The following is a 144179-nucleotide window of genomic DNA, read 5'->3' as shown; positions in this document are numbered from 1 at the left end:
TGACAAATAAGCCCTGCAAGCCTTTTTTGTCAGGATTTCAGCAAGAGATTTTTACATCCGTATTCAATAATGATATTGGATGATAGGCTTTCATATCCTCCCCAGATTTAACTTCTTTCAAATTTAAGTTGATTGTGGCAGATATCCAGTTGAATAGACCTCTGTTAGAAAATGTCTGTCCCTTTAAGATTACCATGACTACTAGACTAGCTTCTGGGTGGTTCTGGTTTTAGCTGTTCAGCCTATCCCCTTTTTCTGTCTTTCTTCCAATCAGGTGTAAGGGTGGAGTCTTAAACCTGGGTTGCTACTGTGTTCTTTTCTTGTGAATTTCCTTGTTTCCATGTGTTTGATCAAGCTATTGACTATACCCTGTACATTTGACTATTTTGACTTATCCCTTGTTTACGGATTTGGACTTTCTGCTTCCAGCTGGTACTGAGCTCTGCTATTCCTGACATCCCCTAGCTTTGTGATTTGGACATTCTGTTTACCCTCTGGCTGTCTTGTTACCTGTTCTGGTAAAGCTTGCATTGCACCTCTTATTCAACTCCAAACTCTGTTAAAACAACCTGGGTTCTATACAACCTTAGACTCTGTTCATCAGAGTTGTGGCGGCTTTGAGGTTGCAGATTTATTTGCACGCTCTGTCCCGACAGTCTCCGGCGGCCTTTGGGGTATCGCTCACTTAGCAACTCTATAAACTTCCATCCTGGGAATTGCTCAACCAGTGATTCCATAACAGCCTCATTATAGACCTCTACAAGTCTCAATATGAGAATTTCCCCATGTTTTCTGTGAATTTCATATCAGAACTTGTCAGAACCTGGTGAGGATTTTGGATAGTAATGCATACTTCACCTCACATATTGTGATGGGCTTTTTAAGGGGGGGGGGGGGATCAAATATCTGCCAAGAACTCTCTCCTTTATAGTCAATTGATGAAGTTTGGAGCTCTTTAGAGTATGCAACAAACTCTATATAAAATACCTCTCAGGTAGGCCTTGTCTCACTCACATATTATCTGCAGGTAATTATCCAGGTATCCATATTTTAAAAAAAATGACACCGCTGCCGACTTTGTTTTTTTTTTTTTACAACGTTTTTAGTCTAACTATGGGACTTCACAATGCATCTGTTGGATCGCTTTTATAATACACTGAAAAACATCTGTATTGCAGTGTATTATGCCTGTGAGTGTAAAACTGACAGGCATCCCATAAGGCCCTGGCAGGGCCCAATAGGCATACACTGATGGCATATCTGTTAGGCTCCAGCTGAAAAGGAAACCGATTGGCACCCTGCAATCACTGGGGTACCGATGGGGTAACTGATGTATTCCCCCTCCCTCTAAAACAACTATATGCCGTGACTGCTATTGACCATGGCATTTAAGAGGTTAAACTGCTGGGAAGAAAGGTAACTTTGAGAGGAGCAATAAAGGCAAACCTGTTACTGTGTTATGCATAGTGCTTAGTGTAGTCTGTAACACTGAGGGATATACATATGAAGGCAGTGGAGGCGTGGTATGGTGCTATTTTCTGAAATATCATGAAATATCGCACACAGAAACTGGTTGCAGAATAAACTTTACTTGCTATGAGGAACACGCTTGATTGTTCTCTCAAAGAGGTACAACGCTTCCACAATTGTAACCAATGACAGCCTATTACTTGCCCGGAAAGCTGCGTAGCTTTTATGCCGATCCCAGACTTACAGTCACAGTCTTACAGGATCCGCTGGCATAACAACAGGAGAACACTGCAACTCTGTTAGTGCGACTAGCCCTAACTTAAACACGTTGTTTGGAGCATGTAGGGCATACCTCTTTTTCAGAGACCTAGCCCAGACTGACGTCACGCTCTCACAGGAATCTATCACTCTGCTTGGCTCAGAGCATCATGCTCAATATAATGTGCTTTCTCTATCTCTCTCTTTCTCTCTCTACAGCAGGTTTCTCTTGGCTGCATCCCAGCAGGGATCCAATTTAGCGTGGTAACGTTGCTCACTTCACATATGTCTGCTCAACCACTTTTGGTGCCAACTTACCTTCCTTTTATATATCCTATAAGTCTCACCACCAGTAACACCATAGCACCATGTCCCTGGGCCTCTGCGTTCTCCCAAAAATGTAGTCACAAGGTACCCACAGTGGAAGGGACACCTGGGGGCTGCACCTCTACCATTCCGCCAAACAAGGAACCTGAGGCTAACTACCTACCATACTGTCTATACTAACCCTTGTCCAGGAAAACTGCCACCTGGCTTAGAAAACTATGAAACAATCACAGCATAGATAGACACACTCATAAGTGTTCTATACGGTAACTTTCTATATCCCAGACCCAGACCCTCAAAATACCACAAATTGTAATTGTCTCTTTTGCAACCTGAAGTAGAAACAGGCAGGGGATCATTGAAGGGAGTGGATACAAAAAAAAGAGGGGAAATACATGGAAATAAGGTGTTCTTAAGATCTCCTTAATACAAGGTTTTCTTTGTGGCGCTTTAAAAACACCTGCAGATTTAAAAAATGTCCATGCCATTTTAATTGTGTCTTTTTGAACTGATGTTAAAGTTCCATTGAGCTCCCTATGGAGCATAATTTGCTATAGACTCCCAATAAAAATACAATTGGCCACAGTGTTTTAGCCAAAATAAATAAAAAAGTTGCAGAAAACTGTCCTTTAGTGCATAATTGGTACCCCAAGATTTGTGATAAGGTTCAAACTCACATTAATCCAAATATAATTTAAAAAGTATATGGCCTTTTGCGATCAGATATAACTTATCTCCTAGTAGTGTGTCTTAGCATCTATGTTCAGAATATTATGCGACAATTATAAAATCTTAAGCCTTATATTATATCTGGATCAGGTTTATGGTTTTTATGGGTTATGTTTTTTTTTTATTCAACAACAAACTTTGTTGAATAAAAGAAAAAGCATAAACCTGATCCAGTGAGTGCCAGGATTTTGTTCATATTATAACCCAAGATTTTGATTGACATCCCCCTGGCTGTCCTACATCACTAGCAGCCTCCTCCAACTCTTGCGGATGCGCCGTTGCCATGTACTCCCTTGGCATGCGTGGTGCAACGACGAAGCCGAGCAGGATACACCTCGCTGCACGCCCAAGTAATACAAGGCAATGGCACATCCGAGAAAGTTGGAGGAGACTGCTAGTGATAAATGACAGAAATTGGGATGTCAATCAAGCATGGAAAGGTAGGTTTGGAGGAAGGAATATGTTACTCTTCAGGATAGCGGCACAACCCCCATTACCCTTTAATGAGCAATTATCATACAGTGTGCGCCGTTTTAAAAGTTGGTTTTATAGATTTTGCTGCATCTGAAAAAAACATACTGGGGAATGTTTGGAAATATTGTCAGGTCATGTATTACCACATGGTGGCGGTTCAAGGGGTTAAAACTACCTGTCAGGTTCCCATTAAATATATAATTAATTGAAAACAACTCCATCTGCCCTGCAATTTTGTAATTATAAATATATCCTATATAATTACAGCTCCAGAACCAAGCTCATAAATACATACAGTACCAGAAACAATCTCTTAACTATATACACCACCAGAACCAAGCTCAGTACATATATACAGTACCAGAACCAAGTTCAGCACATAAATACAACACCAGAACAAAGCTTAGTACATATATACAGCCAGGGGCGTAGCTAAAGGCTCATGGGCCCCGATGCAAAAGTTCTTATTGGGGGCCCCCCCTGCAAACTCCTCATGGCCGACGGTCCGCAGCTTTCAGCTGCATCGCTGGGTCTCCTAAGTGACCCAACAGTGCAGCACTAGCAGCCGGGGCGTCACTAAGGCTGGGTTCACACACCCTATTTACGGACGTAATTCGGGCGTTTTAGCATTGAATTACGTCCGAAAATGCAGCTCAAAAGCGTTGGCAAAAATCTGCCCATTCATTTGAATGGGTTTTACGATGTTCTGTGCCGACGGTCATTTTTTTTACGTGCCGCTGTCAAAAGGCGGTGCGTAAAAAAGACGCCCGCGTCAAAGAGGTGCCTGTCACTTCTTCAGACGTAAATGGAGCCGTTTTCCATGGAAAAACAGCTCCAATTACGTCCGTAATGGACGCAGCGAAAAGCGCCTGCACATGCCATTACGTCTGAAATTCCGGAGCTGTTTTCTCCTGAAAACAGCACCGTAATTTCAGCCGTAATGGACGCTGCCATGTGAACATACCCTCAGGGCTTAAAATGTCAGGGGAAATAGCCCCAATACATATGTGTCCGCCCAAAAAAAAAATGTGTGTATAGGAGACAGCATAGCATATCTATAGCACTACGACCCTATAAACTATGGATAGGAGTAGATACATTGGCTCAGCAGACAGTATCACACATGATAGGATTAGATACAGTGGCTGAGCAGACAGTATCACACATGATAGGATTAGATACAGTGGCTCAGCAGACAGTATCACACATGATAGGATTAGATACAGTAGCTCAGCAGACAGTATCACACATGATAGGATTAGATACAGTGGCTGAGCAGACAGTATCACACATGATAGGATTAGATACAATGGCTCAGCAGACAGTACCACACATGATAGGATTAGATACAGTGGCTCAGCAGACAGTATCACACATGATTGGATTAGATATAGGGCCCAGCAGACAGTATCACACATGATAAGATTAGATACAGTGGCTCAGCAGACAGTATCACACATGATAGGATTAGATACAGTGGCTCAGCAGACAGTATCACACATGATTGGATTAGATATAGGGCCCAGCAGACAGTATCACACATGATAGGATTAGATACAGTGGCTCAGCAGCCAGTATCACACATGATACGATTAGATAGAGGGCCCAGCAGACAGTATCACACATGATTGGATTAGATACAGGGCTCAGCTCGCTGACATTGCGGCTCCAGCGCTGGACCCAGGAAAGGTAAGAATAATAATTTTGCTTCTTTATGTGTTACTGATTATTTTTGTGTGTTTGTGTTTTTTTTACAGGTTCGGTTGTTGGACTTCGGATACGAGGACTTCAATGACGGCGTTTTTTTTATTCTCAATAAAATGGTTAATGAGGGTTGTGTTTTTTTATTTCAATAAAATATTTTTTCTATTTATCTTTTTAAACTTTATTATCACCGCCTTAGTAATGGCCGCTGGCTGATTGACAACCTCCATTACTAAGGCGGGGCTTAATTTAGCCGATGCAAAGGCCAACACTAACCCCCATTATTACCCCGGTACCCACCACCACCAGGGGTGCTAGGAAGAGCCGGGTACGAACCAGTACCCGTCCATCTGTAGTGACGGGCAGGCATCGGGGTGGCCGCAGGCTGGTAGTATTAGGCTGGGGAAGGCCACAAATATTGGCACCTACCACCTTGGTAATGCTGCCTGCTACTGCTGTGTTGTATCTGGCTGGTTATGAAAATTGGGGGGGGGACTCCACATCGTTCTTTCCAATTATTTTTTATTTTATTTTTTTTAAAATGACGTGGGGTCCCCGCATTTTTCATAACCAGCCAGATACAATAAAGCAGCAGCAGCCTAGCATTACCAGGGTGGGAAGGGCCACTGTACCTGGCCTTTCCCCTCCTGATAATACCAGCCTGCGGCCACCCCTGTGGCCGACCATCACTACAAATGGTCGAGTACTGGATGGTACCCGGCTCTTCCCAGCACCCCTGGTGGCGGTGGGACCGGGGTAATAAAGGGGGTTAGTGTTAGCCTCTGCATCGGCTAACACTAAGCCCCGCCTTAGCAATGGATACTGTCAATCAGCCGGCGGCCATTACTAAGGCGGTAGTAATATAGTTTAAAAAAAAACACAAAGACATAGAAAAAATATTTTATTGAAATAAAAAAAACCCACACAACCCTCATTAACAATTTTATTGATAATAAAAAAAAAAGCCGTCATCGAAGTAGTCCTGGAATCCGACGTAGTCCAACGACCGAACCTGTAAGAAAACACACAAGAAAAACGATTAGTAACACGTGTTAGGCTTAGATACAGGGTTCAGCAGACAGTAATCTTATACAGTATAATATTACTGTGTGCTAGGGCCCTGTATCTAAACCTACAGTGTGGTACGCTTATATACAGGGCCCATCAGACAGGATCACACATGGGCCATGTATCTAAGCCTACCATGTGATTGGCTTAGATACAGGGCCCAGCAGACAGGATCACGCATGGGCCATGTATCTAAGCCTACTATGTGATTGGCTTAGATACAGGGCCCAGCAGACAGGATCACGCATGGGCCATGTATCTAAGCCTACCATGTGATTGGATTAGATACAGGGCCCAGCAGACAGCATCACACAATCTGTGATCCTGTCTCATGGGCCCTCTAAGCCTGCTACATCGTAGGCTTAAAGGGGTTGTGCAGACCCTAAACATTGATGGCCTATCCACAGGATAGACCATCAATAGCTGATGTTTCTCCCAGAACCCGCAAATCAGCTGTTTTTAAGGGGCCGCAGCACTCGTACGAGAGCTGCTTCCCCTTCATTTCACTACTCGCTCACACTGTGAATCGCCGACACCGATTCACAGTGTGACCGTAATTAAGTGACCGGAATGAAGAGGAGCAGCTCTCGTACGAGTGCTGCGGCCCCTTCAAAACAGCTGATTGGCGGGTCCCGGGAGTCGGACCCCGCCAGTCAGGGCTAATCTTACCATCCTCTTCAGCCGCGGCGGTAGTTCTGTCGTCTCGATGCTGTGCGCGGCGCATAGTGCTGTGACGTCATGCGCTGCGCACAGCGCTTGACGTCAGGACCTCTCCTGCGATCCGGAACCAGGAAGGTAAGTAAAGTCTGTTACTATAGTAACAGGGGCCCGCTGCCCGAGTTACTATAGTAACTTTTTATTGATGTGGTGCGGGGGGCTGTGGGCCCCCCTGGCTTCGGGGCACGGTCGCAATTGCGACCGCTGCGACCCCTATAGCTACGCCAGTGTATACAGCATCAGAACAAAGCTCAATACATAAATACAACACCAGCAGAAATGCAGCTCAATTTATTATAACCCCTGCTCTATAGGTTTGTGCGGTGTAACAATCTAGGTCCCAGCATGGTCCGAACAATGGTAAGGATATGCTGGGAGTTGCTGTTTCACCCAAAAAAAATCATACCACCCATCATCCATATTGCCTTCTATTAAAAAAAATGACACCGCTGTCGACTTTTTTATAACGTTTTTAGTCTAACTATGGGACTTCACAATGCATCTGTTGGATCGCTTTTGTAATACACTGAAAAACCTCTGTATTGCAGTGTATTATGCCTGTAAGTGTAAAACTGACAGGCATCCCATAAGGCCCTGGCAGGGCCCAATAGGCATACACTGATGGCATATCTGTTAGGCTCCAGCTGCAAAGGAAACCCATTGGCACAGAAACTGGTTTCAGAATAAACTTTACTTGCTATGAGGAACACGCTTGATGGTTCTCTCAAAGAGGTACAACGCTTCTACAATTGTAACCAATGACAGCCTATTACTTGCCCGGAAAGCTGCGTAGCTTTTATGCCGATCCCAGACTTACAGTCACAGTCTTACAGGATCCGCTGGCATAACAACAGGAGAACACTGCAACTCTGTTAGTGCGACTAGCCCTAACTTAAACACGTTTTTTGGAGCATGTAGGGCATACCTCTTTTTCAGAGACCTAGCCCAGACTGACGTCACGCTCTCACAGCAATCTATCACTCTGCTTGGCTCAGAGCATTATGCTCAATATAATGTGCTTTCTCTATCTCTCTCTTTCTCTCTCTACAGCAGGTTTCTCTTGGCTGCATCCCAGCAGGGATCCAATTTAGCGTGGTAAGCGTTGCTCACTTCACATATGTCTGCTCAACCACTTTTGGTGCCAACTTACCTTCCTTTTATATATCCTATAAGTCTCGCCACTAGTAACACCATAGCACCATGTCCCTGGGCCTCTGCGTTCTCCCAAAAATGTAGTCACAAGGTACCCATAGTGGAAGGGACGCCTGGGGGCTGCACCTCTACCATTCTGCCAAACAAGGAACCTGAGGCTAACTACCTACCATACTGTCTATACCAGGGGTCTCAAACTCGGCCGGGTAAGTGGGCCGCATATAGAAAAAATGGGAAGTTGACGGGCCGCATTACTTTCAAATTTGATACAATACAAAATTATTCTTAATCAATTAGTTATTTGAACTACTATAACACTATATTACTAGAATAATAATACTACATTACTATAATAATGGCGCTAGGTTTAAAATTTGAGATATTTCTACACATGCTTATTTCAACAATCCAGCTTTCCAATTTAAGTGTCGCTAAATGCAGTCCGGCGGCTCAGTTAGCACACATGTCAAGATTGGCAGCCCCTTTTTAGATAGTGCCGCAGTGCCCTCTGTGGATGCTGCCGCAGTGCCCTCTGTGGATGCAGCCGCAGAGTCCTCTGTAGATGCTGCCGCAGAGTCCTCTGTAGATGCTGCCGCAGAGTCCTCTGTAGATGCTGCCGCAGAGTCCTCTGTAGATGCTGCCACAGTGCCCTCTGTAGATGCTGCCACAGTGCCCTCTGTAGATGCTGCCACAGTTCCCTCTGTAGATAATGCAACACACCCCTAGATAATGCCACAGTGTCCTGTACATGCTGCCAGTGCCCCCTGTACATGCTGCCACAGTGCTCTCTGTACATGCTGCCACAGTGCCCTCTGCACATGCTGCCACAGTGCCCTCTGTACATGCTGCCACAGTGCCCTCTGTACATGCTGCCACAGTGCCCTCTGTACATGCTGCCACAGTGCCCTCTGTACATGCTGCCACAGTGCCCTCCGCAGATGCTGCCACAGTGCCCTCTGCAGATGCTGCCACAGTGCCCTCCGCAGATGCTGCCACAGTGCCCTCCACAGATGCTGCCACAGTGATGTCAGGGGCTTGCCCAGAGCTGGAGTCCCGGAGCAGAGCTGCTTCTGGCACTCTGCCTGGGATTCCAGCTCTGCTCTTGACATCACTGTCCATATATGTACAGAGATGTCAGGGGCAACCCCAGAGCTGGAGTCCCGGGCAGAGCACTAGTAGGCTCTTCTTAGGACTCCAGCTGTGCTCCTGACATCACTGGGACTCCTGCTCTGGGGAAGCCCCTGACATCATTGTCGGTGTATGGACAGCGATGTCAGAGGCTTCCCCAGAGTCCCGGAGCAGAGACGATAATAGCGCTCTGCCCGGGACTCCGCTCTGGGGAAGACCCTGACACACTGTCCATATATGGGCAGCGATGTCAGGGAATTCCACAGAATCCCGGAGCAGAGCCTGTACTAGCGCTCTGCCCGGGACTCTGCTCTGGGGAAGACCCTGACACACTGTCCATATATGGGCAGCGATGTCAGGGAATTCCACAGAGTCCCGGAGCAGAGCCGATACTAGCGCTCTGCTCGGGACTCCGCTCTGGGGAAGACCCTGACACACTTTCCATATATGGGCAGCTATGTCAGGGAATTCAGCAGCGTCCCGGAGCAGAGACGATACTAGAGCTCTGCCCGGGACTCCGCTCTGGGGAAGACCCTGACACACTTTCCATATATGGGCAGCGATGTCAGGGAATTCCACAGAGTCCCGGAGCAGAGCCGATACTAGCGCTTTTTTTTCAATATAAATTTTTGTTACATTTTTCACAAAGCAAAGTGAAAATATGAAAATATAACAAGTTGACAAGCATAGGTCTTTAGCCCACCAGGATACACGCAGGAATCCCAGAAGGCAGAAATGACATGCACAATAATGCACAAGTAAAACAGATTACAAAGAAATATACGAAGAGAACAAACTCATCTAGAACAATATAGGTGTCATCTCAGTCTGACCCGAGAAAGCCACTGTAATCACATATGTACATGTATATAAAAGGAGGAGAGGGTATATCTCTCTGGACCAGAAGGGTGGTAGCTTGAAAGAGTACCTGGCAGATTATGACCATAATGAAGAAAATAAAATCACATGAAAGTTTAGGGACATTTGTTAGAGTAGAATAATGTCCATATAGACCATTTGGAATTTAAGCAGGATATGGAGTGATTGCACAAGGCTCCAATTCTTTCCATGCTGTATGCAAGTTGCACAGTATGGCAAAGTTCCACAATAGTTAGTAGGGAACTAGATTTCCAGGTTTTAGCGATCATAGATCTAGCAGCAAGAATAATATGTCCTATAACTGTCCTAAGATTGGAAGGGAAATCTGAAATTCCTAAAAAGCAAAATGCTAATTTGGGCAGCAGTTGAATAGTTAAGTTCAGGGCCGATTTTAGCTTTCCTGCTGCCTGAGGTGAAAATTGGCGCCCCCAGATTTTGATTGTTATGTTCAAGTGGTGGTCGGCACTCCTGTAAAGGTGTGGTGCTCGAGGAAGGGAGATGATCCCAGATTATAATATGAACAAAATCCCTGCACTCACTGGATCAGGTTTATGCTTTTTCTTTTATTCAACAACAAACTTTGTTGAATAAAAGAAAAGGCATAAACCTGATCCAGCGAGTGCCGGGATTTTGTTCATATTATAACCCAAGATTTTGATTGACATCCCCCTGGCTGTTCTACATCACTAGCAGCCTCCTCCAACTCTTGCGGATGCGCCATTGCCTTGTACTCCCCTGGCATGCGTGGTGCAACGACGAAGCCGAGCAGAGTACACCTCGCTGCACGGTGCATGCCCAAGTAATACAAGGCAATGGCACATCCGAGAAAGTTGGAGGAGACTGCTAGTGATAAATGACAGAAATTGGGATGTCAATCAAGCATGGAAAGGTAGGTTTGGAGGAAGGAATATGTTACTCTTCAGGATAGCGGCACCATCCCATGACCCTTTAATGAGCAATTATCATACAGTGTGTGCCGTTTTAAAAGTTGGTTTTATAGATTTTGCTGCATCTGAAAAAAACATACTGGGGAATGTTTGGAAATATTGTCAGGTCATGTATTACCGCATGGTGGTGGTTCAAGCGGTTAAAACTACCTGTCAGGTTCCCATTAAATATATAATGAATTGAAAACAACTCCATCTGCCCTTCAATTTTGTAATTAGAAATATATCCTATATAATTACAGCTCCAGAACCAAGCTCATAAATACATACAGTACCAGAACCAATCTCTTAAATATATACACCACCAGAACCAAGCTCAGTACATATATACAGTACCAGAACCAAGTTCAGCACATAAATACAACACCAGAACCAAGCCTAGTACATATATACAGCATCAGAACCAAGCTCAATACATGAATACAACACCAGCACAAATACAGCTCAATTTATTATAACCCCTGCTGTATAGGTTTGTGCGGTGTAAAACTACAGCTCCCAGCATGGCCCGAAAAATGGTAAGGATATGCTGGGAGTTGCTGTTTCACAAAAAAAAATCATACCACCCATCATCTCGCTGCAGATCACATTGTGACTACAGTCCTGATTAGAGGCAGAATTAACATTTACATTGAGTGACTCACCGGTGATGTCGTCTCCGATTCTAATTGTTATTTTTCTCTTTTCTTCTCCATCCGGTCCAGATATCTATGATGAATTCTCCCAGCCACAGCCCATTTCTGCAATTTGCACATCAGATGTCTTCAGCTTCTCACTTTTCAATCATTTCTGCACCTAAAATTCTCATGGTGTCACATACTATGCCCCTAAATATAATAGTGCCATGCACTGCACCTTTAATTATAATAGCATAATACACTGTCCCTGATTATAATAGCACCATACACTGTGTCCTAGATTATAACACCATACACGGTGTCCCTGATTATAATAGCACCATACACTGTGTCACACACACACACACACACACACACACACACACACACACGCACACACTGGTCCCTGTAGATAATGCCCCCATATAGCACCCTGTAGCTAATTCCCCAATAGAGCCCCCTCTAGATAGTTCCCCCCGTAGAGCCTCCTGTAGATAGTGCCCTACATAGATCCCCCTGTAGATAGTGGCCCCCATAAATCCCCTGTAGATAGTGGCCCCCATAAATTCCCTGTACATAGTAGCCCCTGTAGACAATGCACCACATACAGCCCCTGTAGATAGTGTCCCACATATAGTCTCCCCCGTGCCTGATTATAATAGTACCATACACTGTTTTCCTGATTATAATAGCACCATACACTGTGTCACACACACACACACACACACACACACACACACACACTGCTCCCTGTAGATAGTGCCCCCAATAGAGACCCCTGTAGATAGTGCCCCTATAGAGCCCCCTGTAGATATTGCAACTACCAGCGGGGATACACACACTAACTGCAGTCGCCTTTCCACCAGGGTGCTTCTTGACTTAGTGGCCGTCGCTACCGCTGTAGCAGCCATAGCGGCTGCTAGCGGTGACACCGGGCATGAGGGCGGTGGCGCCGCTAGCAGCTGCTGCGGCTGCGATAGCGGTACCGACGGCACTATAGGAGGTATCTCCCTGCTCTGCTATCTACTAGTGCCACTGTAGCTCCCTGAAGGAGCAGAATCCCCATGTGGCAGGGGATTCCGCTCCTGGAGCGCTGCTTGATGTTTCTGTCCATATATGGACAGTGACATCAGGGGAAACTCCTGAAGCGGAATCCTCGTAACAGCGTTGCATACTCTATGACCGGGGATTCCACTCCAGGAGAAGCCAATGACGTCATGGACACAGACGACAGGAGCTTCTCCTGGAGTGGAATCGACAGTCACAGCGTCAGCAACTCTGTGACCGGGGATTCCGCTTCAGGGATTTTCCCTGATGTCACTGTCCATATATGGACAGACATCAAGCAGTGCTCCAGGAGCGGAATCCACGGCCACATGGGGATTCCGCTCCTTTAGGGAGCTACAGTGGCGCTATCTATACTGGAAGGGGTGGGGGGTGGGTTTCTATCTACAAGGGGGCTGTGGGCTGTGTGGCACTACCTACAAAAAAGGACAACTGTGCAGGAGCACACAAAATACCCAGCTTTCCCGGCTATCAAATAAATGTGTGGAAATAAACTGAGATATAACTTTTATTTAATCTAGTTAAAAGGATTAACTAGGTTATTAAGGTTTATTTCCACACATTTATTTGATAGCTGGGAAAGCTGAGTATTTTGTGTGCTCCTGCACAGTTGTCCTTTTTTGAATGTCTATTGCCCGCCAGCTATCAGCGTCATTTCGTAGTCCTTGCACAACAAGGGGGCTGTGGGCTGTGTGGCACTACCAACCAGGGGGCTGTGGGCTGTGTGGCACTACCAACCAGGGGGCTGTGTGGCACTACCAACCAGGGGGCTGTGGGCGGTGTGGCACTACCAACCAGGGGGCTGTGGGCTGTGTGGCACTACCAACCAGGGGGCTGTGGGCAGTGTGGCACTACCTACCAGGGGGCTGTGGGCTGTGTGGCACTTCCAACCAGGGGGCTGTGTGGCGCTATCTATAAGGGGGCAGTGTGGCGCTACCTACAAGTGGGCTGCCTGGCGCTACCTACATGGGGGCTGTCTGGCGCTACCTAAAGGGGGTTGTGTGGTGCTACCTACAAGGGGCTGTGTGGTGCTACCCACAAGGGGGCTGTGTGGCGCTACCCACAAGGGGCTGTGTGGCGCTACCTACAAGGGGCAGTGTGGCGCTACCTACAGGGGGAATCTGTGAGTGGTGGGCTGCTGGTTATTTTACTGTGAGTGGCGGGCTGATGGTCATTTTACTGTGAGTGGCGGGCTGATGGTAATTTTACTGTGAGTGGGGGGGCTGATGGTCTTCAAGTGGTTTCTGCCTCTGACCTCCAATTGAAATTAATAGGAGGCAGAAAATACCTGAGGCTCTCGTTTGGAGCTTTTTTTTTGCATTCGCTTCAACAGCTTAAGAAAAAACATACAAAAAAGGTCAAACAACGCTGTCAGTTGCTGAAGGAATTTTGAGGCAGATTTTTTTTGCCTTATAAAAAACGTGTGTGAACATACCCTACGAGTGTAGTGCTTGTTCTTAGCCATTTTCTGTCTTTCTTGAAACAATTTTTGGTAAGGGGGCCCTGAGGAAATTTTATTTTTCCAGTGCTGCCTCGAGTCTGAAAAGGTTGGGAAACTCTTTACTAGGCTACAGGATCCCGTCGTGGAGAAGCTCAGTTCGTCATTGAAACGAGGCCTAGGTGAGTACAATTTTTGTTTTTGTTTGGGGGCACTGTCTACAAGCGGGAGGTGGGGGACTGTATGGCACTGTCTACAAGGGGGAGGTGGGGGACTGTATGGCACTGTCTACAAAGGGGAGGTTGGAGACTGTATGGCACTGTTTACAAGGGGGAGGTGGGAGACTGTATGGCACTGTCTACAAGGGGGAGGTGGGGGACTGTATGGTACTGTCTACAAGGGGGAGGTGGGGGGGGCTGTATGGCACGATCTACAAAAAGGAGGTGGGGGATTATGGCACGGTCTACAGGTAGGCTATATTGCAAAATCTACAGGGGGCACTATACTGTGTGGGGGCCACTAAGCGGACATTATACTGTGTAGGGGTACTACAGGTGTCATAATACTGTGGGCACAATTAGAGGACAAAATACTGTGTCCTTGAAGGGGTTGTAATATATTATTAAATATTATTATTATACTGTATGGGGGCACTAAAGGGGCATTATAATTTTTTTATCAGGGATTTTTTTTTTAATGATGGGGTGGGGCGTCAAAAGATCATTTCGCACAGGGCACCATCTATCCTAGGGTCGGCCCTGCCACCATACATTGACTATACTGTATAGTGGTCAGATACCAGTTCTACACTGGTAGTCATCAGAATATCATCTCGCTGCAGACCATACAAGAGAATACAGTGCTGATCAGACACAGGCCAAATACATAATAATTAAAGTGGACCCATGAAATAACAATTCTGGAGCACCTTTTGTTAGAACTCTGCATTGTACCATTGCTGTGTTATTCCTCCAGGAAATGTATAAATAAATTGACAACTGGGTGCTATCATATCCCTTGTTAATGGGAAGTGTTCCACACAGTCTGAGACAGTCCATTCAGTGCTGACAGTATTGGACTGTGTAAGGACATATCCTATTGACAAGGAGAATGGCAAAAGCCTATTTACATTTACGTTGGAGGCTCTGAGGGGGCCCTGGTCCCAGATCCGGACAAAAATACCGGAAACAATAACACAACATGCTGCATTATTGTTTCCGGTTACACCACAGACACCTTGATGGAAACCCAACGAAACCTAAGAAAGTCGATGGGTACCATCGGGCGCTGATGGTGTTCATCGTACAACAGAACTGGTGCCTCCGGTATTTTTGTTGTTCTGCTCCTCTGGTAGAGCAGAACAACGGAAACACCGGAGCAGGTATGAACCCAGCCTTACACTCAGTTGTCATTTAGGCCTCGGCTACACAGAGTCTTTTTGTAGCACTACTGAGACTTTTTGTAGCTGCAGTCCACAAGAGTGCTTTGTACGGCTGTTACAGCTCTATAGTTAAAATTCATTAGTTGTGTTACAGAAAGTCTCCATGCAGCCCAGACCTTATTCATACATTTCCAGGAGGAATAACAGATGAATGTCATGACACAGAGTTTCAAATAAAGATGCTCCAGAAATATAAACTCATGAGGAATACAAGGATTTACTATAACAGACATGTCGGGAGAGTTGATAGGTCCTCTTTAAATCCAATAACTCTTCAGTCACGTCTTATTGGACGCATTCTCTTTCCCTTTGTTCTCCATCTGGCCCAAACTGCTGTGCTAACTTCTCCCAACGACTGCAGAGTTTGCTGCCCAGACATCTTTAGCCCCTCACTTTTGCAAACATCCCCAGCTTCTACACAAATAAATTCAGATCCCCAATCTTTTAAGTCAATTCATACCCCAGACCAGATTCCAAAATTAATTTAGATCCAAGACAATTTAATTTAGATCCAAGACAATACCATAAAATGTATTCAGACCCCAGACCAGACCCATATATAACTTCAGATCCCAGACCAGGGCTCTATATTTATTCCAATACCACCAGACCTCTATATAAATCCAGACCCCCTATAATAATTCAGACACCAGACCCCTACATAAATTCAGACGCCAATATTAATTCAGAGCCCAGACGCCTAAAAGATGACACCAGACCTATCTACATACTTTTCCTTCTCACTCCTCTTCAGCTCCTGAAGCTGCCAGCATTAGGACCATGTATGCGGGTGCTGGAAAGGTAAGTGTTGTCGGCCGTTGTCTATAGAAAAAATCCAATAGATTGCGGCAGAGTAAAAAAAATCAGCACAGTGGTCGGGGGGAGGCGATTGCCCCCCCCCCCCGCCTAAATCTGCCCCTGGGTTTAAAGAAGCCATGACAGAGACTTATAAAGAAGTAAAATCTTCCTTCATGAAAATGTGGCATCAATATGTTCCAAGAGACTAAAAATAGCTTGACCACTCAGAATATCAATATTCAAAATCAGAGCTAGTCAGAGTTGTTGAAGAAACAAGTTTTACATTGTTCCTGGACCTTCAACTATATTTTTTACTGAAGTTTATGATTTGTAGCTAAATTATTCAGGAGATTGGTCTATCATTCTAAAGCCAGGATCACACACACAGTTTTGATGCAGTTTCTGGCAAAGTTTTAGGCTCAGTTTTATGGCGCAAACACATGAGTGGACAGAAAAGAAAAGAGATGCATGAGTATCTCTTTATACTTGTCCTTCCTTTTTAACCCCTTAATGACCAGCCTATTTTAGACCTTAATGACCAAGCAATTTTTTACGTTTTTCCATCGTCGCATTCCAAGAGCTATAACGTTTTTATTTTTGCGTCGACATTGCTGTATAAGGTCTTGTTTTTTGCGGGACAAGTTGTATTTTTTAATAGCACCATTTTGAGGTAAATATTATTTATTGATTAACTTTTATTAACTTTTTTTTTGGGGGGAATAGAAAAAACCCTGAAATTTTGCCTCTCTTTTTCGTGTCTTAAATCTACGCCGTTTACCATGTGGTATAAATAACATAATAACTTTATTCAGCGGGTTGTTACGATTGCAACGATACCAAATTTGTATAGTTTTTGTATGTTTTACTACTTTTACACAGTAAAAACGCTTTTTTTCACAATTATTTGTTTTTGTGTCTCCATATTTGAGGAGCCATAACTTTTTTATTGTTCCGCCGATGCAGTTGTATGAGGGCTTTTTTTTTGCGGGAAGACTTGTCGTTTTTATTGCTACAATTTGGAGTAGATGCAACTTTTTGATCACTTTTCATCACTTTTTTTTTAAGTCAGGATTCACAGAAAACAGCAATTTTTCCATAGTTTTTGATTCAATTTTTTACGGCGTTGACCGTGCGGGTTAAATAATGTAATCAATTTATAGTCGTGGTCGTTACGGACTCGGCGATACCAAATATGCGTAACTTTTGTACTCTATTTTGGTTTTTTAATAGTAAAGCATTTTGTAAGGGGAAAAAGTGGGTTTTTCATTTTTTTCCACATTTTTTTTTTAATTAACTTTATTAAACTTTTTTTTTACTTTTTTACTAGTCCCACTAGGGGACTTTAATATGCGATTCTCCGATCGCTATTATAATACACTGCAATACTTTTGTATTGCAGTGTATTACTGCCTGTCCATTTAAAACGGACAGGCATCTGCTAGGACATGCCTCCGGCATGATCTAGCAGGCATTCATTACAGGCAGACCTGGGGGCCTTTATTAGGCCCCCGGCTGCCATTGGAGACACAGACACTCGGCGATCTTATCGCCGGGTGTCGGTGGGAGAGAGAGGGAGCTCCCTCCCTCTCTCCAAAACCACTCAGATGCGGTGCACGCTATTGTGCACCGCATCTGAGGGGTTAATCGGGTGAGATCGATACTAATATCGATCTCACACGGCAGAGCAGGGACGCCCCCAGCCCTCAGCTGCCTCTAGCAGCTGAGAGCAGGGAGATTTGACGGCTCCTTGCTCTATTTACTTATTCCGATGCCGCAACGTAAAAAGGCTTATGCATCAGAATAAAGCCCGTTAGTGACCGCCGTTAAAAGGCGTATTGGCGGTCACTAACTAGCTTTGGTTCACTTTCTGAGCCAAAAACTGCACTAAAAACTGCATCAAAACTGTGCGTGTTGTCCTGAAACCCAGAACCCAGAAGAGAAAAGAATGCACATGCTAGATGTAACTAGAGCAGTCAAGATTAATCTAGATGGAGCAAAGTCCTTTAGGGTAATAGATAACCTGTTTCTTCAAAGGAATAGTTCCAAGAAAGGTCTCAAAGCCAGCAAGGCTACATTATCCAAGCAGATGGAAAAATGGCCATAAATTAGAAGGACCGTAGGTTCTCCCTCTACATTTCTTAAAAGGGTATTCCGGTTAATCAAATAAATGTTATGCCTTGCATAATGAAAAGCTATAACATTTTCTTTGAAATTTTCTGAATCAATTCCTCATGGTTTGCAAGGTCCCTTCTTCCAGTCATTCAATTAGATCGTTCATTGTTTACTGCCATGGCATAAAAGCCCATCCTTGTCATGTCACCTGTTACACAGGTGCACGGCTCGTTACATTGCCCCATAGCTGGGATAGCCCCATAACTCCTGAATACGCCAGTTCCTGGCAAAAAAAGTCAGGGGGCATTGACTTTAATATTTTTAATAATGACGACATACCGTGATGTGAACTGCAGTCGCTTCCATAATAAATAGACCTCTTGCTTTGTTACCATTTCCGGCTGGCAGGGAAATAGAAGAAATTATTATAGTAGTTATTTGTTGCTTGAATTAGCTCCTATGTCAGGTTTCCAACCTGTGTGACTAATTTTTACCAATCTAATTAAAGTTATATATTAATTTTTATTGTAATACTATTTTAGTCACACGTGGCGTATTTGCATTGTATTTCTGCAGCGTAAAAATACAGTGTGGAAAATTGTACAATATTTAATAACAGATTTCTCAATTTCTTGCACTGAAAAATATATTTCCCATAGGCTTTCATTGTAAAGTTTTCCGCAGCTTAAGGCAAATACGCCACTTATGACTGCACCATTTGAGTAAGGTAATACCAGGGCATTTTTTTTTTGCCTTTTGGCAATTTGTATTGAATTTCTATATAATTACTACCCACCACCTAGTGTGTGTTCTTTGCAGTAAATATTTTGGCTCGCTACCAGACACAGCTCTGATAACTGTACTGCAATTAGTCCTGTGTGTCCATCACATGACCATGGGCAGATTTTTATCCACAGGAAGTAAACAATGAATGTTCCTATTGAATGACTGCAAGCAGAGATCTTAAAAACTAGTGAAGAATTAATATCGAAAGTATAATGGAAAATTGTATGCATTTTCTATATATAAAGAATAATATTTCTTTGATGAAACACGAATAAACCTTCATGCAATACAGATTACCATAGGTTCCCAAACTTTGGTCAGTTGTACAACAGGCAGTGTTGAGCCACATACAATGTTGAAAGAGAAAAGGCCTATTAAAGATATGACTAAGTTATATGGCTGGTCCCTGTTTTTGTGCATATTATGAAACAAGGATATTAAAACAGATTCAATAAAATGATTGTCTTGAAAATTTACTGCCACGTGCTTGAATCCTGATCAAAAATTGTCAGCTGCCAAAATCAACAAACTCCCAAGAAATGGCTTTCACACAGGAAATTTAATCTATGACACAATTAAAGAATTAATTTTATGATCTTTTGCATAGATTTCATTGTTAACAATTAGGCTCACATTGACAGAGCATTTCTATGTTAGGTTGGTAATACTCCCTCCGGGATATTCTCAGTGTCGGTAATAAGTTACTGGAAAGGAAGGGTATGTTCACACATTACAGACGTTTTTGAAAATGTTTTTCTAACTGCGATGAATTTATCCTTAGTATTACTATAACAAAACAGTTGGCACACTCTTTGCTGACCATATTTTTTGGACTATAGGACACACTTGATAAATAGTCCATCCAAGTTCAGAGGGTAGAAAACAAAATAGTATTTTATTTACAACTATATATATATATACTCCTCAACATTGAAATTGCAACACTGAGAAGGGCAAGCCGTAAGGTTATGCAAATCGAGGAAGTAACAGGTGTCACTATGATCTGCGAATGAGCAACGTTTTTTAGCCACATGAAACCCCTAAAATCAGATCAAGTGGTGTGGGATGATTGTGAGATGCCTCCTGTTAGTCGACGAGCCAGTTATCGCCACTTGTCGCAAAGTGAGAGGGACAGAATCCTTTCACTGAGAGACCTTGGTTTGTTACTTCGGCAGATCGCTAAGCCCCTAGGCCAAGATGTTATCACTGTTCAACTTTGCGTGTCCCGGTGGTTGGTAGAACAACAACGAACGGGAATGACAGCAAGAGGTTTGTGGAGGCGAAGCACTGCATGGACAGATAGTCTGATTCGAAGAATGGCGCATAGTGATTCATTCTGTACTGCAAGTGAAATTGAACTTCACATCCCAAGCCAAGGGAGGCAACCAATGTCGGCACAAACCATCAGAAGACGTTTGTACGAGCCACACGTCCAGCTACAGGTGTTCCATTAACTTCACGCCACCACTCTCTAAAGCTATCATGGTGCACAGCAAGAAGGCAATGGAGGCTGGAATGGAGGTCTATTCTCTTCAGTGATGAATCCCACGCTTGTCTCGGATGCAATAATAGACGCAGATTGGTCTGGAGTCCACGTGGGCAAATCCATGAAGAGGCCGTCACAAGGGAACATCACACCGGTCCTACTCCCGGGATTATGGTGTGGGGTGGCATAATGTATGGTAGCCGGACCCATCTATTCTTCAGGTGTCGGCAATACTCTGGCCGGGGATTCCGCTGCAGGAGGTGCCCTTATATGGACAGTGAAGTCATGGGCTACTCTTGGAGCGCTGGAATCCCCAGCCAAATCGTTGCTGATGCCCTGGCCGGGAATTCCACTCATAGAGAGAGCCCTGACTTCACTTTCCTTATAATGGCAGTGACTTCAGTGACACCTCCTGCAGTGGAATCCCCAGCCAGGGCGTCGGCAACACTTTGGCCGTGGATTTCGCTCCAGGAGAAATGAATGTCAGAGCAGGAAGCGGATAGTTTTCTGCTCTGCCATAGTATTCAATTGTATCTGCGTCCTGAGTAGAGATGAGCGAACTTATCAAAAGTTCGGTTCGGCTAGTTCGCCGAATTTCACAAAAAAGTTCGGTTCGGACCGAACTAGTTCTGACCGAACCTGTCACGTCCGTGCGCCGAGCATGCTACTGTCCGGGGTGCTGATAGAGTTAATGGGCTGCACTAACTCTTTCAGCAACCTTCACAGTACATGCTCGGCGCGCGGAAAATACAATTTAAATGTAATAAAAAAATAAAAATTATACGTTCGTACTTACTTTCCTCCTGTCCGGCCTCCAGCGATGACGTTTCATCCCTTTCGCCGCTGCAGCCAATCACAGGCTGTAGTGGCGGTCACGCACGTCAGGATGACGCTTCATCCCACGTGACCGGCTCTGCAGCCAGTCACAGGCTGCAGCGGCGACATGGATGAAACGTCATCGCTGGAGGCCGGACAGGAGGAAAGTAAGTATGAACGTATTATTATTTTTTTTTGGCATGTATGTATGTTGGTATGTATGTTGGCATGTATGTATGTTGTCATGTATGTATGTATGTATGTATATCTGTGCATGTATGTTGGCATGCATGTATATATGTGCATGTTTGTATGTATATTTGCATGTATATATTTGCATGTATGTATGTATGTTTGCATGTGTGTATGTTTGCATGTATGTATTTTTGCATGTATGTTGTCATGTATGTATGTATGTATATATGTGCATGTGTGTATGTATATTTGTATGTATGTTTGCATGAATGTATGTATGTTTGCATGTATGTGTGTTTGCATGAATGTATGTTTGCATGTATTTATGTATGCATGTTTGTATGTATATTTGCATGTGTGTATATATATATATATGTATGTATGTTGTCATGTATGTATGTATGTATGTATGTATGTTGTCATGTATGCATATATGTGCATGTATGTTGGCATGTATGTATATATGTGCATGTGTGTATGTATGTATATTTGCATGTATATATTTGCATGTATGTATGTTGTCATGTATGTATGTATATATGTGCATGTATGTTTGCATGTATGTTGACATGTATGTATACATGTGCATGTTTGTATGTATATTTGCATGTATATATGTTTGCATGTATGTATGTATGTATGTTGTCATGTATGTTTGTATGTATGTTGTCATGTATGTATGTATGTATATATGTGCATGTATGTATGTTTGCATGTTTTTATTTTTGCATGTATGTTTGCATGTATGTTTATATATATGTGCATGTATGTAATTATGTTTGCATGTATTTATGTTTGCATGTATATTTGTGCATGCTTGTATATATGTATGTATCTTTGCATGTTTGTTTGTATGTATGTTTTCATGTGTGTGTATGCATGTATGTATGATAGTTTGCATGTATATATGTGTGTATGTTTGCATGTATGTATATTTGCATGTATATATGTGCATGCTTGTATGTATGTTTGTATATATGTATGTATGGCCATGTATGATACTGTCTGCTGGCGCCCTGTATCTAAGTCAACTTCACGGCAGGCTTCTATACATGGTATAACAGTCAGTATCACACATTAAACTGAATCTAAGCCTACGACATGTTTTATTTCATTTTTTTTTTTACAGGTTTGGTGTTTGGACTACGTCGGTTTCGAGGACTACTTCGATGACGGTTTTTTTTTCTACAATAAAATGGTTAATGAGGGTTGTGTTGGGGGTGCTTTATTTCAATAAAATATTTTATCTATATCTTTGTCTTTTTATTTTCAAATTTTATTACTACCACTTTAGTAATGGCCGCTGTCTGAGTGACAACATCCATTACTAAGGCGAGGCTTAGTGTTAGCCGGTGCAGAGGCTAACACTAACCACCATTATTACCCCGGTACCCACCACCACCAGGGGTGCCGGGAAGAGCCAGGTACGATCCAGTACCCGACCATCTGTTGTGATGGTCGGGCTCTGGGGCGGCCGCAGGCTGGTATTATGAGGCTGGGAAGGGCCAAAAACAGTGGACCTTCCCACCCTTGTAATGCTAGGCTGCTGCTGCTGTGTTGTATCTGGCTGGTTATAAAAGTGGGGGGGACCCCACGTCATTTTTTTAAATTATTTATTTATTTAAATTTTTTTTTTAAAAAAGACATGGGGTTCCACCCAATTTATCATAACCAGCCACATACAACACAGTGTTATTAGCCTGGGAATGGACAAAACCAGTGGCCCTTCCCACCAATGTAATGCCAGACTGCTGCGGCCTTGTATATGGCTGGTTATTAAAAATGTCGGGGACCCGTCTATTGCTAAATTTGTTAAATTAAAAAAACAAAACGACGTGGGGGTCCCCCCCATTTTTATAACCAGCCCGATACAACACAGCAGCAGCAGCCTAGCATTACAAGGGTGGGAAGGTCCACTGATTTTGGCCCTTCCCAGCCTCATAATACCAGCCTACGGCCGCCCCAGTACCCGACCATCACAACAGATGGTCGGGTACTGGATCGTACCAAGCTCTTCCCGGCACCCCTGGTGGTGGTGGGTACCGGGGTAATAATGGGTGGTTAGTGCTAGCCTCTGCACCGGCTAACACTAAGTACCACCTTAATAATGGACGCTGTCAATCAGCCAACTGCCATTATCTAGGCACTAATAAAGTTTAAAAAAAAACACAAAGACAATTCTTTTTTATTGAAATAAGAAATCCCCAACAAAACCCTCGTTAACCATTTTATTAAAATTTGATAAAACGTAGATCTACGCAGTAGTCCAACGAATCGAAGACGTAGTCCAATCGGTACATCAAAATCTGCAACAACATAAAAAAACAGTTATCAATGTGAACAATACCAATACTTCTACTCACCTACACACATATATACACGCACACACAAACAACCATACACAGACACACATATATACACAAACACAACAAGATATACACACACACATAAACAGACAAACACACATATACACAAACTCACACATATACAAACAAAAACACACATATCCAAACACACACACACACAGTTATACACACACATACATGAACACATATACACAAACACACCCATATATACACACAAACACACACCCATATACACAAACACACACACATACAAAAACACACACAAACATCTACACACAAACATATACACAAATACACCCATATATACACAAACATACACAAACACACCCATATATACACACACACACACATATACACAAACACACATAAAAACAAAAAAAGACAAAGTCACATACCCAAACACACATATATACACAAACACACATATACACAAACACGGTTTCTTTTAAATGCTGCTAGGGAACCCGCTCGATCCATTATATAAGGCTGCGCTACAGTGCAGCATTTAAAAGAAACAGGATCCTGACCTGTCCATAGAGTTTAAGGCAGCACAGAGTATTTCAGGAGATGAGCGTGCAGATTCAGTGCTGCTGTGAACTCTGCTCTTACCATTACGTAGCTCTCAGTCTGTTACCTCTCCTCCACTCCTGTCCTCAAGAACACCTTCACATGATTGGCAAGTCACCACGTAATGGTAAGAGCAGAGTTCACAGCAGCACAGAGTATTTCAGGAGATGAGCGTGCGGATCTTGTGCGGGGTGGTGACTTGCCAATCATGTGAAGGTGTTATTGAGGACAGGAGTGGAGGAGAGGTAACAGACTGAGCTACGTAATGGTAAGAGCAGAGTTCACAGCAGCACTGAATCTGCACGCTCCTCTCCTGAAATACTCTGTGCTGCTGTGAACTCTGTTCTTACCATTACGTAGCTCAGTCTGTTACATCTCCTCCACTCCTGTCCTCTATAACACGTTCACATGATTGGCAAGTCACCACCACGCACAAGATCCGCACGCTCATCTCCTGAAATACTCTGTGCTGCTGTGAACTCTGCTCTTACCATTACGTGGTGACTTGCCAATCATGTGAAGGTGTTCTTGAGGACAGGAGTGGAGGAGAGGTAACAGACTGAGAGCTACGTAATGGTAAGAGCAGAGTTCACAGCAGGACTGAATCTGCACGCTCATCTCCTGAAATACTCTGTGCTGCCTTAAACTCTGTGGACAGGTCAGGATCCTGTTTCTTTTAAATGCTGCACTGTAGCGTAGCCTTATATAGTGGATCGAGCGGGTTCCCTAGCAGCATTTAAAAGAAACAGGATCCTGACCTGTCCACAGAGTTTAAGGCAGCACAGAGTATTTCAGGAGATGAGCACGGGCAGCCGTTCGTTTTTCCGAGCCGTGCTCCCATTATGCACACGACCGTAAAAACACCCGTTATTGCGGGTCGTAATTACGACCCGCAATAACGGGCTCATAGACTTCTGTTACCCACGGGTACCTTTCCGTTTTCTCACGGGAAGGTGCCCGTGCCGTTAAAAAAATAGAACATGTTCTATTTTTCTATTTTACGGGCCGTGTTGCTATAATTATAATGACAGCACGGTTCGCAAAAGCGGCCGGCTGCCCGTGGCCGGCCGTGCTCGTAGTTACGAGTCGTAATTACGAGCACGGCCCGTAAAATAAAAAAATAGAACATGTTCTATCTTTTTAACGGCACGGGCACCTTCCCGTGAGAAAACGGGAAGGTACCCGTGGCTAACAGAAGTCTATGGGCCCGCTATTTCGGGTCGTAATTACGACCCGTGATAACGGGTGTTTTTATGGTCGTGTGCATGAGGCCCCGTAATGACGGGTGGCTACATGTGTGCACCCGTCATTACGGCAGCGTTGCTAGGCAACGTCAGTAAGGGTATGTGCACACACACTAATTACGTCCGTAATTGACGGACGTATTTCGGCCGCAAGTACCGGACCGAACACACTGCAGGGAGCCGGGCTCCTAGCATCATATTTATGTACGATGCTAGGAGTCCCTGCCTCTCCGTGGAACTACTGTCCCGTACTGAAAACATGATTACAGTACGGGACAGTTGTCCTGCAGAGAGGCAGGGACTCCTAGCATCGTACATAACTATGATGCTAGGAGCCCGGCTCCCTGCACTGTGTTCGGTCCGGTACTTGCGGCCGAAATACGTCCGTCAATTACGGACGTAATTAGTGTGTGTGCACATACCCTAAATAGTCACTGTCCAGGGTGCTGAAAGAGTTAACTGATCGGCAGTAACTGTTTCAGTACCCTGGACAGTGACTACCGATCACAGTACCTGTAAAAAAAAAGACGTTCATACTTACCGGGAACTCCCTGCTTCCTCCAGTCCGGTCTCCTGGCCGTTGCCTTGGTGACGCGTCCCTCTCGACATCCGGCCCGACATTCCTTGATGACGATGCAGCCCATGTGAGCGCTGCAGCCAATCGCAGGCTGCCGCGGCCTCTGCAGCCAATCACGGGCTGCAGAGGCCTCTGCAGCCAATCACAGGCTGCCGCGTCAGAAAAGGTCGGACTGGAGGAAGAAGAGGGACTCGTCCGCAAGACAACGACCGGGTACGTATGAAATGCTTTTTATTTTATTTTTAATCAGCAGCCTCTTTTCTCTATCAGTGATTGATAGAGATAAGTGGCTGCCGATTTGTATAATGTTTTTGACCGGGTTCGGTCAAAACGGGTTCGGCCGAACCCGGTGAAGTTCGGATTCGCTGCGAACCGAACTTTTCCGGAAGTTCGGACCGAAACCGGGTTCGGTTGTCCCGGTTCGCTCATCTCTAGTCCTGAGGACGAAGATACAATTGAAGGTTGCAATTGCAGACTGTCTCTGTAAATTCGGGACAGTCCTGGCAAATTCGGGACAGTTGGCAAGTATGCCATAGTGGTCCCTCAGGTTACAACCATGCCTCAGGTTACAATATTTTTAACATGCAATGGTCTTTTCTGGGTGATTGTAACTTGAATCTACATTTAACATACAATGCCACAAATAGTCTGCATCGGAACGGCGTGAAATTGGCTTTAAGATCCAGAAAATCAGAATGAGCATTTTACTGGTTAAACCCCTGTATTACTGAAGTGCATGCAAAAATTGTCTATCTAGTAGCGCCTCTCATGTCCTGTACTGGTCTTTACCTGTACCTGGATGAGTTGCTCCTTTGGACATCAGATGAGGGTGGCCCCATGTTGTTTTTCTGGTACACTGTGTAAAGTACCGAATTCTGTAGAAGCTCATGTCCTCATAATAGAAAGTGAGTTATAGCATCCAGAAGCTCTTTTTGACTTTTATATCTAAGGACTTGATTATCTGAATTAGTTATCTTCCTTCTTTCTTATTTTTGGTTCATATTTTGGGGGAGTGGGAACCAATTACTTGTTTTCCATAGAGTTATGGTCTCAAGTTACAATATTCTCAACTTACCAGAACCTGAACGCTGTGCAAGCCAAAACTAGAAATGGGTTGACAACACAAAAGAGGTACAAATCTATCCTTCATTGCTTTTTCTTATTTTGGTTGCACTCCTATTTTGGTTCACAAAAACTGGAACAAAATACTGCCCAAAATACTGCCATGTGAAACTGACCTTTTAGTCTGGAAAATACAGTATACCGAGTTCGGCAATACGACATATTTTTAAATAACTGAAATAATGTCATCCATATTGCTTTTCCTCTTTTTCTTTATTCTTCTCTAGTTCTGATCTATCAGAAGGTAGAGTGGTAGTTGGGGAATATGGACAAAAAGCAGTCTAAAGCCCTTTTCGCATACTGCAACTTGTTGGGTAGATGATATTTTAAAAGGAAAGTTACTCAAAATTAAAGCACAATTAGTCTGTGCATTATATTAAATGTAAAATTATGCAGTTTTTCACCCAGAATTCCTTTAATGCCTTCCAACAAATTGGTATACCAGCATCTTACGTTCTGCTGATCACAATAGGGTATAATTCATAATGGTAGGTCCAGTGAATGTCCGGAGCACCGGAGCTGTGCCCGCACCATCATTAGAGGGTGCTGACTTTAATATATAGCCGAGATCCTACTGCAGCTGCCGGGAACGGAGATAACTCCAATCCAGGCTGTTTAATACCTTAGATGTCGCAGTCAATAGTGACCATGGTATCTAGGTGGTTAAACAGAGGGAGGGGGTTCCCTCTATAAACCCATCAAAGTGGGGTGCCGGTGGGTTGTCATAGCAGCCTGCAGCCTAACAAAGGCCCCGAGGCCTGCCATGGCTATATATTTTTCAGTTTATTACTGACAGGCAATAATGCATTGATATACTGAGTATACCAAAGCATTATATAAACGATCATAGATCACAATGAGAAGTCGCCTAGTGGGACTAAAAAAAGAATTAATGCTGCATGATCTGCTTTGGAAGTCAGTGCACATTGGATTATTTGAATAAAAATTTAGCTTAAAAATGAAAATAAGTAGGTGGATAAAAATGTAAAAAGATTTTTTTTTTTTTTTTTTAAATTCATATATTTTATTTACAATGGAAGATTAACAGCAAAGATAGTCTACTTAAATGGGTATTACCACAATTTACATTTATCACCTATCCACAGGATAGGTGACCACAGTGAGGAGAACTTTGAATGTAGCGGCAGCCGAGCATGCGCTGTGCCACTCCATTTAATGTCTTTGGGACTGATGGAGACATTTGAGTACAGTGCTCCACTGTCTCCGTCAGCCCCGTAGACATTGAATGGAGCGATAGGGCACATGCTCGACAACTGCTCCATTCAAACTCCTCCTCGCTGCGATCGTGCAGTCAGGAGGAACGGGGGCTCAGAATCTGGCTATAGTTATCAGCGGGGCCCCCAGATATCCAACACATGTCGCGTGTCCTGTGAATAGGTCTTATATGTCAATTGGGGGAAAACTCCTTTAACTTTAAAAATCCTGATTGTTCTATGAAGATCATGATAGTACATTTTCCGTACTGTCTAACTAGCTTCTAATTACCCTGGCATCCAAAATCTTCATGCACAACTCACTTCAAAGATTATTTATGTGTTAGCAGCGCGTCTGTCCTTATAGATATAGAATCTCTCAGATACATTGCAGCTTACAGGGCAGTTTCTTAAAGAGGCTCTGTCACCAGATTATAAGTGCTCTATCTCCTACATAATCTGATCGGCGCTGGAATGTAGATAACAACAGTGGGGTTTTTTTTTTTAAAAAAAAACGATCCTTTTTGAGCAAGTTATGAGCAATTTTTTTGACCAAGTGGGCGTTGTACAGAGAAGTTTATGACGCTGACCAATCAGTGACCAATCAGCATCATACTCTTCTCATTGTTCCAGCCCAGCTTCTTTCACTGCACAATCACACTGTAACAAGGGGCTGGAACAATGAGAAGTGTTTGATGCGGATTGGTCACTGATTAGTCACTGATTGGTCAGCGTCATACACTTCTCTTCACAACGCCCAGTTGGTAAAACGTAAAAACACGCCTAGTTGTCGAAACTAATAAGCATAAATCTAAAATTGCTCATAGCTTGCTCAAAAATGATAATTTTTCAAAATAAAAACCACTGTTATCTACATTACAGCGCCGATCAGATTATGTAGGAGATACGGCACTTATAATCTGGTGACAGAGCCTCTTTAAATTGTTATTGCTGCTGAATTTTGTTGTTCTTTTTTCACCTTTCACTTGGGCGCTGCGTGCCAATGAACAAAAAATGTGTAATTTTGCTCTTTTCTCTTCCATCTAAAAACAGGGACACAGCTGTGTGCTAACCTCGGCCCCCATACTGTATCTGCCATGTGTATTTGTCTGTTAGAGCCTAATAGGTTGTCTGTCACTAAAACACTGAAACAATGCAATACAGGAGTATTGCAGTGTATTACTGAAGTGATCAGAAGATCGCTAAGTGACGTCCCATAGTGGGATAAAAAAAAACATTAAAAAAAATAGTCGTATAAATGTTATTAAAAAAAATGTTTCAAATAAAAAAATCAATAAAATATTTTTTTCCCCATTAAGGCTACATGCACACGTTGCGTATTTTGTTGTAGAAAATACGCAGCAAAACCGCATGAAATTTGCGGCAAAAAAACGCACCTGAAGGTGTGTGTAAATCGCTGCACTTTACATTTTGCTGCGTATTTCTCCAGAACTAGGAAGATATAATTCACAAACGGAATCGCGGGATAAATTGACATGCCGCGGTTTGAAAATACGCACCGGGGGTCAATTTAAGTCCCAAAAATTGCTGCAGTGTGGACATGAGATTCCCTGGAATCTCATTATCTATGCTGGTACTGCATTACGCTGCGGTTTTGCTGAATGCAAATCCGCTCAGCAAAACCGCATCGATGTAATATGCATCGAGTGCATTGACCTTTAAAGTACCCATATAGTGCTAAAATACTGAAATAAAAAAATATATACGTAGGGTATTTCTGCATTCATAACCACATGTATAATAAAGTTAAAATGTTATTTATACCCAGCAGTGAGCGCTCTAACAAAAATCCTGAAATACAATGCGGAATGGCAGTTTTTTCCATTAATTCCACTAAATACACGCTAATTAGGGACTCATGTGTACCTCAAAATGGTAGTATTGAAAAATATAACTCGTCCTGCAAAAACAAGCCCTCGTGAAGTTATGTCGACTGAAAAAGTTATAACTCCCTGAATGTGGCAATGCAAAAAGTTTTTTTTTCTATAAAAGATTTTTTTATTCTACAAAAGTAGTAAAATATAAAAAAAAAAACCTTACCAACCAATACATGTCTGGCATTGGCGAAGACATAACGACCTGTAGAATAAAATTAAAATGTTATTTATACCATATGATGATCAACTACATAAAATAAAACAAAAAAACGTATTGCGAATTTGCTGTTTTTGTCTACCCCCAAAAAAGTGAATGAATTAGTTATAGCTATCCAAAAATGGCGCCATTGAAAAATATAACTTGTCCCACCAAAAACATGTACTCATGCAGCTACGTCGACAGAAAAATAAAAAAATAATAGCTGTCAGAATCTGACAAAGAAGGAGTTAAAGACATTTAAATGTGTTATTAAGATCACATTTCCTTTCCCGATGCTGGGAGATTTTAATAATATTTTAGATTTACTGTTGGACAGGATTTGCAGCACGGATGGGAAGGTCGAGGGAGACCCTGTTCGCAAGATTCCTGATTGAATTGGGTAGGACTGTTTTTGGCCAAAAGACCAAAAAGATCATGCTCGCCTCCCCTGGCGTTCCCATAGCGACGCCTCACCGTTGTCTGGTCTCTGTGCTGCCGGCTTCCTGGGATGGCATTGCGTCCCACGTGACCGCTGCAGCCTATGATTGGTTGTAGTGGTCACATGGGATGAAATGTCATCCCTGGAGATCGGAAGTAAAAAATCTCAATGGGAACAATTTTCAACAAACAAGCAACCATTCCACAACAAAAAGTGACAACCTGCACAGCAGATCAATTTCTGTACAGAAATTGTCTGCAGCTTGTGGATGAGATTTGTTAATATCTCACCCACTTTGCTGCTACCGTAATATGCTGTGGATTTTCTGGCAAATCTGGAAGAAAATTTTGCAGCAAATACGCTACGTGTGAACGCAGTCTTAAATAGTTGGGCTATCTTCTCAGTTTTTTATTTGTGAACTTGTGTAACAATAGGGCCTCTGTGCCCCAAAAGCTTGCAATTTAATTTTTGGGAATATGTTTTTCCTACATACTTTTTCTTTTTTGCTAAATATTATTTAAATGTGAGAAGACTGCCCTCTGGTGGATCAAATGTATAATGACATTGGGAACATGGGAAGAAATGACACATCAGAGGGCAGGGGCTACACACAGACTAGCTCAAAAACTGATCACAACTGTTGCACAACAGTTGGATTCTATAGGATGACATTTAGTGGCATGTATTTTTAACTTTTATGACAAACACATCAACAAGAAAACACATGGAGTGAAAAAAAGGGTATATGAGCAGTGGCACAACAACAGTCCCAAATTTTGCACCTGCACCCCCCTTGTTGCTTGGATGTGCATGCCCCAGTGGCATTGCATGTCTCAAAAAAGACAACATAGCTATAAAAAAAATAAAGTTACAATATAATACCAGTATACACTATAGAAAGGAGTGCCACTTTTGGACTGGCGAGGCATATAAGATGAAGCTTAGAGATAGTTTCTGCAGTATATCTCACTCTAGGGTGGCATGGGCTGCAAGGCATACCAACTGGACAGTAGAAATATAGTAGAGTGACAAAAGCAAGGTTAGGGTCTAACCGGGTCTGTCACAGGACATCTGTGAGAAATCAAGTAACACCAGGAACACCAGGAACTCAATGCCATTGGGTTGCTGGAATGGAGCAAGGCATGCTGTGAAGGCTGTGAAGGCTTTGATTTAAATTTGCAACATCTTAAGGGTTCCAGTTTATGTCATCTTGGGCTTTATCTGATGTTGTAGCTCAGACTCATTCAAGTAAATAAGGATTTGCTACAAAAATTGTGGCGATTACAAAAAAGGAGCCTTTTTTCTTATATCAGACAATCCCTTTAAGGCTTTAAATAAACTAATAGGGCAAAAAAATTGGCAACACCATATGAATTATACACAATTTTTGCTTTGGATCAAGCAGTGAGAAAAGATTTGCAGAAACACTGAAGAAATTAAATATCACAGTTTCAACGATGCTGAAGTTGGTTTATTATTCGTCCAGTTTCTTATTCAGGGCTAAAGTTGGTTTCTTATTCGCATTTTCAGTATTTTAGTTTTTTTAAGAATATATTTAAGGGAAAACATATTAATAATAAAATATGTTGCACTGAGCTGCCAGAGGTTGCACTTTAAAACAGCCTAATAACAAAAAGAGCTGGCACAAAAATGGGCATCAAAGTGTGATTTATAGGGTTAAAAGACTTTGGGCCACTTATTTCACACTGCCAACATACAGAGAATAATGCCCTGCATAAAATTCAGTAGAGGTCAGCCTGGCCTGAACAGGTTCTGGACATATAAGCTGGCATCAAAGTGGGTAGACAGACACTTTTTCCAGATTTGAATACGTAACTGGTATTTTTAAAGGGTTAAATGACTTTCGGACACACATTTCACACTGCCAACATTCAGAGAGGAATGCCCTGCATCAAACTCAGTTGAGATCAGACTGACCTGAAAAAGTTCTGGGCATGATAGCTGGCATCAAATTGGGCAAATTGAACATTTTTACAGATTTGAATAAGTAACTGAAGTTTTTGAAGGGTTAAATGACTTTGGGCCACACATTTCACACTGCCAACATACAGAGAAGGAATGTCCTGCATCAAAATAAGTCAAGATGAGCCCTGGCCGAACAGGTTCTGGGCATGAAAGCTTGCATCAAAGTGGGCAAATTTTAAATTTTTACAAGTTTGAATAAGTAACTGATGTTTTTGAAGGGTAAATGACTTTGGGCCACTGATCTCACACTGCCAACATAGAGAAAGGAATGCTCCGCATCAAAGCCAGTAGATTTCAGCCTGGCCCGAACAGGTTCTGGGCATGAAAGCTGGCATCAAAGTGGGTAGACGGACACTTTTTCTAGATTTGAATAAGTAAATAGGGAGACGCGCTAGCGACATGATAATAATGGATGGGAACGAGCGATGGGAGTAACGACCGCTCGTCTCCATCCATAGCTCCGTGTGACAGGAGCAAACGAGCGCCTATCAACGATATCTCGTTCATCAGCGCCGGCTGCACCGGCCGAATATCGTCAGGTATAAAAGGCCCTTTAGACTAGACAGTAAAAACATTCATCATCCACTGTGATAACTCTGCATCAGTAAATACTGTCTGGTCTGAGTTTACGCTGTCTAATTATAAAAAAACTTTTCATGAATGGATAGTACTGGTAAATATATAATGAACTTTGTAATATATGTTATTAAATAAATGCAACTTTTGCCATTTATCAGGCTGCTTTGCTCTTTTCTGCTTTTAAAATTGAAGTCTATAGAGAGGGACGAGACTCCTCCTCCTCCTCCTCCTCCTCCTCCATTACTTAGAGATAAGAAAATGAGAAATGGGAAGGAGGAGGAAAGCAGCCTCATAAGTAAAGAAAGAATAATTATTTAATAACATATATGACAGTTTTTTATATTCCTTGGTTTATTGTGTGTACACAGAGCTCTGAATTCGTATTCAGAACTGACATCGTTATTAATTACAGCACTTTTTAGAGCTAATAGGACGTATGTGTGACGTGTACCAGAAGACCAAGAGAATTAGCATACAATAGTAAATGTTTACATTACATAATGTGGTCAAGAAAATGTATCATATACAATGGTGCATGTTTACATAATGTAACCATAAAGAGAAGGTTATGTGAACAGATGGAATTCCTGTCACTTCCTGTCTGTTAACTGACACAACAGAATAAATAAATGGTTACCATTCTCCATATCGATACATTAGTAAAAAGTTTAATTGCTTAATTTTTCCCAATCATTCCTCAAAATGATTTTTGACATCAAATATTATGACGTTAACACCAGTGTGTGCTGGAACCAATTGACGTCGGGGTTGGCGGTTCAGTCATCGTCACAGGTAAAAAAAACACTGCGTACATCATTAATAATTGTAACTACGTTTTGACGGAGCCTCTAACCCAATTGTTACCTGAGTTTTACCCATTCATAACTAAAAGTCTGTTCACATTTGTATCGGACACTCATTGAAGAGGATCTGTCACCAGTTTTAAGTACCCAAATGCCATATCTCATCTGACGTCATGGCTCAGTTCAGGCGTTCCGGGTCCAGTGCAAATGGTTTCTGCTTCTCTCTGTTGTGCAAGCTTTCCGTCGTTTTGCTGGAAGCAATACCGCAGTCTACTGCGCTATTCATTCCGTCAAAATGACGGAACCCTTGTGTCACGTTGGGTATGTGGACCCACTGGGCAGTACTGCCTTGACGGTATGGCAGCTGGCCAACAGGACACAGGTCACAGTCTATAACTCGTATAGTGTACCTGTGGTAGTTCAGACAGGCTCAGCTGGGACTAGGCAGCAGGCAGGCGCCAGGTGTGGAACACAGCACAGCACGACTTCAGCTCAACACGACACTTGACCAGGATAGCGCGGGATACAGGTTACAGGTAGCAGGAACGGGAAACACTGGGAACTGGAAAACACTTAAGAGTGGTCACTGTGGAACAGGATGGACGCATGTGCCGACATCTCTGGAGAGAAGGGCGTCGATCGGATGAAAGGAGTTAGTGGTCAGCGACCATTGGCATCGTATCCGTCACCATTGAAATCAATGGTGATGCAAACGGAAACCTGTAGTTTCCGTTTGTTTCAGTCAGGGTTCTGTTCATGGGTTTCCCTGATGGGAAGGTCCGACAGAACACCCGAACGGAGCCCTGACATAGATGTGAATGAAGCCTTAGCATTTTGGTGTTTGTTTTGTCCAAATCGGTTCAGCTGTTCCAGAGATATAAGCCCCACTAGTTATATGCAGCCACAGGGGCGGTAACAATATTCTTTCTCCTGGGGAGGTATTTCTGTGTGCAGAGAGAGAATATTGCTACCGCCCCATGGCTAGTATAGCATAACACCAAAATGCTAGAATATATATATATATACCAAATATATATGGCATTTGGTTACTTACAACTAGTGACAGATCCTCTTTAAAGAGTCTCTATAGTAGATTTCTGTCATAATTGGTAGAAATATAGCTCAACATGCCGCACTAATCCAGTAGAATATTGGAAACAACAAAGAAAGCATGATAGACTCCATTATAGTAAATGTAGGTCATCTGGCATAGGTCGTGTCCTTCTTGTGTCAAATTTGGAACCTCTGTCATTTTAACTAATCTGTGCCTATGGGGGAAAAAAAAGTAAACGAGAAGACAGACGAGACCCATTCAAACTTATTCAAATCAACTAAAAGTGTCTATCTTCACAATTTGTTACCAGCCTTGATACCCACAACATGTTCAGCCAGTCTAAAAGATACTGAATATGATGAGGGGCATCCCCCTATGTATGTTGGCAGTGTCAGATCAGTGACACAAAGTAATTTAACCCTTTAAAAATACCACCTACTTATTGAAATCTAGAAAAATTGTCAATTTGCCCACTTTGATGCCAGTTTTCATGCCCAATACCAGTTTGGGCCAGGCTGATCTCAACTGATTTTGATGCGGGGCATTCCTCTCTGTATGTTGGCAGTGTGAAATTTGTGGCCCAAAGTAATTTAACCCTTTAAAAATACCAGTTACTTATTCAAATCTGGAAAAAGTGTACGTCTAACCACTTTGATGGCAGCTTTCATGCTCAGAACGTGTTCGGGCCAGGTTGAACTCTTCTGACTTTGATGAGGGGAATTCCTCTCTGTATGTAGGCAGTGTGAGATTAGTGGCAACAAAGTTATTTAACCCTTCAAAAACATCAGTTACTTATTCAAATTCGTAAAAATTGTCAATTTGCCCACGTTAATGCCAGCTTTCATGCCCAGAACCTTTTTGGGCCAGGCTGATCTCTACTGATTTTGATGCGGGGCATTCCTTTCTGGATGTTGGTAGTATGAAATGAGTGGCTCAAAGTCATTTAACCCGTCACAAACCTCAGTTACTTATACAAATCTGAAAAAAAATTAAATTCGCCAACTTTGATGCCAGCTTTCATGCCCAGAATGTGTTCGGGCCAGGCTGATCTCGACTGATTTTTATGCGGGCATACCTCTCTGTATGTTGGCAGTGTGAGATCAGTGGCCCAATGTCATTTAACCCTTTAGAAACAACAGTTACTTATTCAATTCTGGAAATTGTATCCGTCTACCCACTTTGATGCAGGCTTCCATGCCCAGAACATGTTCAGGCCAGGCTGAACTCTACTGATTTTGATGCGGTGCATTCCTCTCTGTATGTTGGCAGTGTGAGATCGGTTGCCCAAATATATTTAACACTATACATCACAGTTTGTATTGCTCACTTTGATGCCTATTTTTGTGCCAGGTCTTTCTGTTTTTAGGCTGTTTTAAAGTGTTTTCACCTCTGGCAGCTCAGTGCAACATACTTTATATTAAAGTGAAAATTATACTAATAATATTCTTAAAAAAACAAAAATACTGAAAATGTGAATAAGAAATTGCTGATTAAGAAACCAACTTCAGCCCTGAATAGGAAACTGGACTAAAAAGAAACCAATTTCAGCATTGTACAGTTTCACTCATTTCCAAAATCAAGTCTACCATTTATTTCATATTTCGAATTTCACGACCCATTCATTCGAAGATGGCGGTTTTTAAAGACTTCCAATTTGCTATGTCGCTCACCATCACAGCTGGCAGACCCCAGCCAGAATACAAACTTCAATTGTAATCTCTTATATCTGGTATCAAATGTGCTGTATTATGAAGCAGCCCCAGATTATATAGTGCCTTGTAAAAGTATTCAACCACCTGAAAAATTCTATTTATTTGTCTGGAATTTTTATTGCAGGCCATTGTGCTAAAATTTTCAAAATCACAATTCATTATTTGTTAGCATATTTTTTTTTTATATAGAAAATAAAAATAAACTATGTAGCCACAGATGGAGATTAGCACAAAGGTGGTATGAAACTAGAAATGGTCAGGTGCGACCCACAATATAAACCAGCTTTACCTCATTCATCTGAAGAAGAAACTTCTTTATACATTTAAGAACTTGATAAAATGTTCTATACAAGGAAGTATTCTGGTATGGGTCGAGCCCGGACATTATGTGGAGATTTATTATGCCATTTGCCACAGTATTCCTATGGAAAAAAATCTAAACAAAACATTTTGGTGCACGCCTAAGAAATGTGCAACTGTTTTAACCATCAAACCACTCTCACCACTTGCAAAAAGTGGTCAAGGCTTAGCTTGAGGGGACAGGGCCACCAGCGGCCCAATGAATTTTCTCTAATTTATGAAAGAAATTGTCGAAAATCGAACCCAGCCTGCAACTGGCCCAGATTGTAGTTTGTAGCGCACGGCCAGTCCAAGATGCAACATCTTTTTTTAAGCAGCATGCACCTCTTAATAAATATGTTGTATCTTTCTCCAGTGGGCTTCTGTCTAAGTCTAGCATATGAAACGCCAGTCTTAGGCTTCATTCACATCTGTGTCGGAGGCTCCTTTAGGGGCCTCCGTTGCAGATCCAGGCGGCATTACCGGAGATTATTGGAGACAACAGCACAGCATGCTGCGCTATTGTGTCCGGTAAAATCACGAACACCCCGACGGAAAGCCGACCCAACCTATTAAAGTCAATGGAAGTCCGTGGGCAACCGGCAGTGTCCATTGCGCAATGGAACCGTTGGTTTCGTTATTCCCTTGTTCTGCTCCTCTGACGTAGCAGAACAACGGAAGGGCATAACGCAGGTGTGAACCCAGCCTTAGTCAATCTGAGCCTATCTTTTTTCTGCATTGAGGAATTCATGCAGAAAGTATTTTAGAAAAGTGTAGAACTTTTCATTATACAAATAATAACCTTTAGATAGATGCTGATAGACCCCGTTAAATCCCTTCTCTGCTGTTAGCACACTGCTAATCATATTTTTAACTGATCAGCTGACCTGTGTCTGGTTGTCAGGAGTACACGGCCTAACTACCGCCTTTTCCGATAGACTGTCAACTACCACAACATAAACAACCAGTTTGCTTCTGGTGTGCAGCTCAAGTCAGAATTGCCACTGAACCAAGGGCAGGGAAGAGGTAAGGAGGTTTGGCAGAACTTTAACCATGACTTTACTTATATCTTAATGTTGTACTGTGATAGAAAAATCAGGTTCTGTGGAAAACCTCTTTCAATTTACCACCAAGTAGAGCCTATTTTACAAACAGACTACAAGAAAAACCAAGACCTACAACACTCAACATCTCAGGCCTGTGCAGGGAATATTAGGGAGTAATGATCACCAACTGTACCTTCTCCCTCCTCTTTGCATAGGACATACATATCGGAAAATCCCTTTACTTTATAGTGCAACCTTTTGGGTTGAATACTAGTGAGGTTCACTTATTATTTTATATTTTTCTATATCAATATATTTATAACTAAAACATAATTCTACCCAAAAACATTAATTCTGCCCTTTCCTTGCTCCCATCTCCCTTGATGAAGAATCCGTCACAACTCAGCTCGGCGGCAGAGGAACTGATTTCTGGTTTTAATGTAATGAGTTCTTGAACACAATACAACAAAGTCCCTGTTACATATGTACATCTAAGTAAATATAAGCTGCATGTAAAATACATTGTCTGTGGAGATACATATAGTATACAGAAGTATATGTCAATAACTCCGGTTTATGAAGTCTAAAGTTCTAATAATATTTAATACTCTTACCACTTGGACTTATTATCCACAAATTTGATTCAAATTATGAGTAAATTTTCCTGAAGGGGTCTAGGAGTTTGGTTGTGTGTGAACACATTCAGTCCAGTATACGGACATTCTTAGGTACACAAATCTTGGCAATTGGCTGTATAGTCATATAAATAGCTTAATTCCATTCAAAGCTTTATGCATTGCTTAGTGATAATGTTTGGTTGGAACTTTAGAAAAATTGGGTAAGGGAAAAAAGGGAAAAAGGGGGCAAGACTGTTATTATATTTATGTTGAGGTCGCCTTCAATTATTATTGTTGATACCGACAATTGAGTAGGGAAAGGAAATCCAATGCAATGTCCCCTTTAATTGCTATGGAAAGTTACCTATAGCTTTTATGTTCGGATATTGTTTATTGAGTAATTTTTATTTCTTTTTATTGTACTCTTAATATTTATACAAGAATAGTTGTTGTAAATTTCTTTATATATTGTATTTTCAATTCCTAGTGATTCTAGACACCCTTCTGTGTAACAGGCTGTGTCTATATCACCAGGACTAGAGAGGGAGTACGAGTAAACATTTACTTGTTTTTGCATCGCTGCACTCTAAGAGCCGTAACTTCTTTATTTTTCAGTCAATGTGGCCGTATGTGGGCTTGATTTATGCGGGGAAAAGTGTAATTTTCAATAGTACTATTTTGGGGTAAATAGGACCTATTGATTAACTTTTATTTATTTTCTATGGGGGGGGGAATGGGAGAAAAAAAAATTACTTTGCCGGTTTGTTTTTGCAGTGTTTTTGAACGCCGTTCATCCGTCGGTTTAATGAATGTATTAATTTTATTTTTTGAGTAGTTATGATCGCGGCAATACCATATATGTGTAAGTGTTATTTGTTTTGACACTTTGACTACATAAAACCACTTTTTGGTGATTTTATTTTATTTTTACTGTAATCTTTTTATTCTATTTATTTATATATATATATAAACTTTATTTAACTATTTTACTTTTTTTTTGTCCCACTAGGGGACTTCACTTTGCGATCTTTAGATCGCAGATATAATGATTTGGTGTACTTAGTATACCAAAGCATTATTACTTGTCAGTGTAAAACTGACAGGCAATCTATTAGTCCTTTGTCGTAATGCTGAGAGTTTTGCTAAAGAGATCACTTCTGCCCTATTAAAAGTCCAGGAGTACAGTGATATAATAGGTTAGTCAACACATTGATTACCTGCAGAGTTATAAAACACCCCTGACTCACACTAACTTTCTATACCCTCTCTGTGTGTTGTTTGCAGCATTTCCAGTGTATTCCTATGAGATGCTGCTTTATACTGCTCTCCCCTGCCTCCTGCTTGTAAGAACTGACAGGGAGAAACATATCACAAGGAGGAGGCAGAGGAGACAGGCTGAAGCTCCACCACATAGGATATACTGAGATCTGCAAGGTGAGTTAAGGAACAGATGTTCTATGTCACTGATCTATCACTTTCTGGCCCTAGATATATGGACAGTGACGTCAAGGTCTCCACCAGGAGTGGAATCTCCAGTCAGAGCATTGGAAACACGCATAGGGAGCCTTATGGTGGTAACTACAGGAGGGGGGTAACAACTGGAGGGGGGTAACAACTGAACTGGCCCCTGTAAAAATAGCATTTTGAAATTTTCTTGAAAATGTGAGAAATTGCTGCTAAAGTTCTACGCCTTGTAACGTCCTAGAAAAATAAAATGATGTTCAAAAAACGATGCCAATCTAAAGTAGACATATGGGTGATGTTAGTTAGCAACATTTTTGTGTGGTATAACTGCCTGTCTTACAAGCAGATACATTTAAATTGAGAAAAATACTAATTTTTTGACGTGATGCTGGACACGGAACAATATGGGGGGAAATTACACAATGAAAGGGTGCACTGTACTATCTAATAATAGAAAATAAAATAAAAAAGCTTGGGAGTGCTTCTTTAAGGCTTGTTTTTCTTTTTCCTTTTGCTGCTCATTGGCATACTATTGTCCACCGTTCAAAGCACTGTCATGCTCATAACCTTGGTTAATATAGATTTTTGCATCCTCACAGGTCATCATGCTGCTCTCATAAATTGTAGTTCCAATAGGTGGCCAATCTGTGTCTTCCTCCAAAATTGTATGAAGCTTTTTATATTTACTACCTGGTTTCATCTTCAGGCATCTCTTTAAAGCCAACCAGAGAGCTCTGTTGTCCAGAATGAACTCCTGTAAAAAAAAGTAAGGAGTACTTTACCATTTTTGACAGTAACAAACAGAAAACATTTTGATGTAAAACAAACAGATACTGTAGCAGTGCAGGTACTGGACAGTGCAGAAACAGTTAGGTTTTAAGCAACCAGGGAGCATGTACAGCAGAGAGGGTTTTCTCTGCTATTGCTTGGATGTAAAGCCCGAAATAGGGCCTGGTTTGCTGGGGTGTGAAGGAGAAGGGCGACTTCCACTCCATACAGATGGTCCGGGTCTTGGGCTGTCTGATGAGCCTAGTTAGGCTTTACCTGAGACGGCTCTGTAAATGAGGTGTGTGCTATTCACACAGGGCTCTCAGTCTGGGGAAGACAGGCATACCTCCCAACTTTTGAATTCGGAAAAAAGGGACATTTTAAGCCATGCCCCCTAACCATGCCCAATATCCTGCATCAACACATCAAATCACGGCCAGATCCTTCTGCAAATAACGCGCGCACATTCTCACTGTGGATCTCTAGACTGTCTGGATATCACAGATATTATGGGTCAGGTTATATTGTCTTTGTGTTACTTTTCCTATCTTGGGTAGAACATTTGCTCATCATGTCGGCAGCAGCTGCTTGACAAACCAAAAGGCTGAGAACAATGAAAGTCAAGAGGGAGACCCTGTGAAGGTTTTGAGGTGCTGGGCACAAGTCTCAGGGTCTCTTAGTGAGGGACAACTAACGTTTAGTTGGAGGCTGGACGGCCTAGGGTTTACTTTGTATGTTTTTTGTTGTAACACTGCTTGCTGTGTTGAAGACAATAAAGCTAACTGCGGCTGGTTTAAAGCTTTATTCAATGAGTTGGAGTGAACTTTCTATGTGTGCCAACCATCTCACCCAGGAGATGGCGATCCTGTGAGCTAAGTTGTTTCCTAAGGTGTCACAATACTAATATAGATTATTCTAATAAAGTAGATGTCGTCAGAGCTGTGATAGGACATTTACTGTCATCACATTATTTCAATAGTGTCCATTATTTAGCTTAACATCAGTACAATATAGTACTAGGAACACATAAAAATGACTCATAAAGTAGTACATTCTTACTGGTTTAAAGCAGTTGTGCCACAATTGAAATATTCAATTTCTCTGTTAGATTACACAAAACATTGAAATGATTTTTTTTTTTATATATTTTTTTAATTCTCTTGTGCATAGATATTACTGTTACATGTTTGTTATGGCGCCCCCTGGTGTGCTTGGGATTCCTTCTCTTTACCTACTGTAATCAGTGCTGAGGAAAAAAACTTTACTGCTATTGTCCTGATTCTTACTGACAGGCCTTCACAATAGCAGGAATCACGCCACCACGTGTGCACAGGAGGATCTGGGTGGTTAGACACATGAGGTGGACGTTCTAAGAGTGAATCAAAAGAACACCAATGGGCGCCATAACAAGTGTAACAGCAATATTTAAACACAGTGATGTGAGAAATTGTCCTGTTTTGCGTGATCTAATAGAGAAATGTAATATTGAATTGTGGGACAACCGCTTTAACTGAGGACTGAATCATTAATGGTATCAACACTGTATCTAATCAGATTGTGTAAATCAGTCTTACTAAACAGCATAAAAAGAGGAATATCATATATGTATACGGCGTAATACTGAGAATTATGCCGTGTAAGTAAAAGTAATAAAATACAAGCAGATTGCTTATAACAGAAGCGCGACTGACCTCCACTAGGAACGACACCACTAGGCATACAGCCAGTAAAATTATCATGTGTATTCTCCAGCTGGTGGGAGTGCAGACAAGCTGGAAATAAAGAAGTCACATGAATACCTTAGTCAGACAATGAAGGGTCTGTATGTACTGTGTGAAGAAGACGACCAACACATAGAAATGACACAATTAAATTAACTTACTTCCAAATTAAGATAGATGTGTGGAAAGTCAGCAAATATGAAGAAGATGTTGAAGGCAGTTTCTATTATCAGAACAACCACAAATAAATCTGCAACATAAAAAAAACCTGTATAGCAATGTAGCTATGTCTTAACCATAATACTTATTTTAAACATAACTAAAATTAAACATAGGAAATGTTCTTATGTAAACAATCAGATGCTCTCAATGTATTGTATGTAGCGCTGGTGGCCGGTGTTCGCCGCTATCTGGCTTCTGCTAGCGGCCGCAAGCATCTATTACCTTTGTGCCCGTGTCCTGCTCCTCCTTCCCCGGGATCCCGGCATGTACTGCTCCCAGCTGTGCCTCGCTCCCGTAGGTTGTGTGCGCTGGTGACAGGCCAGCGCGCACACCACTATATTCCTCCCTAGCCTATCCCTGTGCACCCTGCCCGACAGAAGTCCATCCTGCACTCCTTCCTGTGCCTAAGTGCTGTTGTGTCTACCCATGTTTGTTATTGCAAATGGTCCCCTAGTTGTATCCTGTGTTCCCGTATCCTGCATTCCTTATCCAGTTATTGTGTCTGTTCCTTAGCATAGTCTAGTGTTGAGTCGAGTTCATCCTCTGTGCCAAGTGTCATCTGCCATGCAAGTGTCATCTGCCATGCCAATTGTTATCTGCCACGACAAGTGTCATCTGTGCCAAGTTGTCTGCTACGCCACGTGTCTGTCAGAACTTCTATACATGTACAATAGTTCTAAAGACTTTTCATTGACTGTAGTTTGGCCAGCTGCTACTCCGTTAGGGCGGAGCGGCCTAGTGGGTCCACATATCCTCACAGCCGTGACTGTATATTATAGATTCAGTTCATAGCCTTGTGGCTCACCACTCCTCAGTTGTTGTATCCCACAACTACTTCTTGTCTTCTGTCCCTCAATTAACTTTTCACCCATGTACATACATTGTACTCTAGTTACTCTATCTGCATATTCCATAGCAGACTGTTGTGATGAACTTATCATTCAATCTAATTTTTTACTCCTCTTTCCCATTGAAATGTTAAGCTTATAAACTAATTTACTGTGAGTAAAATTACTACCGCATGCTCGACCATCACTCCATTCATTTCTATGAGGCTGCCGAGCGCTATCTTTGGTAGCCCAATAGAAACAAATGGAGCAGTGGCCGAGCATCAGCACTAATACTGCATTCCTATGGGGCTCCCAGGAACGGCAAAATAAGCCCATTCTCGTGATCTGTGGGGGTCCCATCGGTCGAACCTCCACCGATCAGATATTTATTACCTATCCTGTGGATAGCTGATAAATAATGATTATAGGAAAGCCCCTTTATTTCAATTCACCTTGATTGACAATATCACTATACTATATAGTTATTGTATCCACAACCACATCCTCATCAGGGTGCTGGTTCCTGAAGAAGACTGGACAGCTGTGGCAATCTTCATTCCAAATTTAAAATGTGCTGTAAAACTATCACATAAGATAGCATTTCCATAAGATATGGTGCCCATACTTACCACCCAGCTTTGTGGTGCATTTATTATGTTTCCATCTGCCACAAACTATACATTTTATTGCTCTATGTTTTTGGGTAATATCTAAAGTATTGTGCTTTATTCTACTTTAGCCATTTGTAAATATGCCTGATGTAGGGCATCTCTAAACCTTGAAAGGCTGCAATTGTAATATTTTTGGGTGGTAAGCTATTGGGTGGTATCATTTTTGTAATACCTTAGTACTTTTTATACTAAAGTATCTGACGCCATATATATTTCATTGGCTAACACTATACAACTATTGTTTTTTTTCTGAAATTCATGAAGCTAAAAAAAATTCTGATAATAAAAACAATACACAATTGTCCTAAAAAAATACCCAGAAAGAAATATGCTGGGATGTATAAGATATGAACTCACAGTTGGTATACAATGGTTTTCGGAAAGGTTTTCCTTTGGAGAACACGAAAGCAAAAATCACCAGATGCACAGATGTTATCAGCCATAATGTTGTGCTTTCAAAGCTTTCATAGTTTATTTTGGTCCTTTCATGAATTAATATGTGAGTAAGATTCTGGTTTAAGCTTTCATTTCCCGGATGACAGGCACTTGAAAGAGAAGAATTGAGTTTGTTTAGCTAAACATTGGTACAGTTCTGTTGTTATATTCTGTGTAAAAGAAAATGTATTTGCAAAAAGAAAAGTAGTGATGGGGAAAGGCATAAACAAATAAAACCTCCCATACCCACGTATTTTATTTAAAGTAGACACCCGGGCCATTGCAAAAACGCTACACAGCACTTTACACTCATGAACGACTTTGTGCAATTTTGCATTAATCCTTAATGAGGTTGCCCCATGAAAATCACTTATTACCTATCCATAGGATAGGTAATAAATATTTGACCGCTGTGGGTCGCACCACTGGGACTCCCAACAAACTTGAAAACGACGGTCCCATTCCAAGCTCGAATGGAGCGGTGGACATGTTTGGACACTACTGCCCCATTCTTTCTCTATGGGGCTGATGTAAATAGCGGAGTAAAGGCCCTTTTGCTCTTTGGATCATTAAGGGTCCAATGTATGGAACTTCCAGTAATCAGACATTGATGTCAATTCTAATCAATGTCAAGAATGTTTCTATTTACAAAACGTGGCCACAGCGATCAATACGATCAAGTTTTTCACTTTGAACTCTGCCCTAAAAAAAGGGAAAGCTAGAATCTAAAACACTGAAATTTTTGGTTGGAATACTTTTTTATTTAAGAGAGTCAAAGTATATTTGGAAGTTGCAGAGCAGAATGTTTTATCATGATTATCCTTTATTTAGATAAGACTGGACAAACCCTTTACACACAGGATACGAACCATAATGATAATAATACATTCATTAAAATAAAATAAAAAATAGCATCACCATAATATCAAATAACATGTAAATTCAGTTATTTACCTATAAATGTCATCTTTCTCGTACCATGGCTGATTCTGAACCATAAGAAATGCATACGTGTGCAAGACAATTGTAAAGAGGACATTAAAGATCACTGAAAACAACACAGGGGGTGAAATCATCTGTCCCGGTGGTCTATATGGTGCCAGTTTTGGAAAGGCAGGGGTAGAACTCACTGAAAAATCCACAAAATCCATACACATTAAGCAAATAGTTGCAAACATAAGTAATGCACAAGTGTTTCTTCTTTAATGTTGGTTTACTTACTTGTAAAAAAGATTATGAACACAATAGCAAAGTCATGTATAAGCCACTGATTATTTCCAAAAATGTTTCGTTGCTGAAACATAAAGTAAATTAGGGTATATTTTATATGCAAATAAGAAACCTCATGTTGAGGAATACTTTTAAGTCAATGGTTTGAAACGTAAATACAAACATAAACATGCACTGTTATATGCAAATATACATAATGTAGAAATGCCTGCCATTGTAAAAAGTGTATCCATGGTCTTAAAGAAAAAAAGGACAAAAAATGTGCCTGGTACTAGTTACCTAGAGAGTATCAGGCTAACATGTAAGTCCCTAAAGTAGATTAGATTAAATAAAGGTTCTGGTCTTCATTGCTTCCTACTTTATTTTGGCTGGACTTAAAGAGGTTGTCTCATCAGAGACAAACCCTTTCAGAATGTGGCCCCTTCCAGCACCACTGGCAAACATCTAATTTTGCTGGGGGGAGTCTAAACTGGCCAGATGCGGCCACTGCACGGGAAATGTAGAATTGCATGGTGGCCATTCATTTGACTGGCGTCTATGTAATACATGGATGGTTTGAGAGAGCGGTGGGTGTAGTTGGTGCGATCTCAGAGTACAAAAGGTACTCTACATGAAAAAAAATGTTATGTTAGTTGTAAAAAGAAGACTGTAAATGTGACCGAATGTGAATCCACATGATTTGAAACAGATAAATACCATGGTACATAGATAGATATAAAGTTCATTGGGGGGACGGACTGAAACTGTACATGCAAATTGTATTAAATTGTTTTTACTATCAGTATATACAGAAATAAATTGGTTTGAATAAGAACAGAAGGAACATGTGTGTATGGGGGGGCACACATTGCAGTACAGGTTAGTTAGTGCACACCCTTTTTGTGCTATTCTTTATGTCCCTTATGTGTACCCTTGTGGGTGCTGTCCTGAGTCCCCTTTCCCTCATGTGTCGCGTTTTATTGTTTCACCATCTTACGCACATCAGTGGTGTAGGGGTACAGCCCGGTGCCATCATATATATCAGCGGGTGCTGGCATTTTATTGCCGTGGAGACACTCACTGACCACAGCTGTATACTGAGCCTGTGGTTAGGCTAGCTTCACACGTTGTGGCCACAGCGTGTAATGCAGGCCAAAACCTTACTGATATTTGGTTTTGCGTGGTTTTCAAATTAATTTGATAAAGTCGCAAAGATTTAGTTGTTTACCTACAAAACCGCGTATTCATTAACAATCAAATTAAAAATAAAGCTGATTTGTGGCAAAACCTCTTAATGGCACTGTGACCGCAAAGTGTGAACTCAGCCTTAGAGGCAGGGGAAAGAGCGGCACAGCTGGCACAGCACTTAACTAGTGCAGGGTTTCGACTGGACGGTGGGCAGTGATGTAGGGACATTGCTGCATCATGAGCATAGGGGTTTGTAGAGGTTAAAAGGAGAAGCGGCCAGGGAGTGAGCAAGGTCAGCACACAGGTGGAGTCAGGGAGAGCTGCTTCTTACAGGGAGAGAGCAGAAGAGGGAGACAGGCCATAGGACCACAGTAAGAGGAACCTTGCTACAGAATTCAGAGGGTAAATTGTGCTTTGGAAATTACACTGCTCCTTAACAGACTGCCAAATTTGGCCCCATAATGGTTACCTCTTAGGAAACGTCCGTCCCTTTAAGATTGCCATGACTACCAGTCTAGCCTCTGGGCGGCTCTGGTTTTAGTTGCAGAGCCTATCCCACTTCTCTGTCTTTCTTCCGATCAGATTGAATGTTATTTAAATCGGGTTTGGTTCTGTCTTCTTTGCTTGTGATACTCCTTGTTTCCATGTGTTTGATCAAGCTCCTGATTGTACCCCGTAGTTTTGACTATATGGACTTTTGGAACTGGACCTCGGCGTGTCTCTGGATTTACACTTTGCTTACTGATTTGAACATTCTGCTGCCGGCTGGTTTTGACGTTGGCTTTTCCTGATATCCTCTAAGTTTGTGATTTGGGCTTTCTGTTTTCCCTCTGGTCATCTTGTGATCTGTTCTGGTATTGCCTGCATTGCACCTCTTGTCCAACACCGTACTCTGTTAAAGCAACCTGGGTTCTATGCAGCCAAATCCAACCTGCCTTGGGGTGGGCTCTGGTGAAGACCATAGAGTAGTCTTAGACTCTGCTGATTAGAGTTGTGATGGATTTGAGGTAGCAGATTTACTTGCACGCTTGTCCCAGACAGTCTCCAGCTGCCTATGGGGAATCACTCACATAGCAATGCCTTCAACATTCACTCTGGGAATTGCTCAACTAACGATTCCATAACACTCTGTAAGCTGCCATATTGGAAGATAAAGGCAGATGTGCTGCTAAAGGAGAGGTACAAAGAGATATACTCATGCTGTAAAGCACACTTATTAGACAGTTTAAGCTGTGCAAAACATCTTGAAGTGGGAGACGACTCTGGGAGTTTAATAACCTTAGGCACCCAAGTATCTCTCATGCATATATAAATCATTAACTGCTGCAAATTGTTCAGTAGTATAGCATTTAAAGAATGGCCCTATTCTGTGTCATGCGCTAGCAGAAAAAGAGTGAACTTTACACTATGTACAACGGTGCTTTAACATCAGGCAGGACACATGGTTGCCTTGTTCCACTGTTGGACTTTTCGCAATCACCATGACCTGTGGAGATGCTCTTTGAGGCAGCGATCATACAGGACATGTGGTGCAGTTCCACTAAGAAGGCAACTTCATAGTGGCATAAGATGTGTGGTAGTGGGTGGCTCGCACAAGGACCCACAAGGATTCACAGTGACATGCATACCTGAGTACAACCTGATGGGGGAACTCCTGCGGTGGAAGAGGTCCCCAGCCTCATTGTAGATTGCTGTTGTAATTAAGGTGTTGGGGGCATATCAGCCTCTGTTCCCTCAATTTACATATGCATCCTCTCGCAGTGTCTACATGGGTTTCCTTTGGGTACTCTGGTTTCCCTCCATGCTCCAATAAAAATAATGGGCATAAGCACATAGTAAAAGCACCAATATTCCAATTGATTAAACTATCATCATGGGTAATAGGGGTGTAATTTCTGTGGATCGATTGATCGATCGATCGATCGATTGATTGATTGATTAAAAGATTGATTTAGTGATACATAAACTGCTCAATATTTGTGTAAAAAAAAACGTTTCAATATAAAAAATTAACATAATGAAACAAATAAAATATAATCTATAACCACTTACCCAGTATAACAGCAATGTGTTAATATATTCCGTTAATCCAAACATAGCCATGTATTTAAACATGCAGAATGATGTGACAAGGGCTGCTCGTCCCTCCCTGTAGGGCACACAACATTTTATGAACTATTGTTACATGTCACCACCTTTAATACAATGGTGGCTTGATGGCTGGAAAGGCAGGATGTTATGTTATACTTGTTTACCAATTAATGTCATTTTTTAATTATTTTATTTAATAAAAATGATAATACAAATTATTTAAAAAAACAAAAAATAATAGCAACAGTAGTTTACAGCTGGCTTAAAGCAAAAATCAAAGTCATGTCTGGTCTTGAGACTTTGTTAGTAAATCGTTTGTAAAGAATCATATATGTATCATGCAGTTCAAATACATTCGTGATATAATTGTCAAAAAAAGCAACTACTCTGGGACAGGTGGAAAATCACTACATAAAGGAACTAGATAGAGATAAAAGAGAAACTTTACATCATCACATGGGGAATGTTACTCTTCATTTTGTAATACATAAGTCATATAATTGTAATATAAGTCATGTATTGTAATATATAAGTAAGATAATATGTGTTACAGAAATACCTCATAAGGCTACATTGGGACTACTTTAGTACTTTTTTTTGTGCTAACGGCTGCCCAGATACGTTGTAGTTTTGTGTGATGTTGCCTTGCAATAGGGACAACCATCCATGTTTTTGATTCCATGTGATAAATCACATCCTCACATGATATCAATGCATTTCAATGGATTACATGTTAGCAAGGGCCACATTTGGGAACTTCACATGTATCCAATCATCCATCTTGTACCTCATTGTGTAAAGATGGTTGGCATCTGGTGTTAGGATTTCTATGTGGGCACCTATGGGGGAATGGAAAGGAGATAATACGATCTTCATGTACCCTTTCAGCCCCCCAAAAATCCTATCAAATAAGCCAACTCATGTATTATACTTTGACATCAGCACCACTGATGTTGCCCTGATAGTAGCCCTGTAGACAGCTGTGGATGCCTATTATGGCTCCATACAACTTGTGCCATGTACATGAGCCCTAAAAGTGAAAAATGAAGGGCTTGATAATTCTTGCCAAAAACTGCAGCTGAACCCATCAAAAGAACACAGGAAAACCTTTCCTTTGAAATCCCTGCCCCGTTTGCCACATGTGCAGGAGACCTAGAAAACGCGTCAATGGCTGAATTAAATATTAAAGAGGCTCTGTCACCAGATTTTGCAGCCCCTATCTGCTATTGCAGCAGATCGGCGCTGCAATGTAGATTACAGTAACGTTTTTATTTTTAAAAAACGAGCATTTTTGGCCAAGTTATGACCATTTTTGCATTTATGTAAATGAGGCTTGCAAAAGTACAACTGGGCGTGTTGAAAAGTAAAAGTACAACTGGGCGTGTATTATGTGCGTACATCGGGGCGTGTTTACTACTTTTACTAGCTGGGCTTTCTGACGAGAAGTATCATCCACTTCTCTTCAGAACGCCCAGCTTCTGGCAGTGCAGACACAGCGTGTTCTCGAGAGATCACGCTGTGACGTCACTCACAAGTCCTGCATCGTGTCAGACGAGCCGGCACCAGAGGCTACAGATGATTCTGCAGCAGCATCGGCGTTTGCAGGTAAATCGATGTAGCTACTTACCTGCAAACGCTGATGCTGCTGCAGAATCAACTGTAGCCTCTGGTGCCGATGTGGCCGACACGATGCAGGACCTGTGAGTGACGTCACAGATCTGCACTGCCAGAAGCTGGGCGTTCTGAAGAGAAGTGGATGATACTTCTATACACAACGCCCAGCTAGTAAAAGTAGTAAATACACCCCGATGTACGCACATAATACACGCCCAGTTGTACTTTTACTTTTCAACACGCCCAGTTGTACTTTTGCAAGCCTCATTTGCATAAATACAAAAATGGCCATAACTTGGCCAAAAATGCTCGTTTTTTAAAAATAAAAACGTTACTGTAATCTACATTGCAGCGCCTTCTGAAGAGAAGTGGATGATACTTCTATACACAACGGATGGATGATACTTCTATACACAACGCCCAGCTAGTAAAAGTAGCTACACAACGGATGGATGATACTTCTATACACAACGCCCAGCTAGTAAAAGTAGTAAATACACCCCGATGTACGCACATAATACACGCCCAGTTGTACTTTTACTTTTCAACACGCCCAGTTGTACTTTTGCAAGCCTCATTTGCATAAATACAAAAATGGCCATAACTTGGCCAAAAATGCTCGTTTTTTAAAAATAAAAACGTTACTGTAATCTACATTGCAGCGCCTTCTGAAGAGAAGTGGATGATACTTCTATACACAACGCCCAGCTAGTAAAAGTAGTAAACACGCCCCGATGTACGCACATAATACACGCCCAGTTGTACTTTTACTTTTCAACACGCCCAGTTGTACTTTTGCAAGCCTCATTTGCATAAATACAAAAATGGCCATAACTTGGCCAAAAATGCTCGTTTTTTAAAAATAAAAACGTTACTGTAATCTACATTGCAGCGCCTATCTGCTGCAGTAGCAGATAGGGGTTGCAAAATCAGGTGACAGAGCCTCTTTAATGTAACTCACACTATGGAATGGTTCAGTTGACTGTATTTTTATTCAATGAGGAAATGCTATTAAATGGCAAATGACTAGCCGTATTTTAGGCAGAAAATGTAATTTAATAACTATTTGTTTTGTCAGATGTCAGATCATTTATTTGGTATTTATTTTTCATAGTTTTTTAAATATACAGTTTGTTTGCATACAATAACAAAAAGTTAGTTTGTCAGAATTTCTAGTTATATCACTTACTTCAGCATCTCTGGAACACAGGAAATGTTTGTGACCTGTGAGTTAAATGTTGCAGCTACAGAAGCTTCTTCCTCAGATAAGGAAATCCCGGCATTAGCCATTTTTAAAGCCTGGAAAAAGGTTTGTATATCAATGACATGATCTATCATTACATTGTGCATAAGGGTCTATTCACAGGTTTTCAGAAGTTTAATCTGTTTCTAGAATTTTTTGACACTAAAAGACTTTGGAGCAATATCACTATTTTTGGGGGATTTGCACCAAAAATAATAGATGTTTGCGCCTCACTAGACATTTTTTAAAGGTGTCTATAAAAGGGGTGTGGCTTAGCAGAATAGTTGATGTGGCTCAAAATGCGCTGGCCTGTGCTAAAACTTTTGTACAAAAATCTGACGTAAACGAAGCCAACCAAAAGAAGGTTAATGGAAGAAAAAAAAATTCTAACATGTCTAGCAAGATGAGTGAAATCTATCATACAGTGCGTGACACTTTGATAAATTTAGTTAATCTCTGACTTGTCTAAGTTAACGCTGTGTAAATATTAGACGGCATTCGTAAATCTGCCCCGTTCAGTTGATGCCAGTGGGAAGCCATTTTTGATTAAAAAAAAATACTATTAGTATAATTCATATAGTGCCATCAACCTTTGTAGCACCCTACAGAGCATAACAATTTTAAAAGACAGCGTGGTACAGATAATGTTTACAAGATCCATTAGGTAGGTGCTCTGCCCATATGATTTTACAATCTTTAAGGATTAGGGAGTAAATACAAGAGTTTAGGGAAAGGAGTAAGGGTATGTTTTATGCCTCGAATTACGCCCGAAAAAACGTCCCTAATACGCCTACAAACATCTGCCCATTGCTTTCAATGGGAATTATGATGTTTTGTTCCCACGAGCCTTTATTTTACGCGTCGTTGTCAAAATACGACGCGTAAAATGACAGCTCGTCAAAAGAATTGCAGGACACTTCTTGGGATGTTTTTGGAGGAGTTTTTCATTGACTCCAAAAGCTCGAAAAACGGCCGTAATTACGCCGTGAAAAACGCGAGTTATTAAAAAAAGTCTGAAAATCAGGAGCTGTTTTCGCCTGAAAACAGCTCCTGATTTTCAGACGTTTTTGCTCACTGCGTGTGAACATACCCTTAGAAGTTCTAGACATGTCAGATAGACGTGGTGCGGGAATATCTGTTGAGGAACTATTCGAAGAGTTTAACGTTTTAGAGGGATTTACAGTGTTGGATGGACTAAAGGAGAAAGTTCCAGAAGAGAAGGGAGGCACAAAAGAAGTCTTGCATGCAAGAGTGTGAGGAGGTGATTAGAGCGGTTGAGTGGAGGTGTCATTGGCAGAGTGGATGTTGCATGTGGCTCAGTATCTGAATTATAACTATCAAAAAGAAATGTAGGACAGAACATAATTGGATAGGGAGCCAGTGTGATAGGGAGCCAGTGGGGACTGGCAAACAATGAGGGTGGTATTATAGGAATGAAAGGAGAGACCGATGAGTCGCACAGACTTTATAAATAGATTGGAGAGGTGTCTGTTTGTTGGTATGCCACAGTAGTCAAGAAGAGATAATTTAGGTGTGCGTACTAACATTTTGTCCATCCCATCCATTTTTTTTTAAATGAAATTCAATTAACTAATGGATGAAAATGATGGATATCACAATTGCCATGATGGATGGCAGTTTCCAGTGTAATCCAGGGTAAAAAAAGAATGTAAGGCTTAGACTAGGTTCACATCACGTCTATGTTTGGTGTAACCATCTAACATGCCCATAGGCTTTCATTAACCAAATGTATAAAAAAGAGTGTCCTTTCGGTTTGCATCTGCTTTTCAACACAACTGCATGCAAACAACAAAGTGTACTGCGCTATGCTTTTTATTTTTATTTCAATAGCAAATGTATGCAACTGTACAGACATATAGTATATTCGGCAGAACATTACAAATATTCCCGCTGAACATAGCATTACCTTGACAAACAGAATTTTTTTTGCATCTATTGAAGTGAATGTTATTCACACCTCAATAAAAGAAAATGATGGAACAGATGAGGAGTAAGTGTGAGCATATCTCTATTTGTAGTCAAGAAAGCATTATTAGCAGAAGGATAAAAGTAATATATGCAAAACAAAAGCTCTTTTGTAAATCCAAATGTGTTTAATAGGTCAAAGCAAAATTGTCCCTGATATTAAAATGTTATGAGCAGATATGGTAGAATTGATTCTAAATGTTTGACATTTGCAGGGAATCAAAGTAATACTATACTATATATATATATATTAAAATTAAATTCCATGCAGTATTAATAAATATGGCCCAATAGGTATAGAATGATTGGAGTGCAATTCAGAAAGATCTTAATATGATGTGTGTTCGCTGAGCATTGTTTCACTCATAACTTTAGTTTGAAAAGTTAGGAGAGTAGGTAAAGTTTTTTAATTATTTCACAAGTTTTTTAACTTTTCTTTCTTCCATGAACACATAATTCCGATAAACATATGTAGTTGACAGACAAGTCTGAAGGTGATGTGGCCATTGTGTTTATTAATTTTTTGGTATAAAATGAAATTCAAGAAAAAAGTAGAAAATATTGACTTACTGCGCAGTCATTGGCTCCATCTCCACACATCCCCACAAAATAACTGGAACACATAAATGGGTACAGCACTTTAGAAGGAAATTATATAACATGCTAGTTATTATAGTCAGGAATGGATTATACGCAGTGCACAAGGGGCACATGCCCTGGGGGCCTTCACCACCCTGTTTCTTCAGGCTCTCCCTAGACACTTTGACAATAAAAACATTTTTATATGTTAATATGTGCAAAGAGGTTACTATGTAGCTTTTATTATTAAGGGTCGGAGCTCTGTTCTTCTCGCATGGAGATGCGATACCACATCTGGCTACACTGATAACTAGAAAAAAATAAAGTGGTGCATTTTTATTCCCATAGGAAGATGTTAATGAGCAGTGGCCAGGCACATGTGACTCCCCTTATCTCCCAGATGAACAAATGAATAGGCATATTAAAATCCAGCATGCATTCCTTGTTTCCTCAAACACAGACACCAGATGTCCTAGTACATAATAATGGGGAGGGGCTGCCACCAAATGTTTGGTTCAGGGGCCTCCACCAACCTCGATCCTGCCCTGAATGTAGTTCTGCTTTACAGTAAACTTGCTCTCGAAAAAACATGAATAATGGGAATGTTTCCGAGTTTGGTACTTCCATGGTAATCCAGACTTGAAGGACTGTGTCTAAGACTTTGTTCACATCTTTGTCGCTGTTACCACAACACAGTGCTGGCTGCATGCTGCTCTATTCTTGATATCAAATCTGACAAAAAGAACCTCTCATGGCAGTGTGAACAGAGCCGAAGACGTTTACAATATCCATTGCATATTCATCTTCAATCCCAGGAGGGTTAACTTATGATCTATGATAATGAGAACAGACTAAAAATATGAAGTATATGCATAATTTTTTCTCACCAATCCGCCAGATACACATCAGTCAGGAATTAGGTATAGTTTACCATAAAATATTAGTTATTAGTACACACTTTTATTACCCGAGTATCAGCCTGTAACATGAACATGTATGTACAGTGCATTTATTGATAGTCCAAGTACACACAAACCTATTGACCACTCCTAAACTGTACCATGGCTCTGAGTGCCCTAGAAGTGCTGTGACTCTACCATATACCCTGCTCTTCAGTACCTGAAATTAGAATTAGCTACACAGATACTGCTGCAGCTCAGTTTAACCCATTAATGACCACCAATATGCCTTTTGATGTCTTTTATCACGAACAGTGTCCCGTGCAGGCTGGAGCGGGGGGCTCGGGTGTCTAATGACAGCCAAGCTCCTGCTCTAACAGATAGGATTGAAGAAACCTCCGATCCCAGTCATTTAACCTCTTAGATGCTGCGGTCAATAGCAAATGCAGCATCTAAGTGGTTTACAGAGAGTGGGGCTTCCCTTTGTCACCCATCGGCAGCCAGTGAAGGTGATCGCAGGCCACTGATGGGTTTCCATGGGAGTCGGGGGCCTAACAAAGGTCTGAAGGCCTGTAATAACTGTATGTCTATTTATATATTTCATTTTCCACATACTGGTAATAAACATACTTACTCAAGTTTTCGATATTCATCAATAATTGTTGATTTCTGTCCAGGTGACATTCGTGCAAAAACGGTACCATTCATTAATATCTATTTAGTAATGCAAAGGCATTAAATGGTATTAACAGTTGATTATGTGGAAAACTAAGAATTGACATAATAATACTGTACGTTGTACACAATTTACAACTCTGTGGAGACTTATTTATTGCACTCTACTGACAGGTAAAAACCTTACTTTGGGTGATGCAGGAGATGGTGCACATGATAAGTGACTGAAAATCAGTTCCATTCATCTGAATGAGGTTGTTTCTGCAGCAGGTGCATGGATTTCTTCAAGTTCCTTTCAGATTAATGGATCTGATTTTCGGTTGCAGAAATTTCTGCCGCATGTGACTGCACCCCTAGGACTTGTTCACACAGTGCAGATTTGCTGCAGATTTTGCATGAATTTTTTCAAGCCAAGCCAGGAATGGAACCTAAACAGAAGAAAAATACAAAGGAAGGCTTTATAGGTCTGCTCTCCTGGATCCAATTCTGGTTTTGGATGCAAATCTTCACTTTGTGAACAAGAACTTAGGATATATTCCCACAGTCAGGAGACCCTGATGATTTTTGGCAATAGAAAACCTGCAACAGAATCTCAAAAAAACACAGTTAAATAAATGAGTCACAAAAATCTGCAGCAAATTGTGCATTTTGCAGCGGAAATGCTGCAGATTTTCCGTAGTGAATGTACCTGCGAATTTATTGTGAAGCATTGATTATAGCAAACTTTATGTGCACCTGCAGATTTTCTGTGGTTTTTACTGTGATCCCGCTAAGGAATCCCTGTACAAACTGCAGCATAACTCAACTTGCAATTTTCAGGGTGGAATTTATGCTTTCTATTGAAGCCTATGGACCAAACACACAGAATCTCTGAACAGAATAAATTTACATGCTTCAAGTTTTTGCACAACTCTATGATTTATTTACGCAGTGTGTGCCTGAGATTTGCAAAATCTCATCTACTTTGCTTCTATGTACATGCTGCGGAATTTCCGCACAGAATTCCATTACGTATATTCTACATTGTTTACACTATGTGGGAACCCAGCCTTAGGGCATGGCCAGACATCGCGTATTTCTGGCGACACTGTCCGCATCAATGGCGCACATAATCTGTGTTGCAGATTCCGTTGCGCCTTTGCCTAAAATGTGCAGTAAATTGATGCGGATTAGCCGTTGCGTATTCAGGTGAAGAGTACATCCTGCTCTCTTTTAAAACATTTCATCTCAGTCTGGCTATAGACCTCGAAACACATAGGTCCAGCCAGAATGAAGAAATATCCTGTTCGTAAAACCAATCCGCAACGCAACACACATAACATCTGCGGATTTCATTGCGGAATTTTGAATCTCCATTGAAGTCAATGGAGAAATTCCGCAATAAGTCTGCAACAAGTCCGCTACCAGTGTATGCTGCGGACACCAAATTCCGCACCGCAGCCTATGGTACGCAGCGGAGTTTTCCGCCACGTGTGCATGAACCTAACTAAAAAGGTGTGGAAACCAATGGAGAAAATGTCCGCTGCGGATTTCCACAGCGGACTGGCCGCAGCGGAATACCAGAGCAATTCCGCCATGTCTGGCCAAGCCCTTAGGCCTGATTTACACGAGCGTGTGCGTTTTGCGCGCGCAAGAAACGCTGCGCTTTGCGTGCGCAAAAGGCAATTGACAGCTCCGTGTGTCATCCGTGTATGATGCGCGGCTGCGTGATTTTCGCGCAGCCGCCATCATAGAGATGAGGCTAGTCGACGCCCGTCACTGTCCAAGGTGCTGAAAGAGCTAACTGATCGGCAGTAACTATTTCAGCACCCTCGACAGTGAATGCCGATCACAATATACACCAACCTGTGAATCAAAAAAGACTTTCAAACTTACCATGAACTGCCTGCTTCCTCCAGTCCGGTCTCCCGGCCGTTGCCTTGGTGACGCGTCCCTCTCTTGTCATCCGGCCCCACCTCCCAGGATGACGCGGCAGTCCATGAGACCGCTGCAGCCTGTGATTGGCTGCAGCCTGTGCTTGGCCTGTGATTGGCTGCAGCTGTTACTTGGACTTAATTGTCATCCCGGGAGGTCGGACTGGAGGAAGATGCCGGGACTTATCGGTAAGTCCGAACTTCTGTTTTTTTTTACACGTATATGTATATTGTGATCGAAAGTCACTGTCCATGGTGCTGAAACAGTTTAAGTCTTTCAGCACCGTGCGCCGTGACTGTCTCCTGACGTCGCGTACCCGAACATTTTTTGCCGGGTTCGGTCAAAACGAGTTCGGCCGAACCCGGTGAAGTTCGGTGCGCTCATCTCTAATTTGACACTCCGTTTGGATGTTTGTAAACAGAAAAGCACGTGGTGCTTTTCTGTTTACATTCATCCTTTTGACAGCTCTTGCGCGAATCACGCAGTTCGCACGGAAGTGCTTCCGTGCGGCATGCATGGTTTTCACGCACCCATTGACTTCAATGGGTGCGTGATGCGTGAAAAACGCACGATTATAGAACATGTCGTGAGTTTTACGCAACGCACTCACGCTGCGCAAAATTCACGCATCGTCTAAACTGCCCCATAGAGTAATATAGGTGCGTACGACACGCGTGAAGTCTTTCCTTAGTTCATCCTCTAGAACTCACCACTGACATTGACTAAAAAAAAATATTTAATCAAAAATTACATGTGTGAATCCAGCCTAAAAATGTATTATTCAAAGCATATTTTAAAATTGTGATTACCACTTACTTTTGGCAATAAGTCATAAAAATATTTTTCTAGGTTTTCATATGTCTTTCCACTCATTGAAAAATGATGATCACTGTTCTGATTTTTGTTGTCCAGCGTATCTTCATCATTGATGCACAGACCCTGTTAAAAATGTGAAAAATATCATAGTAGAAGTGTGGGTTGCCTTTTTTTTTTTTTTTTTTTTACTATCTTGTACGCATACATACATACATACATATATAGTGGCATCTTCAGTATTCATTCTAGCCACTCAACCTGAGCAATAATGTTAATGCCATCATCCGTTTATTGTTAGATTGTAAGTGCAGCTGGTTATTGGCATTCAGATTAATCTATGAGAGCATGTGAATCATTTCTCATACTATCATTAGACCATGGTAAGGAGACATTACTAAGACCAAAACCCCAGCTCCATGATATCTTTATGTTAGAGGGTATGTTGGTGAGTTAGAACATCAACACCGCCATCTGGTTTTAGTTAAATTATGTGTGAAGGTTGTGATTGACATTCAGCTTAGGGTCATTTTACACCAGCCAATACTAGCCATAAAAAAATGAGCAGAGTTCAATGAGTCAGCTCGTTGATCGGCGCTCGTTTGCTCCTTTCATACGGATCTATATACACCGCGTTCCAAATTATTATGCAAATGTTATTTTTCGCTGATTTTCCTAAATAGTTGATGCAAATGACAGTCAGTATAATCTTCAAGCCATCAACCGTTGGAGTATAATGCGACTTTATTGAACAAATCTCCTAATGATAACAGATTTTTTTTTAGAAGTAAAAAACTCAAAATGCACTGTTTCAAATTATTATGCACAACAGAGATCAAAACATTTTAAAGGTTGTAAAGAGAACTAAAATGGTAATTTGTTGAATTTGCAGCATCAGGAGGTCATATTTACAGAAATCAAAAGCTCTTTCAATCAAAAAAAAAACGTAACATGCCAAGTTACATGTTAACATAGGACCCCTTCTTTGATATCACCTTCACAATTCTTGCATCCATTGAATTTGTGAGTATTTGGATAGTTTCTGCTTGAATATCTTTGCAGGATGTCAGAATAGCCTCCCACAGCTTCTGTTTTGATGTGAACTGCCTCCCTCCCTCATAGATATTTTGCTTGAGGATGCTCCAAAGGTTCTCAATAGGGTTGAGGTCAGGGGAACATGGGGGCCACAACATGAGTTTCTCTCCTTTTATGCCCAGAGCAGCCAATGACACAGATGTATTCTTTGCAGCATGAGATGGTGCATTGTCATTGTAATGGCAGGAAGGAGGTGAAGGGAAAGTGAGCCCTAATCTACCCACCGCCCTGTCCCTGCCTACTTGCAACGACCCGCCCTAGGCGACGAGGTACAACTGGGCGGCGGTCCCTACGCTGTCTAAGTGCACAGGAAAACAAACAGGGAACACGCAAGGGAAGGGGCAGTAGCCACGGAACGCCACGAGGAAACGGAGCGGCGAACGAACAGTCAGGACCAGGACGAAGTGAGTACACCCAAGCGGGCACGGAGACAGAAGCAAGCCAGGGGCAAAGCAAAGCAGGTCAAGCAGAACTGCAGCAAGGCAGAAGCACGGCAGAAGCAGGCTGGAGCAAGCAGCAGTGGGGCCAGGAATCCAAAAGAATTACAAGCACTGAGGGAGAGAACAGGGCAGGTAATAAAGGACAGGGGGCGGAGCTAACTACGACAGACCAGGCCGCGATAGGCTCTCCCACTCCTGAGCCTGCCACCCTGGTTGGTGGGAGATGGTGTCAGTCGAACAGGTCTGGCCTCAGGTGTGGATTGATTAATCCCAGGAGTATACCTAGATGAAGTACCTGGCAGATCCCTAACAGTACTCCCCCTTTTATTAGGGGCCACCGGACCCTTACTAAGGGGACCCGGTTTAGTGGGGAAGAGAAGGTGGAACCTCCTGATCAATACCCCAGCGTGAACATCACGGGCAGGTACCCAAGTCCTCTCCTCCGGCCCGTATCCTCTCCAATGGACCAGGTACTGGAGGGAGCCCTGGACCATCCTACTGTCCATAATCTTGGTCACCTCGAATTCCACCCCCTCAGGGGTGAGGACGGGAACAGGAGGTATCCTCGAGGGGGACCAGGACGGGGAGCAGCGTTTAAGGAGGGAGGCATGGAAGACGTCATGTATGAGAAAGGATGGGGGGAGCTCCAGACGGAAGGATACAGGGTTGAGGACTTCAATGATCTTATAAGGTCCAATAAATCGGGGAGCAAACTTCCTGGACGGGACCTTAAGGCGCAAGTTCCTGGACGACAACCAGACCAAATCCCCGACGACAAACCGGGGGTTAGCAGAACGTCTACTATCCGCCTGAATCTTTTGTGCGCTCTGGGACGCCTCTAGGTTCTTCTGAACCTGGGCCCAGACAGTGCACAGTTCCCGATGAACATCCTCTACCTCAAGATTATTGGAACAACCAGGGGAGACGGAGGAGAACCTTGGGTTAAACCCGAAATTACAGAAAAACGGGGAGACCCCTGACGAGTTACTGACCCGGTTATTCAGGGAAAATTCAGCAAGGGGAAGGAATGAGACCCAATCGAATTGACAGTCAGAGATGAAACACCTTAAATATTGTTCCAGGGATTGGTTGGTCCTTTCCGTTTGGCCATTAGTTTCGGGATGGAAGGCGGAGGAGAAGGACAGATCAATCTTCAACTTTTTACAAAAAGCTCTCCAAAATAAGGAAACAAATTGTACCCCTCTGTCAGAAACGATATTGACTGGGGCCCCATGGAGACGCAGGATGTGTTTCACAAACAAAGAAGCTAACGTCTTGGCGTTAGGTAGCTTCTTAAGGGGCACAAAGTGGCACATCTTGCTGAAGCGGTCGACTACCACCCACACCACCGACCTGCCCTGAGATGGAGGCAAATCGGTGATAAAATCCATGGAGATATGGGTCCAAGGTCTCTGGGGAATGGGCAAGGAACGTAGTAGGCCCGCAGGTCGGGACCTAGGGGTTTTGGACCTAGCGCAAACCTCACAAGCGGCGACGTAAGCCCTAACGTCTTTAGGCAACCCAGGCCACCAATAGTTTCTGGTAATGAGGTGTTTGGTGCCCTAGATGCCAGGATGACCAGATAGAGCGGAGTCATGGTTTTCCCTGAGTACCCTCAGCCGGTATTGCAGGGGAACAAACAGTTTGTCCCCAGGGACGTTCCCGGGAGCTGCACCCTGATCAGCCGCGATATCAGAAGCTAAATCAGAATCCGTGGCAGAGACGATTATACCAGGGGGTAAAATACAAGCAGGATCCTTCTCGGAAGGAGGATTGGCCATGAAACTACGTGACAGAGCATCAGCCTTAATATTCTTGGACCCAGCCCTATAGGTAACCAAGAAATTAAATCTGGTAAAGAATAGTGCCCACCGAGCTTGTCTAGGATTAAGCCTCCGGGCCGATTCTAGGAAAACCAGATTCTTGTGATCCGTAAGGACCGTTACCTGGTGTCTGGCCCCCTCCAGGAAGTGCCGCCACTCCTCAAAAGCCCATTTAATGGCTAGAAGTTCGCGGTTGCCAATATCATAGTTACTCTCCGTGGGCGAAAACTTCCTAGAGAAGTAAGCACAGGGGCGGAGATGGGTGAGGGAGCTTGTACCCTGGGACAAGACGGCCCCCACTCCCACCTCGGAAGCGTCAACCTCCACAATAAATGGCTCCTCTTGGTTGGGCTGAATCAGCACGGGGGCCGAGATAAAGCACTTCTTGAGAGTCTCAAAGGCCTGGACGGCCTCAGGGGGCCAATGGAGGACATCAGCACCCTTGCGGGTAAGGTCCGTAAGAGGCTTAGCGACGACCGAGAAGTTGGCAATAAATCTCCTGTAATAGTTGGCGAACCCTAAAAAACACTGTAACGCCTTAAGGGAGGCAGGTTGGACCCATTCCGCCACAGCCTGAACCTTGGCAGGGTCCATGCGGAATTCATGAGGAGTGAGGATTTGCCCTAAAAATGGTATCTCCTGTACCCCAAAGACACATTTTTCAGTCTTAGCAAACAGATTATTCTCCCGAAGGACCTGGAGCACCTTCCTGACATGCTCCATGTGGGAGGACCAGTCCTTGGAAAACACCAGTATGTCATCAAGGTACACAACAAGAAAATTACCCAGGTACTCTCTCAGGATTTCATTAATAAAATTCTGGAAGACAGCAGGGGCATTACACAACCCAAAGGGCATGACCAGGTATTCGAAATGACCCTCGGGTGTGTTGAACGCAGTTTTCCACTCATCCCCCTCTTTGATGCGGATAAGGTTATATGCCCCCCGTAGATCGAACTTAGAAAACCATTGGGCTCCCTGAACCTGATTAAAAAGATCCGGAATCAAAGGAAGTGGGTACTGGTTCCTTACGGTGACCTTATTCAGGTTACGATAATCAATGCACGGCCTAAGACCACCATCCTTCTTCCCCACGAAGAAGAAGCCAGCACCTACAGGAGAAGTCGAGGGGCGAATGAAACCCTTGGCCAGGCATTCTTGGATATACACCCTCATAGCTTCACGTTCAGGACATGAAAGATTAAATATCCTACCCTTAGGAAGCTTGGCACCAGGCACCAAATCGATAGCGCAATCGTAATCTCTATGGGGGGGCAACACCTCGGAGGCCTCCTTAGAAAACACATCGGCGAAGTCCTGAACAAACTCAGGAAGCGTGTTTACCTCCTCCCGGGGAGAAATAGAGTTAACAGAAAGACATGACATAAGACATTCATTACCCCATTTGGTGAGATCCCCAGTATTCCAATCAAACGTGGGATTATGCAACTGCAACCAGGGAAGGCCTAAAACCAGATCAGACGATAATCCCTGCATCACCAGTACAGAGCACTGCTCCAAATGCATGGAGCCAACCAGGAGTTCAAAAACAGGAGTATGCTGAGTAAAATAACCATTAGCAAGGGGAGTTGAGTCGACTCCTACTACAGGGATAGGATAAGGTAAATCAATACAAGGCATCTTTAGAGACATAGCAAATTCCACAGACATGATATTAGCAGATGAGCCAGAATCCACGAAAGCACTGCCCGTGGCAGACCGGCCAGCAAACGAGACCTGAAAGGGAAGCAAAATTTTATTGCGTTTCACATTAACGGGAAATACCTGTGCGCCCAAGTGACCTCCCCGATGATCACTTAGGCACGGAAGTTTTCCGGCTTCTTATTCTTGCGCCTGGGACAGGTGTTCAGTAGATGCTTGTCGTCCCCACAGTAGAAGCAGAGACCATTCATTCTGCGAAACTCCCTACGTTGTCAAGGGGACATGGAGGCCCCGAGTTGCATAGGTACCTCCGAGTCCTCCGTGAAGGGGCGAGGAGACGGGACCTCGGGGGGGATCGCAGAAAAGTCAGAGGGGAGCACACTGAAGCGTTCTAGCTGACGTTCCCTGAGACGTCGGTCAAGTCGTACTGCTAGTGCCATAACCTGGTCAAGGGAGTCAGACGAGGGGTAGCTAACCAGCAGATCCTTCAGGGCGTCAGATAATCCTAACCTAAACTGGCACCTTAGGGCCGGATCGTTCCACTGAGAAGCTACGCACCACTTCCTAAGATCAGAACAGTATTCCTCAACCGGTCTCCTACCCTGACGTAAGGTCACCAGCTGACTCTCGGCTAAAGCAGTCCTGTCAGTCTCGTCGTAAATGAGTCCGAGGGCAGAGAAAAAACGATCAACAGAGGAAAGTTCAGGGGCGTCAGGAGCCAAGGAGAAGGCCCACTCTTGGGGCCCTTCCTGGAGTCGGGATATGATGATACCCACCCGCTGGTTCTCGGAACCTGAGGAGTGGGGTTTAAGGCGGAAATACAGTCTGCAACTCTCCCGGAAGGAGAGAAACGTCTTACGGTCCCCTGAGAACCGGTCAGGTAACTTGAGGTCGGGTTCTAGAGGTGAGGTGAGGGGAACTACTACGGCAGCGTCACCCTGGTTGACCCTCTGGGCCAGGGCCTGGACCTGTAGGGAGAGGCCCTGCATCTGCTGGGTCAGGGTCTCAAGGGGGTCCATGATAGCGTCAGCGTAGGAGAAATGGTAGACTAGGTAAGGGCTTGTAATTATGTAATGGCAGGAAGGAGGGGAAGGGAAAGTGAGCCCTAATCTACCCACCGCCCTGTCCCTGCCTACTTGCAACGACCCGCCCTAGGCGACGAGGTGCAACTGGGCGGCGGTCCCTACGCTGTCTAAGTGCACAGGAAAACAAACAGGGAACACGCAAGGGAAGGGGCAGTAGCCACGGAACGCCACGAGGAAACGGAGCGGCGAACGAACAGTCAGGACCAGGACGAAGTGAGTACACCCAAGCGGGCACGGAGACAGAAGCAAGCCAGGGGCAAAGCAAAGCAGGTCAAGCAGAACTGCAGCAAGGCAGAAGCACGGCAGAAGCAGGCTGGAGCAAGCAGCAGTGGGGCCAGGAATCCAAAAGAATTACAAGCACTGAGGGAGAGAACAGGGCAGGTAATAAAGGACAGGGGGCGGAGCTAACTCCGACAGACCAGGCCGCGATAGGCTCTCCCACTCCTGAGCCTGCCACCCTGGTTGGTGGGAGATGGTGTCAGTCGAACAGGTCTGGCCTCAGGTGTGGATTGATTAATCCCAGGAGTATACCTAGATGAAGTACCTGGCAAATCCCTAACAGTCATGTATGAAGATAATTTTGCTACGGAAGGCACGGTTCTTCTTTTTGTACTACGGAAGAAAGTGGTCAGTCATAAACTCTACGTATTTTGCAGAGGTCATTTTCACACCGTCAGGGACCCTAAAGGGGCCTACCAGCTCTCTCCCCATGATTCCAGCCCAAAACATGACTCCGCCACCTCCTTGCTGATGTCGCAGCCTTGTTGGGACATGGTGGCCATTCACCAACCATCCACTACTCCATCCATCTGGACCATCCAGGGTTGCACGGCACTCATCAGTAAACAACACGGTTTGAAAATTAGTCTTCATGTATTTCTGAGCCCACTGCAACCGTTTCTGCTTGTGAGCATTATTTAGGGGTTGCCGAATAATAGCTTTATGCACATTTGCAAACCTCTGTGGGATCCTACACCTTGAGGTTCGCGGGACTCCAGAGGCACCAGCGGCTTCAAATACCTGTTTGCTGCTTTGCAATGGCATTTTAGCAGCTGCTCTCCTAATCCTATTAATTTGTCTGGCAGAATCCTTCCTCATTATGCCTTTATCTGAACGAACCCGTCTGTGCTCTGAATCAGCCACAAATCTTTTCACAGTATGATGATCATGCTTAAGTTTTCTTGAAATATCCAATGTTTTCATACCTTGTCCAAGTTATTGCACTATTTCACGCATTTCGGCAGCAGAGAGATCCTTTTTCTTTCCCATATTGCTTGAAACCTGTGGTCTGCTTAATAATGTGGAACGTCCTTCTTAAAGAGGCTCTGTCACCACATTATAAGTGCCCTATCTCCTACATAAGGAGATGGGCGCTGTAATGTAGGTGACAGTAATGCTTTTTATTTAAAAAAACGATCTTTTTTCACAAAGTTAGGAGCGATTTAAGTTTATTCTAATGAGCTTTCTTAATGCCCAAGTGGGCGTACTTTTACTTTCGACCAAGTGGGCGTTGTACAGAGGAGTGCATGAGGCTGACCAATCAGCATCATGCACTCCTCTCCATTCATTTACACTGCACTAGCGATATAGATATATCGCTATGTGCAGCCTCATACACAAGCCCTAACATTACTAGTGTCCTGATAATGAATACACATGAAATCCAGCTTGGACGTCATGTGTACTCAGAATCCTGACACTTCTGAATCTTTTTTTGTGAGATTCCGGCAAGTGAAACCAAATCTCGTTTAGCTCCGTGATCTCGCGAGATTTCGTATCCGTTGCTGGAATCTCACTAAAAAGAGTCAGAAGTGTCAGGATTCTGAGTACACATGATATCCAGGCTGGATTTCATGTGTATTCATTATCAGGACACTGTAGTAATGTTAGGGTTTGTGTATGAGGCTGCACATAGCGATATATCTATATCGCTAGTGCAGGGTAAATGAATGGAGAGGAGTGCATGATGTCGATTGGTCAGCATCATGCACTCCTCTGTACAACGCCCACTTGGTCGAAAGTAAAAGTACGCCCACTTGGGCATTAAGAAAGCTCATTAGCATAAACTTAAATCGCTCCTAACTTTGTGAAAAAAGATCGTTTTTTTAAATAAAAAGCATTACTGTCACCTACATTACAGCGCCGATCTCCTTATGTAGGAGATAGGGTACTTATAATGTGGTGACAGAGTCTCTTTAAGTAGTTTTCCTTTGATTGGGCACACCTGGCAAACTAATTATCACAGGTGTCTCAGATTGATTACAATGATCCAAAGAGCCCTAAGACACAATACCATCCATGAGTTTAATTGAAAAACTAATAATTAAATGTTTATGACACCTTAATCCAATGTGCATAATAATTTGGAACACGTTGTATGGGGACGAGCGCTCGTTACTACAATTGCTCATCCCCATGCATATACATCACGTCGGCAGCACATCTCCCTGTTTACACAGAGAGTTGTGCTACCGACAATGATAATATTTTATGCTGCCTAAACTATGCGATCAGCCGATAACTGAGCATTTTCTCGTTGATCGGCTGAACGTTGACCTGTTTACACAGGGCAATAATCGGGAATGAGCATTCATATGAACGCTCATTTGCCTGATTATTTTCCTGTGTAAAAGGGCTTTATGCTAAAAGAACACGAGTATGAACGTTTACCCGCGCTCATTTCTTATGCTATCTATACATCCTGGTAAGGCCAAGGTGACGTGGCTTTTCTAAGACCAAAACTAGAGATGAGCGAACCGGGACAACCGAACCCGGTTTCGGTCCGAACATCAGGAAAAGTTCGGTTCGCAGCGAATCCGAACTTCACCGGGTTCGGCGGAACCCGTTTTGACCGAACCCGGTCAAAAATATTATACAAATCGGCAGCCACTTGTCTCTATAAATCACTGATAGAGAAAAGAGGCTGCTGATTAAAAATAAAATAAAAAGCATTTCATACGTACCCGGTCGTTGTCTTGGTCACGAGTCCCTCTTCTTCCTCCAGTCCGACCTTCTTTTCTGACGCGGCAGCCTGTGATTGGCTGCAGAGGCCTCTGCAGCCAGTGATTAGCTGCAGAGGCCTCTGCAGCCAGTGATTGGCTGCAGCGGTCACATGGGCTGTAACGTCAACCAGGAATGTCGGGCCGGATGTCGAGAGGGACGCGTCACCAAGGCAACGGCCAGGAGACCGGATTGGAGGAAGCAGAAAGTTCTCGGTAAGTATGAACGTCTTTTTTTTTGACAGGTTACTCTATATTCTGATCGGAATTCACTGTCCAGGGTGCTGAAACAGTTACTGCCGATCAGTTAACTCTTTCAGCACCCTGGACAGTGACTATTTACTGACGTCGCCTAGCAACGCTGCCGTAATGACGGGTGCACACACGTAGTCACCCGTCATTACGGGGCCTCATGCACACGACCATAAAAACACCCGTTATTACGGGTCGTAATTACGACCCGAAATAGCGGGCCCATAGACTTCCGTTAGCCACGGGTACCTTCCCGTTTTCTCACGGGAAGGTGCCCATGCCGTTAAAAAGATAGAACATGTTCTATTTTTTTATTTTACGGGCCGTGCTCCTATACTTTATAATGGGAGCACGGCTCGGAAAAACGACCGGCTGCCCGTGGCCGGCGTGCTCATCTCCTGAAATACTCTGTGCTGCCTTAAACTCTGTGGACAGGTCAGGATCCTGTTTCTTTTAAATGCTGCTGGGGAACCCGCTCGATCCACTATATAAGGCTGCGCTACAGTGCAGCATTTAAAAGAAACAGGATCCTGACCTGTCCACAGAGTTTAAGGCAGCACAGAGTATTTCAGGAGATGAGCGTGCAGATTTAGTGCTGCTGTGAACTCTGCTCTTACCATTACGTAGCTCTCAGTCTGTTACCTCTCCTCCACTCATGTCCTCAATAACACCTTCACATGATTGGCAAGTCACCAAGTAATGGTAAAAGCAGAGTTCTAAGCAGCACAGAGTATTTCAGGAGAGGAGCGTGCAGATTCTGTGCTGCTGTGAACTCTGCTCTTCCCATTACGTAGCTCTCAGTCTGTTACCTCTCCTCCACTCCTGTCCTAAATAACACCTTCACATGATTGGCAAGTCACCACCCCGCACAAGTTCCGCACGCTCATCTCCTGAAATACTCTGTGCTGCTGTGAACTCTGCTCTTACCATTACGTGGTGACTTGCCAATCATGTTAAGGTGTTATTGAGGACAGGAGTGGAGGAGAGGTAATAGACTGAGAGCTACGTAATGGTAAGAGCAGAGTTCACAGCAGCACGGAATATGCACGGTCATCTCCTGAAATACTCTGTGCTGCATTAAACTCTGTGGACAGGTCAGGATCCTGTTTCTTTTAAATGCTGCACTGTAGCGCAGCCTTATATAGTGGATCGAGCGGGTTCCCCAGCAGCATTTAAAAGAAACGGGATCCTGACCTGTCCACAGAGTTTAAGGCAGCGCAGCACAGAGTATTTCAGGAGAGGAGCGTGTGATTGGCTGCAGAGGCCGCTGCAGCCTGTGATTGGCTGCAGAGGCGGTCACGTGGGATGAAGCGTCATCCCTGGAGGCCGGCCTTCTGACGGCATCCTGACGTGCGTGACCGCCACTACAGCCTGTGATTGGCTGCAGCGGCGACATGGATGAAACATCATCGCTGGAGGCCGGACAGGAGGAATGTAAGTATGAACGTATTTTTATTTATTTTTTATTACATTAAAATTGTATTTTCCGTGCGCCGAGCATGTACTGTCAAGGTTGCTGAAAGAGTTAGTGCAGTCCATTAACTCTTTCAGCACCCTGGACAGTACCATGCTCGGCGCACGGAAATTACAGGTTCGGTCAGAACTAGTTCGGTCCGAATCGAACTTTTTCGTGAAATTCGGCGAACTAGCCGAACCAAACTTTTCATAAGTTCGCTCATCTCTAACCAAAACACTAGCTCCATGATGTCCTTGCGCTACATGGTATGTTAGTAAGATAGAACACCATAATGAGAAGGATCTTAGTCATATAAACTTTTGTAATTAAATTGGTGAATCGAAAATGAATCACATTTCAAATCATTTATTTTAGTCATGTATTTTAGAATCAGGAAACTGCGTCGGAATCAGGACCAAGAAATTACCCAAATTGCCCCCCATTGTTTTTAATGGGAGTAAGAGGCGTTTTCTTCCTCAGGCGGCTTTTGACCGCTCGCAGAAAAAAAAAGCAGCGCTTCCTTGGAGCGGTTTACGCCCCTGACCTTCCATTGAAATCAATGGGCTGAAAAACACGTTGCGCACGTTAAAAGTATTGCTTGATGCAGTTTTTCACAAAGAAAAAAGCCGTGGTTTTTGTATTTGGTTATTTTAAAAAAAACAAAAACTGCAGCAAAAAAAACTTGAAAATAGATTAAAAAAAATGTTGGCATTTCAAAATCTGCCTGACCTGTCCCATTTTAATTTTTTTTTACATTTTAATTAATGTCTCTACATTTGATGGGCTACTTGTATGAAAACAAATACTTGGGCACATTTAATAAAAATATTAAAAAACAAATTTAAAAATGGCCTACTTGTTTTTCATCCTCTGGATACTCTAGAAGATTCCAAGTGAGAGAAGCTGGAGAAGAGCCTTCAGGTCCACTGGCTTCGACCAGAACCACTTTGCTTCCCTCCGGAATCATTCCACAATTCTTTGCAACAGTGGTCGCTGTCTGTATGTTGTCACCTAAAACACAATAAGTACAATAATATTGTGAAGCTTTTCATGCTCATCAAGAATTTTATATACGCATGTATTTCACACGGCTGTTGTTTCAACGGACCGTGTGAAGAGTCTGTTGAAAAATAGAACATGTTCTACTTTTTTGATGGATCCAACGATAGACTCAAGCCTCTGGGAATCCATGAAAACGGGACCCACACAAGTGCAACTCAGACGTGAAAAGCTGCAATTTTTCACGTCCGAGTTTGCTCTAGTTCGTGTGAATTTGGCCTTAGTTTGGGTTTCTGTCTAACTAGATTTCATCCTAGTGTATATGCATGTGAAGGCGGAGAAATTCCCTTTTTGCTGTGCTGATGACAGGACTAAGGGATAAAAGATTTACATTCTAAATTTAAATTCAGTGTTTCACGCTGTTTGTTGTGTATATGCATACCTGTGATCATAAGAGTTCTGATGTTTGCTGCATGCAGTTCCTCAAGCACCATCGAAGTTTCTGGTTTAAGACGATTTTCTAATATCAACAAACCAAGGAACTCCATATCTCTTTCAACTTCTTCCCTTCAGGGCAACAGAAACAAATAAGCACATTAATGAATTAGAGCAATATGAAAAAATATTTTCCGCTTGTAGATGTGCAATATTACTTTTTTCTGAAAAAAAACATAGCATTTTCTAAATTTTACAGGGTATAAAGGAGAAAAAGTACCTAAACATTTGTAAAGCAATTTCTCCTAATTACGGCAATACCCCATATGTGGTAATAAACTGCTGTTTGGACCCACAGCATGGCTCAGAAGGGAAGGAGCGCCATTTGGATTTTGAGGTGCAGATTTTGCAGAATTGGTTTCTGGGGGCAATGTCACATTTGCAGAGCCCCTGAAGTACCAGTACAGTAGAAATTCCCCAGGTGTGATCCCATTTTAGAGACTATACCCCTAATTAAATTAGCGGTGTAGTGAGCATTTTGATCCCTTATACGTTTTATAGATTTTATTAGAATTGGGCCATGAAAATGAAAAAAAAAATTTCCCACAAGGAATACAGGAGAAAAAACACCCCAAAATTTCTTACACAATTTCTCCTGAGCAAGGAAATACCCCAAGGCCATATGTGGTTGTAAATGTCTATTTGGACACACGGCAAGGGTGCAATTTAGTTATTGGAGTTGAGATTTTACATAATTTTTTTTGACACCATGTTGCATTGCGCTGAGGTATCAGTACAGTCAAAACCCCTTAGAAGTGAACCTATTTGGGAAACTACACCCCTTTAAGGAATTTATCATGAGGTGTAGTGAGCATTTTGACCCCACATGTTTTGCAGAAATTATTACACAATAGATGTTGGAATAAAACTGGGGATAACGGAACAAGAGAAGGACCTCTGTATTTTAGTAACAAATAAGCTAAGCAGCAGCACTCAATGTCAGGCAGCAGCTACAAAAGCAAATAGGATTTTAGGCTGTATAAAAAGAGAGATAAAAACCCGGGATTCAAATGTAATATTGCCATTCTATAAATCCCTTGTAGGACCACATCTAGAATATAGAATTCAGTTTTGGGCTCCATATTGTAAAAAGGACATAGGAGAAATGGAGAGGATTCAAAGGCGGGCAACGAGATTATTAAATGGGATGGAAGGTGTCGCTTACAATGAAAGGCTAGAAAAATTGGGCTTGTTTAGCTTGGAAAAAAGGCGTCTTAGAGGGGATCTTATTAACATGTATAAGTATACGTGTGGTCAATACAGAGAACTAGCACATGATCTGTTCCTTCCAAGGACTCTACAAAGGACCAGGGGACATACATTGCGTGTAGAAAAAAGACATTTCAGACATCAATATAGAAAAGGGTTCTTTACAGTTAGAGTGGTCAAGCTATGGCATGCCCTTCCCCAAGAGGTAGTGATGGCAGATACTATGTCAGCATTTAAAAAAAGGCTAGAAGCTTATTTACTGACGAATGGCATTGAGGGTTATAGTAAATCTAGCAAAGAATGATGGGTAATTTATTGAGAAAGGTTGAACCTGATGGACCTATGTCTTTTTTAAACCTATGTAACTATGTAACTATGTTGCGGATTGAAAATTGCCATTTTTCCACAGATATGCTATTTCACTGCCCAATATGTTGTGCCCAGCTTTTAGTACTGGAGACACACACCCCATAAATTGTTAAGCGGGTTCTCCAGAGTACAGTAATACCCCATATGTGGTCATAAACTTCTGTTTGGGCACAATGCCAGGCCCAGAAGGAGCGTAATTTGGCTTTTTTATTTAGTGTCAATTTGTGCATGCATATTTTCTGAAGTTTTTGAAGTCGTAAAGTGAAGCCTATGGAAAAAAATGGCAGAAAAAAACTACATATTCAGAGCATGCTGCGTTTTCTTAAAACACTCCACTGACCCCAAAAATGTTACAAAAAACCACAAACCAAAACACTGTGTATGTAGGACTTCTCATATTTTACCATAGACTTTAAAGTTACATCTAGCAGTAGCGTTTTGGGGGAAAAACTTGCAAAAACTACTGTGAAAAGAGCCATGAGAATGCAAGTAATCTCTTTGTGGGACTACAGCCTTATACATACCTTTCAATGCTTTGTAAGTCTTTATTATTGTCATTCTTCAGAGCTTTGGAGGCTACACCAATGACTCGTAAGCCCTGAAATGTGTAGCGCTCCAGTTCTTTCAAAAATCCACTGGGAACTTTAACAGGACAAAATGAATATGTTATATACAAATTGATTTCAATGGGTTATTTTTAAATTTAATTCATTCAATCTTATGAACACTTATTCTTAATGTTACTACTGTATATATTAAACAAATACATTTTCTAAATAATGATAGAAAATGGTGATGATATTAAAGAGTTTACAATGCTTTACTTCAGTCAGCACATATTAATAACAGAGATTCTATTATTAAAAATTACTATATTATACATGTTTTCTTAAGTATTATATTCAGTGGACTAAATCTATTTATATATCTCAGTATATTAAAAATAAAATTAACCCCTTCCCGCAAAATCACGTACAGTTACGTCATGGGAGATGGACTGTTCCCGCATCTCCACGTAACTGTACGTCATGGAGATGAAGCTGGCTCAGGAGCTGAGCCAGCGACATCACCGCCGGGTGACAGCTGTATGTTACAGCTGGCACCCTGAGGTATCGGCCAGGACCGGAGCTAGCCTCCGATCCGACCGATTAACCCCTCACATGCTGCGTTGAATAGCGATCGCAGCATGTGAGGAGTTTATAGCCACCGGCGCCCCAGCAACGTGGTCGCTGGGTTGCCGGTGGCTGCAAAGGCGATCGGAGGGCTAATGCTTACCTCCCGGTCCGCCAGGGACGGAATCCTCCTATGCCCCGTCGTCGGCGGGGCCCAGGAGGCTTCCGGTACCATTGGCAAGATGGCGCCGGCTCAGCTTCCGGCTCAGAAGCTGAGCCGGCGTCATCAGCAGTGGGTGTCCGTATGTTACAGCGGCCCCCCCGATCTATCGCCAGGAACAGGAGCTAGCTCCGATTCCTGCCATTAACCCCTTCGATGGAGCGATCCATTGTGATCGCTGCATCCTAGAGGTTTGTAGCAAATCGGCAGCCTTGCCACGCGATGACAAGGCTGGCGACTGCTACCATGGCAACAGGAGCCCTAACAATGGACTCCTGTCTGCCATTACGTAAGCTGATTAGGCCCCGCCCAGAGGTGGAGCCTGATCGGCTTGCTGTCAGTGAACAACTGACAGTTCTAATACATTGCACTACATAGGTAGTGCAATGTATTAGAACATCAAACAAACTGTTGGACCTTCAAGTCCCCTAGTGGGACTAAAGAAAAGTGTAAAAAAAAGTGTCAAAAAAGTAAAAATAAAAGTTGTAAAAAATACAATAAAAGTTTCAAATAATAACACAAAACACAATCGCCCTTTTTCGCTTATCAAGTCATTTATTATTGAAAAAAATAATAAAGCCATACATATTTGGTATCGCTGCGACCGTAACGACCTGAACTATAAAAATATTATGTTATTTATTCCGCACAGTGAACGCCGTAAAAAAAATAACTAAAAAATACTGACATAATTGCTATTTTTTGGTCACTTTGTCTTCCAAAAATTTAAATAAAAAGTGATCAAAAAGTCGCATGTACCTAAAAATGGTACCTATAAAAACTATAACTCGTCTCGCTAAAAACAAGCCCTCATACAGCTCCGTCGACAAAAAATTTAAAACCGTTATGGCTCTCACAACTTGGCGACAGAAAAAATCCATTCTCTTTGCAAAAGTTATTTTATTGTGCAAAAAGTTGTAAAACATAAAAAGTGCTATAAATTAGGTATCACCGGAATCGGACTGACCCGCAGAATAAAGGTAACATGTAATTTATAACACGTGGCGAACGCTGTATAAAAAGAACTAAAAAAATATGCCAGAATTGCTGTTTTTTGGTCACCTTGCCTCCCAAAAAAAAAGGGTAACAAGTGATCAAAAAGTCGCGTGTACCCCAAAATGGTACCAATAAAAACTACAGCTCGTCACGCAAAAAAAAACAGCCCTCATACCACTACGTCTATGAAAAAATAAAATTAGTCAAGGCACCAATAAGCCAGGAAATAAAAATATGCAGTTGTGCCGGCCCGAGGGGAACGTTTCTTCTGTTTCAAGTGGCGAATTATCAAGGCCCCTAAAATTAGGGATCCAGGAAGGGGAGGGCCCAAACATATCTGCTGGAAGTGAGGGTGCCCGTATTATACCAGGACAACACTTTCCCAGCAAAATTCCCCAAACTTCAAAGGTGCGGAGTGCGGACCAAAAGGGGAATCAGTAAAGACCATTTATTAGTGCGACACCGGCGTGTGCAGAAAGGATTGTGTCACAGCATAACACACATCTATGGATTATTTTATTGGTGTTTTTTACCCCACTATACCACCTGACTATGCCCCTTATATACTCCGCCCGCCTTACATGTGCCCCCACATTATAAACGGAAACACCAGTAAGACTCCAAACAAAACTACTACAAGCAAAATCCACGCTCCAAAAGCCAAATGCCGCTACCTCCCTTCTGAACCCTACAGTGTGCCCCAACAGCAGTTTACTTCCACATATATGGCATCGCCATACCCGGGAGAACCCTTTTAACAATTTTTGGGGTGTGTGTCTCCAGTGGCACAAGCTGGGCGCCACATATTGGCATATCTATTGAAAAAACATTTTCACTCTGCAACATCACGTGCACACCAATTTCTGCTAATCACCTGTGGTGTTAATATGCTCACTACACCCCTAAGTGAATACCTTGAGGGGTGTAGTTTCCAAAATGGGGTCACTTCTGGGGGGGATCCACTGTTTTGGTCCCACAGGGACTTTGCAAATGCGACATAGCGCCCAGAAACCAATCCAGCAAAATCTGTACTCCAAAAGCCAAATGGCGCTCCTTCCCTTCTGTGCCCTACTCTGTGCCTAAACAGCAGTTTATGACCACATATGTGGTATTGTCATACACAGGAGAAGTTGCTTTACAAGTGTTGGGGTGCTCTTTTAAATTTATTTGTTGAGAATATGAAACATTTTCAGCTAAAACTACGTCTTATTGAAGAAAAAGGATTTTTTTTATCTTCACTGCCCAATTCTAATAAAATCTATGAAACACCTGTAGGGTCAAAATGCTCACTACACCCCTAGATGGATTCCTCAAGGGGTGTAGTTTCGTGAATCGAGTCACTTTTGGGGAGTTTCCACTGTACTGGTACCTTAGGAGCTTTGCAAAAGTGACATGGTGTCAAGAAACCAATCCAGCAAAATCTGTGCTCCAAAAGCCAAATGGCACTCCTTCTCTTCTGATCCTTGCCGTGTGCCCAAACAGCAGTTTATAACCACAAATGAGGTATTGCCGTACTCCAGAGAAGTTGCTTTACAAATGTTGAGGTTCTTTTATTCCTTTATTTGTTGAGAAAATGAAAAATGTTGAGCTAAAGCTACGTCTTATTGGAAAAAAAGGATTTTTTTTATCTTCACTGCCCAATTCTAATAAAATCTATGAAACCCCTGTGGGTTCAAAATGCTCACTACACCCCTAGATGGATTCTTCAAGGGGTGTAGATTCCTAAATGGAGTCACTTTTTTGGTGTTTTCACTGTTTTGGTCCCTTAGGGGCTTTGCAAATGCGACGTGGTCTCCGCAAACCATTCCTGCTAAATTTGAGCTCCAAAAGCCAAATGGCGCTCTTTCCCTTCTAAGCTCCGCCGTGTGTCCAAAAAGCCGTTTATGACCACATGCTGGGTATTGTTTTACTCGGGAGAAATTGCTTTACAAAAGTAGTGGTGCATTTTCTCCTTTTAGTCCTTGTGGAAATTAGAAGAAATTCGCTAAACCTACATTTTCTTTGAAAGAATGTAGATTTTAATTTTCACGGCCTACTTTTAATAATTTCTGCAAAAAACCTGCGGGGTCAAAATGCTCACTATACCCCTAGATAATTTCCTCAAGGGGTATAGTTTCCAAAATGGTGTCACTTTTGGGGCATTTTCACTGTTTTGGTGCCGCAAGAGCCTTTCAGACCCGACATGGAGCCTAAAATATTTTCTAATAAAAAGGAGGCCCCAAAATCCTCTAGGTGCTCCTTTGCTTCTGAGGCCGGTGCTTCAGTCCATTACCGCAGTAGGGCCACATGTGGGGTATTTCTAAAAACTTCAGAATCTGGGCAATAGGTATTGAGTTGCGTTTCTCTGGTAAAACTTTCTGTGTTACAAAAAAAATAGATGAAAAATGAATTTCTGCAAAAAAAAAAAGAAATTTGAACATTTCACATCTACTTTGCCTTAATTCCTGTGAAACATCTAAAGGGTTTTGAATACTTTGAGGGGTGAAGTTTTTAAAATGGGGTGACTTATCGAGGGTTTCTAATATATAAGGCCCTAAAATCCACTTCACAACTGAACTGGCCCCTGTAAAAATAGCCTTTTGAAATTTTCTTGAAAATGTGAGAAATTGCTGCTAAAGTTCTAAGCCTTGTGATGTCATAGAAAAATAAAAGGATGTTCAAAAAATGATGCCAATCTAAAGTAGACATATGGGTGATGTTAATTAGCAACAATTTTGTGTGGTATTACCATCTGTCTTACAAGCTGATACATATAAATTTAGAAAAATGCAAATTTTTGCAATTTTTCGCTACATTTTGGTGTTTTTCACAATTAAATACTTAATGTATCGAGCAAATTTTGCCAGTAACATAAAGTCCAATGTGTCACGAGAAAACAATCTCAGAATCGCTTGGATAGGTAAAAGCATTCCGGAGTTATTACCACATAAAGTGAAACATGTCAGATTTGAAAAAATTGGCTGTCCTGAAGGCCAAAACAGGCTGTGTCTTGAAGGGGTTAATATATGCGTTGACATCACCTTCCATTGATTCATCCAATGGACTGTGCCGGACTGTAAATATACTCATAGCAGAGTAGGACAAGAAAACCGCTTGGAAGTTGTAATGGCGGGGTAGGGAGACAGACAGGTGAGCCCTAATCTACCCGCCACTCAGTCCCTGCCTACTTGCAACGGCCCGTCCTAAGTGACGGCATACAACTGGGCGACGGTCCCTACGCTCACTAAGTGCACGACAGACAAACAGACAAGGGTAACAGAAGATAAGGGAAATGGGGCTGTTGCCCACGGCAACCCCGTGAGCAACAAGAGTAGTGAACGAGCTGAGTCAAACCAGGAGTGGGCGAGGTACAAATCGCAGAGCAGGAGAATAGTCAGTCAAGCCAGGGTCAATATGAAGCAGAAGACAAGTAGAAAGCAGCAGCAGCAGGGCCAGGAGACAGACTGAAAGAATCACAGGCAAAGGAGGAGCAGGAAGTAAAGGTATAAATAGACAGAGGGCGGGAGCTAGCTCCGTCTGGCCAGGCTGTGATAGGCTCTCCCACTCCTCAGCCTCCCAGGCTGATTGGTGGAAGAAGGGGTCACTCGACCAGACTTAGGAGCAGGTGCAGAGTCAGTAACCACGGGCGTCGACACAGAAGCTTTGTCAGGCAGATCCTTGATCCTTTACAGAAGTAGTCAAGAATGGTACGGTCCCCATGTCAGGATATTTTTGATTTTTCAAAAAATAAATTTACTTTGAGAATTATTTTATATTAACAGTTCTATGAAATATTCCCAGAACAACAAACATGGTTTCTAGTAAAGAAATATAGAAGATTCATTGTACATCCTGAAACATATAACCTAAGGTGTTCTTATTAACGTCCTAATAGACATTTATTTTTATTAACATAATACCTGATTCTATTGTACAAAAACTGGCCACCATCTCAGGAGCTCCCTTCATGTAGACGATCAACTCATCCCCTCCAACACCCTCAGTAATAACAGACATACGTTGCATGACAGAAGAGAAGGGGTATTGCAATATAATTTTTATTCCCTCCATATTATCCTGTTAAAAGTCAAAATGTAGTCACATGTGTGATTTCTCCAGTGAATATATCACATAATATATGAATTTTAAAAAAAAAGGTAATAAAAGTTTGATAGTGATTAATTGCTTTAGGATTAGGATACCTTAATTTTTGAGTTGGACCCAGGTCGAATAGTAATATTTTGGGAAGAGTGCCCATCATTAACATCTGAAATGGCGTCCTCTATTACCTGAAAACATTAAATGTCCCATCATAAGCAGATACTGTTATATACTCATATTTTACTTATATATATCCCCAAGACAATCAATAATGATGGTTTATCATAAAAGCCTTACCCAGCCGGTGGCTTCAAACATTTTCAGATCCAAAGGATCACCTTGTAATTTCCCATCAAGCATGATCAGAGAATGACAGCACGTCATTGCAGCAAATAGGGGTCCCCATGAGAGTTCCTTAATGTCTTCTTGAGTAATCATTGTCTGAAAGCTAAAAAATAAATAAATATAGAAATAATGTAAAGGGCCTGTTCACATTTGCGTTGCAGGCTCCGTTAGAAATTAGAAATCGGAAACAATAGTGATGCATGCTGCTCCATTGTTTCCGGTAAAATGACGGACACCCAGCCAGAAAGCCGACGAAACCCAGTGAAGTCAATTGGTTCCATCGGCTGCCAGCAATATCCGTTGTGCAACGGAGCCGCTGCTTCCGGCTTTTCCCTTGTTCTGCTTCTCTTACGGAGAAGAACAACAGAAAAATCTGAACAAGTAATTCTGTATCAGCTGGTGGCACATAGTAACATTGTTTGTAAAATTGAAATAAAATAAAAAATCCATAAAGTTTAACCTATTGTCCTACAATATTGATAAATAAGAAGCACCCATGCGGCAGATGCCTATTTTCACGTAAAAGCGAAAAAAAAAAAATCCTTCCTGACTGTTATGGCAATTAAAATAAATTCCTAAGTGACAATCTATGTAATATACTGTAGATAGACTGTAATATTATATTTTACAAAAAAGGAATTGAAGGATTAAACTAAACAATCAAACTACTGTATATATGGCGGCATATAATAAGAGAAAAGTAAAAAGTCACAAATTTTAGCGCAACTTTGGAGTGAGACAAAATGTGTGACTTTTTTTACGCTAGAAAACGGCCTTAAATCTTTGATATACTCCCCCTATTATTCCATGTGTGGTCTGACGATTAAATATTTTCATGACCGGTACTATTTTGGACTTTCATCCACACAGAAAATGTTCAAATTTTGGAATGCTGCATTCTAAAGGTGATATTTGTTTGTTTCTTAGTCTACCTCAAAATTTTTGTTTCCTTCTTGGCGGGACACATGGGGCTCTCTTGTTGCAATGACTAGGTTTGTGAAGCCTAATATGTAGGAGGTTATTTTGTATGCTGTTTTAGCATGTGAGAAATATAACTTTGCATTATATGGATGCTTGCTTATTATTTAAAATTGGAGCACATGTTAATACATTTTGTAGGTCTTTTTGGGGTAAAATGAAAGAAATTACAGTTTTTCTAATTTATTCAAGGTGTTGTTAAATGAATAATGTTTACCCCAAAAATTAATCCTCTAAGGGTGCAATCACACACATCAGATTTTGTTGCAGAACTTTCTGCCACTGAAAATAATTTCTATTCATTTAAATGTGGTTGTTCTTCAAGTTCCATTCAGATGAATGGAACTGAATTTTAATTTTTTTTTTTAATAAGAATATCAAACAAAGTTATACATTTGTGCAGTAACATATCAAAGTTTGGGCAAAAAAGAACTATAATATACATAAAACAACTAACTAAATTTTACCCACCAAACCCACCCTCAATCCAAATGATGGCTGGGGAATGAAACAGAGCAAGAAAAAAAAAATTCTCTCCCTCCTCTCATAACACATCACAACAAGGCATTACACCATATTCAATAAATCATTACTAATTTATCCCATATTTTAACATTATCTATTTAATTTGATGGTCTCCATATTAATTTTATAAAACATTTAACACGATGATAAGTGATTACTTATTATTACGTTTTCAAGACGCGTTCAGTAATGAGCTTCTACCTCATTAATGTATGAGGCGACAATTATCCTACTGCTAAAGGAAGCCACAGATAAGCGGTTGACCAAATCTTACCGACCAATCTCTTTAATGAATTGTGACACTAAAATACTGTCCAAGATTTTAGTAAGTCCCCTTGTTCGGGTTATTGGTAGTTTGATACATGAGAATCAATCAGGTTTTATGCCCCGCGGATCAACATCTATCAGCATAAGGTTTTTTTGAAATTTCATGTTCCGCGTACTGACGATGGGGATTGCTCTTTAATTTAAACTTAGACATGCAATACAGTGTGAACCTCTAGATCGTACACAATGGTGTACCACTCACTATTGGCTGACCCTTGAGAATATTCTTGTATCTCCACTACCCAGGAAATGTGTATATATAGAATTTACAATGCACTTCTGCGGGCTTCAGATAGAATCTATAACAAGGCTAAGTTCAAACTACCATTAACATGCTGAACTTTTGTTTCCGTGAAAAAAAAACGGAAACCTAGTTCGAATGGAGACAAATGGAAAGCAACTGAAACAAAAGAATTGCCATTGAAATCAATGGTAATTCTAACAGAACCGTTGCTTTCCGTTTAATCTTTCGATCCTCTGTTCCTCTGACGAAAGAGAGGTAAACATATATTAACGGTAGTGTGAAAGAAGCCTTACTATCGTTATGATTAGGGGTTTGAGCAAATTGTTGATCTGTCGCTTGATAAGTGGATTCAAGTTGAAAACAATACTAGGCTCAGTTGGCTGAGCCAATAAGAGAGGCCAATTCAGGTTTTTCTTCTTAATCAAGCTTATTTAACTCCATGTGTTCTTCATAAAATTGGATATTATGATAAAAATGCATGCTATAGATGTGGCTTACCAAATAATGATTTTATTTATTTGCTTTGGCGTTGTTCTTAGATACTGGGCCTTAGTTATGGACTCTATCATGGAAATTTTCAAAATTAACTTGGAACCTAGATTAGAGATATACATACTGGGGAAACTTGATATTGCCGATCCTCACCTCACCTCAAAACTGCAATCTCCTGAATTGCTTAGTCCTATTTGAAAAATGTATATATATTCATAGGGGTAACTTAGAGCTTTTTCATAAAATATTGAACTGTTTTTTAGTCATAGAAATTTCTGAAACAAAATCTGTCGCATGTGAATCCACCCTAATTCTCCTGTGCATAACAATGTTAAATATGTGTATGTATTCTTTTAGCCCATTAATTTGAGTGGTGTGGTCTGGAAGGGGCTAATATGCATAACAGTAAAACTATGTTCTCATCATGTGCATCTTTCCCACTCTATGCATTTTATGTTTTTCTTTGTCTTAGCAGCAGCTATCTGGTACTATAACATCTAGGTAAACAATATCCACAGCTTTACCAAAACCTTACCTGTATATTTTATTATAATTCTATGTTAAATAATTGTTTTGATGTCCAAAAACCAAACAAAATGTATGTAGGCTGTACCTTGAACCGCCTGATGGTATCACACCCATTAAATCAAGACCATCTTCTGTTAAAGTACCAGTCTATAATATGAATAAATTAAATGTACAGATATTTAATATTAACAATATGAAGCAGTGCAGTTAAAAATTGTAGAAAAGTGACATAAAGCAGCAGTGATCATGCCCCCCCCCCCCATATTTATCGATATCGAATTTAGTTGTGATCAATATCCAGGGTTTTGCATTCTTATGTGATGAGTCTCAACTCTTTCTTATAGGGAATGTGCCATCAAATTGTAGATTAGAGGGTAACTAAATGATATAATTGGAAGCAGCGAACCTAATACTATTTTTTTTCCTAAGTTATTAGTCTTTTATTTTGCTTTGCGGCGTGCTGCTCCACGGCAACGAATCGAGCGAGTAATATATACAAAAGAGTTTGCAGAAGTATCGACGTCGGTGTCCTTCCGGTGAAGTCCAGCTGATCAGGAAAATGCGTTCCGGAAGAAAAGGACCTTTTTCAAAGCAGCGGGAGACAAGGAGGACAACGCAGACTGAGATGATTTCAGGAACAGTGAGTATGAACTTCTCCACACTTAAGCACCTTGCCAAAAACAGTACATTCAATCCAGTAACATCCACTACATATAGGTCAGCAGGAATGTTGTGGTCCACTCTGCTGGACGAGTCTTTAGCACATGACAAGATGTACATTAGCAAGAGGAGCGTTTTTAATAAAACCTCTAAACGGCTCCACATGCTCACTGAATTGATCTGTGTTTATGAGGAGACGTGGAAGCCTGATAACTCAGATGTGAAGAGTGATTCCCCAAATTTTCACTGTCAGAGTTGTGTAAACAATGTGAAGCAGGTTTGTGTTTTGCAGACACAACTGGCAGAGAATGCCCACTTTAAAATTGTTGATAAAGCAAATTTGCATGCTGAAATCGGAGGCGATAGATTTAAGAAATCATGGGGATGATATGGATGTACAGCTGACTGTTCCTTACGCTGTGATCAACGCATTTAAGGATAAGGCGGCATCTACGGATGCGATCATTGCCAAGTTGAATGTAAGCTTGCTGCTAGGTCACAATTGGTAGCCAGTATGCAAAACATCATAAAGGATTTTTCAAAAATGTTACCGGCCATAAAGTCACGGCCCGATTCCGCTGTAAGTTTGCCCTCTACTGGGCAAAAACGGGGGAGTAGAAAGAGTGATGGATTAGATGTCCCATATTGTGATCCCATACATAAATCTGAAGGTAACCCTGTTACGAAAGTGTTACGCAAATGTAAGCGTATGATATTTAGAAGTGCGTCTCTAGCTATGCAGAACTTTAGGAGATCATGCACTGGTCACTGCCTTAAGACCAGCAGACCATGTATCATTAAATGTTTTGCATGTGTTGGCTCAGGCTATATTGTGAGTATTGCAAGTCTTTGGGTACTAAGAAATGTGGTCCTGTTAAATGTTTCAATGTGGTCAGATAGGACATATTGCTAGGTATTGCCACGGCATAAGCAACCATGGAAAGCATAGCAAAATGGCAATAGAAAATGGCCACGTTACAGCAAACGGTGGTGTAATGACGGGGGTAGGGAAACGGACAAGTGAGCCCTAATCTACCCGCCACTCTGTCCCTGCCTACTTGCAACGACCCGCCCTAGGCGACGGGGTACAACTGGGCGGCGGTCCCTACGCTCAGTAAGTGCACGAGACAAACAGACAAGGGAACACAAAGCAAAGGGAAAGGGGCAGTTGCCCACGGCAACACCGTGAGCAACAAGAGTGGTGAACGAGCCGAGTCAAACCAGGAGTGCACGAGGTACCAAACGCAGAGCAGGAGAGTAGTCAGTAAGCCAGGGTCAGTAAGGAGCAGGATCAAATAGTAGAAGCTGTAGCTGGGCCAGGAAACCACACGAGAAGAATCACAAGCAAAGGAGGAACAGGAAAGGCAGGTATAAATAGACAGAGGGCGGGAGCTAGCTCCGTCTGGCCAGGCTGCGATAGGCTCTCCCACTCCTAAGCCTGCCATCCTGAGTGGTGGAAGATGGAGTCAGTCTCAGAGACATAGACTCAGGTGCAGACTGATTACTTATGGGAGTATACACAGAAGTTGTGCCTGGCAGATCCTTTACAGGTGGATTTAGACAAAATAGCTGCATAAGAGTCTCCTTATGGCCTTATGTGTCCGCCACATGCTCAGATGTCTAAATGACCAACCACAACTGGTGAGGAGTTTAGGAAGTTGGCCATAAATTACATGTTCAGTCAGGTGTTATATCTGTAATGTTTGCTTATGGTCTGTTGTGTTTGTCCCCAGTTGTGCTTTGGTTTTCATTTGTGTTTTCATTTTGTGGTTCCTTCACAGATTCTATAGTGTCGTATCCCTGGTTATCAGTAATATGTATTTATACTATATACGTGCATAATTAGAAAACCACTCCAGAAAAACAACTGTAGAATCTGCCGTTGGATAGTGGTGTATTTGTGCCAAGTGTTTTAATTGCTCTCTATTAGGATAACGTTGAAATTGTTATTATACCGTGAAATCCGGTAGAGAGGTGCGGGCAGGTAACATAAGTTCACAGAGAAGTGTTTTATGTTATACTGTGCACCTAGACCAGGGAGGTTCAGACAGGTATTACAGGCCTAATGCGAGTGCAAATAAATATAACGAATAAAAGTATGGCTGATTTTTTTGTGTTTAACTGAAGTGTTCCTTTAGGAAAGTTTGGACGGGGGGAGGGTAACCCTGGCATTACATGCATATCTTGATTTTAAGATAATTGGTTTGGTAACACAGGGATATAGGTCCACAAACCTGAGAATTGTGAAGAATCACAAAACAGTGCTTCATCCACAGCTCACCTCGGATGCAATCCTCTGCCAAGGTACATAGGACCGGGTGCTTAGACACCAGTGTTGGGATACCGAGGGGGTCCTGTGAAATGAAGGCCAACCCAATCAAACTTAAAATACATGGGTCAAGGGTAGAGATGAGCAAACCGGGACAACCGAACCCGGTTTCGGTCCGAACATCGCGAAAAGTTCGGTTCGCAGCGAATCCGAACTTCACCGGGTTCGGCCGATCACGTTTTGACCGAACGCGGGCGGGCAGAAAAAACATTACAAAAATATTATACTAATCGGCAGCCACTTGTCTCTATCAATCACTGATAGAGAAAAGATACTGCTAATTAAAAATAAAATAAAAAGCATTTCATACGTACCCAGTCGTTGTCTTGGTGACGAGTCCCTCTTCTTCCTCCAGTCCGACCTTCTTTCCTGACGCGGCAGCCTGTGATTGGCTGCAGAGACCGCTGCAGCCTGTGATTGGCTGCAGAGGCCGCTGCAGCCTGTGATTGGCTGCAGAGGCGGTCACGTAGGATGAAGCGTCATCCCTGGAGGCCGGCCTTCTGACATCATCCTGACATTCGTGACCGCCACTACAGCCTGTGATTAGCTGCAGCGGCGACATGGATGAAACGTCATCGCTGGAGGCCGGACAGGAGGAATGTAAGTATGAACGTATTTTTTTTTATTACATTAAAATTTTATTTTCCGCGTGCCGAGCATGGTACTCTCAAGGTTGCTGAAAGAGTTAGTGCAGCCCATTAACTCTTTCAGCACCCTGGACAGTACCATGCTCGGCGCACGGAAATTACAGATTCGGTCAGAACTAGTTCGGTCCAAATCTAACTTTTTCGTGAAATTCGGCGAACCAGCCGAACCGAACTTCTGATAAGTTCGCTCATCTCTAGTCAAGGGTATTGTTGCTGGTATCAAATGCAGATGCATCATATACTATCTACGCGACTAACTGCACCGAATGGGGCAGGTGTACCCTTAATCCTGCATTAGACATTGATGTGGTGGATCAGAAGGGAAGAACTCCTGTGACTCCCCAAAAAAGGCTTGACATCCTTCCAGATACCCCTGTGAGGCTCCAGACGATTCCTCTGAGGTTTGGCATCGAACTGAGAAAGCTCCTGCTAGACTTCAGTGAGGAAGAGCATGCCGTGGAGAAACTGAAAAATTTCCAACACCAAGCCACCATTCAGTTGGAACATGACACTACAAAGATCACAGGAATTGTGAACAACCTTGAGACGGATTCGGAAGTGTCTTGGTGGGAGAGCTTGTTCGGATATAGTCCCAAGGCTACTTTCTTCTTTAACTTGCTCATCCACCCGGTGATAATCCTTCTCATTCTCGTAGTAATCATGTACTTTGGACTGTTCCTCATGTACAGACAAATGAAAGGACTGGTTGACCAAATACAACGAGGTAAAGGAGAAGTCCTGCAAACTGGAATTGTTTATTGTGTATATATATTTGTAAAGTGTAAATCTGAATCAATGGGTCGTACAAAAACTTCCAAGGTGTACATATAGACATTGTAGGTGTTGATATGTGTCCGCAACATAGGCATAGTCAGTGAGGACATGCCTGTCCCACAGTGAGTGAGTGTGTACATGTAGGCGGGCATATATTTGAAGCCTGTAGTCACCCCATTTACATGTGTGCCTTGCACGTGTTTATAAAGGAGCGGTGAGAGATGCTGTTTTAACATGAATCTCTATATGTACGTATACCCATGGTTTGGGGGGAAATATTTTTGTATGTTTGGTTATTTTACACTTTGTTTGTATGATTGGGTAGTGTGTAGGAACCGTTAGGGACAGGTAAGGCACACACACACACACACCCTTGTAGGTAATTGCCACCTTAACCTTAGAACTGGTATGGTCCATTCAATGATTGATTGAATATTAGAGGGGAAATGGAAGGCGATGCTCCGCTCCACAATTAGATTTCTAGGTACTGAGACATCACCTAATCTTCAGGGATGTTAACCTGCCATGATAGTGACCTGGATATCGGCCCACAAAGATTGTTTCATCTTCAATCAAGATGCTGGGAAGAGTTGGTAAAGAAATGGACTGTGTACTGTGGTAGGTTGTCAAAAGGAAGGGATAAGCCATTTCAAGGCTGACCGTGTGAGGTCATAAGTAGCCTTACACGGGTCCGCATGCAAAAATTGGATCGGCGCTGGAAAGACCCATTAACACCTCTAAAAAGGAAGGAATTCCAAGCAAGAAAGAACAAGGACTGTCGTATGAGCTTCGTTCTTAGATGAGCTTCGTTCTATGCACACTAGACTCCTGAGTCTGAGGACTAGCGGGAAAGTGTCTTTGAGGAGATAAGTGATGTCGTGCACCAAAATCCAAAAGTATACTTCCTTCCATCTCAGACCATTACTGGTAACGAGGGAGGTTGAGGGGGTAAATACAACCCCACAAACACTTCCCCAAATTGCATAATTGCATTATCAAGTCCCCGACAACAGGGGGATTGTAAACGGAAGTGTCCCCTATATATATATATATATATATATATATATATATATATATATATATATAGTCTCATGAGCCAGGGCTGTAGAGACACAGCCCTAGTTATGAGTAAATGTTACACAAGCAAAGCAGGACAATTAGTTATTATCCTGCTTCGCTTGGAACCGATGGAGACAGGAGATACTGCTTTGATCTCCTGTCTCCATTTTAAATTTCCTGTGCAAGCGAGAGTGCCCGCGTCTCGTGCTAATGGGTTGGCCGATGACGTCATATCACCGCACTGACCCATGTTAGCCGGGAGCTAGCGCCAATCACTCCCTGCTACGAGCGTACCGGCAGGGTTTAAATAGCCCTGTGTCGGTATGCTCAGCAGCTGGGACTTGCCCTCACCACTTCACCAACGGACCGGCTCACCTCTCCTGTCGCCTGTCCTGCCTGCCTCCTGCTCCACCAACGGACTCCTGCATGGACGCTCCCCTACACCAACGAGTGCTAAGTATCAAATGCAGCAACAGCTGCATTTAACCCTTTCCCATCTCTCTCTCCCTATTCCCCTAGAGACAATGGGCAACCCTTTCATTCCCATCCTTTAACCCTCTATCGCCTACACTACAGAAACATCCCTAGTTAACCCTTTATGACCTACCTGCACATCCCCTGGTATATCCCTAGTTAACCCTTTCCCACCTGCCTGCACGTCACCTGCATATTCCCTGTTCCCATTGTTAACCCTTTACCTGACTATCCCCTGGTAACCCTTTATCCTCCACCTCTCTTGTTAAACCTTAGTGTACAGGGACATTTATAGTTAGGAGGGAGCAGGACAGAAATAGTGAGCGTGCGTGTATTGCAATGTAACCTATATGTATGTTTAGGTAAGTGGGTTGTGGTATAGATTAGGATTGTGATACCTTGTTTATACTGTACCACATGTAGTGTCAGTGTTTTCAATACATGTTAAGTTGTCGTGTATTGGGATACACTGATATTCTACTGTGATTATTTACTGTGTTTGGTGTATTTTTATATGTAAGGGTGATTACTGTTTGTATTAATAAATATTACCTTTATTTACTATACAGTCATATACACTTATTTAGTAGCAAAGCAATTAGATTAATGTTAATACAGGGAAAAGGGTAGGGAAGCTAGGCATAACCCTAGTGAGCCTGATATAAAGGAGGTAGTAAGAGTGGGTGACACTAGCCAGTCAACCCCACTGTTACACCAGCCCCGTTTACATCTTATAAATGTTGAGAAACCCTTGTTCATAAGACCGGTTGATTAGCCAAGTCCTCCATGTAAAGTGAAGGAGCATTGTGCGTACTTTCCTAGATGAAGGCTGTTCAGGGATCCAAACAAACCACCCAAGTGCTGCCATTTTAGAACAGTTAAGATAATATGAATTTTTATATTTATTTATGTAGCCTTCTTCCTTCTACATGTGGTGCAAGATAACAACTTCATTCAATTTATATTCATCTATGCTCTTCTGTTAGGATTTGCATTTTTATAACTTTACATATCCCTCTAGTTGCCTAAAGGAATCCAGCAGCACATCCATATTGTACTGTTAAACTGTCCCCTTTCTTGTGTCATTTGAAGTCTACCTTTGCTGAGATTTACTATGAACTGTTTCAAATTCTGACAATATGTGCTCATGATCTGGCAACATACCCCACTTTCTCAGCAAGTGTTAGCAGATGGGCAAACTTGTTGTCAGATTTAAAATCTAATTTAAATAAACAATCTAAAATGACAACTGTGGTGTTTTTCTACAGGCTGTTTATATTCTTGTTATGTATCTAAATTGGAATTTTCCTTTAAGGGTATGTTCACAAGCAAAACGGCTGTAAAATATGGAGCTGTTTTCAAGGGAAAACAGCCTCTTATTTTCAGCCGTTTTTTAAGCATCAAATGTTTTTTTGATGCATTTTTTGCGGCCGTTTTTGGAGCTGTGTTTCTATTGACACAATGAAAAACGGCTCCGAAAACGGCTCAAGAAGTGACAAGCAGTTCTTTTTACAGGACGTTTTTTTACGCAACATTTTTTTTTCAAACTGCCCGGAAAATAAGCTGTGTGAACATACCCTAAAAGCTAGGGCTAATTCTGAAGGGTGAACCAATGGCGTAACAGGTAAACCCTGTCAGTTTGTTCTGACATTAAAATGGATATATTTTAATCATAAACATTGATAGGTGCAGGTTCATTCACCGCATCCAGAGGGAGAATCAATGGAAAGGTGGCCACACAAGTATCCAGCCCTCTCCATTAGTTTCTATGGGAGTTCTGGGACCCACACCTATCAGATATTTATGGTATATTTTATGGAAATACCATAAGGGTCTCTGATGGGATTAAATGGAAACAAAATATATTTACCTTATCAAAGCAGAAAAGGTTAAGCTGACCACACATGTTGATTCTGTCTGGACTGATACAATATATATGCTTCTTACTCAATCTTCGTTTTGCATAGAGAATCCCAACCATGAGAGCAGCGGGTATGACTGGGGAGATTGCACAGACTATAAGAACAGCACACTCAACAATAATTTTCCCAGCAGGAACCTTTCAATATAAATAGGTTGAAAATGGTAACAATGTTAACATCATATACTGGAATTGCTAGAGCATTTAGCATATATCATTTTCTATTTTTCCAGTAGTAACAGTTTTATTACTGTGAACATTTCTGGGTTACTACATAGAAACATATTTAATAAATAATGTATTTGATAGATATATTTGCATTACAGAAATGTATATTAAATATAACAGCCTATTACCCATTCATTATTACCAATTCAGTCTATTATTCATTCAGTGCAATCGTTTCAACCAACACAAACACACTGATATATTTCTGATAGCCCTATTGGTGGTCCAATTTCCATGTTCACAGCAACCAGGATTTAGAGTGGCTATGTAGTTACCTAAGCATTAATTTCAAAACGCATTGGAACTGTATTGGCCTTTACTGACCTCTGTACCATTGCTCTGGTAGCCACGGAGGTGGTAAGACGAGGAAATCTGTACTGACTAAAGCAACTCCCTGAAGGGCGTCAAGTGGATAATTGTCATGGATGTATGCTTTGCTAATATACCTTTACATCAGGAACACACCGCACTGGTTTGAAATCTTTGAATGTGGGCTCTCAGGCAATTTACCTATGAAGATTAGTTGTGTACTATTACACTATTTTACAAGCATTGGTTAAGCCATTTTTTATATGGTTCATAGACATCAAGAATTTCCAGGCTCTGTGTGTTGTACTCAGCCATAAACAGCTGGTCCCAAGTGTATTTTGTTTTATAGATGGTGTATTTTCACATTGTTTGTGTGTTAATAAGTTATTGCCTGAGCATGACATTTTCTTATATTTTCTTTTATACTACATATTAACAGGTCACAAGTTTACTAATAACACTCGATTAGTGTAAAGTGTGTGTAGCATGTGCCAAGACTATTACTCCTTGCAGGGGATCTTGATAAAGAATATTTCTTGAGAGAGCCGAATATCACCCACTGTATTCTTCACTGATCCTAACGAGAGTCCACACATGGACTGTGATATCAAGCATTAATGAATCGACCAACAAAATAAAATAGGATGCTATCCTGACATGTCTGTCTTAGTAGAATTAATATGTACAGTGTAGCGTGGGAGCAAATTTCACTGTATTTTGCCAGGCCCCTCACCACTCCAAACTCCTTTCAATTACACCATCAGCACAAGAAGAAAAATAAAAGTGCAACATATAAACACCTGATCACATGGTCAAGAACAGGCATCAGTACAATACCAATATAACCAATAATACCGCCATACAGTGACCATGAAGAGATCAGATACCAGTTATACACTGGCAGTCTGCGGACTATAAAAGATAATACAGTACTGATTATACGCTATTAGGGTATGTTCACACGGCGGGGGTCCGTAACGGCTGAAATTACGGGGATGTTTCAGCCTGAAAACATCCCCGTAATTTCAGCCGTACCGGCATGTGCAGGCGCTTGAACGCCGCGTCATTTACGGCCGTAATTAGCGCTGCTATTCATTGGAGTCAATGAATAGCGGCTCCAATTACGGCCAAAGAAGTGACAGGTCACTTCTTCTACGCGGGCGTCTATTTACGCGCCGTCATTTGACAGCGGCGCGTAAATATACGCCTCGTGTGAACAGACAAACGTCTGCCCATTGCTTTCAATGGGCAGATGTTTGTCAGCGCTATTGAGGCGCTATTTTCGGGCGTAATTCGGGGCAAAAACGCCCGATTTACGTCCGTAAATAGGCCGTGTGAACATACCCTAACAGACAGAATACATATCTATTAAAGAGGACCTGTCATCTCTGCTGACATGTCTGATTTAGTAAATACTTGTATTCCCCATGTAATAACAATGCTGGAGAACCCTTTTCTTATAGCTTTACATTGTGCTAGTCCTCTGTTATTCCTCTTGGAAATGTATGTACAAAGTGATACCAAAACAGTGTCGTTCCTCCTGTTAATGGGGCGTGTCCCAACATAGTATGACTCTCTCAGCATGAATGGAACAGTGTCAGAGGGGTCCAGAGTTGTCAGAAACTCTGTTTTAGATAAGAACAGTAATGTAGTTGATAATAATCCACGTGTCAATGAGTACATTACCTTTCTTTGCACATATATGGTAACTGCGTAAATAAGGCCAATGATGGCGAGGCATGCCAAAAACATGAAAAACCATCGTACATCCCTATGCAGCTTGAAGTTTAAAGGTTTAGGATACAATATCGATCTCACCATGTCACCTTTAGTGGTGTTGAAACCTATGATACAAGCAGACATTGTAATTTTAGTAGCAAATGTCCTTAAAGATTATGTTGTACATTTCCAACGAAATATTTTGAAAAAGTGTTATTTTGTATTATCCAAGCAATAATAAGCTCACCCGTCCTTAGAACTACAGCTCTCGCTGAACCTTGGGCATTGGACTCAGTCCTTATTACTTCAGTACCACAAAACAGAAGATGGCGCTTATAATCCTCTCCACTGTACTGTTTCCATGGCATTGTGTCATCTAAGTGCGGCAGCTGCGTTTTTGTCACAGGGATTGATTCTCCTGAAAAAAGTGATATAATAGATCAACAGTGGTGTATGCATTACCTCTTTGCAGAGGCGTTGCTAGGGGTTTAGCACAGGGGGAGTGAAACATATCTTAGTGGGCCCGAACTCAGTGGGCCCCTCAATGTATGTTTGCAACTAATTATAGTGGTCATCATTCTGAATGAGCACTGTGCTGTATATGCTGCTATATTTCCCATTATTACTAAAGGGAGAGGAGTTTTCAACAGAAAGTGTTGCAGACCTCTCTGAAAGTAAATGAAAGAATATATAACGCCCATAATCCCTGTATATACCAATCATCATCCCTGTATATACCAGCCATCATCCCTGTATATAACCCCCATCATCCCTGTATATACCAGCCATCATCCCTGATTATAACCCCCATCATCCCCGTATATACCAGCCTGGCTGGCATATACAGGGATGATGGGGGTAATATACAGGGATGATGGCTGGTATATACAGGGATGATGGTTGTTGTATACAGGGAGGACGGAGGTTATATATTTATCGATGATGGGTAGTCCAGTCATCATCCCTGCATTAACCCCCATCATCCCTGTATACACCAGCCATCATCCCTGTATATACCAGTCATCATCCCTGTATATATAAACCCCATCATTCCTGTATCCATCCATTATTGGGGAGGGGTGCTTGCTCACCCTCGCCTAACACGCAGGCCGCTTCTGCTCCTATCTGGCAGGCAGCGTCAGAAGTGTGCTCTAGCAGACGTGCCTAGCGTGCTGCACGTCTGCTAGATAGAAGAGTATTGTGGCGTGTCCGGTGTCATGGTGGTCATGGCGGGAGTGGCAGACCCCACCATCTCAGTGGACACAGGGCCACCGCCCCCCTTGTCCCCCTTCTGGCTATGCCACTGCCTCTTTGATACCTTGTGCATTTGAATACATTAGGGTTTCATTCATAAACTTTCTGTTCCATACCAGGTGATTCACCATTCTGTGTGTTTTGTGGGTCTGTACGTGTTCTCTTGTTTATGATACATATTTTTAATGATTTAGTTAATAAAACATTTAATATTTGATTGGACCTCTTGGGATTTTTCTATATTGGCTTGGTATATTTTTAGAGATATGTGTATTAGCTCTTTTGTACTTATTTTATATTTTTGTATGTATGTGCAATATGTATGGTTATTTGTATGTTACTAATGGTCGTCCATGTTTTTGTCATGTAAATACAGTTTGTTGAAAAAAGGTCTTGTAGGACCGAAACAACCAGTACAAAATTATTACTGCGTTTCCATCTAACAATTCCTACAAAGGACCAAGCCTATACAGTATGTGTTACTAACTATTTATGGTTTTTATGTTCTACTTGCGATTGTCTAAATAAAATGTCTTGTGCCACAACATTTAGCAGCAATCTATTGAGTACAGTGACATCATTGGAAGTATATATTGGAAGTATATTTAGACATGGACTGAATATGAAATGTTGTGGTCAGGTTTTATTCAGTACAATTTTCTTTCTCATGAATAAGCCTCACCTGTTAACATTCCTTCATTCACAACACATGTCCCATTGATTAAAATGGCATCGCAAGACATAAAAAAGCCTTTGCCAGATAAAACAATAACGTCTCCTGGAACTAAGTGGCGAGACTCAACCTGGCTGTAATCTGCAAAGAAATAAGTACATTTTCATTTTATACTGGATAAACAAGTTTAGCAAAGTCAACTGTATAAACCACTAATACTTTATCAAAACAATATGTTGTAATCCATTCAAAGCCTCACAAATCTCTCTTATTTGTTTTTTTAATATAATGGATTTCCTTTGATTCTTTAGTTCTACAATTTTACCTACTTCTAGGTCCGTGGAACTGACAGATTCAGTGAATAGCGCTAAATACAGCTGTTCTGTATAGAGAATACAGAGCAGCTGTATAAAAAAGTAAAAATAATTTTTAATAAAAAGTATTGATACACTGATACACCTTTTTATTTAAAAATACAAATTTGCCTTTCAAAGGTGGACATAGCCTTTAATACATGCTCTTTCTTGAAGCAGAAATTATTTAGCTAATGCAAGTATAAAAGGAAATGGCATGTAATGCGGTTCTCTTGTTCTCTAATATATGAGAAGCGCATAATTTACAACGTATTTACAATATTAGTATAACTGAAATCTATATACCTCAACTGCACTTTGCAGCTCTGATATCCCTACACAGTTTGACTCTGTCAGCTCTGATTAGACATTGTCTAAGTAGGCACACTCCCTTTGTTAACTTGTTTATACATTTTCAGGAGGAATAACAGAGGAATATCACAAGCCAGAGTTCTAAGAAAAGATGCTCCAGCATTATTTTATGGAGAATCCAAGTATTTACTAAAACAGATAGCTTGAGAGAGATGTAGGGACTTTTTTAAAAACTGAATATTCAGAATTAAGTACAGTTAATTCATATCCTTCACCTCCCCAGAAATCATGCTCATATGAAGCAGAAATGGGTGATGCTGTCTGCAGACCACTTCCCCTAATCTCACACTGTAGAGAATAAATCTGGCAATTCTTAATATTGATTTATGAATATGTTCAAGAGAAATCATTACATCTAATTCACAGGTAGAACATTTTTTTTTTCATTTGCTCATGTCTAGTAATCATTTTATTTAAGTGATGTTTTACAATGTACCAAAAAAAGTTGGAACCATAGATGTCTTGTTAGGGCATGTTCACACGTGGCAGAGTTTTTCCGCTGCAAATGTTGGTGCAGATTTGGGGCAATTATGCAACGAATCTGCACCAACATTTGCATATTTGACAGGTAATTCAGACGTTGCAGAAAAGACAGCGGACTTGCCACAGATTTCAGTTTTTGCATTGCAAAGGCTGAAATCCGCAGTGAAATTCCGCTTCTTCTCCGCAACAGACAGTGCATGCTGCGGAGGGAAAAATCTGCACCGCAGCCTATGGTCCGCAGAGGAGTTTTCCGCAATGTCTGAAATAACTTGCCTAAAAATGTATTGAAACAAATGTAAAAAACGGCCGCAGGAGAATTCCACTGCGGACTGTCCGCTGCAAATTCCACAGCAATTCCGCCACGTGTGAACATGCCCTTACAATTAAAGGTGTGAACTGCTGTTTTTTTCCATAGACATTGTAATGCTTAAAGCAAAATTAACCTTTCAGGTGACTTTTCAGAATAAGCTCTCCTATGTGTGTGTACGTGTGGAATACAAATTTTCTGGTCATTATATGAAACGTATCCCGCATTTGTTTTCCCCTCTGCAGGCTCTTTCTCTAAGGGCATGACCACACATGGCGGAATTCCTCCGCAACTGTCCGCATCAATGCCGCACAGAATCTGCGTTGCAGATTCTGCAGCGGATCTGCACAAAATGTGCAGAAAATTGATGCGGACTAGCTGCTGCGGACTGCGGGAAAAGTGCTTCCCTTCTCCCTATCAGTGCAGGATAGAGAGAAGGGACAGCACTTTCCCTAGTGAAAGTAAAAGAAATTCATACTTACCGCCCGTTGTCTTTATGACGCGTCCCTCCTTCGGCATCCAGCCCGACCTCCCTGGATGACGCGCCAGTCCATGTGACCGCTGCAGCCTGTGCTTGGCCTGTGATTGGCTGCAGCCGTCACTTACTCTGAAACGTCATCCTGGGAGGCCGGACTGGAGACAGAAACAGGGAGTTCTCGGTAAGTACGAACTTCATTTTTTTTTACAGATACATGTATATTGAGATCGGTAGTCACTGTCCCGGGTGCAGAAACAGTTACTGCCGATCGCTTAACTCTTTCAGCACCCTGGACAGTGACTATTTACTGACGTCTCCTAGCAACGCTCCCGTCATTACGGGAGCCACATTGACTTCCTCAGTCTGGCTGTAGACCTAGAAATACATAGGTCCAGCCAGAATGAAGAAATGTCAAGTAAAAAAAGCAAGACGCATCCGCAGCACACATGACATGTGCATGACAGCTGCGGACTTCATTGCGGAACTTTGAATCTCCATTGAAGTCAATGGAGAAATTCCGCCATGAGTCCGCCACTGCTCCGCAACAGACAGAGCATGCTGCGGACACCAAATTCCGCTCCGCAGCCTATGCTCCGCAGCGGAATTGTACGCATCGTGTAAACGAACACTGCGAAATTAAAGTGAAAGTCAATGTAGAAACGGCTCCGCTGCGGATTAACGCTGCGGAGTGTCCGCAGCGGAATTTAAGTGCAATTCCGCCATGTGTGAACCCGCCCTAATTCTCAGTTTTCCCTGATCTAGTGAGTGCGACCTAACTGCTATCATGTCTCTCATAGAAAGCACAGACAGAGAAAACAACATCCTGCACTTCAATCTCTTTGTAGCACACCCTCAGAAACTGCAGCAATATAAAGTACGTCATATAGAAGTACTAAGCAGTGTAACATAAAATTTATCCTTCTTACTTTACATAAAAATGCTATGAAGCAACTAGGGAGGTACACTAGTTACAACCTAGCAGATGCAGAGACTCTTTCTGGAAAAAAAAAGGGTGAGACAAATGTTATTAATCTCTTAAGAGGTGTGTATTATAACATACTTAATCTCAGATGCTACAGATAACAATAATTCACAACTCAGCTGTGGCAAACGTCTTTGAGAAAAGAAGGGTAAACTTTTGTAAATGTTTTTGTTTTGAAAAAGAGGTTTTGCAGCTTTTGGGTAGTGTGTTATAGTTACTGTCAAAAATACCAAGTCGCCTTTGAATTGTTGGACTTGTAACCTTGAACTTCCATGACCTTGTGCTTTTTTTTAACACCATAGAACTCCTTATTGACTTTTTCTAATATTCTCATAATATGCAACAGTGGGAACATTATCCAACATATTTATTACTTAGTATTAACTAAAACTATATACACATACCACCATGTCTTCTGTACACAGTCACTTTCATGTTATTATGAGCTTTGACCAAATTGTGCAGCTTTGAAGATTGCTATAAAAACACAAATGGGTAAAACATGTAAAATAATTAATAAAGTATGCAGTAAAAATAATTATTCACAAAATAAGTGGAATTTTAATTAGTTAATATTAATTTTCAGTAACATATTGCTATCTTACATTTAAGTAATAATAAGAAAAACAGTTACCACCAAAATACCCACTATTAATAAGTTGTCATTCATACATCACAATAAAGTAAATCATGGGCAGAGGAACCTGGTTAAATTGGATGAATAAAACCTTGATTGATTATTGTACCTGTCGATGTTCAACGAGTGATAATGTTATGTTACAGACACACAGCACGAGAATAGCCACGGCATAACCCAGATATCCTAATACCAGCATAAGGGTAATAGCAGCAAACTGGTAGATATATAAAAAATTTAACACCTGTGTACAGAAACAATATTTGAAATTACTGTACATAAATACTGAGAAATTCTTATATTATAGGCTTAAAAAGTAACTTCACTTTCACAATGCTTCCAGAGAGACATATCAGAAGTTTTGATCATTGGGGATCCAAGTGCTGAGACCCCCACTATCTCTGAAACTAAGTTGCAGAAGCACTGAGCAGAGCACTCTGCACTTTCAGCTGTGATCGGCGCACCTTGTTTAGCTGAAGCAGGGTTGCCAACCGTCCGTAAATTTACGGACAGTCCACAAAAACGGGTGTTTTTTTCTGCCGTCCGTAGCGTCTGGCAGAAAAAAGCACCATCCGGGATTTTTCTGCAGTCTCCCGGAACTTTGCACTGCGCATGCGCCAAAATATACATGCGCAGTGCAAAGGAATAGTAGGCTATAGTAGCAATATTTTTAGATTCTGCAGAAATTGAAAATATGCAGGCCGGCCGCTGCCAAGTGAGGTCGGTGCTGAGAGTGGACTAATCAAGTCACCTGACTTGAGGTCAGGTGACTGGACTGGTCCAGTCCTGTGCTTCCACCGACCCCTGTCAAAAGTGATCCTTCGCTGCTTTGCCGCATAACCACCTCCTCCTCCTGACGGTGGGTCATGTCAGACAGTGCGGAGAGTGGCACTAAGTACAAGGGGGGCTGTGCAGCTCTACTTACAAGGGAAGGGGTGCCCTATCTACAAGGGGGGGGGGCTGTGTGTAGCGCTTTCTACAATGGGGACTGTGTGAGGCTATCTACAAGGGGGAGCTGTGTGTGGGGCGCTATCTACAAGGTGGGCTGTGTGTGGCTATCTGCAAGGTGGGGCTGTGTGTGGCTATCTACAAGGGGGAGCTGTGTGTGGCTATCTACAAGGGGGGGCTATGTGCGGCTATCTACAAGGGGGGGATGTGTGTGGCTATCTACAATGGGGAGTTGTGTGTGCCTATCTACAAGGAGGGCTGTGTGGAGCTATCTACAAGGGGAGCCTGTATGTGGTTTTATCTGCAGGAGGCTCGGTTACCAATGGGGCACTTTTATTGTGTTGAGCACTAAGGGATCATTATTACCATCTGGATCACTGGATTACGAGTTTGTTTAGAGCAGCGGTCTAAACTAGGCCGGGAAAGTGGGCCACATATAGAAAAAATCTGAAGTTGACGGGCCGCATTACTTTCAAATTTGATACATTACAAAATTATTGTTAATTAATTAGTTATTTGAACTACTATAACAATACTACATTACTACAGTACTATAATAATAGCGCTAGGTTTAAACTTACAAAAAATTTGCGAGAGTTCTCGACGTGCTTATTTCAACAATCCAGTTTTACAGTTTAAGTGTCACTAAATGCAGTCCGGCAGGTCAGTTGGCAGCGTTTGGCAGACGCACAAATGTTAAAATTAGGCAGCCCCTTTTTAGATCGTGCCACAGAGCCCCCTATAGATACTGCCACAGTGCCCTCTGTAGATAATGCCACAGTGCCCTCTGTAGATAATCCCACAGTGCCATCTGTAGATGCTGCCACAGTGCCCTCTGTAGATGCTGCCACAGTGCCCTCTGTAGATGCTGCCACAGTGGCCTCTGTAGATAATGCCTCACAAACCCCTTGTGGATAGTGCCACAGACACCCCCAGTAGATAGCTCCATTGGGGCTCCCTCTAGGAGTGGAATCACCAGCCAGAGCGTTGCCGACGCTTTGGCCAGGGATTCCTCTGCTGGAGGAGCCCCTAATGTCACTGTTCATACACAGTGACGTCAGGGGATCCTCTTGGACCAGAATGTGATGCCAGGGGCAACCCCAGAGCCGGTGTGCCAGAGCGGAGCACTAGTATAGGCTCTGCTCCGGAACTCTGGGGAAGCAACTGACATCACTGTCCATATATGGACAGTGATGTCAGGGCCTTGCCCAGAGCTGGAGTCCTGGAGCAGAGCCGCTTCTAGCACCCTGCCTGGGATTCTAGCTCTGCTCCTGACATCACTGTTCATATATGGACAGAGATGGCAGGCGCAACCCCAGAGCTAGAGTCCCGGGCAGAGCGCTACTAGCGCTGCTACTGGGACTCCAGCTGTGCTCCTGACATCATTGTCCAGTTCTGCGGAAGCCCTAGACATCGTTGTCCATATGCGGAGTCACGGAGCAGAGCCTATGCTAGCGCTCTGCCTGGGACTCAGGCTCTGGGGCAGCCCCAGACATCGCGTATCCGTTCATGGACAGCGATGTCAGGGGATTCCACCGAGTCCCGGAGCAGAGCCTATGCTAGCACTCTGCCCGAGACTCTGCTCTGGGGAAGGCCCTGACAAAATTGTCCATATATGGACAGCGATGTCAGGGAATTCCACAGAGTCCCGGAGCAGAACCTATACTAGTGGCTCTGTGTCCCGCGGGGCGCAGATGACTGCCTCAGGGGCCACATGCGGCCCGCGGGCCGCATGCTTGAGACCCCTGGTTTAGAGGATGGGGTACACGTGTGGAGGATGCTGGAAAAGCGAGAAACCAACATGTCTGTGTGTCAAATTCTGCAGAGACGAGTCGTGGTTGGAATAGGTCGTCACAGTGGTCTGGGCCGGATAGACATTGTATTGTACCACTTTGGCCAGCTGCTTTCCCGCTACGCAGAACGGCCTAGTGGGTCCACACCCCGCGCCATGACACCAGTGGTGCCCTTCTGCAACTTTGTTTCTGAAATTGTGGGGGTCTCGGCACCTGAATTTTGTCATAGTGTAGTCACTCTTAAAGATTTAAAGGGGTTGTCTTACGAAGACCATTCCTTTTCCAGATAGAAGCCATGATGGCGATCAGCTGATTGCTGACAGCTTATCACACCCTTTGCAAATAGCAGTTTTTGGTTGTGGATTTACTGATGGCTATACTGTTAACCCTGTAATACATTGACAATTCGGATCTGCCAGTTTCAGATCAGCTGCTTGTTAGCGGCTCTCCGCTCTGGCTCAAGCTAGGGTTCTCTTTGTGAGGCAACCTCATTAAATTGCATGTGAATATAGAATTTAAATATAACACACATAAAAGTAACTTTGTAAATGCATTGCTATGCTTATATTGTACCAATTGTCAGCTATAGGTAGTCTTTATTAGAGTCCAAAGTTTCCATAACAATTCTGATCTTTGCTGTGGGGAACAGCGTGTGGACAGACACATCTCATCAGCTTCTCTAATACAGCTGTTCAGACAGTGCAAGCATGGAATGTTAAACTCTGATGCCTGATGAATTGTGACTGCAGCTATGGACTATAATACGGACTGTAAGTCAAGATCAGTACAAGATAACTAAAGAAATGTTTTTAAAAAGTTAATGTTTTTAAAACTATATATGTAAATAAATTCTATATGTAAACTGTAGAATGGTGTTCAACATTGAGCATATACTTTGAATTATGGTTAGGAAAAAAGCTAGTAAAATGGAGAACTAATACAAAAAATCTTCTATTTAATAACTAAAAACTGAAGAACACAATAAAATGTACCTTAAGAATAAAGATTTTCCAAAGTGGTGCAACTTCGACTTCAATGGTATTATGTCCACATACTAACCTCCTAAAATGGTTTATGAAAAAAAGTCATATCATTAAAAAATTTCCAAAAAAATGTTATGTGTTTTGCGCCCTGCCCTGGAAGGATCAGAGGAGTAACTTATAGCTGGTGGGCCCCTATACAAAATGTGTTTACAGGTCCTCCACCTGCCATGTGCCATGTCTTATACTGGTGTCTTCATATGTGGCAAAGGGGCCTGGTGTGACTGCTACTTCTGCAATCCTATAGCTACACCGCTCCTGGGAAGTATATTTCTCATCTATACCTTAGTGTATCTTGAGGAATGTTAATAGGCTATGTAAATGTTTGAAAGTGGTGTTTATTGGTTTTTGTTTTTTAAAATATGTGTTTTAGTGTGTGTTAATAAACTTTGTAAATACATTAAAAATTATTTTTACTTTCTAAGATACAGCTGCTCTGTATTCTCTCTACATAACAGCTGTATCTAGTGCTATTCACTGAATCCGTTAGTCCCGAATATCTGACGGGTTCAGTGACAGCAGGTCCTGGGTGTCTGTGACACGCATGATCGAGCGGTTACCGATCACATCTAAGTTCATAACTTAGATATGATACTTTACAGGTGGATTCTGTATGATAGCCTTACATAGCCTTTAACATTCTAACGTGGGATTTGAAGATTATTTAAAGATTTGTTTCTTTATTAGGGTATGTTCACACGGAGTAGAAGCAGAATGCCTCCAAACATCTGCCCATTGATTTAAATGGGAAAACGGGGTTCTGTTCCGACGGGGCGTTTTTTCACAGCCGTTTTTCAAAACAGCTGCGTAAAAAAACAGCTGTGAAAAAGAAGTGCATGTCACTTCTTGGGACGTTTTTGGAGCCGTTTTTCATAGACTCTATCGAAAAACAGCTCCAAAAACGGCTTTGATTAAAAAACGCCTGAAAATCAGGAGCTGTTTCCACTTCAAAACAGCTCCGTATTTTGGGACGTTTTTATTTTGTGTGTGCACATACCCTTACATTGAAGCAATGACAGAAAGTTTTTTACACTTTATACATAGTGTAATAAAATATTGAATCTGATACTTAGGGTATGTTCACACGAGGGCGTCCGTAACGGCTGAAATTACGGGGATGTTTCAGCCTGAAAACATCCCCGTAATTTCAGCCGTAACGGCATGTGCAGGCGCTTGAACGCTGCGTCAATTACGGACGTAATTGGCGCTGCTATTCATTGGAGTCAATGAATAACGGCTCCAATTACGGCCAAAGAAGTGACAGGTCACTTCTTTGACGCGGGCGTCTATTTACGCGCCTTCATTTGACAGCAGCGCGTAAATTACGCCTCGTGTGAACAGACAAACGTCTGTCCATTGCTTTCAATGGGCAGATGTTTGTCAGCGCTATTGAGGTGCTATTTTCGGACGTAATTCGGGGCAAAAACGCCCGATTTACGTCCGTAAATAGGCCGTGTGAACATACCCTTACAATACAGGAATTTAGGATAATTTATAAAGATCACCTTATAGCTTGCTCCTCTTGTATTAGGCCAGATGCATAGTTAGAATGTATGCTAAAGCAAGAATGCTCATTTTTCAAAGTGCTAGAAGAATAAAAAACACAGATAGAACTATTGATACAGCTGTTCATGTAAGAAATGACATAACCAGAAGTTCCTTGTCCAAAATTTGAAATATACCATGTATTATTTTTGCATTCTTTCCAATGCTTGTTTGGGTCAGACAATATCTGGGTGACAAAGATACTGTATTTGTCCAGTTCCTTTAAGGGCGGGTTCACACATGGCGGAATTTCACTTAAATTCCGCTGCGGACACTCCGCAGCGTTAATCCGCAGCGGAGCCGTTTCTCCATTGACTTTCACTTTAATTTAGCAGTGTTCGTTTACACGATGCGTACAATTCCGCTGCGGAGCATAGGCTGCGGAGCGGAATTTGGTGTCCGCAGCATGCTCTGTCTGTTGCGGAGCAGTGGCGGACTGGTTGCGGACTCATGGCGGAATTTCTCCATTGACTTCAATGGAGAGTCAAAATTCCGCAATGAAGTCCGCAGATCTTATGTGTGCTGCGGAGCGTATTGTTTTTACTACCATGACATTTCTTCATTCTGGCTGGACCTATGTATTTCTAGGTCTACAGCCAGACTGAGGAAGTCAATGGGGCTCCCGTAATGACGGGAGCGTTGCTAGGAGACGTCTGTAAATAGTCACTGTCCAGGGTGCTGAAAGAGTTACGCGATCGGCAGTAACTGTTTCTGCACCCGGGACAGTGACTACCGATCTCAATATACATGTATCTGTAAAAAAAAATATAAGTTCATACTTACCGAGAACTCCCTGCGTCTGTCTACAGTCCGGCCTCCCAGGATGACGTTTCAGTGTAAGTGACGGCTGCAGCCAATCACAGGCCAAGCACAGGCTGCAGCGGTCACATGGACTGGAGCGTCATCCAGGGAGGTCGGGCCGGATGCCGAAAGAGGGACGCGTCACCAAGACAACGGGCGGTAAGTATGAATTTCTTTGACTTTCACTAGGGAAAGTGCTGTCCCTTCTCTCTATCCTGCACTGAATAGGGAGAAGAGAAGCACTTTTCCTGCAGTCCGCAGCGGCCAGTCCGCATCAATTTTCTGCACATTTTGTGCAGATCCGCTGCAGAATCTGCAACGCAGATTCTGTGCGGCATTGATGCGGACAGTTGCGGAGGAATTCCGCCATGTGTGGTCATGCCCTAATTCTATTGCCTAATGCGCACAACCATTTGTCAAAAGAAAACTTTTGTGCCATTAGGATTCACATATCCGCAACAGAAAAAAATATGTCACCAGTTTGTGAAGCTGCAAATACGAACCATAAAATGACTTGTCCTGAGCTTTTAACACGGATCTGGAAAACCACAGTCGTATGCATAGGGCCATAGAAATGAATGGGTCGTGAAAAGCACGGTCGTGTGGATGAGGCGTATGGCTGTGTGGCCGCTTCTCCGAGCAGTGCCGTTCTTGCAGAAGAATGGACCCCCTCAGCCACTGAGCCCTGTAGCAATAATTATGGTTGCTACAGCTATAGTCATGACCATGTATATAATAAAATAGCTACAGTATAACAGGCCAAGGATTGCGGACCCTCCGTCTCTGAGGTTGCTTATGATTATACTGTAAATCTAATAAAAATTAATTTGTTGCATAACTCTCAAGTATCAGTCATAAGCGCAGTCCATCAGGGAAACATTCATTTTTATTAAATTCTTATAAAATTTTCTTGGACTTCCTTAGGAAAGGGTCAGCTCCTTAAGTGTTCTGTATAGTGTAGATATTGTTGTCTATAAAGAGTGCATATGCACTGGTTCTCACTATAATAGCTGCTGTTACTCCTATTACAACAGCACTGCAACGCTACCTTACAATACATTGATACTAAATGCAAACCTTGACACTCACCCGATGTTTTGGAACTTCTTTTGACTAACGTTCCACACGTATCGACTTTTCTGCACTCTTATGAACTTAACCTGTAGAAAGAAATAGCATGTGATATTTTGAACATTTGGACAAAATTGCACCTTTCACGCAGCATCATATAAAGGTCTTGTACACAGGATATGTACACATTGTCAATTCATTTTTGTGGAGTCGTAAGACATTTTGCAATTTTAGAACTTTTTTTAACTGAAGTTCCACACACATCACATTTTCTGCATTCTAATAAACTTAACCTATAAAAAGAAATAACATGTTATATATTAAATATTTGTATATGACTGTACCTTTTACCTAGCATCATTTGCGGGGCATGTACACATGGAATGCACAAATATTCAAAAAATTTAGTGAAGCTGTAACTTTAGATTTTTTTAGATTGCATTGGCACAATAAAAAAATTGGTTGCAAAGGTAGGCACACCCTGCCATTTACCTTTTAATTAGAAGCCAGCCCATATTCTAATAGGGCATATAGAAAGGGGCTGTCTACATGAGACAAGCCATTTAAAGATGCATTATTCACAAAAATAATACATGAATCTATTAACCTCACTTACTTTAAGATCAGGCCTTCTTATAGCTTGATTTAAAATGGAATTCTGGTCAGAGATAACAGAACATTGTGATCCACTCTGAAATGACTGTGCAAATGCATCCAGGGTTAACCAACGAACCTTCTTCCTGGTGTATTTCTTTCTTTTATCCTAAATACAATGGTATGGATCACTGATAATTTACAGTAGTAAACCTTAAAATACTTATTGTGTAAATTATTTCGTTTTGTTGGAAAAATAACATTACGTACAGTAGATCTCAGTAAGACTACATTGGCTTTCTCCAAAGACGAAGGGACACAGTTTGCCCAGACACTCCATTCCGGCTTCCAATAAAAGAGGAGAAGAAGAATCCCACCTGATATACAGTAGCCAATCACACACAGAATAATCCATGGAACGCTCAATTTGTAGCCGAAAAGTTCCTAAAAACAAGATAGAGTAAATACTGTTAACCACAAATATAGCAATAGTAGCAGAGCGTCTTACGGAGCTTTATTATGGCACCCATAGACGTCTATGGAGCAATACTTTGTCTCTGTATGTTTCAAATTTCATATGGAGGCATACAGGTTTTTCTCTTGAATTTATAGGGAATCCGACAGAAAATAAATATTGCCATGTCTCATTGAATGCTGTATTATAGAGATATTCTCTTACAGAAGCATTGCTACTGGGGGAGAATACCTTTGTAATAAGGTGTAGCATGGAGACGAGTCCATCGTATGAAACTACTGGCTGACTGATATAGGGCTGGGTTCACATGAGCATGTTACGTCCGTAAAGGACGGAACGTATTTCGGCCGCAAGTCCCGGACCGAACACATTGCAGGGAGCCGGGCTCCTAGCATCATAGTTACGACGCTAGGAGTCCCTGCCTCGCTGCAGGACAAGTGTCCCGTACTGTAATCATGTTTTCATTACGGGACAGTAGTTCCACGGAGAGGCAGGGATTCCTAGCATCGTACATAACTATGATGCTAGGAGCCCGGCTCCCTGCAGTGTGTTCGGTCCGGGACTTGCGGCCGAAATACGTTCCGTCCTTTACGGCCGTAACATGCTCGTGTGAATCCAGCCTAAAGGTTGATAATTACTCCTGTTATAATCTGAAGATCACTATCTGTCTGTGCAATATTACATTTTCATGCTTTCTTAATAAATTTATTGTTTCCTTTTTAAGCCAACACAACACTGCCCATCGTAGTCAAGTGGGTGCTTTTTAGCTGCATTCACAGTTCTGCACTACTATTGGAAAATTTACTTAATTGGGGGAAGTCAAAATCTGCAACAAAACCCAATTGTTGCGGCTTTTGCTGCGTATTAACTGGCTTCCTCTGGATCTGCTTCGGAAAATATTTAAGTATGTATTATCAAACAACAAGGGAAAGATAATGAATCATGTAGTCCATATAACACCTGGATCAAAGATGTTTGCTGCATTGTCAGTGTAAATAAATGGTGTACACTGTGTGCACCTAATTTATGAAGTATTTGCGTGGTTATGGTTGAAGTTATTTTTAGCCATATTTCTAAAAAAAATTCATATCTTCATGCCAGCAGAAGACTGCCGTAAAATGGAAGCCACAAAACTAAACTAAAAGCACCACATCTTCTCCAATATAAAATATGGCAAATGTAACAAATGGCGTGCAAAAGCACTGCGCAACGAAAACAGTAAGGACACAGAGAAAAAACAACAATATTGATACATGTGGGCCATTTAGTTTTAGGCCTCTTTCACACGAGATTATTTCTCATCTGTATTTGTATATTTTAATGTAGAATTCAAAAAACAAATTTAATTCATGGGGCTATTCACACAGGAGTTTAACCCCTTAAAGAGGCTCTGTCACCAGATTTTGCAACCCCTATCTCCTATTGCAGCAGATCGGCGCTGCAATGTAGATAAGAGTAACGTTTTTTTTTTCTCAAAAACGAGCATTTTTGGCCAAGTTATGACCATTTTTATATTTATGCAAATGAGGCTTTCTAAAGTACAACTGGGCGTGTTTAAAGTTATGTACAAGTGGGCGTGTATTGTGTATGTACATCTGGGCGTTTTTACTTGTTTTACTAGCTGGGCGTTGTGTATGATGCTGACGAATCGGCATCATCCACTTCTCTTCACAATGCCCAGCTTCTGGCAGTGCACAGACACACAGCGTGTTCTCGAGAGATCACGCTGTGACGTCACTTCCTGCCCCAGGTCCTGCATCGTGTCGGACTAGCGAGGACACATCGGCACCAGAGGCTACATTTGATTCTGCAGCAGCATCGGCGTTTGCAGGTAAGTCGATGTAGCTACTTACCTGCAAACGCTGATGCTGCTGCAGAATCGACTGTAGCCTCTGGTGCCGATGTATCCTCGCTCGTCCGACACGATGCAGGACCTGGGGCAGGAAGTGAGTGACGTCACAGCGTGATCAGGCCTATTTTGGCCTTAATGACCAAGCATTCTTTTTTATTTTTCTCATCTACACATTCCAAGAGTTATAACTCTTTTATTTTTCCGTCAACATGGGAGAATGAGGGCTTGTTTTTTGCGGGACGAGTTATGTTTTTCAATGGCACAATATTTTGGTGCATATATTATATTGATTAACTTTTATTAACTTTTTTGGAGGAAGGGAATTGAAAAAACCCCCCTTTTTAAATTTACGCCAATCAACGTTTTTTTTTTATATTTTCAAAAACTTTGACTGTTTTTAATTATTTATTTAAGTCCCACCAGGGGACATCACCATGCGATCTTCTGATCGCAGATATAATGCTTTGGTATACTTAGTATACCAAAGCATTATTGCCTGTCAGTGTAAGGCATCATTTACACGTGCATGATATACGTGCGTGCGACGCGCGTGCTTTTCACGCATGTCGTACGCACCTATATTAGTCTATGGGGCATGCAGACAGTCTGTGAGTTTTGCTCAGCGTGAGTGCGCTGAAAAAAACTCACGACATGTCCTATCTTTGTGCGCTGTTCGCGCATCACGCACCCATTGAAGTCTATGGGTGCGTGAAAATCACACAGGTCGCACGGAAGCACTTCCGTGCGAACTGCGTGATTCGCGCAACAGCTGTCAAACTCTGAATGTAAACAGAAAAGCACCACGTGCTTTTCTGTTTACAAACATCCAAACGGAGTGTCATAATGATGGCGGCTGCGCGAAAATCACACAACCGCGCATCATACACTGATGACACACGCAGCTGTTAAGTGCCTTTTGCGCACGCAAAACGCCACGTTTTTTGCGTGCGCAAAACGCACACGCTCGTGTAAATCAGGCCTCTGGCACGGCATAATAGTCATACAGCCAGGGCAGGCCTGGGGGTCTTTGTTAGACATCCGGCTGCCATGGCAACCCGTTGGCAGCCTGAGATCGTTTCCACGGGCCGCCGATGGGTGACAGAGGGAGCTCCCTCCCTCTGTCAATAGATTTAAATGTCGCGGTCGCTATTGACTGCGGCATTTAATGGGTTAAACGGCTGAGATTGAAGGTTTCTTCAATCTCGGCAGTTGCAGCGGGAGCCCAGCTGTCTGTCATAGCCGGGCTCCCGCGGTGATTGTGCGGCCACAGCTTCTGTGCCCACACGATCTCCATCACGTACATGCACGTGGGAATGCGCGAACAGGCTGCATTCCCCGACGTGCATGTACGTGAAAATGCGGGAGGGGGTTAAGGGTATGTTCACACACAGTGACCAAAAACATCTGAAAATACTGAGCTGTTTCCAGGCGAAAACAGCTCCTGATTTTCAGACATTTTTGTAGCAACTCTCATTTTTCGCAACGTTTTTACGGACGGTTTTGGAGCTGTATTTCAATGGAGTCAACGAAAAACGGCTCCAAAAACGTCCCAAGAAGTGACCTGCACTTCTTTTGATGAGCCGTCATTTTACGCGCCGTATTTTGACACCGACGCGTAAAATAAAGTCTCATGGGAACAGAACATCGGAATTCCCATTGAAAGCAATGGGCAGATGTTTGTAGGCATATTTGGGGCATTTTTTCAGGCGTAATTCGAGGCATAAAACGCCCGAATTACGTCTGAAAACACTGCGTGTGAACGTACCCTTAGGCTTAGCTCACACGTGGCGGATACGCTGCATATCTGCCCCTCTGGCTGCAGCGAATTACGGCCGAAAGAGCGCACCAAACTGTGGTGTAGTTTTTCGCCTGGATTATACGCTGCGGAAAGCTGCAGCATTTATAGTTTCATCCCAGGAGACCGCTGCAGCCTTTGATTGGTCACATGGGCTGAAACGTCATCCCAGGAGGCTGTCCCTCCGATGTCATCCAGGCCGGCCTTCTGGGATGACGTTTCTTCCCATGTGACTGCCGCTACAGCCTATGATTGGCTGCAGTGGTCACATGGGATGAAACATCATCCCAGGAGGCCGGCCTGGATGACATCAGAGGGAAGAAACACAGACTTCTAAGGAAGTATAAGATTTTATTTTATTGCTATTTGTTGCGGGTTTTACCTCCCCATTGAATTCAATGAGGAAAACCCGTAACAAATAAGCATCATTTACGCAAATACAATGGACATGTGGAATAAACCTCTGCACCACATGTCCAAGTGTTTTTTTTCGCTCACTATTTACGAAGCGTGTGGATGAGATATGTTCTATCTCATCCACTTTGTTGCTACTATATTATGCTGTGGATTTTCCGCAACGAATTGTGTTGCGGAAAATCCACAGTATTTATGCAACATGTGAACTGACCCTTAAAGGTTTTTTTCTTTATAAATGTGAGACCTATAATAACTACAAAATCACCAATTCCAATCCACAAGGAAAAGGTTCAGCACCTTGTGGAATATGAAAATATCTTCTTTATTGGATAAAATAGATAGCCAGCGGAAGATTGAAGACTGAACAGCAAACAGTGGACAAGAAACATAAAACATACGTTCCCTCTGACACGTTTCTAGCTCTCAAGAGCCATTACTCGTAGATAGATCTCTAATATCCTTGGATCTTATCTACCTTTACTAATTTGTTAATCTAACCTGGAGACAGAGGGATTATCACTCGGCAGCGCCTAGGAAAACGATCCGGCTTTTTATCTTTCTTCCTTATCATAATTCAGGATCAAGCCAGGCTGCAACCATCTTTCACCATTTTACTTTGTTGATACATCGGATCATGGCTTATTGGATGTTGTGCTCCTAGCATAACCACATTAGGTCAGCATAATTGACTACCGGTCCTCTAACTTTTTGTCTCCCAAACTGGTTCATGCACTATGTGCGCTTTGTCTCTCTTTTCTCAAACTTCCATTAGAAACAATATATATATCTGTTTTAGTAAATACTTGTATTTCCCATGAAATAATAACCCTGGAACATAGTTTCTTAGAACTCTGCGTTGTGCCGTTCCTCTGTTAGGGCATGTTCAGACATGGCGGAATTCTGCAGACAGTCTGCATCAATGCCGCACATAATCCGCGTTGCAGATTCCGTTGCGGATTTGGCTAAAATGTTAAGTAAAATGCTGCGGATTTGTCGTTGCGGATTCAGGTGCAGATCACACCCTGCTTTTTTTCAAACATTCCATCCCAGTCTGGGTATAGACCTCAACACACATAGGTCCAGCCAGAATGATGAAATTTCTTGTTCGTGAAAGCAATCCGCAACGCAACACACATAACATCTGTGGATTTCATTGCATAATTTTGAAACTCCTTTGAAGTCAATGGAGAAATTCTGCAACAAGTACGCATCAAGTCTGCAACAGACAGTGTATGCTACGGACAAAAAATTCCGCACCGCAGCCTATGGTCCGCAGCTGAGTTTTCCGCAACGTCTGCACGAAGATAACTAAAAAGGTGTGGAAACCAATGGACAGACTGTCTGCTGCGGATTTCCACTGCGGACTGTCCGCAGTGGAATTCCACATCAATTCTGCCACGTCTGAACGTGCCCTTAGTCCTCCTAAAACTGTATGAATAAATTGATAACTGGGTGTTACAATTCCCCTTGTCAATGGAGTGTTTCCCTACAGTCTGAGACTGTGACCCATGATTGGACCATGTCAGACTGCGTAGGCAAATACCAAAAATGTTGAAAAATCCAGTAGGGGGGCAGCTACATGTATAATAAATAGTACTAACAATTTGCCAAATGGCGACTAAATACCCTTTCACCAATCTGCTTAAAGCGTAGAACTTTAAATCCCATTAATAAAACGTAACTTTTATTATTTATTTTTAGACACAGAAAATTTTTAAATTAGCTCAGTATTGGTACAATGACTCTCTATTATAGACCGTACAACAAAAAAGTACATGTGCATGCTGCCTTTCGGAAAAAAAAGCTCCACTGATCAGAAAGATCCATCAAAAACGGCACAAACCAAAATGCATTTGTATGTAGCGCATTTCATATTTGACTATAGACTTTAATGTAACATCCGGCCGCAGTAAAAACAAACAAAAAATGCAGTTAAAACGCCATTAAAAACACAGCAAAACACTCTGTGTGAATCCAGCCTAAATGTAAAACGCCACTAAAAATGCCATTAAAGAGGCCAGAAATAAACGCTGTTACATTTGACAAAACGCTGGCACTGCCCTTAGGTTGGGTTCCCACAGGTACAGAATTCCACAGCAAATAATACGTTTTTGCAGCGCATAATGCAGATTTTCTGCTGCAATTTTACCAGGAGATTTACGGTGGCGTATTGGTTATAGCAAACTTTATGTCTACCTGCGGAATGTCCTTTTTTTTTTGTACAAACAAGAACACATAAATTCACATGCGCAAGACTTTCTGCGATATATTTCCCACAGTGTGGGCCTGAGATTTGCAAAATCGAATCCACTTTGCTGCTACTGTGAATGCTATTGTATTTACACACATTATTCCTGTGACTGATTGACCTGGGTTTTTTTTTAGATTCCTGTTGCTGAAAATCTGCAGTGTCTCCCGCCTGTGGGAACATAACCTTAGGTAGAAAACGCCAGAAAAATCCCACACCCAAGTCATGATGCATTTGGAAAAAAACGCCATTGACCACAAAAAGGCCCCCAAAAATGGCGTAAAAAAAACTGCAGTGTATGAAGTGCTTTTTATATTTTACTAAACACTTCAATGTAACATCTGATTGCACAAAAAAAACGCACCACAAAAACGCGAATGAAAATGGATAAAAACACAGAAAAAAGCTGTGTGTGAAACCCGCCCTAAAGTAACATCTGGTTGCAGCGTTTTTGGGCAAACAAAACATGCAAAAAAAAAAAAAACACATAAAACACTACAGAATATGCGAGTCAATGCTGTGTGTGAATCTAGCCTTAAAATTGTCTTTCTTTTTGGATCCATATCAACTTTCTTTGGCTAAAAAAATCTGAATCAAAAACTGCACTATAAACTGCATGTGTGGATCCAACCTGCTACTTCTGTGACAATTTGTTTGAAACTATTTTTTTGACAAAACCAATAACAAAGACACAAACTAGCAATTTACAAGCACCTAGTCTGGGTTCCCACAGTGCAGATTTGCTGCAGATTTTGAATGCTTTTTTAACGCAAAAACCAGATACGGAACCTAAACAGAAGAAATATATAAAGTAAGGCTTTATAGGTTTGCTCTCCGGGATCCAATTCTGGTTTTGACAAAAAGAAAAACATATGCATAATCTGCAGCAAATCTGCAGCAAATCTGCACTGTGGGAACCCAGCCCACAGTGTCCAAGCCTCTGCACATTGTATTCAATGTATTTTATTTTTTTAATACTTTGTGTTGTTAAAAATGTCATAGAGCACAATATTAACATGATATTTCTAGTAGGAAAGTCCATCATTCCATTTCAATTGATAATATAAAATGTATGTGTCATTTGTGTTATTATTTCTATTTTTTGTTATAATACTAGTGAAGCAGTACTCACCATCTCATTTTCTTCACCTTCATTAATTTTTGCACAATGGTCTTTGTGTTCTTTTCGTTTCATGTTTCACCACCCAGCGAGCTGTTCCCTTTCACAGACCGCAGGAAGAAGAGATTAGAAACCTTTAACATCACCAAGCAGCACAGGCTCTGGAAAACCAAATTCCCAGTACTGTTTAAATATTGCACACACCTCCTTACCTACCTAAACCAGCATTCCTGCATTTGTGGAATCAACATGTATTCTTTTACAGTATATTGCATTGCACTGCATTGTATTCACGGTATGGCAAGTAAACTGAGTTAATTAAAGCTAAACCGCACCCGACACGTCAGAGATTAAAATTCTTCACAAATTCAAATCCAACACAATAAATATCCTTTAATCTAGCATCAATGGAACTGCATAATTTAGGTACCATATAACCAAATATTCTAGATCAGGGGTAGGCAACCTTTTGGGTATGGTGTGCCGATAATAAAAAAATCAATGATGAAGTGTGCCACGCAAACATGAAAGTCATATAAGACTATGGGTATATTCACACGGCCTATTTTCGGGCTGTTTTTCGGGCCGTAAACGCCTGAAAAACGACCGAAAAATCTGAAGCAGAACACCTCGAAACATCTGCCCATTTAAATCAATGGGAAAAACGGCATTATGTTCCGACAGGCCATTTTTTTACGCAGCCGTTTTGAAAAACGGCCGCGTAAGAAACGGCCACGAAAAAGAACAGCAGGATACTTCTTGGGACGTTTTTGGAGCTGTTTTTCATCGACTCTATTGAAAAAAGCTCCAAAAGCGGCACGAAAAACGCTGCGAAAATTGCAAGTGGTTTAAAAATCGTCTGAAAATCAGTAGCTGTTTTCCCTTGAAAGCAGCTCCGTATTTTCAGACGTTTTTGAGTTTGCGTGTGAGCATACCCTAAGGGTATGTTCACACGCAGAGTCAAAATACGGAGCTGTTTTCAAGGGAAAACAGCTCCTGATTTTCAGACGTTTTTTAAGCCACTTGAGATTTTCGCGGTGTCTTTACGGCCGTTTTTGGAGCTTTTTTCAATAGAGTCTATGGAAAACAGCTCCAAAAACGTCCCAAGAAGTGTCGTGCACTTCTTTTTCGCTGCCGTTTTTTTACGCGGCCGTTTTTCAAAGCGGCCGCGTAAAAAAAAAGGCCCATCGGAACAGAACGCCGTTTTTCCCATTGAAATCAATGGGCAGATGTTTGGAGGCTTTCTGCTTCTAATTTTTCGCCCGTTTTTCGGGCGTTTACTGCCCGGAAAACGACCGAAAATAAGGCGTGTGAACATACCCAAACTGTTATCACATAGGTGACATAAACCAATTAATCAGTTAATTAAACTTGACCCTTATCCATGACTTTTTTTGAAAAGATGATCCATCTGTGGTGCATACGAGGCTACTGAACACCAGCTGGGGATGCACATAGGAGAGACCACGGCTACTGAATTCCAGCTTGGGGGTGCTGCACATAGGAGAGACTGCGGCTACTGAACACCAGATTTGGGAGGTACACATACAGATTTAGCCATCTTTATCTTGACTCTAAGGGTATGTTCACACACACTATTTACGGACGTAATTCGGGCGTTTTTGCCCCGAATTACGTTCGAAATAGCGGCTCAATAGCGTCAGCAAACATCTGCCCATTCATTAGAATGGGTCTTACGATGTTCTGTGCAGACGGTCTTTTTTTTTACGCCCCGCTGTCAAAAGGCGGGGCGTAGAAAAGACGCCCGTGTCAAAGAAGTGCCTGTCACTTCTTCAGACGTAAATGGAGCCGTTTTCCATGGACACCATGGAAAAACAGCTCCATTTAACGTCCGTAATGGATGCAGCAAAAAGCGCCTCAACATGCCATTACGGCTGAAATTACGGTGCTGTTTTCTCCTGAAAACAGCCTCGTAATTTCAGCCGTTACGAACGCGTAAATAATGCAGCGTTTTTCCTGCGTTGCAGTTTCGTGTGACATCAGTGTATGGTGCTTGTCAGCGTTTTTTACGCACGTATGTCAGCCGTATGTCATGCGTTTTTTGCGTCAGCAAAATACAGTGAAGGAGGTAGTTTTCTTTTTCTGATAATTTCTTGAGCAGCTGTTGCGTGAATCACGCACAGCACACGGCTGTGCGTTCATGTGCTGTCCGTGATTTCCACGCACACATTGACTTCACTGGGTGTGTGAAGTGCAAAAAACGCACAAATATAGGACATGCAGTGAGTTTCACGCAGCGGACACACGCTGCGTGAAAAACACTGAATGTCTGAATGGCCTCATTGACTTTCATAGGTTCGTGTCACGTGCGTTGTTTTCACGCGCGTAACACGGACGAGAAATACGCTTGTGTAAATAAGGCCTTAACGCATTAAATACATAGTAGCAAGAAACTTTAACTTGACTTTTTCAATGACTTTTCAATGGCTTTTGTTGTATGAAATTAGTCAAGATAAACTTGACTACGTCTGTAGGAGAGACTGCGGCTACTCAACACCAACTTAGGGGGGTGAACATAAGAGAGCAGTCAACTTTTGCTTACTTTTTCTTTTAGGGTATGTTCACACGGATCATTTTAGGACGTCTTTCAGGCCGTAAGCAGCCGAAAAATGGCCGAAAAATGAAAAGCAGAACGCCTCCAAACAAATACGCTGTTCTGGTCCAACGGGCCATTTTTTTAAGGTAGCGTAAAAAAATGCCCGTGAAAAAGAAGTGCATGTCACTTCTTGAGCCTCTTTAGGAGCCATTCTTCATTGACTGTATAGAAAAACAGCTTCAAAAATGGCCGTAAAAAAACGCTTTCAGACGTTTTCTGCTAAGCATGTGAACATACCCTTAGGGTATGTGCAGACGCTTAGTAAAAAACGTATGAAAATACGAAGCTCTTGATTTTCAGAAGTTTTTTAAGCAAACTCGCGTTTTTCACTGTCGTTTTTGGAGCTGCTTTTTCTGTAGAGTCAATGAAGAACGGCTCCAAAGACGGCTCAAGAAGTGACATGCGCTTCTATTTCATGGGCGTTTTTATACGCGGCCATTTTTCAAAACGGCCGCGTTAAAAAATGCCCCGTCGGAGCAGAACCCCATATTTCCTATTGAAATCAATGGGCAGATGTTTGGAGGCGTTGTGCTACCGATTTTTCGGCCGTTTACGGCCCGAAAAACGTCCAAAAATGAGCTGTGTTCACATACCCTAACAGATCGGTTACTGAACTCTGTTCTTGCAGCGATGATCACCAGGAGAGAGAAGCGTTTCATTATGCATTTGGTGACACTGAACATCAGGAGAGCAATTCTGCATTGTGTGCTTGCCAAGTGTTCAGTAGCAACAAACACAATGATGCGCTGCTCTCTCAACTGGTGATCAGCGCCTCCAGGCGTATAATGAAGCACTACTCTCTCTCCCTGTGCTTAGCACTGCCAAACACAAAACTGCACTAGACACTGGAAGAGGGAAGTGTGCCAGCAAACCATGCCCCAAGTGTCGGCTGTGACCCCTTTTCTAGATTAAAAGTTTTAGGACAAGAATCTAAAACTGACTTGTAAGAGCAGAGGATCCTCAGTAACAATTCCCAAAATAAAATGTTGACACAAAATCTGCAACAAAAACTTTGTTTTTTAATCTGATAGATTTTTTATTTAATTATCTTTGTTCATTTTCTATTTCAGGTCTACAGAAATTTCTGCAACAAAGCTGATGCGTGTGATCTAATTCACACGAGCCTAATTCACACGAGCGTGTTAAACATCCGTGGGACGGCCGTTGAAACAGCGACCGTCCCACGGACCTATGTAATTCAATGTGGCCGTTCACACAGCTGTTGTTTCAACGGACCATGTGAAGGGTCTGTGAGAAAATAGGACATGTCATCTATGGGGGATGCGAGACATCGCGTCCCTCAGCGCCGAGCACTGTCGTTTTCACGTCCGAGGTGCGCAACCCTCGTGTGAATTAGGCCTTATATTGCAGGTCTTTGCGGAAAAAAAAAGTTCTGTATTATCAGATTGTTTGGATTATCAAATGCAAGATTAAACATTTGCCTGCCAAGAATGTATTACAACCTGAGGGCTTATTCAGACGAATGGGATATACGTCCGTGCAACGCGCGTCTCACGGACCTATGTTAGTCTATGGGGCAGTGCAGACAGTTGTGTGATTTTTACGCAGCGTGAGTCCGCTGCGAAAAAGTCACGACATGTCCGTTCTTTGGGCGTATTTCGCGCATCACGCACCCATTGAAGTCAATGGGTGTGTGAAAATCACGCGCACCACATGGAAGCACTTCCGTGGGATGAGCGTGAGTCGCGCAACAGCTGTCAAAAGGATGAATGAAAACAGAAAAGCACCACATGCTTTTCTGTTAACAAACATCCAAACGGAGTGTCATAATGATGGCGCCTGCACGAAAATCACACAGCCGCGCATCATACGGTGCTGACACACGGAGCTGTTAAGTGCCTTTTGTTCACGCAAAACGCTGCGTTTTTTTGCGTGCGCAAAACGCACACGCTCGTGTGAATCCGGCCTGACAGTCACAGGCTTTTGTAGCCAAAGACTTAAAGGGGTTTTCTCAAGATTAACATTTATCTTCTTTCAACAAAATAGGTGATAAATGTCTGATCGCAAACCAAAATTGGAGCCAAGAGAGGAGACACTTTATGGCATATGAGAAATCTGCAGTAAATCTGCACTGTGTGGACAAGGCCCTAGATAATGCTGAGTATTTATACTGTTGCGGCCGACATGTGAAGAGCTCATCGCTCATTCTCAATGTATATTGATTGACAGAGGCCGCAACAGTAGAAATGCTCAGCATTATCTGTATGTAGATACCCTGTACATTAAACAGAGCAGCATGTTCACTATATACATTGTACAGGTGCTCAGCAATCAATTGACATTATACATCTGGACTTCAGGAAAGTGCTGGGACTGTAAGGGCATGCCCCCACGTGGCGGATTTCCTCCGCAACTGTCCGCATCAATGCCGCACAGAATCTGCGGCGGATCTGCCCAAAATGTGCAGTAAATTGATGCGGACTAGCTGCTGCGGACTGCGGGAAAAGTGCTTCCCTTCTCTCTATCAGTGCAGGATAGAGAGAAGGGACAGCACTTTCCCTAGTGAAAGTAAACAAATTTCATACTTACCGGCCGTTGTCTTGGTGACGCGTCCCTCTTTCGGCATCCAGCCCGACCTCCCTGGATGACGCGTCAGTCCATGTGACCGCTGCAGCTTGTGATTGGCTGCAGCCGTCACTTAGACTGAAACGTCATCCTGGGAAGCCGGACAGGAGACAGAAGCAGGGAGTTCTCGGTAAGTATGAACTTCTATTTTTTTGACAGGTTGCTGTATATTGGGATCGGTAGTCACTGTCCAGGGTGCAGAAACAGTTACTGCCGATCGCTTAACTCTTTCAGCACCCTGGACAGTGACTATTTACCGACGTCTCCTAGCAACGCTCCCGTAATTACAGGAGCCCCATTGACTTCCTCAGTCTGGCTGTAGACCTAGAAATACATAGGTCCAGCCAGAATGAAGAAATGTCATGTCAAAAAAGCAAGACGCATCCGCAGCACATATAACATTTTCATGACAGCTGCGGACTTCATTGCGGAATTTAGAATCTCCATTGAAGTCAATGGAGAAATTCCGCCATGAGTCCCCAACCAGTCCGCCACAACTCCGCAACAACCCTAGCATGCTGCGGACACCAAATTCCGCTCCGCAGCCTATGCTCCGCAGTGGAATTTTACGCATAGTCTAAACGAACACTGCTAAATAAAAGTGGAAGTCAATGGACAAACGGCTCCGCTGCGGATTAACGCTGCGGAGTGTCCGCTGCAGAATTCAAGAGGAATTCCGCCACGTGTGGCTTTGCCCTAAAGGACAGCAGTTTACATGAGCTGGGTGGGATGCCCTGACACTTGACAGATTTTGTAGAGAAATTTCTGCGACTGAAAATCTGAATGGAACTTGCAGAAATCCATGCACCTGCTGTAGAAACAACCTCACTCAGATGAATGGAACTGATTTTCAGATGCAGATATTCCTGCAACAAAATCTGCTGTGTGTGACTGCACCTTGTTCTTCTTGGTCTTTTAAAGTTGCTACAGACATAGGGTGGGTCTGGGTCATGCAGCAAAACATTTTGCAAGAGTAGTTAAAAAATAAAATCTTTTATTAGACTCAGAACCATGAGTAATTGGGAGGAGTGAATTGGGAGAAGTCATTCACTATGTAGGTGGTAGTATGTCAAAAGACGAGAATCAGAGTGCAAAGTGTAAAAAGACAAGATAGCAAATATTCACGGCAGGGGCCTCATATTAAACTTTTGACTGAGCCCCCCACCCCGTAGGTGCCACACGCAGCCTCCCTTATAGATAGTGCCCCCTGTAGATGGTGCCATACAGCACCCCTGTAGACAGTGTCACACCCCACTTGTAGATAGCGCCCCCACCTCTCCCTTGTAGATAGTGCCATACAGACCCCTGTAGATATCGCCATAAAGCCCCCCTGAAGATAGCGCCATACAGCTCCCCCTGTATATAGTGCCAAACAGCCCCCTCGCTTGTATATAGTGCCACACAGCCCCCCCCCTTAGTAGATGCCACACACAGCCACACAGCCCCCTGTAGGTTTTACCACACACAGCCCCATGTAGATTGTGGCATGCACAGCCCCTGTAGATAGCGCCACAGCCCTCCCCGTTGTAAATAGTGCCATACAGCCCCCCTAGTAGATAGTACCACACAACCCCCCTTAGCAGTGCCACACAGCTCCCCCCTTAGTAGTACCACACAGCCCCTTGTATATAGTGGCACACAGCTCCCCCTTGTATATAGTGCCACACAGTCCCCCTAGTATATAGCGCCACACAGCACTCCCCTTGTATATAGTGCCACACACAGACCCCTGTAGATAGTGCCACACAGGCCTCCCCCTAATAAATAGTGCCATACAGCCCCCTAAAGTGGCCTGCAGCCTCAGGGCCGATTATAGATTTTCTGCTGCCTGAGGCGAAAATTGAAATGGCGCCACCCAGATTTTGATTGACATCCCCCTGGCTGTTGTGCATCACTACCAGCCTCCTCAAACTCTTGCGGATGCGCCCTTGCCTTGTACTCCCCAGGCATGTGCAGTGCAGCGATGAAGCCGGGCAGAGTACACCTCGCTGCACGGTGTGTGCCCAAGTAGTACAAGGCATTGGCGCATCCGATAATGTCGTATCAGCCAGGGGGATGTCAATCAAACATGGAAAGGTGGGTTTGGAGGCAGGACTATGTGACTCTTCAGGATAGCGGCACCGTCCCATGACCCTCAAATGAGTAATTAGCATATAGTGTGCACCATATTAAAAGATGATTTGATAGATTTTGCTGCATCTCAAAAAAACATACACGGGAATGTTTGGAAATATTGTAAGGTCATGTATTACCGCATGGTGGCGGTTCAAGGGGTTAAACCTACCAGACAGGTTTCCATTAAATATACAATGAATCGAAAACAACTCCATCTGCCCTGCAATTTTGTTATTAGAAATATATCCTATATAATTACAGCATCAGAAGTAAGCTCTGACATATATACAGCACCAGAACAAAGCTCAATACATATATATAAAGCACCAGAACCAAGCTCAGTACATATACACAGCACCAGAACCAAGCCTAGTACATATATACTGTACCAGAACCAAGCTCATATATATATATATATATATATATATATATATATATATATATATATATATAAAAATATAGCATGGGAACCAAGCTCAATACATCAATACAGCCCCAGAACCAAGCTCAGTAAACATATATAACACAAGAACAAAGCTCAGTACATATATACAGCACCAGAAACAAGCTCAGTACATATATACAACACCAGAACTAAGCTCAGTAGACATATACAGTACCAGAACAAAGCTCAGTACATATATACAGCACCAGAACATGTACAGCTCAAATTAGTGCAACCCCTGCCGTATAGGTTTGTACTGAGTAAAACTACAGCTCCCAGCATGGCCCAAACAATGGTAAGGATATGCTGGGAGATGATGTTTCACAAAAAACAAACTCATATCATAATCAAACCACCCATCATCTCTCTGCAGATCATACAGTGACTACAGTACTAGAGGCAGAATAAAACCATTTACATTAAATGACTCACCGGTGATGTCTCAGATTCTAGTTCTTGTTCTCTGTACTTCTCCATCCGGTCCAGACCTCTGTGATGACTTCGCCCGGCCACAACCCATTTCTGCAGTTTTCCGCTCAGATGTCTTGAGCTTCTCACTTATAAAACATTTCTGCACCTATAAACGAAGATAAAATTCTCAACGCCCCTAAATATAATAGAGCCATACACTGCACCTCTAATTATAGTAGCACCATACACTGTGTCCCTGATTATAATAGTACCATACACTGTGTCCCTGATTATAATAGTACAATATACTGTCTCACACACACACACACACACACACACACACACACACACACCGTGCCCCCTGTAGATAGTGACCCCATAGCCCCCTGTAGATATTGACCCCCATGGAGCCTCTGTAGATAGTGCCCTACATAGAAGCCCCTGTAGATAGTGCCACACATACAGCCCCCTGTAGATAGTGCCCACATATGGATTCCAGAGCTGCAAGGCAATAGTGCTAACCACTGAGCCACCGTGCTTCCCTACATATACCCCCCTAAAGATAGTGCTCCACATATAGCCCACCTCTGTAAATAGTGCCCTACAAATAGCTCCCCCTTATAGATAGTGCTCCACATACAGCCCACCCCTGTAGATAGGGTGTCACATATAGCTCCCCCTGTATATAGTGTCCCACATATGGCCCAGATTATGTCCCACCTGTGTGCCTGATTATAACAGTACCATGCACTGTGTCACACACACACACACACACACACACACACACACCTTGCCCGCTGTAGATAGTGCCCCATAGCTCCCCTTTAGATAGTGACCCCCATGGAGCCTCTGGCCTCTGTAGATAGTGCCACACATACAGCCCACTGTAGATAGTGCCCACATATGAACTCCAGTGCTGCAAGGCAATAGTGATAGCCACTGAGCCACCGTGCTGCCCTACATATAACTCCCCCTTTAGATAGTGCTCCACATATAGCCCACGTCTGTCTATAATGCCTCACATATAGCTCCCCCTGTATATAGTGTCCCACATATAGCCCACCCCTGTAGATAGTGCCCTACAAATAGCTCCCACTATTGATAGTGCTCCACATATAGCCCACCCCTGTAGATAGGGCCTCACATATAGCTCCCCCTGTATATAGAGTCCCACACATGGCCCACCCCTGTTGATAGTGCCCTGCATATAACTCCCCCTGTAGATAGTGCACCACATCCCCACATATAGAACCCCCCCCCCCTGTAGATAATGCCACTCACAGTTTTATTAGAAAAAAGAAAACTTTACATATTCACATGATCTTGTTCAAGCACAGTCCGGTGGCAATGCAGACCTGCTCTCTTCTGAGCAGGTCTGCTGGGGCAGAACGACGCAAGCGGCGCGATGACGTCATTGAAAGGCGCTGATTGGCAGGGCAGAATGACTTGCCCCGCCAATCAGTGCCTTTCAACAACGGAAGCGGCATGATGATGTCATCACGGCGCTAGCATCGATGAAAGGCGCTGATTGGCGGGGCAAGTCATATTGTCCTACCAATCAGCGTCATTGTAATGTATGTAAAGCCATTCAGCGCTACTGCATGTAATTGTATCTGCATGCTATAGACGCAGGTACAATTAGTGCAAGAGGGGGTGGCGACGTTTGGTTTCAGTGGCGCCGCCGCCCCCTCAGAGAGGCAGCAGTCCGGACGTTGCGGCCTTGTGAAGCCTATAATATTGATTTGTATCTCTTTCCAGAGGACGTAGATACAAGTGAATATAGCTGTTGCTAGAACCGGGGCCCCCCTCCGTGCTAGCGACGCCACCGGGCATGAGGACCAGTGCCGCCCGGGCCCTAAATGTTAAGGGGCGGGCGGTGCGGGCCCCGTAGTGGCTGCTAGCGGCGCAAAAAGTGCATGAGGTGGGGGGCGGGTGGCATGGGACCCCTCATGACGCGGGCCCCGTTGCAGCTGCTACGGCTGCTACAGCGGTAGTTACGCCACTGGTTCATGGATTTGTTAGCTAGCAGGGTACCATAGCAAGAGATAGATGGAGGTTAGTACTAGCGAGATAGATTATTGTGTAATTTTTTGTTCCTTAATGTATATTGTTATGCTCTATTGTGAATCTTCAGTAGAAGGCTTTATCTACACAGTACACGTACATATGATACAGATTTTACATGTACGGCCAAAACCAGGAACAAAACCTATACAGAAGAAATAAATAAAGAAATGCCTTAAATTGTCTCCACTCCTGGATCCAATTGTGGTTTTGACTTAAAAAAATCATGCAAAATCTGTAGGAAATCTGCACTAAACAAGTCCTAGGGGTGCAGTCACATGCAGCAGATTTTGTTGCAGAAATTTCTATGAAATCAGTTCCATTCATCTGAATGTGGTTGTTTCTGCAGCAAACACATGGATATCTGCAAATTCCATTCAGATGAATAGTTTTCAGTCATAGATATTTCTGCAACAAAATCTGCTGCGTGTGACTGTACCCTAAGGATCTTTTTACCACTCACTTATAGTCCTGCTAAAGGGCTAATGTGATTTGCATGTAGAATTGTGTTCCTTTGTTAATGGTTAATGTATGTTACTAGTGACTAGTCAAATGCAAAGGAATGTGCTTATTTAGTATATGGTTTTTTGATAAATTGATGGGAAAAAAAAGCCTTTGTGTGGGTTGAACGGAATTCTGTACGGAAAGCAGCATTTACAGTAGCAGCAAAGTGGATGAGATTTTGAAAATCCCATGCCCACTTTGTGAAAAAAAAAAACGCAGCGAAAACATTCAGAAATTGACCTGCGGTGCGGAATTTAAATCCGCAGCATGTCAAATTATGATGTGTTTTCGTTGATTTTCTGTTGTGGATTTTCCCTATTAAATTCAATTGGGATGTAAAACCCGCAACAAATAGCCAAGTGTTGCAACTTTTGCAGCGTAATCGCAGCAAATCCGCCGCAAAAATCGGACTGAGGAAGAAACAAAAAAAGTATACTTACAACCCGGGCGTTGTCATAATGACGCTTTCTTCTATTCCTCTTCCAGGCCTGCCTCCTGGGATGACGTTTCATCCCATCACATCAACGGAGGGAATGCGTCGCAATGACTATGGCCGGGGTATGAATTTTTGTGTTTTTTTTGGGACGGAGTGGGCTTCAGGTCGGATACACCAAATAGTTTTACGCAGCGTATCCGACCCCTGGGAACCTGGCCATAGGGTACAAACACACAGGGCGGATATGTTGCATAGAAGTACACAGCGTATCTGTCCTGGAAACCACAGGGAATTTCGCCTGAATTCCGTATGAAAAACCACACCAAATTGTGGTGCAGTTATTCAGGCAGCATGTCGGCTGTGTAAATCCTGCAGGAATATATAAAAAAAGGCTATACTTATCACCCAGCCTTTGATTGGCTGCAGCAGTCATATACGATGAAACGTCATCCTAGGAGGCCGGGTGGAGCTGAAAATAGAAGGACGTGTCGCCATGACTACGGCCGGGGGTAAGTATAAGCTTTTTTATTAAATTTAAATAAAAAAAAGCTTTTTTTTCTCTCACTTGCGATTTTGCAGTGAAATTGCAGCGTTTCCACCACAAAAGTCACAACACATGGCTCTTTGTTGCGGGTTATACTTCCCCATTGAATTCAATGGGAAAAATCTTCAATAGAAGAGTAGTTATTCCGCAGCATAAATTGACATGCTGCAGCTTAAAAAACGTATGAACTTTATGAACGTTTTTTCGGCGGGTTTTCTCCACTGTGTGTGGATCAGATTTGTTCAAATCTCATCCACTCTGATGCTACTGTAATACGCTGCGGATAGTCCACAATGAAATCTGTTGCGGAAAATCTGCAGTGTATACGCCCAGTGTGTTCCTACCCTCAAAGTTTCTTCAGGATTTTCGAGGCAGATTTAGAAATGGCAGCATTTTTTACATGTTATTTTAGGCGTATTTTAAATTAATCAAATACCAAAAAAGCTGCCAAAAATGCAGCAGAAAAAAAACTACTTCAAATGAGCAGCGCAGAAACAGCTCCAAGAAAAGGTATGACACTTTTTTTTTCCGTGAATGGTCAAAACTGCCCGGGGGAAAAAATGCCTCTGCCTCCAAATGAAATCAATGGATGGAGAATTTAGGGATAGTTTTTGGTGCTGATTCCAACACAGTTTTCCACGAATTTCCTGTACATTCAAATTTAATGTGTGAAGCATATATTTCTCAGGAACTATGTTATATTGTTTGTGCAATACAATTATTGTGATGGATAACCTTCAAAATTGGGTTATACTAAAAGAAAATCCACGTGGTGTTTTAAGGGTGTATTCTCATGGTGCGGTTCTGCAGCAGTTTTGCCACATGGCCAAAAAGCGCACTGCAATACCGCATGCATTTTTACCACGATTTGTCATGGTTTCCATGCTAACTGCAAAACTACATCAAATCGTTGTAAAAACATACACTTTTTGCAGTGCAGTTTTCAGCCGTGCTGTAAAAAACATGGCAAAACCGCACCGTGTGAATACACTTATGAGCTTGTTTTTTGCGTTTTTAGTGCGGCCAGATGTTACATTAAAGCCTATACTAAAATATCAAATTTACTACATACAACTGCGTTTTGGTTTGTTGCTTTTTTAGGCAATTTTTTGGTCTGTGGTGCTTTTTTTTCCAAACGCAGCATGCTCTGTGAATGGCACTTTTTCAGGCATTTTTCTCATAGGCTCCTTTATAGGACCTCAAAAAAGCCCAAAAAAACATGTACAAAATTATATTCAATAAAAAAACCATATAAAGACGCCACTAAAAACACCAAAAAACGATGTTACATTTTAATAACGCTAGCATATTTGAAAGCGTTTTTTGATGCAGTTTAAATTGCCAGAAATATTTTCTGTCCTTAGTAATGCACTAGACTAGGGCTGCTAAAAAAAAAATAACTGTGATATCACTGTGATAAATTATTGTCCATAGAAATACATAGAGTAGCTTGAAACCGCTTCAAAATCGCTTCAGTCAAGAGATTTTCTAGCAAATTATTCACTGGTCTGGGGTGATTTTGAAGAGATTTTCAAGCTACCCAATGTTTTCCTATAGACAGTGATTTATCACAGCGATAGAACAGCAATTTATTTTTTTTTTTGCAGTAAGATAATTATCTCTAGCCTAATACATTCCTATGGTCTGCAATTTATCACTCACTATAAGGCCCCTGCAGACGACCGTGCCCGTAATCATGGTCCATGATTACGGGCACGGACGGCCAAGGACAGTCACCCGCATTTGCTGGCCGTGCTCCCATATAAAGTATGAGAGCACAATCCGTAAAAAGCAAAAAATAGGACATGTCACATCTTTTGCGGAGCCTTTCTACGGCAAATATACGGTAAGGCGTCCGCGGGCAATAGAAATGAATGGGTCCGTAATTACGGTCCGTAATTATGGACAAAATCTACGGCTGTGTGCATGGGGCCTAAAAGTCTAGCTCTAGCCCCAGTACAAACACTGAAGCAAAATACTGATCTAAATACTGCTGTCTGAATGACGTCTTAGGACCCATGCACACGAACGTAAAAACGCCCGTAATTACGGCCCGTAATTACGGGCCCATAGACTTCTATTGGCCACGGGTACCTCCCCGTATGCTTATGGGAAGGTGCCCGTGGCGTTAAAAAATATAGAACATGTCCTCGGGGGCGTAACTAGGAAAGACTGGGCCCCATAGCAAACTTTTGACTGGGGCCCCCCCTCCCCTGGGTATCACACAACCCCCCCTTGTAGATAGTGCCTTTTTTACAGCCCCCCTGTAGATAACTCCATACAGAACACCCCCCTGTAGATAACGCCATACACCCCCTCTGTAGATAACGCCATACACCCCCTCTGTAGATAGCGCCATACAGCCCCCCCTGTATGTAACGCGATACAGCCCCCCTGTAGGTAACCCTATACAGCCCCCCTGTAGGTAACGCCATACAGTCCTCCCCCTGTAGATAACGCCATACACCCCCTCTGTAGATAACACCATACAGCCCCCCTGTAGATAACGCCATACAGACCCCCCTGTAGATAACGCCATACAGACCCCCCTGTAGATAACGCCATACAGCCCCCTGTAGATAACGCCATACAGCCCTCCCCTGTAGATAACGCCATACACCCCCTCTGTAGATAACACCATACAGCCCCCCCTGTAGATAACGCCATACAGACCCCCCCTGTATATAACGCCATACAGACCCCCCTGTAGATAACGCCATACAGCCCCCTGTAGATAACGCCATACAGCCCTCCCCCTGTAGGTAACGCTATACAGCCCCCCCTGTAGGTAACGCCATACAGCCCTCCCCCTGTAGATAACGCCATACAGCCCCTGTAGATAACGCCATACAGCCCTCCCCCTGTAGGTAACGCTATACAGCCCCCCCTGTAGGTAACGTCATACAGACCCCCCTGTAGGTAACGCCATACAGCCCTCCCCCTGTAGAGAACACCATACAGCCCCCTGTAGAGAACGCCATACAGACCCTCCTGTAGATAACGCCATACAGCCCCCCTGTAGATAACGCCATACAGACCCCCCTGTAGATAACGCCATACAGCCCCTGTAGATAACGCCATACAGCCCTCCCCCTGTAGGTAACGCTATACAGCCCCCCCCTGTAGGTAACGTCATACAGACCCCCCTGTAGGTAACGCCATACAGCCCTCCCCCTGTAGAGAACACCATACAGCCCCCTGTAGAGAACGCCATACAGACCCTCCTGTAGATAACGCCATACAGCCCCCCTGTAGATAACGCCATACAGACCCCCCTGTAGATAACGCCATACAGCCCCCCGTAGGTAACGCGATGCAGCCCCCCTGTAGATAACGCCATACAGCCCTCCCTGTAGGTAACGCGATACAGCCCCCCTGTAGGTAACGCTATACAGCTCCCCCTGTAGGTAACGCCATACAGCCCCCCTGTAGGTAACGCTATACAGCCCCCCTGAGGGTAACGCTATACAGCCCCCCTGTAGGTAATGCTATACAGCCCCCGCTGTAGGTAACGCTATACAGCCCCCCTGTAGGTAACGCTATACAGCCCCCCTGTAGGTAACACCATACAGTCCCCCCTGTATGTAACGCTATACAGCCCCCATGTAGGTAACTCTATACAGCCCCCTGTAGGTAACGCTATACAGTCCCCCCTGTAGGTAACGCTATACAGTCCCCCCTGTAGGTAACGCCATACAGCCCCCCTGTAGGTAATGCCATACAGCCCCAACCCCCCAAAAACACCCGACCTATAGTGTGCCCTACAAAAGACATGTATACATGTGTGATCGCTGGCACTGATAGGGAGAACGGGGGACCGAAAGTCCCCCAAAGTTCTCCATGACTAACCTCTGACTTCCGGCGTCTGCGCAGCTCAATAAAAATGAAAGGAGCACTGGTCACGCATGCGCACAAGCACGACCGGCGCTCCATTCATTTCTACGGAGCTGCCGACACAGACCCCGGAAGTCCGAGGTTTGTGATGGAGAACTTCAGGGGACTTTCAGTCCCCCGTTCTCCCTATCGCTGCCAGTGATCACACATGTATCCCCTATCCTGTGGATAGGGGATACTTGTCTTTTGTTTAATGACAGAGAGGGGAGATACCTCCCTGCTCTGCTGTAGTGTTCAGTGGCGTCGCGCTGTAGTAGCCATAGGGGCAGCTAGCGGACCCTCCGGCCATGGTGGGGGCCTGTGCCGGCGGGCGACACGGGCCCCCTCATGCCGCGGGCCCCGTAGCAGCCGCTACGGCTGCTACAGCGGTAGTTATGGCACTGCATGTCCTATTTTAGGCCGTAATAACGGCACGGGCAGGGCCATAGAAGTCTATGGGGCTCCCGTAATTACGGGTGAATATGTGTGTACACCTGTAATTACGGTAGCGTTGCTAGGCGACGTCAGGGGATAGTCACTGTCCAGGGTGCTGAAAGAGTTAACTGATCAGCAGTAACTCTTTCAGCACGCTGGACAGTGACTACCGATCACAATATAGATCAACCTGTAAAAAAAATAGAAGTTCATACTTACCCAGAACTACCTGCTTCTTCCTCCAGTCCGGCCTCCCGGGATGATGTTTCAGCCCATGTGACCGCTGCAGCCAATCACAGGCTGCAGCGGTCACATTGACTGCCGCGTCATCCAGGGAGGTCGGACTGGATGTCAAAAGAGGGACGCGTCACCAAGACAACGGCCGGGTAAGTATGAATTTATTTGACTTTTTCTGCGGAAAGGGCTGTCCCTTCTCTCTATCCTGCACTGATAGAGAGAAGGGCTGACGATTACTGCAGTGCAATTTTGCTGTGAAAATGTGCCCGTAAATACGGGTGGAATACTGGTGACACCGGAACCGTATTTACGGACACGGGACAGTAAATACTGGTGCAATACGGGTCGAATACCTGTGACCAAGGACCCGTATTTACGCCAGTATTTACGGGAGGACAAAAATACGTTTGTGTGCATGAGGCCTAAGGCTGGGCTAAAAACACGCATCACAGCAAAAAAAAAAAAAATTATAATAATTTTTGACCGCGACATGTGAACCATGTCTCATGATGAGCATTCTTTCACAGCTGTATATAATGGACTTCAAGAATGTTTGGTGCACTATAGTCTATAGTAAAATATTAAATGCACTGCATACACCTGTGTTTTGGTTTGAGCTCCAGAGGTCTCCTGATTGGATGGTAGAGCTATAACTTAAAGCAGCGGGAAGGGGCTGGGCAGCGTTCAGTGTAGAGAGCTGGGAGCAGTGAACATGAGGGGACTGCCTCCGTAGCACTTGCGATCGCAGAGCTGGGGAAAATGAATACCTGAATTTCTCGGTCATGTAGGTTGCATGACTATCATCCCAGGTATTTGGAGCCATGTAGCGGGCCGCAGGTGTAGCAGAGTAAGGTGGCTTGACGGGGTTTAGCTAGGGAATTGGGAGATATAAGTATGGTTAGAGTGAAAAAGGGGGGGCAGATTAACAGTTAAAAAGTTATATGTTTAAGAATTGGTACTGTGAGGAGGTCAAGTAAAGGCCAGGGAGGAGGTATATGTCCAGTGGCGTAACTACCGCTGTAGCAGCTATGGGGCATTATACTGTATGGGGCAGCTATGGGGCATTATGCTGTATGGGGGAATTTGTTTGGGCAGTATACTGCATGGGGGCATCTGTGTGGGCATTATACTGTATGGGGGCATCTGTGTGGGCATTATACTGTATGCGGGCATCTGTGTGGGCATTATACTGTATGCGGGCATCTGTGTTGGCTTTATACCGTATAGGTGAATCAATGGGGCAGTATACTGTATGTTGGCAGCTAGAGAACATTATACTGTGTTTGAGCAGCAATTTGGTATTATACTGTGTGGGAGGCATTATGGGAGCATGATACTGTGGGGGCTGAACTGGGTGTGTATGGGCAAGGATTGGGTGGGATTAGAGGCGTGGCTTAAAAGAAAAAACTTTGCTGCGTTGTTACTCTTTGTGGTACTTGAAAGTTGGGAGGTATGGCTACAGACCACATTCGGTCTGCAGCCTATCAGGTGCAGGGTCAGGAGCCCTGTGCAGGCATGCCTGATGACATCACTGGATCACGCCAGCCTACACAAGGATCCGGTCGGCATGAGGAGCTACTCCGTTCGTCGGGGGAACGGGGCATGGGTGAGTACAAGTTTTTTTGTTTGGGGGGGGTGATATATCGCATTTAGGGCTGGCATCAGCACCCGGCGAACCAGGGGATGTGCCGGGGCCCACTACCCTTGGGGGGGCCACTCGGCCACCGTGTGCTGAAGCTGCTGTTGTCACAGCATCACTGTCCATATATGGACAGTGATGTCAGGAGGAGAGAAGGAGTCCCAGGCAGAGCGCTAGTGGCTCTGCTCCGGGACTCCGTCTCTGGGGAAGCCCCTGACGTCACTGTCCATGTATGGACAGTGTTGTCAGGAGCAGAGCAGTGTCCCAGGCAGAGTGCTAGTAGCGCTCTGCCAGGAACTTTGGCTCTGGGGTTGCCCCTGACTTCATTAGCCGTATATGGACAGTGATGTCAGGGGCTTCCCCAGAGCTGGAGTACCGGAGCAGAGCCTTTACTAGCGCTCTTATGGACATATATGGACAGTAATGTCAGGAGCAGAGCAGGTGTCCCAGGCAGGCTAGTAGTGCTCTGCCCGGGACTATGTACATGGACAGTGACGTCAGGGGCTTCTCCTGAAGCGGAATCCCCAGCCAGAGTGTCGGCAATGCTCTGGCTGGGGATTCCACTGCTAGAGGGAACCAAAAAGGCGCTACCTACAAGGAGGGAGCTGTATGGCACTACCAGGGAGGAGGGCTGTGTGGCACTACCAGGGAGGGGGACTGTGTGGCACTACCTTGGATGGGTGGCCGTGTGGCACTACCTGGGAGGGGGGTTGTGTGGCACTATCTACAGAGGACACTAAATTCATGAGGTACAAACTGGGGGCCTAACTTCTATATGGGTCATAAACAGGGCCTAACGTCTATATGAGGGCACAAAGTGATGTTTTCTGCCATTTTACTGCCGCCGTGAGTTCCCCCACAAAGGGGCCTACTAAGTCTGTGTTGCCCAAGGGCCTACATAGACCTGGAGCCGGCCCTGTTTGCACTATATACAAGGGAGTTGGGGGCGCGATCTACAAGCGAGGGCTGTATAGCACTCTACTGCGTGGGCAGTATAGCACTACTGGAGGGGCTGTATAGCACTGTCTACAGGGAGGGGGCTGTACAGAACTGTCTACATGGGGGCTGTATCGCACTGTCTACAGGGGGGTTGTATAGCACTGTCTACAGGGGGCTGTATAGCACGGTCTGCAGGGAGGGGGCTGTATAGCACTGTCTACAGGGAGGGGGCTGTACAGAACTGTCTACAGGGAGGGGGCTGTACAGAACTGTCTACAGGGAGGGGGCTGTACAGAACTGTCTACAGGGAGGGGGCTGTATAGCACTGTCTACAGGGTGGGGCTGTATAGCACTGTCTACAGGGGGCTGTATAGCACGGACTACAGGGGGTCTGTATTTCACTGTCTACAGGGGGGGCTGTATAGCACTGTCTACAGAGGGGGCTGTGTTGCACAATCTACAGGGGGGCTGTATGGCACAATCTACAGGAGGGGGCTGTATGGCACGATCTACAGGGGGTCACTATCTACAAGGGCGGACTGTGTGTGGCACCCAGGGGAGGGGGACCTAGTCAACAATTTGCTTTGGGGCCCAGTGTTTCCTAGTTACGCACCTGTATATGTCCAATGGCGGATCGTCATTAGGGCATTTTGGCTCCCCGAGGGGCCCATGTCCGACCAAAGTAAAATGCATTTTTGCCTTGATTTTGCTGTGAATCGCGGCAAAAAAAATGCGAAACGGCATTGTGTATGTCTTGTAAAGGACCTGCAGACATAATAGTCACATGACCTTATGTCTGCAGTTCTTGTTACTGTTTAGAAGAGACCTTTAAGTATAAGGTGATGAATTTGTTTAAAGGGTCATTATTTAGGGGGTCTGGTCTGGGGTCTGTTAGTTTAGGGGTCTGTATTTAGGGGGTCTGTATTAGTTTAAGGGGTCTGGGGTCTGTATTTAAGGGGTATGGTCTGGGATCTGTATTTAGGGGCCTGGTCTGGGTTCTGTATTAGTTTATGGGGTCTGCATTTATGGGGTCTGGGTTCTGTATTAGTTTAGGGGGTCTTGTCTGGGGTGTGTATTATCTTAGAGAGTCAGGTATGGGGTCTGTATTAGTTTATGGGGTCTGTATTTAGGGGGCCTGGTCTGGGGTCTGTATTAGTTTAGGAATCTTTATATAGGGGTCTGTATTTAGGGGGTCTGGGTTCCGTATTAGTTTAGACGGTCTGGTCTGGAGTCTGTATTAGTTTAGGGAGTCAGGTCTGGGGTCATTATTAGTTTAGGGGTCAGGTCTGGGGTCTGTATTTAGGGGTCTGGTCCAAGGTCTGTATTTATGGTGCTTGTTCAGGGGTATGTAATTATTTAGGGTGCTTGTTCTGTGAGCTGTATTTTGCACTATATACAAATTAGGGGGTCTGGTCTGGGGACTGCAATAGTTTACACGGTCTGGGGTCTGTATCTATTCTAATTTATTAGTAAAAGGGGTTGTCCAGGCACATCGATAGGTCATCAGTATGAAAGGCGGGTCCAACCCCTTTGATGTATGGGCCTGGACCTTGGTGTCTGAATTTTTGTGTTTCTATAGAGGCTGGAAAGGGCTGCAGAAGTGAGGGGAAAAAATGTCTCATCAGGAGAAGTCGCCATACCGGTCTGGAGAAGAAAAGAGAATGACTCCCATCAGAGAAGACATCACTTCTGAGTCACTGGATATATAGAGAATCTGTCCCTTCTCCTGACATGTCTGTTGTAGGAAATCATTGTATTCCACATAAAGTCTTTGTGTATCCAGGACCAATAGACGAATACGTGTTACCATTCCAATTATCAAGAGGATGTGTCCCTACACAGTGTGATACTGTCAGCGATGGTTGAGACTGTCAGTATGTAGGGACACAGCCCTTTGACAAGAGGAATCGTAACACCCATTTGTCAATGCTCACACAGAAAAGGGGTGTTTACTATAGACATGGCAGAGCGGTGGTGGGTAAGACGGGCCCAAGTTTTTGGAACAGCCCAGTGTCTAAGGTTTACTTAATTTGCCACTGTATATGTCACATAGGGGGTGAAAGGGAGGTCACTACAAGGGCTTATAAGAAGGGGTTTAAGGGGGGTGTAATCACCCTTAGTTAGGCGATAGAAACCAATTCTATTTGTCTTCTTTCGGATATTTCCTGCTGTGTGTTTCTTTTCTTCCAGGTATCGTGATGATTGGAGTGTGAAGAGGCTGGGCTTTCGGGTTGCAGGTAAAGGGTCTTTGGAGGAAAAGTATTAGAGGAAATAGACAGGATCTTATGAAGGATGGGAGTTTAACAGCTGTTTATTGTACAGCTACAATTTTGGACTCCTGGTGGTGGTTTGGGGCCTCAGGAGGTTAAGCAGTGCCATGCTTTTAAATTGGGTGCGTTTGGGTCAGGTATAGGCGGCTAAGGGTAAAAAGGGTCATACGATGGCACTAAAAGAATGTTTTGGGATTGATGGTTGGAAAAGGAAGACAATGCCTTCAAGGAATCTTCCTGTAAGAATCTTTAGTTTAATGTTTTATGCACTGTGACAATTATGTGCAATTTGTTGTAATTTGTGTATTTATAATGTTATTTAAAATTTTGGTACGATATGTGGTATGGAAAATAAAGTTGTCTGTCGTGGTCTTTTCAACCACAATTTTGTGTCTGTGTGTTTTTTTGGGTAGGTTATGGGGTAGAGGTTGGCTAGGGGAAGTTAATAAAAGGTACGAAGTATTAAATCCCTCCTGTCAGGTTACACTGGCCTCCCTGTCCTCTATATACTTTGTATGACTCTGCATGAATGGGACAGAAAAAAAATCTGCTTTGTTCTATGTATGGAGGTATTTTCCTCTAGGATAATCATTTGTAGGGCAAAATTACTCTGAATTACGGAGCTGGAGGGACTCCATATTGTCATGTCCATGGCCGCGGGCCGTCAGTTTCACTCACCTCCTGACGGCCGCAGCCATGGGTCTGCGAGAGCTGGCCCCAGTCTCCTCCTCAGGAGACGTCAGCACTCACTTCCACTCACCTCGGCCGGGTCCCGTAGGTTGCGCGCATGCTCGTGCCCGCTCTTAAATAGGCAGCGTGCGCACCAGACTTTAATGTGAAATCAACATACGTCTCACAGGTCAAGTGACGGGTTAGGTGCAACCAATAGAGTGTCGAAGCACCTCCAAAGTATAGACACAAAATAGCAAACTCCAATAAATCATAAAGAAAATTGAGAACAAAGAGTCACAACGCCATAAGTAATAGAAAAAAGTATAAACTTTATTCATTACAATATCATAAAAAAGGGGAAATGTATAAAAACAAAGCGAGGATCTAAAACAGAGTCTGTGTGGACCGCATAAAGAATACTATCACCACGGGTATGATGTTAATATTACACATTAAAAAAGTGTGTGCAGCAGGCAGGAAAAAAGATCCATTGATCAATTATATATCATTATAGCGTCTCAATTCTAGAACATAAGATAAGGTTAACAACAGGTAAAGTTAACAGTAGGTAAAGCCTAGATGTCAGAAATTTAAGACATGAAAGACACTACAGAGAAACAATCTGCCAAAAGTACCGGACACAGGTCAAGGAGAAATGTCCTGGGATGACCTGAGATCTGAGTCTATGCCCACCTGTTATAACCAGGGGGGTCTGTGTAACGAATCTAAGGGTATGTGCACACACACTAATTACGTCCGTAATATACGGACGTATTTCGGCCGCAAGTTCCGGACCGAACTCAGTGCAGGGAGCCGGGCTCCTAGCATCATAGTTATGTACGACGCTAGGAGTCCCTGCCTCGCTGCCGGACAACTGTCCCGTACTGTAATCATGTTTTCAGTACGTGACAGTTGTCCTGCAGCGAGGCAGGGACTCCTAGCATCGTACATAAGTATGATGCTTGGAGCCGGCTCCCTGCACTGTGTTCGGTCCGGTACTTGCTGCCGAAATACGTCCGTATATTACGGACGTAATTAGTGTGTGTGCACATACCCTTACCCATGAAAGTGAAAGAGGTGAAGTGGTCCACAGAGTGAGACAACGCCCCGACGCGCATTTCGCTGGTACAGCTTCTTCAGGGGGTATTGAACAGTGTGTATCATGTCCAGTTTATATCTTGTGTCCCGGATAATCAACGGGTGTGTTCCGGCGTATCGAACCAACTGGTCTACGGCGCATGCGCGTTATTGTATCTGAGGCCACGAGACCTCCGTTGCCTGTCGTCAAACCACTACTGCGCGTGCGCGTCTCCAAGGACGTGTCTCTAAGGAGACAGCGCAGGCGCAGAGCCTGTGCATTGACGAGAGGAGAACGGGGCAGGCACTCAGTATCACCGCAGCATGCGTGACCAAAGGGAAAAGGATAATGCCTTTAGAATGTATGCATCCATTTAAGTATAGAATTAAATCTAGTAATTTATGTATTAGAAATAAGACACATCCCAGGGAAAATCCCCCGATTTTGTAAAAATAGCATGTGTAAACTTATAAAACAGAAGTGAAATGATAAAAAAGTGCATATATATATATATATATATATATATATATATATACATATATATATATATATATATATATATATATATATATATATATATAGATATATATACATATACAAACAGTGTCTCGTATATCATAAACAAAAAAAAGATAAGTGCCTTGCATCAAAGAGAAAAAGAGTGACAATTAAATGCAAATAGAAGTAAATAGATCGCGAATCAGTGAGCACTACACTATAAAAAACTATAATAAAATCAGAACAAAAATAACAGTGAATTAAGCACATGACCATCTATCAACATGTTTATGACAAGAGATTCCTTCCTTGTTGACATCAATTATGCCTCTCGATAAAAACTAATATTTCTGATTTCTTTGAATTGACAGCTCCCTCCCCCTGTTCACTTCTTTTATTATTTTTGTGTTTTTGCTTTTTCATTATAGTTCGCGTATAACGGTTCTCACTGGATTGTTTGTGGATCGTCTGTGTCGTCTGGGAGATGGTGCTTGGAACCCAGGGCAACGCTTGGCACAGCGGGTTAGAGGCGGTCGGATGGTAAGGCCAGAAGTCAGGACAGGCAGCAGACATCGTAACGGGTATGGATAGCAATAGGTCAAGGCAGGTGGCAGGCAAGGATAGTCAAGTTCAGGCAGAGGTCAACAATGGGAAATCCAGACAAAGGCAGAAGGCAGGAAAACAGGGAACCAGGGTACAGGGAACACACAGGGAACTTGGTTGAACAAGCAAGGATTGTCTGGAAGGAGGATCCTTAAATAAGAAGTCTTTAGAATTAAGGCACGTGCTGGCCCTTTAAGAAAGGACGAGTCAGCGCGCGCGCCCTCTAGTGTCTACAGCCGCACAACAAGGATGACGGAGGGAGGTAAGGGATGCAGCAGAGCGTCCGGATCTGGTAAGTGGAGCTCGGGATGAGCATGGGGTAATGGAGGGCGCAGGAACCGGAGCAGAGGCCGTGGGGAAGGCGGGGAACGGTGCGGCAGCGGTTACAGTACCCCCCTTTACGTCCCCTCTTTTTTGGCTTGCTTGGGAACCTTCGTTCAAAGTCCTTGATAAGAGCTGGGGCGTTGACATTCTCCACGGGCTCCCATGATCTCTCTTCAGGACCATAATCTTTCCAGTACACTAGGTACCATAATCTCCCCCATGTTCGTTTGACATCCAGGATCGCTTTAATCTCAAATTCGACATCAGCCACAGGAGCAGGATGGACAGGAATTTTTTGGGAAAATCGGTTGAGTATAGTGGGTTTCAGCAGAGAAATGTGGAAGGAATTAGAGATTTTCATGGACTGAGGAAGGCGAAATTTGAAAGTTACTGGATTGATTTGTTTTGTTATCTCATAAGGACCCAGAAACTGAGGAGCTAGCTTGTAACAAGGGGTCTTCAGACGTATGTACCGGGTGGACAGCCAGACTTTATCCCCAGGAAAGAGCTGCGGCGGTATCCTCGTCTTTTATCCGCGTCTCTCTTGAACCTGGCTACGGCTTTGTGGATGGAGTCCTTGGCCTTCTGCCATATCCGTACAAAGTCACGGTGGACCGTGTTAGCAGCTGGAACCTCAGAAGGCACAGTGACTGGTAGGGGAATTCCTGGGTGCTGGCCATACACCAAGAAGAAAGGAGAAGAGCGGGAGGATTCCCCCGTATGGTTGTTGTAGGCAAATTCGGCCCATGGAAGTAGACTTGCCCAGTGGTCTTGTCGTGGAGACACGAAATTCCTGAGGAAACTTTCAAGTATTTGGTTTATCCGCTCCACTTGATCATTGGATTGAGGATGGTAAGCGGAAGAGAAGTCTAGTTTGACCTCCAGCAGTTTGCACAAGGCTCTCCAGAACTTGGATGTGAACTGTACTCCTCTGTCAGAAACTAGGCAGATCGGGGATGAAGTCCACGGCAATGTGCGACCAGGGAGAGTCAGGCATGGGTAGAGGATGCAAAAGGCCAGCAAGACTTTATTTTGAGAGCAGGTGGAGCAGGCTGAAACAAAGTCTCTAGTGTCTTGGGACATGGAAGGCCACCAGTACTGACGGCCAATCAAATTGAGAGTCTTTTTGATGCCTGGGTGCCCAGAAACCCTGGAGGCATGACCCCAGCGAAGAACACAATCCCTTTGTTTAGGGGGTACGTAGGTCTTTCCTCGGGGAACGTGTACCACCTCAGCTGGAGCAGCGATCATATTACGTTTAGGATCTATAATAAACTGAGGGCTGGGCTCTTGGTCTGTAGGGTCAAAACAGCGAGATAAGGCGTCAGCCTTGGTATTCTTTCCAGCGGGTCTGTAGTGAAGCTGAAAATCAAATCTGGAGAAGAATCATGCCCACTGTGCTTGGCGAGAATTTAGGCTTTGAGCAGTCTGCAAGTATAGGAGGTTCTTATGATCGGTGTAGATGATGATAGGATGCTGTGCACCCTCAAGCAAATGTCTCCATTCCTCCAGGGCCAATTTAATAGCCAAAAGTTCTTTATCTCCAATATCATCATTTTTCTCTGCGGATGTGAATGATTTGGAGAAAAAACCACAGGCCACCAGTCTCCCTCTACAAGACTTTTGTGAGAGAATAGCTCCGTCTCCCACATATGAAGCATCGACCTCCAGAACAAAGGGTTTGATGGAATCCGGTCTATGAAGGACTGAAGCAGAAGAGAAGTCAATTTTAAGAGCTTGGAATGCGGCTTCAGCCTCCGTGGTCCAGTCTTTGGCATTAACCCCCATTTTGGTCAGTGCAGAAATAAGAGCTGTCATAGAGGAGCAGTGAGGAATAAACTGGCGGTAATAATTTTTGAATCCCAGCAGTTGTTGGACCACTTTGAGTCCTTGCGGACGAGGCCAGTTGAGAATAGAGGATAGCTTGGCTGGATCCATTTGAAGCCCCGGGTCGGAAATGACATACCCCAGGAAAGGCAGGCTGGTTTTCTCGAAGAGGCATTTCTCTAGTTTGGCAAACAGAGAGTTTTCTCGCAGATGCTGTAACACCACATGCACACGATGAGTTTGAATATTGGGAGAAAAGATTAAAATGTCATCTAGGTATACCACTATACAGCTGTACAATAGATCCCGAAAAATTTCATTAACAAAAGCCTGGAAACCGCAGGAGCATTACAAAGTTCAAAGGGCATGACGAGGTATTCAAAATGCCCATCACGAGTGTTGAATGCGGTTTTCCATTCGTCTCCCTCGCGGATACGGATGAGGTTATAAGCTCCACGAAGGTCTAGTTTGGTGAAAATTCTCACCCCCTGTAGGCGGTCAAAGAGTTCAGAGATCAATGTTAACGGGTACTTGTTCTTTAGCATGATATTATTCAATCCACGGTAATCAATACAAGGACGCAGGGAGCCTTCTTTTTTCCCCATAAAGAAAAATCCTGCGCCAGCAGGAGAGGAGGACTTACGGATGAATCCTCTCTCCAGATTTTCTTGGATATACCGAGACATGGCCTCCATCTTGGGCAAAGACAAAGGGTAGACTCTACCTCTGGGAGGCGTGGCGTTGGGGACCAGGTCTATGGCACAGTCGTATGGCCTGTGAGGAGGCAGCGATTCAGCTTGCTGTTTGCAGAAAACATCCGAGAAGCTTTTGTATGGAGTAGGAAGTCGTGCTGAGTTAGGTTCTGCAGACTGAGGCATGGGTGGACGAATAGATTGTAGACAATGTTGGTGATAGAAGTCACTCCAGCGGGTAATTTGACCTCCAGACCAGTCAATAACCACGGTAGACTCAGTAGCAAAGGGTTCAGAGAGTTTTTTTTAAAACATAGAAGGAGATACGTTCCTGGTGCAGCGCCTCTGTTAACAAGAGAATGGGCTCGGTGATAAGATATATAGTCTCCTGTAGAAGCCTCCCATCTACAGAAGCAATGGACAAAGGTTTGGTTAATTTTTGCACTGGGATTTGGCAGCGATTTACCAAAGACTGGCACAGAAAATTCCCAGCTGATCCGGAATCTAGGAAGGCTTGGACGCAGAAAGTGGTTCCTGCAAAGGACAGCTTTGCTGGTATGGTCATCTTTTGAGAGGAAGGAATTCCACCTAGGGTAGCCTCTCCTACTTGTCCTAGGCGTTGGAGTTTTCCGGCCTCACTGGACAGTCTTTGAGGAAGTGCGTTTTTCCACTACAATACAAACATAAGTTCAACTTGCATCTATTCTGGCGCTCCTCAGGCGTGAGTCTTGTTCTCTCCACCTGCATGGGTTCATCCGACCGAGAGGAAGATGAGGCAAGAAGAGGCCTTTGGAAGGTTGGTGCCAACCGTGATGTCCGATTGCCTCGAGCAGATTCTTGTTGTCTCTCACGGAAACGTATATCAATCCGATTAGCAAGAGTAATCAAGTCACCCAAGGCCGGTGGAAGGTCTCGGCCAGCAAGTTCATCCTTGATTCGGCCCGCCAGACCCTCCCAGAAGGTAGATACCAAAGCCTCATTATTCCACTGGAGTTCTGTAGCCAGGGTGCGAAATTGAATGGCGTATTGACCTACAGTGGAGGTTCCTTGCCGGAGCTTGAGAAGAGAGGAAGCTGCAGAGGAGGCTCGACCCGGTTCTTCAAACATCCTTTTAAAAGTGGAGAGAAAGTAATGAATATTATACATGATGGGGTCGTTTCTCTCCCACAAGGACGATGCCCAAGCCAGCGCTTCACCAGACAGCAGGGACAGGATGTAGGCCACCTTAGCCCGGTCTGAGGAAAAATGATACGCCATGACTTTGAAATGGATGGTGCATTGATTAACAAATCCCCTGCAGGTCTTGGGGTCTCCCTCATAGCGGGCAGGCATAGGTAAATGTAGTCCTGGACTGTAGACAGGAGCTTGCTGTGGTGGTGGTGATGTCGGAGGCGCCGGAGGCGCTAGTTCATTCAAATGAGTGGACACATTTTGCAGAAGCTGAAAAAGCTGATCTTGGCGGACTCGTTGTCTAGAAAGCCCCTGAGCTATATCAGCAGTTTCAGGCACGGCTGTGTCAAGGGGATCCATGGCTTATTCAAACTATAACGGTTCTCACCAGTTTGTTTGTGGATGCTCTGTGTCATCTGGGAGATGGTGCTTGGAACCCAGGGCAACGCTTGGCACAGCTTGTTAGAGGTGGTCAGATGGTAAGGCCAGAAGTCAGGACAGGCAGCAGACATCGTAACGGGTATGGATAGCAATAGGTCAAGGCAGGTGGCAGGCAAGGATAGTCAAGTTCAGGCAGAGGTCAACAACGGGAAATCCAGACAAAGGCAGAAGGCAAGAAAACAGGGAACCAGGGTACAGGGAACTCACGGGGAACTTGATTGAACAAGCAAGTATTGTCTGGAAGGAGGATCCTTAAATAAGAAGTCTTAAGAATTAAGGCGCGCCTAGACCCTTTAAGAAAGGACGAGTCATCGCGTGCGCCCTCTAGTGGCTGCAGCCGCACAATGAGGAAGACGGCCGTGGAGGGAGGTAAGGGATGCACTTACCTGACGCCGCCCAGTGGAGTTCGGGATGAGCATGGGGTAATGGAGGGCACAGGAACCAGAGCAGAGGCCGTGGGGAAGGCGGGGAAACGGCGCGGCAGCCGTTACATCACATCTTCTCTACCTGGTATCCATGTACTTAATTCACTGTTATATTTGTTCTGATTTTATTATCGTTTTTTATAGTGTAGTGCTTACTAATTTGCGATCTATTTACTTCTATTTGCATTTAATTGTCACTCTTTTTCTCTTTGATGCAAGGCACTTATATTATTTTTTGTTTATGATATACGAGACACTGTTTGTATATATATGCACTTTTTTATCATTTCACTTCTGTTTTATACGTTTACACATGCTATTTTTACACAATCGGGGGATTTTCCCTGGGATGTGTCTTATTTATAACACATAAATCACTAGATTTAATTCTATACTTAACTGGATGCATACATACTCACGGCATTATCCTTTTCCCTTGGGTCGTGCATGATGCGGTGATACTGAGTGCCTGCCCCGTTCTCCTCTCGTCAATACACAGGCTCTGCACCTCAGAGACGCGCACGCGCAGTAGCGGTGTGACGACAGGCGACAGA

The 144179-nt window shown here is 43.1% G+C and overlaps 1 protein-coding gene across 1 annotated transcript; it reads right to left on the bottom strand.

The window, feature by feature from the left end:
- Positions 1-40394: 40394 nt before the first annotated feature.
- LOC142759514 (putative cation-transporting ATPase 13A4) lies at positions 40395-114855 on the bottom strand. Its single transcript, XM_075861760.1, has 31 exons — positions 114793-114855; positions 107144-107317; positions 106896-107042; positions 106298-106368; positions 104368-104448; positions 102815-102884; positions 99191-99325; positions 98849-98921; positions 95479-95610; positions 93790-93960; positions 93510-93667; positions 91236-91424; positions 83508-83569; positions 80281-80431; positions 80085-80171; positions 79803-79959; positions 74100-74217; positions 71945-72069; positions 71360-71514; positions 66900-66905; positions 59695-59817; positions 56924-57003; positions 55382-55424; positions 52772-52881; positions 49930-50026; positions 46702-46774; positions 46435-46609; positions 45403-45590; positions 43484-43572; positions 43293-43373; positions 40395-41587 (listed from the first exon to the last, which is right to left on the bottom strand). Exons 1-31 carry the CDS (start codon positions 114853-114855, stop codon positions 41363-41365), a joined length of 3609 nt encoding a protein of 1202 aa, XP_075717875.1. The 3' UTR covers positions 40395-41362.
- Positions 114856-144179: the final 29324 nt, after the last annotated feature.

The sequence above is a fragment of the Rhinoderma darwinii genome, chromosome 4, assembly GCF_050947455.1.
Source record: "Rhinoderma darwinii isolate aRhiDar2 chromosome 4, aRhiDar2.hap1, whole genome shotgun sequence".
Classification (NCBI taxonomy): Eukaryota; Metazoa; Chordata; class Amphibia; order Anura; family Rhinodermatidae; genus Rhinoderma; species Rhinoderma darwinii.
This window is presented reverse-complemented; position numbering and strand designations above follow the sequence as displayed.

What these genes read in the sequence shown, in the direction of transcription:
- LOC142759514 (XM_075861760.1), bottom strand. Translation starts at nt 114,855, where the DNA reads ATGAAACGAAAAGAACACAAAGACCATTGTGCAAAAATTAATGAAGGT. An exon ending in CAAGAGGAGCAAGCTATAAG is followed by an intron (nt 102,885 to 104,367) that starts GTGATCTTTATA and finishes AAACCATTTTAG; the next exon opens with GAGGTTAGTATGTGGACATA. An exon ending in CACTCGTTGAACATCGACAG is followed by an intron (nt 98,922 to 99,190) that starts GTACAATAATCA and finishes GTGTTTTTATAG; the next exon opens with CAATCTTCAAAGCTGCACAA.